The sequence below is a fragment of the Globicephala melas genome, chromosome 13, assembly GCF_963455315.2.
Source record: "Globicephala melas chromosome 13, mGloMel1.2, whole genome shotgun sequence".
Lineage (NCBI taxonomy): Eukaryota > Metazoa > Chordata > Mammalia > Artiodactyla > Delphinidae > Globicephala > Globicephala melas.
The window spans coordinates 73,277,961-73,391,754 of NC_083326.1; the positions used below are offsets into that span (position 1 = coordinate 73,277,961).

Below are 113,794 nucleotides of genomic sequence, written 5' to 3' on the forward strand. Positions count from 1 at the left end.
GTGAAATTCCTGTATTGACTCATTGTAAGTTATAGTTCTTATTCTAGTATTAATATCAATTTATTTATGGCTCTTATTCAATCTCCTAATAATGATAATAATGACAATACTTTACATTTAGTATCACTCTACAGCACTTCCTCATGCAATTACTTCATTTCATTGTCATTTATTAATATAAATCATTGTTCATATTTCATGTCAGTGTTAATAATAATAGTTATCATTGAGTGCTTATCATTAGCAGACACTGCTCTGTGCAGTTTTTATGGAGTATCACATCTATCCTCACAATAATTCAAATTTAAATACAAGGAAACAGGCTCAAAAAGCTTAGATCATTTGCCATGATCACACAGCTAATAAGTGACATTCTCAACTACCTGTAAGATAAACAGCTCTCCATTTTACAGATATGGACACTGAGACTTAGAAAATCACATATGTATTTTAGAAATCATATGACACCCATCTGTACTTTGGAAAATTATAAATGATTCGTTCCAACCGTAGCAGTTCAAGATTCAAAGGATCACAGAAAAACACTGTGAAAAAGATAAATAATTATTATAAATATAACAATAAATAAGGCTAACCTTATCTAGTTAGAAACTTATTATATGCCAGGCACTGTGCTCAGCCCAAAGAATTCCAAAATACATTAATGCAAGAATGTGATAAGGACTATAATAAAGTTAACACAAAATGCAGACCAGAGCAGAGGCCTCAAGGAGAGACATACAAAAATTTAGGAGGGGTAGAGGAGGGCTTCCCCAGAGGTGGTGTTACTTGAGCTGAGCATAGAAGGATGAGCAGAATATCAGCAGTCATAGATGAACAAATAAACAAATAGACAAAATCCTAGACTTCCCCTAATTAGGCCCTTTTGGGTTCCTTATTAATCATCACGTTATACAAAACATTAATAAGTATATACAAGTCAATCCATCTTGCAGTTAACAGTTTTAACTGGGATAAAGGAAATTAGATACTAACCTCATTTTTTCATTTATTTATTTATTATTTATTTATTTATTGGCTGTGTTGGGTCTTCGTTGCTGCACGCAGGCTTTCTCTAGTTGCGGCGAGTGGGGGGCTACTCTTCATTGCAGTGCGCAGGCTTCTCATTGTGGTGGCTTCTCTTGTTGCAGAGCATGGGCTCTAGGCATGCAGGCTTCAGTAGTTGTGGCTTGCGGGCTCTAGAGTGCAGGCTCAGTAGTTGTGGCACACGGGCTGAGTTGCTCCGTGGCACGTGGGATCTTCGGGGACCAGGGCTCGAACCCACGTCCCCTGCATTGGCAGGCGGACTCAACCACTGCGCCACAGGGAAGCCCTAATCTCATTTTTTAAATTTCCTTAAATGCCCTCCACCAGTCCTTATCTTGCTTTCCCTTTTCCAGCTTTTTTCCCACCACAAATCATATTGAAATGAGAGAATGGCTACATCATGCATCAAATTAAGTCTAGAAAATCCTAAAGTCCATTCTTTTTTTTTTTTTTTTCTAAAGTCCATTCTTAAGTATGAATAGACGTGGAAGATACACTAAGATTCCTGGATGATTTTTTATTTCCTTTAACAAAGATGTGAGAACTCTGATTACATGGGTGAATCATTCCTTTCTTCTATCTCTCTTAAAACAGAGGGAAAGAGAGAAATCCCAGTGTAGTTCTTCCAAAATAAAGCAGTAGGTGTCCATCTGTCAGGCTACATTAAGCCAAGAAGAGATTTTTCCTTTTCAAAGTAGTTTCTTAGGGTCCTTGGCACTTTCTCCTTGTGAAACATTTACAGGAAACATACTTTAAAGAAAATTAAAGCAGAAACATACAGAAATCCAAATAAAACTCACCACCTCCATCCTCTTTTGCGCAAGATGCTCTATGTTACACTTACCATAGAAAAGAATGGGAAAATCTGGGGTTGAAGGAAAGCACTCATTCTATACCAGTTGGAGCTAGAAATGTAGCTTTGTGATAGCAGGAGAGGGAGGCTGAGTGGTGTTTTCTGGCGACTTACTAAATAGATGCCAGAGCTTTCCTTCCCATCTATGAACTTCTTAGGTCCATAAAATGGAAAGACCAACGAACAATCTTTCCAATGTTTATTATTCAGAGTAGTCTAGCATATGTTTCTCAAGACTGGTCTGCCAATCCCTCTCATAGAAATCACCAGAGAAGTTTGGTCAAATAGATTCTCAGTATCCATATCAGATTTACTGATCCGAAATCTCTGGTATTTGGGGCCCGGAAATGTGCACTTTAAGATCATGCCAAGTAATTCTTTATGCACGCCAAGGATTGCGAGAATTGAACCCGTAATATTAGCCTTTTACCACACTGTACCTCCGTTTGCCCTCTTCTGCACCAGAAAACAAGAGTTACTCAATATCTTGGAAGTTAGTAGTACAGGTTGGCAAGATGCAGAGACGTGGCCTCTGAGAAGTGATTGGGGGTTCTCCCTAGGGTCCGCTCATTCCTGGTGAATTCTATATTCAATTTGGAGAGAGAAAAAGAAAGGGATTTCGGGTATTCAAAGACTAAATAGCCTCAGAATCCCAGGGATCCTGCAGAACTCCTTAATATCAGGTTTCAGGACGCCTTCAGCTAATAATGTCTCTGGCCGGCCGCCGTCAGCCATCTAGTGAGGCAACGCGACATCCTGTCTGGCGGCGGTCACGCGACTGTCAAGATGGCGGCCCCCAGGAGCTGGGTTTTATGGAGCTTCTGCTGCCGTGGGTCGTCGCGGGTGTTGCTGGGCTGCAGGCTTCCCGGGCTTCGTAGCTCCTGGCCCAGGGGCCCGCTGGGTGCGCGGCCCTTGTCCCAAGAGAAGCGGGCAACCGAAACGCACTTCGGGTTTGAGACTGTGTCGGAAGAGGAGAAGGGGGGCAAAGGTGAAAAGGGTGAGAGGGTGGAGGGGGGGAAATCTGACCGTCTGCGATCTAGTTTCTTCCGCCCATATTAAGGGTTGATTTAACGTCCTGTCGGCTCTGATGCATTATCTTCTTTATCTTCTGCAGTCCTGACCTCCAAGGAGTAGCCCCAGCCTAACCCTGCCAAACTGAGACGCTACCTCTTTTTAAGTAATTATCACAAAACCCCATCAGTTGAGCGTTTATGATGTGCCAGGCAGTGTGCAGACCTTGTTTACAATCTCATTTCAACTTCCCGATGATGAATATTGCTATCCCATGTTACGTAAGAGGAAATTGAGGCTTAAAGGTTAAGCAAAAACTTGCCCAGTTTAATATAGCTAGTGAGTGGTGGAACTAGTATTCCAACCCAGTTTGGCCCGACTACAGAGCCCAAGTTCTTAATCTCTTGCTAAAGGGATAGGCCATCTTTTATACAAAGAAAGAAGGAAACTATTTTCTGTGTGCCTCAGCTTCCAAATTTGCCCGATAGGAATAATAGTAACTTTTTTCATAGAGTTCTTGTGAAGATTAGATTACTTCATACACTGAAGAATTTTGAATAATGCCAGGCACTTCATAATTGCTCAGTAAATGTTAGATATTTTTGAGCAGTTTTTTGTGTTCACCATAAGCATGGGAAAGGAAAAGAACTTTTTTAAAACTCCAACTGTACCATTTGTAATGGGGAAGGTATTATGCCCATATTACAGATGGATAAGGTGAGACTCTGAGAGGTTCCTTAACTTGGCCTATGTTCACCCAGGAAATAAGAGAAAGAGCCTACAACTGAATTTCCATCCTCTTATAGACTAGCACGTTGTATTACCTCTCACCTGAATCTTAACTAAATATTATACATAGCTCTACTGTAACTCTGATTGTTTTGTTTTGTCTTTTGCGCCACGCGGGCCTCTCACTGTTGTGGCCTCTCCCGTTGCGGAGCACGGGCTCTGGACGCGCAAGCTCAGCGGCCATGGCCCACGGGCCCAGCCGCTCCGCGGCATGTGGGATCTTCCTGGACCGGGGCACGAACCCGTGTCCCCTGCATTGGCAGGCAGACTCTCAACCACTGCGCCACCAGGGAAGCCCTTGTAACTCTTTGAATACTGAATTTAAATTAACATTTATTTCACTGTGAATCCCCAGAAAGCTAGGATGGTGGCTCATTCACGTCTGTATCCTCAGCACCTGATGCACATTGGGAGCTTGATAACTGATTGTGGAGTGAAATAAATGGAGCCAAGTAAAACGATAGCAAACTTTTATTGAGGCCCTGAAACCTTTTAAAAATATTTTACATTAATTCTTATAAATACAAGCGTATGAGGTAGGAACTCTTATCCTGTTTGTATAGATGAATAAACTGCTGATAAGTGGCATAGCTGGAATTTGAATACACATGGGTTGCTTCCAAAATAATAATAATGCTTAACCTCTGTATTGTGCTTTACAATGTATAAACAACATTTCACACAATGACGGGGGGAAGAGTTACCCACTAAGCTAAATATGACTTCCAGATTGGGACCCAAGATTGAAGCACAGGCAATCTTTGCACAATGATGCAGGACAGTAAAAATGTCCATGCAAGCTGAAATCATGACAATGATCTTAAAGATCAATGGGGAAAATTGCGATTGTTCCAGAACCTTTAAAAATTATCAAACATCAAAAACTCTCTTAATGTCAGTTATAAATATATAAGGAAATGAAAAAATAGTAAAGTTGGTATTTATTTAGCACACTGTCATTTAAAATTAGATTTAATTAATACAATTAGAATTTTTAATTGTTTAAATTTAAAATTAAATTAAAATCTAACAAAAAATTAGAAAGATTGAGAATTAAGTTGTTTTAGTCCTTTGTAAAAAATTTACCACGAGTAGTTTAAACAGTATTTGCATCCTTTTTGTCATATAATTTACAGTAGGGAGTGAGCACCTTCTCCATGCCTCAGCAAACGGCCAGACGTGTTTCTAAGGTTCAGTCAGCTTCTAACATTTTATCCTTTCACTTTCAATGTCATGAAATATCTCCAAGAATTCCTTTAATGTGACATTTTTTGCTGGCATAATTTCCTCTGCGACATCTTCAACATTTTCATCACAACCACATTGTCATTTACATCCATAAGTTCATTTTCCCAAAGTTCCTCTGGCTGCATATCTAAAACCTCTCGAGGGGCAGCAGTATCAACATTCCCATGGTCATGTTTCTCCTGTAACTCCACTGATGTATTCAAATTTCACTTCCAGGGTTTATCACTTTTCATTATTTTGTTGCACTTTCATTTCCATTGGCCAGTTTCCTCTTTCAGTTATCTAGTTTTGTAAAATGCCCCAGAGATTTACAGCTGAGATAAAAAGATAACACAACTACATGCTTTGCTGTCTGCATGTGAACTGAATAACTGATGTATAGTGACCAACCAGCTACAAACTGTAAGAGAAGTGACATTGTTGGCTTCTGATCATGATGCATATCTGTTATTTATGTATGATTTGTGGACTGAAGAACTACTAGCAAAATGTGTACTTTATGTAATTAGTCACAGTTAATATACCACTGGATTTGAATGATGTTGCTAGAGGACTGGCATTATTGAACTAAACCACAGTAACTGAAATTCTTGTATATTAGAACCATATAAAGCAAGAAGGGCTTATACTTAGTGGGTTGAGCCTTAGTGTCCCTCTAAGTACCCCAAAAGATGTTCAAAAGCAAAGAGCAAGCTTATAGGATCCCAAGGTTGAGAATAGACATTCAAGATTGAGTTAAAGGAGGGGGCTCTATAGTCTGCTGATTCAGCAGAGGACAGTAATATTTTGGGTCTAAGCAGCACATTTTATCTGAGGAACTCAACGTGTCTCCCCTTCATTACCTAATTCAGCCTTACGGCAGGCAGGTAGGGGGCTGGCGCTGATATTCTCATCTCATGGGCAGAAATTGAGGTGCAAAGAAGTTAAATGTAGCCTGTACTTTAAAGTGTATTGGATAATAAATTCCTTAACTCTTCAGCTAGCCCAGATTCCACATTCTGCCTTAATCCTATGTTGGGTCATGAGGACCCTCTACAGTGTGACTTGGCCCTTATTCACATCCTGCCATCCATCTGCCCACCAAATTGTACATGAGGTTTTTCTCAGTGATGCTGGCAGAGATGAGCTGAGGTCTTCCCATCCATTTGTCGTGTCTTCCTAAAGGATTTTGTTGTCTTTTATTATAATAATATTAGAAACATTCCAACCCCTTCCCTGCCCCTTCCTCTAAGAAACAGAAACTGGGGAATTCCCTGACGGTCCAGTGGTTAGGACACAGCGCTTTCACTGCTGAGGGCGCAGGTTCTATCCCTGGTCAGGGAACTAAGATCCTGCAAGCCAAGACGTGTGGCAAAAAAAAAAAAGAAAAAGAAAAACAGAAATCTATTTAGTACTTAAGTATGTGCATGACATTATTACAAGGTAATGGCCCTAGGTAAAGCTAACTAAGATAACATAAAAGAGGTTGACTTCTTTCTTACATGATGTAATTTAAGCCTTTTTTAGAAGGGGTAATGTTAAGGTGAAGATTTGGGCATCAAGCATTATGACTTGGCTCCACCTTGCAGACAGTTAATTTCATGGGGGGGAAGCTTTCTCCTCTTTCATTTAGGACTTTTCCAGGTTAATCTTACGAATAGTCCAATCATATTGTATTTCTCTCAAGTCTATCAGGTGTTTGAAAGTGTGGCCAAGAAGTACGATGTGATGAATGATATGATGAGTCTTGGTATCCACCGTATTTGGAAGGATTTGCTGCTCTGGAAGATGCGCCCGTTTCCGGGGACCCAGCTGCTGGATGTTGCTGGAGGCACAGGTAACATACAGTTCTGTATCCTGGGGTACCACTAAGCTCCTTTTATAAAAATTAGTGTCTCTTGGGACTTCCCTGGCGGTCCAGTGGTTAAGACTCTGCACTTCCGCTGCAGGGGGCACAGGTTAGATCCCTGGTCGGGGAACTGAGACCCCGCAGCCTCGCAGTGTGGCCAAAATAAATAAATAAGTAAAAAATAAAAATAAAATAGTTTAAAAAAATTAGTGTCTCTTGTTGGAATGAGCTAGCTCACCTACCATTAGCCTGAAAATAGTAATTGAAAATCAGTACACTTCTCAGAAAGATTTATTCTTTCCTTTTTAACTGAATGTCAGTCAAAAGCACAGAATATCAGCTTTGTGCCTGGCACTTTTCTAAAATTCGGAGGATTACAAAGTAAAACGACCAATTTTTAACTCCAGTGGCATTTCCCCATCTAAACAACCGTTTTACCTTCTATTTAACCTTTATCCCACTTTCCCTCTTTCTTTGGTGTGGGGAAGGGGGAGAGCTTTTATCATGTTATGTAAGCTTTCTAGGCAGACTTTTCTGCCTAATCTACTATGATACCAGATATCAAAAGCTCATTTATTTGTGCATGGTCCTTTGTTATTTGGTGCACACTAGGCATTTGGAGAGAAAAATGTCATAATGTGTAATATAATGTAATAATGTCATAATCTATACTAATAGGATAATGTATAATAATAAATTACAGTAGAATAATGTCCATGTTTGAAACATGTTTATGTGTGCCTTTTTGGTGTGGCCCTCTACCCAAAAGGAAGCACAGAGGGCAGTACGGTGGAGGACAGTTTAGCAGAATCTATCAAAATCTAAAATGCTTACAGTCTAGGATCCCACAGTTCCAATTCTAGACATCTAGTCTGAAAACAAAAACAAAAACAAAAACTTGCACAGAGAGATAGCTACAGAAGGGGGTCAGTCAGAGCTGCTTCCATCTCCAATGTACCCCAGCCAGTAACATTACCACATGCTGGCAACTGCCCATTTAGAAAATGCAATTGAAAAGTAATCCCATATATTTAAAAAGACATTGAAAAAGTAGAGCTACAAATATGCTCACTGCATAATTTTTAGTCATAGTGAAAAATTGGAAATAACCTATTTCTACCTCAATAAAGAAATGGCTTTAGGGACTTCCCTGGTGGTGCAGTGGTTAAGAATCTGCCTGCCAATGCAGGGGGCACGGGTTCGATCCCTGGTCTGGGAAGATCCCACATGCCGCGGAGCAACTAAGCCTGTGCGCCACAACTACTAAGCCTGCGCTCTAGAACCTGCAAGCCACAACTGCTGAGCCTGCGTGCCACAACTACTGAGCCCACGTGCCACAACTAGTGAAGCCCACGAGCCTAGAGCCCATGCTCCGCAACAAGAGAAGCCACCGCAATGAGAAGCCTGTGCACCGCAATGAAGAGTAGACCCCGTTCGCCACAACTAAAGGGAAAAGCCCACACACAGCAACGAAGACCCAACACAGTCAAAAAATAAATAAATATATTTTTTTAAAAAAGAAATGGCTTTAAATTAAGATACATCAATACTATAAAATATTAGGTAGCTATTTAAAAGAATGAGGAAAGCCTAGAAATACCAATGGAATGGCCTCAAGGACATATTAAGTGGGAAGAAAAAGAAAAGTTGTATACAATGCATATAATGTGATCCCCATTTATGTTTTTAAGTTGTTTTATATGAGTACATATAATTATATTTAAATATATAGGAAAGTGACTAGAGAATACCGAATTGGATGGAGAAAATGGAAAAACTTAAGGATATATTTCTTACAGTGTAAGAAAAAAACAAAACAAAGACAAGGAAACCGCATTGTAAAAAGGGAAATATGATCCCGGAAAGCACTGGCTTTGCCCAAACAATATTTACCTGGTCACAATAATGTACACACTTGATTTTCAGCTTTTAGACTCAAACCATCAACAAAGCACAGAAGACATAGCTATAGAACAAATAAAATGTTATCAGGCTTGACAGAATAAAAATATATATATGATGGAACGCTGAAGGGAGTCAAAAGAGATTCTGTCTGTAGTTGGTGGAATAAGAAATAAAATACTGGGGTGGAGGGATAAATTTGGAATTGGGATTAACAGATGTATACTACTATATATAAAATAAACAACAAGGACCTACTGTATAGCACAGGGAACTGTATTCAATATCTTGTAATAACCTATAATGGAAAAGAATATGAAAAAGAAAAAAATGTATATATATGTAAAACTGAACCACTTTGCTGTACACCTGAAACATTGTAAATCAACTATACTTCAATAAAAAAATTAAAATTAAAAAAATATATTGATTAGTTTATTACTTTAGGTTACAAAGGTATCTGTGAGGAGTTATGAAAAGTGATAAAATATATTGGGAGGATAAAAGCAAGCAGAGATGGGGGTGAGTAAAGAAGTAGCTGTAACCAACAGAATAAACAGCTAAAGGAGTTGGGAAGGATGGTCTGTGGGGAACTGAACTGGGAGTAGGAAGTGGTGTGGCAGGGAACTGTTGCTTGTGACTGTACCTTTATGTTACTGTCATAAAAATTATTAGAAAAAGGCTAGAAGGATGCACACTAAGCTCTTAACACTTGTTATGTCTGGAGAGTGTGGACAGAGAATGCAACTTTCATGTTTTATTCTACATGTTTAGGTATTGAGTCTTATAGTAAGAATGTGTCCATGCATTACATATGCAATTTTTTAAAGGTTTTTTTTTTTTTTTGAGGTATGCAGGCCTCTCACTGCTGTGGCCTCTCCCGTTGCGGAGCACAGGCTCCGGATGCACAGGCTCAGTGGCCATGGCTCACGGGCCCAGCCGCTCCACAGCATGTGGGATCTTCCTGGACCAGGGCACAAACCCGTGTCCCCTGCATCGGTAGGCGGACCCCCAACCACTGCGCCACCAGGGAAGCCTGAGGTTTTTTTAAAAAAATTAATTAATTTATTTATAAATAAATTAATAAATAAAATAAATTAATTAATTTATTTTAAATTAAATTAATATAAATTAATTAATAAAATAAATTTATTTATTTATTTTTGGGTCTTCATTGCTGTGCACAGGCTTTCTCTAGTTGTGGCAAGTGGGGGCTACTCTTCGTTGTGTTGCACGGGCTTCTCACTGCGGTGGCTTCTCTTGTTGTGGAGCATGGGCTTCAGTAGTTGTGCCACGTGGCCTCAGTAGCTGTGGCGCACGGGCTTAGTTGCTCCGCGGCATGTGGAGTCATCCTGGAGCAGGGCTTGAACCCGTGTCCCCTGCATTGGCAGGCGGATTCTTAACCACTGAGCCATCAGAGAAGTCCAGGATTTTAAAGAATCTTAGACGTTAGAAATTTACTGTTAAAATAAAAAGTTACTGGGCTTCCCTGGTGGCACAGTGGTTAAGAATCCGCCTGCCAATGCAGGGGACACGGGTTCAAGCCCTGGTCCCCGAAGGTCCCACGTGCCGTGGAACAACTAAGCCCGTGCACCACAGCTACTGAGCCTGCGCTCTAGAGCCCACTAGCCACAAGTACTGAAGCCTGAACACCTAGAGCCCGTGCTCTGCAACAAGAGAAGCCACCGCAATGAGAAGCCTGTGCACCACAGTGAAGAGTAGCCCCCGTTCACCGCAACTAGAGAAAGCCGGCGCACAGCCAGGAAGACCCAACGCAACCAAAAATAAATAAAATAAATAAATAAAAATAAAAATTAAAAAAATAGTTACTGTTGAGATGAGTACAAAATTCAATTTTCATACACTCCTCAACCCCTGTACCTTTGTTGCTCCTTTGGGGTTTAAGAAATGCTGGGTTTTTGTTTTTGTTTGTGTTTGATCTTTCCTCCTGTTGGCTTCCCACAGGTGACATTGCATTCCGGTTCCTTAATTATGTTCAGGCACAGCATCAGAGAAAGGAGAAGAGGCAATTAAGGGCCCAACAAAATTTATCCTGGGAAGAAATTGCCAAAAAGTACCAGAATGAGGAGGATTCTTTGGACGGTTCTCATGTCATGGTCTGTGACATCAACAAGGAGATGCTAAAGATTGGAAAACAGAAAGCCCGTGCTCGAGGATACAAAGCTGGTAAGTCCTGCAGAAAATGGACCCAGAGGAGATGTTTATATGTTTATAAAATAAGATGGAATATGTACAATGCTGAAATGCTTTCTTTCCAGGTTTCAAAAACTTACAGGTAGGTAGGAGTGGAAGATAATTTGTGTGGCTGCGTCCAGCATGTGTGCTGTTATGTACATTATTTCAGCAACCCAGGGAGTTAGATTATCAGCCACATGTGACAGGGGAGATAACCCAAACCCAAAGAGGTTAAGTATCTGCTTCAGCTAACACAATTTAAATGGCAGATCCGGAATGGGGGCTGACTCTTTGGATCTCAGCTCTTGGACACTGAGACAAGTTTGGCTTTTAATTCCCAGCAGCTCCCCAGTGACCCCCATGCCCTGTTCTTGAGCCATTTCATCCCCCTCCCAAAACTAAGCTCTGCTTCAGCTTTCAAACCAGGGGGCTCCTGGGGCCTGGACATTTCCCACGTGGGGCTCTTTTTACAGGCAGTCTTTGCTCCAGAGCACCTCCACCCCACCCCCGCCACTGGGTGAGCTGAGACTTTCTCAGATCTTCATCCAGGTCTAATGGCTTTGTTTTCTGGGGGAGTGGGGGGGGGGGGCGGGGTTGTGATTTATTTATTTATTTTTTTAATACATCTTTATTGGAATATAATTGCTTCACAATACTGTGTTAATTTCTATTGTACAACAAAGTGAATCAGCCATATACACACATACATCCCCATATTCCCTCTTGAGGCTGCCTCCCACCCTCCCTATCCCACCCCTCTAGGTCATCGCAAAGCACCGAGCTGACCTCCCTGTGCTATGCTGCTGCTTCCCACTAGCTATCTCTCTTACATTTGGTTGTGTATATGTATGTCAATGCTACTCTCACTTCGCCCCTCACCCGCTGTGTCCTCAAGTCCATTCTCTACGTCTGCGTCTTTATTCCTGTCCTGCCACTAGGTTCATCAGTACCTTTTTTTTTTTTTTTTGATTCCAAATACATGCGTTAGCATACGGCATGCGTTTTTCTCTTTCTGACTTACTTCACTCTGTGTGACAGACTCTAGGTCCATCCACCTCACTGCAAATAACTCAATTTCATTTCTTTTTATGGCTGAGTAATATTCCATTGTAGGTCTAATGGCTTTTCCCACACAGCCTTGCTTCCTCTCCTTTTTATTTTTTCCAGGTGTCTCCTCTCACCCCCTGCCCCCAAAAAAGGAAAAAACCCTTTTGCCCTCCTACCTCTGTTTCATTGTGGGTTTCTCAGAGGGCCCAACTGATGCAGTTGAAGAATCACCCGTAAATGGTACTCCTCAAATTTCCCTAGCACGGTACTCTCAACAGCCAATGGGAGAATGCCTGGGTATCTCCAGGAACCTGTTGCAGCCTCCAAATAGACAGTTTCTGCTCTAGCTTAAAGATATACATTTTGCATTTGGCTTTCTGTTTGTTTTCATATTTTGAAATACTTTTGCCCCCAGTTTTATGCCCCAGTAGAAGTACTGATCTGGCAGCTGCAGCATGTTTACCCAGCTCTTCAGAGCCGCTGCACTGCCCTCTTCCACGCTGGCCGAGCACTGCAGGCAGCCCCCGTGAGAGGCAGCGGCGCACAGCAAAGGAAGCCAAGTCCCTTGGGTCCATGTCAGCACTTCTCCCCTCCCCCACCCCCACCATGAGTGTCTATGGTTATTTTAGCTCAATTCTGCTTCCTTCTCCTCCTCCCACCCGCAGAATGAGCTGCCTAGACGAACTGCAGCCCACTTGGCCCCCCAAATGAAGGGCTCTTTTGTTAACCATCAACACTGATCAGAAGGCTGACAATCACTAGTGTTTCTAGACAAAGGCACCGTGTTCTTACTCCTACTGAGAAACGTGTTTCCCTTCTCTCTGGTGCTTAGCCACGAAGACTGGAGAACAAAGATGGAAATGATGGGTAATGTTCCACCTCTTGAATCATCTCTTCCATAGCACAGCTTGCCCTTCAGGCTCTCCTAACAGCCAAGAAATCCACCTGCATAGGAATCATTACATGCTGCATAGTATGGTTTTATCTTTCCTCCTTGCTTTATCAATCTCCAATAATAATGCCTTTGCAAAAAATATCATGCAAAAAAATTTGAAACTAAGTAGGAAGATCCTAGAAATGATTTAATAGTTTAAAAAATTAATGTGTAAAGGCATTTTTGTGTGTAGTACTATTATGTGTTTTACTTACATGTAGCACTTCCTCCCAAAATGGAAGCTTGGAGGGCAGGAACCTTAAAAAGATTATTTGATGGTTTATAAAAGTGATATATTTGGGAAAATTTTGGATATTAGAAATCAAAAATTTGAAAAGGTATTAAGAAGTAAATATTAACCAGAGTTTCAGCATCCAGAGATGACCCTCAATATATTTCCTTCCTAGCTTTTTCCTAATCATGTTCTTTTTATAAAATTGAGAACATCTTATGTATATAATTTAGTATCCTGCTTTATTTAATTCAGCATTGTATCATGAGATTTTCCCATGTTATTAAAAACTCCTGGGAATTCCCTGGCGGTCCAGTGATTAGGACTCCACACTCTTGAGGGCTCAGGTTCGATCCATGGTCAAGGAACTAATATCCCACAAGCTGCATGGTGCGGCCAAAAAAAAAAAAAAAAATTTCCTTAAAATCATTTTTTATGATATTCTCTCATATGGATGTTTTATGATTTGCATAACCAATTTATGTAACTAGTTGATCTTTCATTTTTTTTCTGATGTTTTTGCACGTAGCACAATGTTGTGACATCCTTATTTGTAAATTTTTGCATGCATCATTATTTTCTTTTACTGACAATATATTTGGACAAGTGTTCAGGCTCTCTAGATCTCAATTACCTTATCTATAAAATGTAGAAAACAATAACCCTACTCACAGTAGGAGGTACTATCCCATAACTGTTAAAAACACAGGCTCTGGAATAAAACTTACTGAGTTCTAATCCGTCTGTGTGACCTTAGGCAAGGTACTTCAATCTTTCTGATACTCAATTTTGTTCACTTGAAACATGAAGATGATAGTACGGCTGTCTCAGAGTCGGTATGAGGATGTGAGAAGATAACGTATGTAAAGTGATAACACAGACCCTGCCATCATGGGCTTAGTAAGCAATAGCTTTGATGATGATGTCATTAATGTCCTCCTCCTAAAATTCAAATAGCTGGGTCAAAGTATATACTTATTACTAAGGCTCTTGTTAAATACTGCTGGCATGCTTTCCAGGAGGGTTATTTCCATTTACCTTCCCCTATAGTGCCTTCCTTCTATATCATACTTTTTTTTTTTTAAGTTCCATTGAGACACCGAACGTGACAGTGCTTTTATTTTATTTATTTATTTATTTATTTATTTATTTATTTATTTATTTAAGGAAGCCAAGTGTTTTATTTTATTTTAAATGTATTTATTTATTTATGGCTGCATTGGGTCTTTGTTGCTGCGCGCGGGCTTTCTCTAGTTGCAGTGAGCGTCGGCTACTCTTCATTGCCGTGCACGGGCTTCTCATTGCGGTTGTTTCTCTTGTTGTGGAACACGGGCTCTAGGCGCACGGGCTTCAGTAGTTGTGGCATGCAGGCTTCAGTAGTTGTGGTTCACGGGCTCTAGAGCACAGGCTCAGTAGTTGTGGTGCACAGGCTTAGTGGCTCCGTGGCATGTGGGATCTTCCCAGACCAGGGCTTGAACCTTGTCCCGTGCATTGGCAGGCGGATTCTTAACCACTATACCACCAGGGAAGTCCCTATATCATACTTTATGTCTGATTCACTGCAAGTTGAATAATATTAAAGCCAAATCAGGATCCTCGGAGGACATAGCTACCCTGATGGGGAGCTCCCTTGGGTGTTTTCTGAATTCATGACCAGACTTGCAGTCAAGACACTTTGCTTCTCTATGACTCCAGTAGAACCAACATAATTATACTAAATTACGTACTTAGAATACTTCCAATGACTGTCTGAAGTAGGTACTATTATTGACTCCATTTTACAGATGAGGAAACAAAGTAGTTTATTAAAGATTATATGGCTAATAAATGGGGAAGCTGGAATTAGAACACAGGCAACCCCAGGACCTGGGCTCTTAACCACAGTGCTTTACACAAAACACCTAGTTGGATAAAAATTGCTTAAGGGTAAGGCATAACTAAGTAACCAGTGTCTACTCTGAGAACCTTGGGGGGACTTCCTGCTAAACTTCAAGGGCGCCAGCTTCACATTCTCAGGACTGGAGGACACCGTGAAGACGGTGGCCAGGAATCCACTGGAGAAGGCAGGTGTGTATTTTCTGACACCACTTCAGATACCACATGTGTGATGTTTGCCCAGCACCAAGCAGCTCTCCAGTTCTCCAATGTCAACCAGCTGTCCAACAATTTAGTTCAGTTCTGACACTAATTACCCAGAGTTAGCGTCAGATTCCACAGGTTTAAGAGCTAATTGCCACAGGACTGCCCCCACTTCACAAGCCAGCCGCAAACAGGCTGTCCACGGTACCCACAGTTCTGTCCGGCCTACTGAAAATTCAGGGTTTCCCATGACCCCCTCCTCAGGTTTGACAGTTCACTGGGTGCAGAGGAGACAGTTGTCCAGACTGAGGCCAGAACTGCTTTTCTCTTTCAGGACTTGCTTGGGTAGTGGGAGACGCTGAAGAACTGCCCTTCGATGATGACAAATTTGATGTTTACACCATTGCCTTTGGGATCCGGAATGTCACACACATTGATCAGGTAATGAATGGCTGCATCCGCTTGCGTGACTCAGGATATTAGTTCTCCTGGAGTGGCTCCATGGTGAATGAGGAAAGGGAGAGATTCTTCTCTGGGCTCAGCTCCTGAGTTGAATGTTTCAGGCTTAGAGGTCTTAATCCTTTAAATTGCGAATTTTCCTGCCCACAAAATTGAAAAAAAACCACAGAGCAGATCCCCACAGAAGCCTTTGTTGCTTGGGTTGGTATTTACATCCTTAAAAAAAAAAAATTATTTATTTGGCCGCATCAGGTCTTAGTTGCGGCAGCGGGCTTCTCTCTAGTTGTGGCACGCGGGCTCTAGAGTGCGTGGTCTTAGTTGCCCTGTGGCATGTGGGATCTTAGTTCCCCAACCAGGGATCAAACCCGCGTCCCCTGCATTGGAAGGCGGATTCTTAACCACCGGACCACCAGAGAAATCCCGGTATTTACATTTTTGAGACTCTCAGTCTTGCTCTCTCATTTCATCTGCTTCCTCTTGCTTGTGAAGCCACCTGACTCCGACACTGCAGATCAGAGGGATTTCCAAGGCTGACAGAGAAAAAGGCACTCAAACCCTATTTTGGCAGAAGGTAGCTAGATTCATGGTTCCTCTGTAGGAAGAAGGGAAATGTTCAGCTCTTAATCTGATGCAGCTCTTCTTTATTTCTGCTTGAACATTCTGTCCAAACATTTGAAGATGGTAAGCAAGGCACCCCATTTCATTTCTGTAATGTGGACTCCAGTTGCCTAGTTGCCTGCTTTGGGTGGGACATCCTTTATGGTGTACTTTAGCTTCATTTTTATGACCTGTCCTATGACTGAGCCAGTTTATTATTCCTTTTAAATTAAAAAAAATAATAAATTTTAGTAGATTCAAAGTTCAAAAGGCACAAACGGATATATCAGTAAAAGTCTTCACCTTGTGTCCCAGCCATTCAGTGCCTCCTCCCCCTGCAGTCACCAATTTCTTAATGTAGCTTTGCAAAGATGTCTTGTGCATATTAAGTGTATTTATTTTCTTTCTTTTTTTATACAAATATTAGCATATGAAACATTTTGCCCATTGCTTTTTTTTCCCTTAAAAATATACCTGCAGGGCTTCCCTGGTGGCACAGTGGTTGAGAGTCCGCCTGCCGATGCAGGGGACACGGGTTCGCGCTCCGGTCCGGGAGGATCCCACATGCCGCGGAGTGGCTGGGCCCGTGAGCCATGGCTGCTGAGCCTGCGTGTCCGGAGCCTGTGCTCCGTGGCGGGAGAGGCCACAGCAGTGAGAGATCCGCGTACCGCAAAAAAAAAATCTATATATCTATATACCTGCAGACTTTTGCATGTCAGCACATAAAGAACACTGGCTCTTCCTTTTTTTAATAGCTGCATAGATTCCCTTTGTGTATATATTCCATAATTTAGCCAGTCTCTCATTAATGGTTAAGTTGCTTCTAATCTTGGTGCTGTTCAAATCGTGCCATAACGAATAACCCATGTCGTTTCCACAATAGAAACATTTCTGTAAGATAGATTATTGGAAGTAAAATTGCTGGATCAAAAAGGAATATCCATTGTGATTTTGAGAAGTAATTCAAAAATTGCCGCCTGTGGGGCGTTGTACCAATCTGAGTCAGTTTAGAGTACTCCAAGTAACCTTCTCTAGTCATGGGCAGCAGAATGCCTATTTCTGCTGTTACAGCTTCCCAGCTAAGAGTGAACACGGGATCTGTGGGAAATCACTTTTATAATGCCCATAGAAGCTGACGCCGCCTCAGCCTCCCAGAGCTGAATGAGGGCTGCTGACGAGTGTGTTCTGTTGTTCCTGTCTTGCTCAGGCGCTCCAGGAAGCCCATCGGGTCCTGAAGCCAGGAGGACGGTTTCTCTGTCTGGAGTTCAGCCAAGTAAACAATCCGCTCGTATCCAGGTTGGTATTGTTAACAGGGCTTGATTTTCATCATCTAGCCAAGGGTTTCCCATCCCAAAGTGGAAAGAAAATAGCCAGTAAGCTACAAGCATGAACCTCATAGTTCAGTGTCCCAGAGTCCCTGAGGGACAGTGCCACCTCTGAGGTCTGAATGACAACACCTAGGCCAGAAGGGTCTCAAACCAGTAACCAGAGACTCAAGTGGGCCCACGTATGTATTTTGTTTGACTCATGGTATTTTAAAAATTGACTTAGATGTCCATATTTTAAAATCAGGAAATTTTACATAAAAATCTAGATTTCCAGCTTCACTTGAGAAATCAGATATATGGCAACCCTGGTTAAGCCCATATTCCCACATGGCAATAGTCAGGGCTGAGTAGTAACTGACCTTTCTCCACTTTTCTGGTACTTCCTAACTGTGCCTGTCACCACACCCTCACTACTCCCTAGGCTTCTGCACCTGGCCCACTTCACTTATTTCAGGTACTTGCTTGACCCTTATAGGCATTTGAGTTTATAATCCCAGGCTTAGACCTTCTTGCTTATTAATGGTCACGTTCTAATCTTAATCTTTTGCCTTTTTGTTTAGGCTCTATGATGTATATAGCTTCCAGGTCATTCCTGTCCTGGGAGAGGTCATTGCAGGAGATTGGAAGTCCTATCAATACCTTGTAGAAAGTATCCGACAGTTCCCATCTCAGGTAAAAAACTTCTATAGCTTACAACAAAGGCCCTACAGTTGAAATCCAGGCGATTTTTGCTGTATCCTTCTTTGTGTTTTAGGAGGAGTTCAAGGAGATGATAGAAGATGCAGGTTTTCAGAAGGTGACTTATGAAAATCTAACATCAGGCATTGTAGCCATTCATTCTGGCTTCAAACTGTAACTCCTTTAAGATCCTGGAGTGTGAACCAGTCACATCCTGTCAAAAGGCTGGAGCCGAAGGATAATGTGGTTAGTGAGACCAGCACAACATCTCCTCCTAAGGCTGTGCGCCTTGGACTCATGTTCTGATGTGACCAGTCTCAGAGTGAAAGAAACAAGCTTCTGTCACTTTATTGCAGCTTTCCTTTGGGGCTGCTTCAGGCCTTCTCCCAGAGGTATTTGGTCTGTACTTTTTGCTTAACTCCTACTAATTTTTCTTGGCTCTGTAGTATGTGGTTAAGGAAAACCAGCACTGAAACTCAGTTTTGAAGTGTATCTGTGGCTTCTCTGCCAGTGCTGCCTTCCAGAGGGATAATGAATCATTAGAACCCAATGATGATTTGAACCAGAAAACTTCCTAGCTGTACCCAAGTCCATCTTTCAGCCTAGGACTAAGTCTGGGGCCAAAAGCCAAGGCCCAAATTAGAGGGCTAAGGATCACAACTAGAATTGTGCCCTGAAACACTAAAAGAGTTTACAATTTTCATGAGTTTTGTCATTTTTTTCTTGAGGGAGGTGAAAGAAATACACTTTCATCATTATTCATTCAGTCCTCTTCTACCAAAAGCCACTATTGTGTCCTCAGTGCCTGTCATGAAGGAAACTTGACAAATCCTTGTTGAAGGAATAAATGTACCTGATTTCACGTCTTACAAAGAGAGCTTCTTTGTCAGGATACGTTTGAAGTCAGGATCTTATAGCCAAAAAAAAAAGTTTGATAACTATTTGTCTAGCCAAACCCCCTCCAGTACTCAGAAGAGCTGGACAGAGCTCTTGTCTCCTTAATACAGTCCACTCTTTGATGTTAAAATGAGACCATAAAAAAAAAAAAAATGAGACCATAAATATTTTCAGTGCAGATGAAACTTAAGGGTTTTTTTGGGGGGTGGGGGAGGGTTGGTAAGAAATTGCAGAAATCAACCTGTGAGTTGGCTGGCAGTTGAATTGCAGAGACCTTAGTTCAAGGCTATTTGAAAAGTCTTCAGATATGCTGCCTCTCGCCCCAGCACAGAAGGGGTCATTTACCCCTTCACGTGAGTCACGACCTTCACTCACAAGGTTGTGCCCTTGTCACTGAAAAGCTTCCAGATACAGCACTCTATATACACCTGTCTCAAAGAACAGCACCTAAGAACGATTGATAAAATGCTAAACCTTAGAAAAACTTTTAAGTTTTGTTTTCAGCCAGCTGGCGCCTCTGAAATTAACAAGGAGCAGGCACTAAAAAAACCTTCATAGGTCATCAACCCAGTCCTCGCTCAGTGGCAATGTGATTCTCATATCTGAATCAAGAAAGAAAAGTTAAAAGCTGTCACTTCCTGGCAATAGATATGGGCCTGATGAAATTAGAACTCCCATTGTCCAGCCGTTTGTGGCCTGAAGGCAGCTGGAGACTGGAAGTAGAGCTAAAATCGACAAGATTGATGCAGCTTTGAAAGCCAAACACCTGTTGGGCTTCAAATATAGCCAGGTCACAAAAGAGGAAAAGGAGGTAGAAAAAAGATGTATTACAGGAACATTCTCAGTCTGTTCATATAAATACAAACCTAAACGACTGCAATTGCAGTCCCGTTCCACAGTACCTCCTGCTCCTCTCCTGCAGAAAGCAGGGGAAAAACTTCTCCCACTTGAATTGCCATAATAGTAAAACAATTGTTTGCCCCTCTACCCTGAAACTTTCTCAGTCCTAACATTGATCAACTTCACTAGAACTTTTAAGACCCCAAGTTCTGGTAAAGAAAAACAACCTCCCAAAGATGTTACAGACCTAATATGGCTCTCAAGATGGAATCATCAGTCAATTCAGATCTATCACCCGCTCTGTGTAGCATTAGCCTGGCTGCTCAGACACCCTAATTGTATCTCATAGATCCAAGGTCTAAAACAAAAAGGCTTACCTCATGTGAACACTGAAAACAAAGGGGAACTTAAAAGCCAGGACCTTCCTTGCAGCTTCCCAGGATGGGCGTGGGTTGTCTCAGCCTCTGGAATATTTCCTATCTGCAAAAGCCAAGTCTGCCATATTCGCTTTTATTCATAGAAAAGATTTGTCTTCCTAAAATTGATAGCAGGAAACTTTTAATGAAGTTTACTTATCCAGTTTTAATTGGGTCTTTTAGTGAAAGCTTCAATTCACATGTGGACACAGCTAGTTAAAGCACAGCACAGCAGGCTTATAAGTTTAAATTCCTGCAGACTTTATTAGAATCACATGGAGGGCTGCCTCAAAAGATTTCCCTTTTAAGACCACCTTTAATCTTTAGAATATACTTTGGCCAAGGCAGGGGAGGGGAAATTAGTCTAGAGCCCAACTTTCTTATTAGCTTATTTCCATTTTACAACCATGGAACTACTATACATTCATCACCACTTGAGGCCTAAGGCCCAGAACACTCTATAGCAGTATCTTTTAACAAAATGAGCACTTAAGGAAAGCATCAGATTAGGAATAAGAGTTAATTCAGTAGTTTCTCTGCCATGCATTTCTTAACATGCACTTCTGAGTAGTATTCTTCCATGCATAACAGTAGCAGGATGGGCAAGAATGAAACTGAAGAGCGTTGAATAGGCTAGTCTGTTATATCCCACAGAAACTTCAAGGAATCACCCCCACCAAACTACCCAAGATCAAACAATAGGCCATCTTCAACCCTAGATTATTTGAACAAATCGTTATTAACGCACACTTCTCCAACACATTTATTTCTTTTAAGGAATGGATTTTGAAGAGAAAAAACATGGGACAGAGAGGTATGGAATAGAAAATAAATACAAATGTAAGCTGTTTTGCTAATTGCTTTATAACCACAACAACCTAGTACAGAGAATGCCCTGTACAAAACAACACAATAAAGATCGAGGTGTTCCCTTAGGCAAGGCTGAAGATTTCAGTCTCTGGTGTTTGGAATTTAGGCTGCAGTCCTTGTTTTTGGATGGATCACTGGGTGTGGCACAGTCCATGCTTTTAACCAGATTTGAACAGGAGAATGGCCACTTGGCCCAGGTAGAAGTAGATGAAGTGTTTGGTTTCATGTGTCACATAACTACCGAAGTTCCTCCCCACGATGCAGTGCCAGGTGGGGTTGTATTTCTTGTCAAACTCCTGGGGGAAGGGGAGGAGAAAAAGAACACAGAATTTTAGTGCTAAACCAGAGGTCAGAGTTTGCCTCCTAGATAAGCAGAGCAGAAACAAGGAACGTCAGCATCTGCAAATTCTTAGAATGAAAGAATGTTCCTCAGCTCCAAATCGCCTACATGGTGCATTAATGCAAACATACTTGCAATCTGAGCTAAGCTAGGAATGGGGGCTGGGGAGGTAAAAGTCAGAAAGGGCAACGTCAGAGACAGAGCGCTTTGTTATCATGGCAATTACACCTTCATAACTTCTAGAATATTCTTATTCATTAACAGCAGGTGACATCAGTTCTAGTTTATCCTCTAGTTTTTAAACAGAACTAAACTATCCTCCTATTGTACGACATGCACCTACAAAAGCCAAGAAAATAGTAAATATTTAGCCCAAAATACCCCCACTATAACTCATTTCAGTATTATTGAAACAAAAGACTTCCAAAAGAACAAAGCCTCAATGAGCTTCTAAACCACTGTGGATCAAAATTTAAACGGACAAGACACTTGGCACTCCACTGTCCCTATAAAAAGAATGCTGGAAGCAGAACCTGACAGCTACCTGGGAAAATTTTATCTGTCAATAGCCCTTCTTCCCACATCTATCCTAACAGTGCTAATCTACCACCTGGTCCTCAAGGAGAGCAAACTGCAGTAACAACTTTTCCCTATTTTCCCCACCCCCAGAGGCTCCAGGTTTCACTGGGTAGCTCTAGGCAGGGGCCAACGCTAGTCCTTCTCTATGAAAGTACTACAAGTCTCTGGTGAGTTAGGCAAAATTTGGCTACTATTGTATTGTACACAGCAAGAACGTCTTTTAGATTAAGGGGAATAAAATTCTTACAAACTAGACCAACGCACTGCTGCTGCCTCTGTCAAAAAGGTATTTATTTCTGCTCCATCCGAAGTCTTTCATCTTCTCATTCTCGACTAGAACCCTCCCACGGCTTAGGCTGCCAGCTTCCTTCCCTTCTAGAAAACATAGCTCGAGAAGTTGGCAGGCCTGCCAGCTTTCTACAGACTGCCATTTACCAATCCCCCAACCTAGTACCCAGCCCTCACTACCACCCACTTTCCCTCAACTGCCGACTGACTCCCCACTGAAGGCTGGCAAGATCTCCCTTCGGCCCTGCTGGAAACACCCACGCAGCTACCCCCCTCTCGAGCACCCAGATGGATCCTGGGCGCAGCAATCATGCAGAAGGGGGGGAACCGCTGCTGCCTGATCCTAGAAACCGTTACTAGGTGGCGCTTTCCCCGTGGAGCTGGGTAATTAAAAAAAAAAAAACTTCGAACGCTGAGGGGCCGATCTTCAAGAGAAGCGCAAAATTCATTTGCGTCCTTTTCTGGAAACCTCTACACCCGCGCTACTTTGCGTGCCCCCCAAGTATCTCTGCCATTGCTCGGGGGACGCAGGATCGAGGAGAAGGAACTAAGTTGTGACTCGCCCCAGCTGAGCGCAAACTGCCCGAAACCCCACGCCCGCGCCCTGTCCTCACCTTCTTGATATGGGCCGCAATGTCCTTCTCTATATTATACTTCTCCAATGCCTGAGTAGCACACTCCACCGAGTCCTGTTGCATCTCCTCCGACATATCGGCATTTTTGATCACGGCCTTTCGGTCACACATGGTTACCTGGGGGGGCGAGGCCCGGGCAAAGGGTGAGGAGTTGGGTTATGGGCTGCGCCTGCGAGGCGCCAGCTTCCCCGGCCCGCTCCGCCCGCCCCACGCCACCCCGGGACGACCCCCAACCCCACTTCTCAGGAAGCGCGGGCCGCGCGGACCGAACGGCGGGATAAGTCCGGTAGGGGACGAAGCCAGATAGTGGAACCCCCCCGAGTCTCTCACCAAAGAGCAGGGGCTGGCCGACTGCAACGGTCTCCTGGGGGAGGGGCTGGCGAGGCTCAGACCGGTCGAGACGAACGGTCCCTACTAAAGCCGTGGCGCATCTATGGAGCCCCACGCCACCCGCCGCCGCCTAGTACCTAAGCCCCGCCCTGCTCCCGCCGGCCCCGCCCCCCACCGAACGTCCCTATTGGCTTGACACAGCCCCAGAACTCTCCCATTGGCCCATGGACTCAATGGTTCCCTCAGGATCTTTCTCCTGCATTTTGTTGCAGACCACAATGCACCGCTCTCGGCGTCGGTTGCCCCGGCAATGGGCCGCACGAGATGAGGCCACACACCCCGAAGGCGGTGCTGGGGTGGGGTCGCGAGGACCGCCCAGCGGCTAGAGAGGTGCGAAGGAAGCTTCCGCCCAGGTCAAGAGAAGTGATTCCAAATTTACGGAGGTTGTCCCAGAGTGTGTTCTAGAATAAGTATTGTCTTTGGAAGTTGGGTATCCCACGTCCCTTCCTCCCATCCCAGGTCGGAAGGATTTACCCTTTCTGACTGAGGTAGCCAATCGCTTCACTAGAAGGGTATCTCTTAAGCAGGGCTGGCTTCGTGGGCAAGTGATCCGTGCAGTCGCAGAAGAGGAGCCCCAGGATTTGGTTTAATGCTCTGCTGTCTCATTGTTGAAATTCGTATTTTTTTTTTTAATACAAGGGACGCCACATTTTCATATTGCATTGGGCCATGCAAATTATGCAGCCGGACCTCCTCTGAAATATGGGAGTGCGGGTGTCAGAGGTCCTCAGAAATGGGAGAGGGTTTCCTTATGAATTAAGAGATTATCCCCAAGAGTGGGGTCTCCCTGCTGGGCAATGCAGACCTCATTTAAGGGGGTGGGGAGCCCTCCGGGTGGATTTGGGAGTGCCGATCCCGGTGGTGTGTGTCCAGGGTGGGGCTTCTTGCTCAGATGAGGCAGTCTTTCCTGTGTAGGAGTTTCTTGGTGGGGATTTACCTCTAGGGCGGAGGTGCCCTAATGAATAAAATGGCATCCCTTAGAGGTATTTCCTCTGGTTTAGGGAGACTAACCACTAAGTGGATAAAAAACCAAGGACTTGGGGTGGGGTTGGGGAGCAGGATCAGATCTGGATTTAAATATTTAAATCCTAGCCCTGTCATTTTACTAGCTGTTTGAACCTCAGTTTTCTAATCTGTAAAGGGATTAAATATAAAAGGAAACCACTTCATAGGCATGCTGGGAGTATTAAATAAACTAGTGCATTTGAAGTTCTCAGCACAACTTGTGGCACATAGTAAGGGTTGGAAGAATCTTACCGATGGCTGTCAATTTATGGAACTGTCCGAAGAGTCATGGCAAGGTTTTGAACAACCAACCCTTAAATACCTAAAATGTGTTTTTGAACTTGCATAAACAAGTTATCAGTTTAATCATGTAACCAGAAGCTTTCTGTTTACATTTCTGCCTGTTTCTACTTGACCACCCACTCTCATTAATCCAGAGCCCCTTAGACAATTTGATCAGAGGCACACAATGCCAAAGAGAAACCAGCTGGGAATAATGAGAAACTCCGGTACAACATATGCATATCAATTAAATCAAATTAAGAGACTTTTCCCAGTTTCAGGTTTCCAGTGGTGGGATTATGGGTTGGAGGAGTTAAAGTAGTTCTACACAGAGTCGCTGTTGGGGAAGAAGTTGTATTGGCAACAGGAGTGAGTCTGGGTTAGTGCTTCTACCTGACTTGCTGACTTGGATGCATGATTCAGAACTATGGAATCTAACGATGATGCTAGAACCTGAATCTCTCTTGGGGGCCTTTACTTTTCATGTATATAGTTGTTTTTTTTTTTAACATCTTTATTGGGGTATAATTGCTTTACAATGGTGTGTTAGTTTCTGCTTTATAACCAAGTAAATCAGTTATACATATACATATGTTCCCATATCTCTTCCCTCTTGCATCTCCCTCTCTCCCACCCTCCCTATCCCACCCCTCCAGGTGGTCACAAAGCACCGAGCTGATATCCCTGTGCTATGCGGCTGCTTCCCACTAGCTATCTACCTTACATTTGGTAGTGTATATAGTTTTAAACCCTCTGATCTATGGCTTGGCCAGCTTCTCCTTGTTTGAACAGAAGGAGCTGAGAGTCGTTAAAGGGGATGAGGTCATAAGAACAGCAGCTGTGTATTGAGTGGTTGCCTATCACCAAGTGCTTGGCATTTACTCAGTTGCTCCTCACAACAGCTGTGCCTGGGACCCCTTTCCTCCCATCTCCCTCCTGGCATAACTTCTGCTCATTTAGATTTGAGCTCAGATGCCTCCTTCCCTAAAGAATCATCTCTACTTACCCCCTACCACCACACTTCAGTTACTCTCTACTGAAGTAACTTTTTTATTTCCTCCATTGTACTTGCCTCATTTATTCCTTCAGAATAAATTCACATGAATTATCTCATGTATTTATTTGCTCAGTTATTGTCTATTTGTCCCTGCCTGTCTTCATCACTGCTGCATCTTCATCATCGAATTCAGCATCTGCCACATAGCATGCACTGACTTAGATATGCATTGAATTAAGAATTCCAGGTCTTATATCCCCAGCTTACAGATTAGGAAATTGACTTTCACAAGGTCAAGCTGTTAATAAAGGAAAAAATTCCAGGTCTGGATGACCCTAAAGTCCATTCTCTTAACTTCAATATTACTTTAATACATTTAGCTGAGGAGACAGTGTGCCTTCTTCTTATTAATAACTTTGAAGAAAAGGAGTTTGGGATGGGATGATGTTAAGGTTTTCTAACAAATAAGAGGATTTTGCTCGATAAATGCCTGTAGGTTTTTCTCCATTTGTAGCACCTGCCTTCCTGAGCATCTTCTGTGTTTGCTGCTCATCTCAACCAGCTCTTGACCCTAATTATTTTCTTTAAAAGTGAAGGAAGAGGGACTTCCCTGGTGGTCCAGTGGGTAAGACTCCACGCTCCCAATGCAGGGGGCCTAGGTTTTATACCTGATCGGGGAACTAGGTCCCGCATGCATGCGGCAACCAAGAAGTCCACATGCCACAACGAAGATCCCACACACAGAAACTAAGACCGGGCACAGCATAAATAAATAAATAAATAAATAAATTTTTTTTAAAAAAAGTGGGACTTCCCTGGTGGCGCAGTGGTTAAGAATCCATCTACCAATGCAGGGGACATGGGTTCGATCCCTGGTCTGGGAAGATCCCACATGCCATGGAACAACTAAGCCCCTGCGCCACAACTACTGCGCCCGCGAGCCTAGAGCCCATGCTCCGCAACAAAGAGAAGCCACTGCAATGAGAAGCCCACACACCGCAGCGAAGGGTAGCCCCCACTAGTCGCAACTAGAGAAAGCCTGCGCGCAGCAACGAAGACACAACGCAGCCATAAATAAGTAAATAAATATTTAAAAAGTGAAGTAAGAGCACTATCAAAAACTCATTCTGGGACTTCCCTAGTGGTCCAGTGGTTAAGACTTCGTGTTCCCAGGCTTCCCCGGTGGCGCAGTGGTTAAGAATCCACCTGCCAATGCAGGGAACACAGGTTCGAGCCCTGGTCCAGGAAGATCCCACATGCCGCAGAGCAACTAAGCCCGTGCGACACAACTACTGAGCCTGCGCTCTAGAGCCTGTGAACCATAAGTACTGAGCCCACGTGCCACAACTACTGAAGCCCACATGCCTAGAGCCCATGCTCTGCGACAAGAGAAGCCACTGCAATGAGAAGCCCGTGCACCACAACAAAGAGCAGCCCTTGCTCGCCGCAACTAAAGAAAGCCCGCGTGCAGCAACGAAGACCTAACACAGCCATAAATTAATTAATTAATTAATTAAAATAATAAAGACTTCGTGTTCCTAGTGCAGGGGGCCTGGGTTCGATCCCTGGTCGGGGAACGAGAGCCCACATGCCGCAACTAAAAGATCCCGTGTGCTGCAACTAAAGATCACGCATGCCCCAACAAAGATCCTGCACGCGGCAACTAAGACCTGATGCAGCCAAATAAATAATAAATATTAAAAAAAAAAAAAGAAACTCATGATTTTCTGGCCTGTGTTTAACCCCAAGAGACATTTTGGGGATATTATTTCTAGGAACCAACGGCCTTTTTCATTCTGTTACCACTTATTTTTGCAGAATCATTTCTCACTTCCTATCTGCTTATCGCACAGTGAGGCAGGTAATAAATATCCGCTAGTTGTAAATGAAATGTCTGTTCAGGATTTGGATGCTTGAAATATATACCCAGAGTCAGTTACAGCCCCATCCTCAAGGAGTTTCTAGTCAACAGTAACCTAATCTTTCCAATATCATGGGTTTGGGGGTTTGAAAGGGCTTTAGAAGTACAGGAGCCCAGCAGGTAACATTAATGAGTGAGGTGAGGTAGGTGGTACAATAGGGAGTGGAGGGGACTGTGGCAAATAGAAAAGCCCTTTTTTTAAAAAAAGTATTTATTTATTTTGGGCTGCGTTGGGTCTTCGTTGCTGCACGCAGCCTTCCTCTAGTTGTGGCAAGCCGGGGCTACTCTTCATTGCGGTGTGCGGGCTTCTCATTGTGGTGGCTTCTCTGTTGCAGAGCACGGGCTATAGGCGCGGGCGTCAGTAGTTGTGGCATGTGGGCTCAGTAGTTGTGGCTCACGGGCTCTAGAGTGCAGGCTCAGTAGTTGTGTCGCACAGGCTTAGTTGCTCCATGGCATGTGGGATCTTCCCGGACCAGGGCTTGAACCCGTGTCCCGTGCATTGGCAGGTGGATTCTTAACCATTGCACCACCAGGGAAGTCCCTAGAAAAGCCCTTTAAAAGGTGCCCAGGCAGATGTTGCCATTTGGGATTGTTGACCCAGTGTTGCTAAAATCATCTGATTTTCAAGAGAGACCAGAAATCTGAATTATTTTTATGGGAAATATCATCATTTTAATGTTGGTCACAAATTCATTTCTTAAAACACAGTGCAGTCTAGATATGGCCTATGGGCCTCCAGTTGGCAACCTTTTATTCAGCTGAATACTCTCTTTTTGTAACCAGAAGACAGACTCAAAGAAGTATAATAGAATATATATATATATATATATATATATATATATATATATATATATATATATATATTTGGTCTTTGTCCGAAGATCCAGGCACAGAGCTCTTAAACCCTTGAAATTATTTGAGTTATAAGAGAATCTTTTGTTATCATAATGAGTCTCTATCAACTACACTGGAGTTTAGGTAACGAGGTGACTCTTTGGGGGGAGGGAGGCAAGATGCCTTCAGATATACAGATAGTTTCAGATATCTAGATAGCTGGTCATCAGAGGAAACAACCATATGATTAGAGGGTTGAAACTTTCAGCCCCCTATTCCTACCCATGTCCCCTTCCCCTACCTTCCCCATCTCCTGACCTCCTGGGAGGGGAGGGGAAGGGATTGAGTTCAATCCCCAGTGGCCATGCCCATGTAACAAATACTCCATAACAACTCCAAAACTATAAAGTGCTGTGCAGGTGGTGCACCCTGAGAGGACACTGAAACTCTGCATCCCCCCACCCCCCAATACCTTTTGCCTTATGCATCTCCTCTATTTGGCTGTTCCTGAGTTGCATCCTTTATAATAAATCTGTAATAGTAAGTAGAGTACTTTTCTAAGTTCTGTGAGTCATTCTAGAGAATTATCAAGCCTGAAGAAGTGGTTGTGGGAACCCAAATTTATGGTCAGTTGGGCATGGTGAGGGTAACGTGGGCACCCCATTTGCAGTCTTGTGGGTCTGTGCCTTTAGCCTGTGGGTCTGTGCTAACTCTGGGAGTCAGCGTCAGAACTGAATTGTTGGACACCCAGTGGATGTTGGAGAACGGATGTGGAAAAATAAGTATTTGGTGTTAGAAAAACAAACAAACACAGTATCAGAAGTGATGTCATGGAATTCCCTGGTGGTCTAGTGGTTAGGATTCCGAGCTCTCACTGCCGAGGGCATGGGTTCAATCCCTAGTTGGGGAACTAAGATTCTGCAAGCCGTGCGGCTATGGAACCAGATTTCTAAGATCCTGGTCTGTTTGACTCCAAATCTACTGCTCTTTCCATCACCTCAGACAAGTTGGCTTTACCCTTGGGTGCTGGGGATTTCACACTTTCTGGGCGTGAATGGATCATGGCCTATGCTTGCTACTTGGCACATGGTGTTTGCTGAATAAATGAATGGGTATGGCACCAAAATGCTTGCACTTAGATCTGCATGAGGACAGTATCTGGTGTAGTTTTGATTGGCAGCAGGGAGGGTTCAGCTCATCATAGGCACTAGGGGAATTCCATGGGAAGGTAAGAAAGTGGAGACTCAACAGCATTTTTGGTTGGTCAGAACCATGCCATCAACGTAGAGAGCCCCAAAATAAGTCATTTCCAGGGTCCTCTGGAAATTCAGATGACGCTAAAGTAAACCCACCATGACTCCACCAAGGAGAAACCCCAGAGACATTTCCCAAATCGTCCTCATGGTTTTTGCCATACCTGCACCCTACCTCTACTATTATTTCTTCAATATTTTTCTTCAATTAAACTCCCTATTTTTAATAAGCATTTTTAAAAGGCAAATTTATATTATTACCTAAACAGAAAACTAGTCTCATTTATCATAAATAGAAGGTAACCATAAAATATAAACAAATATTATAATATAAAATGTTTTGCCCTCATATTGCTAAACTGATCTGGGACCCCGCCAGTGATATGTGTCCCACACTTGGGAAACGCTGCCCTAGCGGAGGGCTCTTAAAGGGGGTCCGGTGGATGGATTGCGAAGGTTTTACAAGTCCCCAGGAATTATGCACAAGATGTGTGTTGTGCTCACAGGCATTTTTCCAGGGAGAGGATCTATACCTTTCATCAGAGGCACAGAGGGATTCAGAACCCAAGGAGGATAAAGAACAATTGCTCTAGGATAACCTATACTCTCGGAATGAATGCAAGATTCCCTCACCAGGTCCCACTGAATTGGCCCATCAATTGGGTTCTGTAGCATCACATGTCTGGGCAACTCACTATATTCCACTCCTAGCTGCTAAGTTTTCTTGAGAACCCTTCTGAGCCTGAAAACATGTATTTTCTATTCTTATTACTGGAAATCATCATGAGAGGGAGGCAAAGCTTCTGAAATCATAGGCTTTGGAGACAGACTTGGGAAAAACCTAAGTTGTGTGCCCTCCTACGAGTTAGCCTCTCAGAGGTACAGGTTCCTGATTTTTAAATGGAGATAATACCTTCATTGTAGGGTGGTGGCAAGGTTTATATTAAATAATGCATCTAAAGACCTAGCCAGGGACTTCCCTGGTGGTCCAGTGGTTAAGACTCCATGCTTCCACTGCAGGGGGTACGGGTTCGATCCCTGGTCGGGGAACTAAGATCCTGCATGCCGCGTGGTGCAGCCCAAAAAAAAAAAAAAAAAAGACCTAGCCAAGGTCCAAAAGATGGTAGCTACTGCTGTTATGTACTGAGAACTTACTATGTGCTAAGCATTTGGGACACATTATCTCCTTGACTTCTCACAACTCTATAAGGTGGATGTTAAGAGCTGTTGATCTCTCCATTACATAGATGAGGAAAAATTAGGTGCGGAGAGGTGAGGTGCCTTGCCTAAAGTCACAATGCTAGGAATGACAAGGCTGGAATTTGAACCCTGCTCTGTCTGACTGTACAGACTTACGTGGTCGATGAAACCTCTGAGCTGCCTCACCTCCCCAGACAAAGGGAGATGATGTGTGTCCCCGGAGACTCTCAGCATCCGTGGCTCCTGGTGGGAGCTCCCTAAATATATGTTGGATGGATGGATAGATGAATGGATGGATAGATGGACTGAAGAAAGAATGGATTTTTCAAACTAATTCAGAGTTGTTTTCTCTCAAATTTGACCCCAGATTTGTCCTTGACTGTCTTGATCTTCCCTGAACAAATTCTTTGCACTTTAGCCATCATACTTTCCCAAGGCCCTCAGAAAGCCCTTTGGATTTGTTCACAAGCACACTGAGGGATTTCTTGCAGGGATTGGAGGTCCCAAAACAAGACAGAAAAAGCCACAGCCTGCACCCTGCCACTGGCCCAGGACTGCACTGTTCCCAGCCCTGTCCAGCAATCACTTTCCAAGATTTTCTGGGACCTCAAGCACTTTCTTGGACCATGAGTTCTGTCACCAACCTAGCAGCTCCAGCCCTCCCTTACCTGAAAGGAAGTGTGAGGAATGTGACCTTGCAGTCCCCAGGGTTGATTCAAGAACTCCTGTACAGAAAGGAGAGGCTCAGTGGGAGAGTGTGCAAGGCCTAGGTCTGAATCTAGAAGCTTTCTTCCCATGGAGAAGGGCTGGCACTAGCCTGGGGCTGGCAGGGGAACTGAGTTGTGGAGCCAAGAACTGTACTGCAGTGCAGGGAGAGTGAGGCCAGACAGACTGGGACAACTCAGGGAAGAAAAAGCTTCCCTCTGGCCCATAGCCAAGCTTCGCCTGAATGGACAGATACCTCCAAAGCCTGATTGCTCAACCCCCTGTCCGGGGTGCAGCAGATAAATTCAGGCACGTCCAGAGAGGCCTAGTGGGCCCCCCTCAGCTCCCAATCAGTAAGCAGAAAACCCAGAGAAGAGGCTAAAAGCACAGACTTTGAAGCCAGGTGGACCTGGGTGTGCAGCCTTACCCTGCCCCTACTAAGGTGTCTGAACTTAGGTAAGTGACTCTACCTCTCTGAGCCTCAGTTTCCTCACCTGTAGAATGGGGATTGTAATAGTCCTTGTTTCTCAAGGACAATTTGGAGATTGAGATGGTGCATATAAAGTAGGTGGTATAGGACTTGGCACATGGCAAAGGTCAATGATGCTGGCTACCAATTATCATTAATGGTACCCTAAACCAGGATTCTTCAACCTCAGAACCAACATTTTGGACCAGAAAGTTTTCTGCTGGGGGACTGTTCTGTGCATTGAACGATGTTTAACAGCATCCCTAGCCTCTACCCACTGGATGCCAATTGCACCGCACACCCAGTTATTAACCAAAAATGTCTCCAGACAGGGAATTCCCTAGCAGTCCAGTGGTTAGGACTCTGTACTTTCACTGCGGAGGGCCCGGGCTCAATCACTGGTCAGGGAACTTAGAGCCCACAGCCAAAGATAAATAAATAAATAAGAGTCTGCAGACAGTGTCAAATGTCCGCTGGAGGGTGAAATTGCCCCCTAGTTGAGAACCAGTGCCCTAAATAAATCTAGGATGGGACTTCCCTGGCAGTCCATTGGTTAGGACTCAGCGGTCTCACTGCTGAGGACGCGGGTTCAATCCCTAGTCGAGGGATTAAGATCCTACAAACCAAGCGGTGTGGCCAAAAAAAAAAATAATAATAATCTAGGATGACTCTGAATGCCACAGATCCCAGACTCACAGCCCTGTGTAAGGACCACAGGGCAGGCAGGCTTACTTACAGACAAAGGGATGGGATGTCCAACAATTACAGAACAAGTTCCCTCCTGCATAGACTAGGAGGCAGGACTGGAGTCTGCTCTAGGAGCCCCCTCTGACTCACTAGGTGACCTTGCTGTCACTCTTTAATTATATGCAAAGTGGCCCCAAGTTAAATCTCAATTATTCTAGGGCCCCAGACAAAGGAACAAGCAGTTGGTATCTGATTTCCGGCATCTCCACTCTTACGCACTGACTGGAAGAAAACCTGACTCTCCAGAACTCAAGAGTTCATTCAGACCTTCATTCATGATTGCTGAGAGAGAACCAGATGTCAGTCACTGTTCTGCGTGCTGGGGATTGTGACATTACAATTTATGATAAGAAATATATATTATAAACATATTTTTATATATATATATATATCTTGTTATATATAAATATAACACGAGCAATGGGATCATCTTTTGTTATAACATTCGGTCTCTTGTCCTCAGTTCCTGAAATCACTTCAGAGCTATAAAGGTGAAATGAGTGTTTTGTTATTCATAACAAGCCCCTTCCCACCACAACTGGGTTTCTGCTGATGAGCTGACTTTTGGAAAGCACCTAAGGTGGGGCTGGTTGTCAGTGGAGCCAACCATGAGATTAAAGGCTTAGAACTTTCAGTCCCACCCCTGGCCCCTGAGGTGGGAAGAGGGGCTGGAGAGTGAGTTCAATTACCAATGACCAATGATTTAATCAACCATGCCTATGTAATAAAGCCTCCATAAAAACCCAAAAGGACGGTGTTCAGAGAGCTTCCAGGTTGGTAAACACATGGAGGTTCAGGAAGGGTGGTGCGCGGCAGAAGACATGGAAGCCCCCCACCCTTTCCCCATACCTTGTGTCTCTACCATCTGGCTATTCCTGAGTTACAGCCTTTCATAATAAACCAGTGATTTAAAGCAATTATACTCCAATAAAGATGTTTAAAACAAACAAGCAAACAAACAAACAGTGATTTAGTAAGTAAAATGTTTCTCTGAGTTCTGTGAGCTGCTCTAGCAAATTAATTGAACTCAAGGAGGGGGTCGTGGGCACCTCTGACTTATAGTCAGTTGGTCAAAAGTACAGGTAACAACCTGGGCTTGGAACTGGCTTCTGAAGTTGGGGGAGGGGGCAGTCTTGTAGGACTGAACCCTTGACAGTGGAATCTGATGTCATCTCCAGGTAGATGGTATCAGAACTGAGTTGAATTGTAGGACACCCAGCTGGTGTCCAGAGAATTGCTTGTTGGTGTGAGGGAAACTCCATTGTGATTGGTGATCAGAGCCCTATTAGGGATCCACAAGAGAACAAAACTGGCAAAATCCCTTCTTCATGGGACTTACACTCTAACAAGAGAATAAAGATAATAAGCAAGCAAAAATATGTCTGACCCTGCTAAGTTCAATGGATAAAAATAGACTAAGGGAACCAAAGGGGACAGAGTGAGAGATCTTGTCTTAAATAGAGGTTTCCAGGCAGGTCTCTCTGAGAAGGTGCCATTTGAGCCAAGACTTGATGACCTGGCTATTGGGTGGAGGATAGAGTGTGGGGAAGCCAGTGGGAGCAGAGAGGCCAGGAAGAGGCTACTGCAACAGTCCAGGTGAGAGGTGATGGTGGCTTGGACCAGGACAGTAACAGCAAAGGTAGGATGAGAGGCGGTTGGATTCTGGATATATTCTGGAGGTGGAGCTGACAGATTTGCTGATTAATTGAATGCGGGGTGTGGGGGAAAGAGAGGAGTTAAGTATGACTCCAAGAATTGTGGCCTGAACAATGAGAAGAATGGATTGAGATAGGGAAGGCTGGCCAAAAGAGAAACAAAAAGTTGTTTTGGCTATGTTAGTTTGAGATGCCTATTAGACATTCCAAGTGGAAATGTCAAATATGCAGTTGGATATATGAGTTCTGGGAAGAGGTCCAGGTTAGACCTATAATTTGGGGAGTCATCAGATTACAGATGACACTTAAAGCCATGGGGCTTGATGAGATCACCACCAATGCGAGGAGTACGTGCAGATATAAGAGGTAATGCTTATTCAGCTAGCAGCATTCTCTGAGCTTTCACTGTGCGCCAGGCCCCGAGCTAGGTGCTGGGTACAGAGATGTACCTCCCTCAGCACCTGCCAAGAGAAGCTCCATTACTTATTTAATTTTTTCTTGCCTAAGTGCTTTGGCCAATTAGAGGATAAACACTGAGAGTTCCTGCCCTGTGTCTTAGTCACTTGTTCATTATTTCAAGAGATACTTATTGAGCACCTACTTGGTACAAGGCCCGCATCTAGGCACTCGGGACATGAAAGGGAGAAACTCAGACCTGGCTCCTGTCCTCATGGAGTTTACATTTTGTGTGTAGAGGAAGTGGACACTGAATGAGATGCACATGGTATTTTGTTGTAGGAGCCTGAACAGACTAAGACACTTCCCATTCACTCTCCAGTCCATTCCACCAAAACAGCTTATCAAGGTTACCAGTGACCACCACGCTGCTAAATCCAGTGGCCAGTTCTCAGCGTCCTTCATTGATGTACTTGTCACAGTTGCTCTCCTCCTCTCTGAAGCTCATTCTTCGCTTGGCTTCCAGTATCCCCAGGACTCTCCCTCTTCTCCCGGCTCACTGGCTGCTCCTCCTCAGCTTCATCTACTTGCTCCACCTCTTCTCCCTGGCCTCTACAGGAAGAAGTGTTCCGGGCCTCAGTCTTTGGACCACTTCTCATAGTTTCCATTTTCAAGGCTTTGAATAACACCTCCATGCTCATGACTCCTGTCTTAGTCTGTTCAGGACGCTGTTACAGAATATTATATAGACTGGGTGGCTTATAAACAATAGACATTTAGTTCTCACAGTTCTGGAGACTGGAAGTCCAAGATCAGAGTGCCAGCATGGGCAGGTTCAGGTGAGGGCCCACTTCCTGGTTCATAGATGGCCACCTTCTCTCTGTGTCCTCACATGGTAGAGGGGGTGAGGGAGCTCTCTGAGGCCTCTTCTATAAGGACCCTAATCCTATTCATGACCTAATTATCTCCCCAAAGCCTCACCTCTTAATACGATCACATTGGTGGTTAGGTTCCAACATATGAATTTTGGGGGATAAACAGTCTATAGGAACCCCAAATTTATAGTCAGCCTGGAAGAAGTGTGGGTAGACTGGTAACCCCATTTTCAGCTGGCATCTGAACTGAGGGTAAGTCTTATGGGACTAAGCCCTTAACCTGTGGGGGTCTGCACTAACTCTGGGTAGTTGTGAATTGTTGGACACAGAGCTGGCGTTGGAAAATTGGAGAACTGGTGTGGAAAAACGACACATTTGGTGTCAGAGGTGGTGTCAAAAAAAGACACTGCAGGTATTCCCTGGGTATCAGCACAGTGTTACAGACTTAGATTTCAAGAAATATAAAAATTATAAGCCACAAATAAGAGAAAAGAAGAAAAAAGATGTGAATAAATAGAAAGTGATACCAAACTTCTGGGTGGGAGGGCCAAATACAGCAAGAATGGAAAAATTTTCCCCATGTAAATTTATAGATATAACACCATTCCAATGAAAAAAACTAGAAGATGCCATATAGAACTTGATAAAAAGATTCTAGAATGTGCTTAGACAAATCAACTGGCAAAAATACTGAGGGAATGAAAGGAGCAGTAGGGGACACCTAGGCCTTTCCAAGGTACAAAGTGGGAGGAAAGCTCTAGGCTGGGGTCACACAGGTCTTGGCATCACTGAACACCAACTTACTAAGTCACGGACATGAAGGCCAAGGAGGGTTTGGTCAGGCTAGAGACTGGGGAGGCAGAGGTGGAGAAATCAATGTTCCAAGGAGAAGAACTAGCCCCTGCAACACTTGGTACAGGCTTTCAGACACAGCAGATCCTGGAGAAGTTGGCAATCTGGGAGTAATGGGAGATGAGGGAGAGACTGGTGGAGGCGAATCACAAAGGCCAAGATAAAGGGGTGCAGATGGGGTTCTCTCTGGGAGGCAGACACTGTCCCCTCCACCTCTGGCACCCTAGCATCTAGCACAGTGCCAACAGTAGGCATTCCATAAATAACTTGCACATCTTTTCATAACTACGTATAGGGACTTGCTCTTTTTCACATCTGCATGGTATTCAGAACTGCACGTTTCCCATGTAGCAAGTCCCCTCTGGGTGGACCTTAAGGGTGCTTCCAATTCCTTAGGGAATTATAGTTATTAATAAACATCCTAGCATTTTGAATACAGCACCCCCTGCGGCCCTTCTTACTCAGGCCCAGGAGGGATCGCTGGATTTCTGCTTGGTTCTCTTCTGCTTTCCCTCTGGCTTCCAAACAAGTACTCTTTTGCTTTGCACAGCTCCCCTAGGAGACTGTGAGACTATATTCCCCTCAGGCTCTCCCCTCCCTCCAGCCTATCTCATCCCCTTTACAATCATCCTAGTCAGGGATATACAATAAACATTTGTATGAGCAGCTGAAATACTTAGGATTTACATGTATAATCTAACCCAGCCAGGCTCTGATTTACATTAGGGCTTCTCACCCTAAATCACTGGCGGCTGTAGAGTGAGAAAGAAAGAACACTCCTCAGCCCCACCTAACTGTGCTGAGCTTCCCCAAAGCGACAGAAGTCGTCCCAGCTTTCTTTGCACATGCTTTTCCTTCTGCCTGGAATGCTTTTCTTCTCTCCTCAGGTACCTGGTTAACACCAGCTGGTACATCAGGTCTCACTCAGCTCAGAAGCCACTCCCTCCAGGAAGTCTTCCCTGAACACCCCATTCAGCTCTGGGTTAAGAGCTGCAGGAGCACCCATTGCCATTGTCCCTTTGTCTGTCAACAGTGGTCTTTTTTTTTTTAACAGTGGGGGTCTTGATAACTCTTGTGTCCCTGGCGCCCAGCACAGAGCCAGGCTATTCTGCGGCTCAGTAAATACCCGGTGGAATGAATGAACAAATGTCAAGTGGGCAAGGAGTGGGGAAAACCACCAAAGTCCCAGATGCCACATACACAAGCCTGGGCTTTTAGAGCTGGGGTCAGAGTGTTCCATGAGGGAAAAAACCCTAGTCTCCTGCAGGCACTGTCAAGGAATGTGCCATGACAAGAAAAACTGGCAGCCCACGAGAAGGAGGGAATAACAAAAGAAACTGGTCCCCAGCTGCCTAGCTCCAGGGAACGTTTGTCAATGTGACATTCACAGAAGCCCTGCACATGTGCTGGCTGAGGGGGAGAGCCAGCCTCAGCCAGACAGAAGGAAATTTAGCTACTGTGCACATGTTAGCACAGGGGGAGGTACAGCTTGGAAGGTTGGGGTTTTTTTTTGTTTTTGTTTTGTTTTTTACTTTTATAAAATCTGCAGGTACTTTCCACATTTGTTTTTACCTTTAATGAATATGTTTACTTTTGAGATGCTGTTACCTAATTATATCGATGCAGTTCATTAAAAATCTGCTTAGTACAAGATTGAGTACAAAGCTTTAGGATTCTATTAAATCAGTGCCTCATCTTGCTGCATCAAAAAACATTATCAGCACTGTTGTTAATCTTTTCACACCCCTTCCACCCTTGCTTGTGCTTCTGGTTCGCTGTGCCATAAAATAAGTTTCCAAGGTATGTGACAGAGTGGAAGATGTTTAGGGAAAAGTTTTGGGTAGAGGGTAAGGAACTTAGGGCTTAGAAAATAAAACTTGGTGAAACTGAGAAGACCATTTGTCATTTTGTACTTCAGCTCCCTTTTTCTGGAGCTAGGGCAACTCTTCTTTAAGTACTAGTTAAAAAATTAACAGGTGTTTATTAAACACTTACTATGTGCCAACACAACAGGGCTATAAAGGGATTGGCCCTACTGGTTCTTAACTTTTCTGGGGGGTAGTTTTTTTGGGGGGGTATAGTTTTACAGACCTTTGAAAATGATGAACTGCACTGTCCTGTATGGTAGCCACTAGCCACATTTGGCTATTAAAATCAAAATTAATTGAAGTTAAATACAATTAAAAGTTCGGTTTCTCAGCTGTAGCAGCCACGTTTCAAGTGCTTAAGAGCTACATGTAGCCACATGGGGTTACCATATTGCACTCAGATAGAGAACGTTTCTATCATCATGCAAATTCTATTGGATAGCACTGCGTGAATATTCTTCCAGAATCAAGACTATCCTGCTCACGTGCAATATTTTGCATCCAACTTTACAACTTTCACAACTGGGCGGGGTCGTGGGGGGGTTGGGAGGGGAGGCAGTGCTTCACTGACCCCTGCAGCCCATGGATCCGAGAAAAAGCAGCCCTGACATTGACAAGCTATTTGAGGCCTCCATCTCAGAATACAGCAAGTTGGCAAAAATGAAGCAATGAGGCTGCTACAGATTCAGCACGCTTACTGCTTTAGATGTACCTCATATGAAACCAGACCCTCGTGTTCCTACTTGTCTGGCCACATTCAAAGAAACATCAGGGCTTCCCTGGTGGCGCAGTGGTTGAGAGTCCGCCTGCCGATGCAGGGGACGCAGGTTTGTGCCCTGGTCCGGGAAGATTCCACATGCCGCGGAGCGGCTGGGCCCGTGAGTCATGGCCGCTGAGCCTGCACGTCCGGAGCCTGTGCTCCGCAACGGGAGAGGCCACAGCAGTGAGAGGCCCACGTACTGCAAAAAAAAACACAAAAAACCCAAAGAAACATCAGTTCATTACCCCAAAATAATTGAAAATGTTACCGATTTTCTGCAGTCTCTTAAGAAAACACCAAATAGTCACAATGTACTGCAACTCTTCTTGAATTATCTTTCCCATCTTTCTCCTCTTCTCATCCACCTACACATGGCACTTGCTTCCCTAAAGCTCTCTGCACCCCCTTCCATACTCTCTCCAGATCTCCTAGTTCTGCTGCTGCTTGTCCCCTTCCTCTCCTGCACAGCTCAGTTCTTAATTATGTAGCTCTCCAGAATGTTTCATTTTACTCTATAGCACAAATAAAGTGGCAAAGAATGACAGAAAGCTCCTAGGGTACAGTGGCCAGAAACACATTCCACAGCGACCCAGCCCAAGCCTTCTCTGCCAGCCTGGACCAGTTTCTCTGAGATGACTCATTTTCCCACTGATGGTTTACTCCCCCATCACTTCCTCTTCTGCCCACTGCTCCCAAGGGCCAAGGTCTGGGAGAAGCTCATGACTGAGGCTGGCAGAGAAGAAAACATTTTGCTTGGATGCCAGAGGGGACTGATGTCATAGGGAAAGGGAGGAAACCAGATGGGCAGGTTTGTAGAATGTTTTATCCCCAGTGTTGCTTTATTATTATTTTTTACTGGGCACTGCCCTACTCCCTAGTAGGGAGTAAACGGCTTGCTGTGGGAAATGCATTAACTCTTCACAGTCTGCCAAGGCCAAAGGTTTCTTTTCAATGTGAAGACAATCCCACTGGTGCCATTCTTATCATCATATTAGGAATGATGAACTTTATTGAGCTCCCATACAGCTTAAGTGAAAGCCCCGCCCTGTGGGAAGGGCAGGCCTATCCCATGTATCAGAGGACTCCAATGTCCATCCACCATCACCTGGTCATGCACCTGGAATTCTGTTCTTGGAGAGGGCACGTAGAGCGTAGAGTCATCACACTTCTTATCCTTCCTTCTTACCTCCTTCACACGTATCTGAACTCATCGTTGTTCATCCTCTTGCAGATCAGTTCCTTCTGCTTTATTCCCTGTCTCAGAATGATACCACTGCCTAGCCAGTACCCCAAGCCAGAAACCTGGCAGTCAACCTGGACTCCTCCTCCTTCCTCAGCTCCCACGACCAATCTATCTCCAAGTCCTATGATTTTTGTCCTTGGAATATCTCATCTCCTTAGCATCTATCTCTATCACCTTACATCAGACCACTGGCATCTCTTGCTTGGATGACGGCAGTGGTCTCCCCATTGGTGTCTCCCTGGACCCAATCCCATGTTACATCCCCATGTAACCTGCTAGTCAATAGGCCACCCAAGGCTATCCCTGTTCTTACCTATACTCACCTCTGGGCTAATCTGAGCACACTGTCATATCTTCCCGGAACAATATGAATCCAACTCTAAAATCATTAATGTATAATGCAGATTTTTTTTTTTTTTTTTTTTTTTTTTGCGGTACGCGGGCCTCTCACTGCTGTGGCCTCTCCCGTTGCGGAGCACAGGCTCCGGACACGCAGGCTCAGCGACCATGGCTCACGGGCCCAGCCGCTCCGCGGCATGCGGGATCTTCCCAGACCGGGGCATGAACCCGCGTCCCCTGCATCGGCAGGCGGACTCTCAACTACTGCGCCACCAGGGAAGCCCGATAATGCAGATTTTTTAATGAAGTCACAGGAGGGGGCTTACACTGCGATTACACAGCAATACTTCCTACACTGACCCTTTAATTATCTCTCCTCTTTCCCCAAGTTTCCCTATAATGGCAGCTGCTGCCACATCTCTCCCTGACTCCCTTTCCTTTCCCTACTATCCTGCAGCTACCCTCCATTCAAATTAGCTCTCAGTCTCCTCCCCTACTCGTTATCTCCCGTCCAGTCAGCTGCCACTTCCTTCTGAGAAGGTCTCATCCCAACATAACTCCTTAAAACCCTTCAATGGCTACTCACTGCCCCCAGTAGAGTCCAAACTCCATAATACAGTCTACTAGGCCTTGGCGGCCCCGGCCCCAGCTCCTTTGCCCTCCATTTTCCTACTTGAACTCTTTGCCCCAGCCATATTGTAGGGAGGTGGGGTTCGCCCCTGGTCTACCATAATCTCATGATCTGAGCAATTGCTCATGCTGTCCTTTTTGTCTGAAAAGCCTTCTCCTTCCCTACGGTTAACTCCTACTGGTCCCTCAGGGCTCAACCTAAATATCTCCTCCTGGAAGCCTCCCTTATAATCTCTAAAACTGCATTAGGTGGCCTCACAGCAGTTTACCCTTATCACAACTGTGCTCTAAATTGACTGTTTGAATAACAACTTGAATATAACACCTTGAGGACAGAATGGTATTACTGCATGCAACCAGGGCCTAAATTATAGCATGCACTTGATGATGTTGAATAACCAGATGGGCAAAAGCTCAAAAGGGTGACCCTCCTTAGCATCTGTGGCCTTAGTAGAGAATGGAGTGCATGGGCCTCTTTAGCATTACGTCCTAATTTGGGCTTCATCTGGGTTCTAACTTGTAAAGGTTAGTACCTGGGCTCACAGAAACAAAATCCACCTTTGCGGTTCCCTGGATGATGCCTCCTAGCAATTTAGCTGCCTTCCTCCTAATCCAGAAAGGCTGTACTTGTCACATCCCCAGATCTGGGCACATTTTCTAGGCTACATATGAACTTCTTTGGTGATCACAAGCTGCAAGACTTTGCACCAGACGAGTTGAATCATTACTATTTACACCTAGAGTTCTGTTAGGTCACTTAGCTGACTCCACCTCTCTCTCCCTAGGAGACTACCCAACTGCCTGCATCTGCATATTCCAGGCAACAATCAGGTAGGAGTGGCAGGACTCAGAGGGTGGTGTTAGTACACCTAAGCACCCCCCCAAATGAGGAGGCATCTGGACTTTAGGATGCCTTTAGGATACATAAGCTCCTATATACTCTGGCCAGGGCTCTTTCCTGCTTGCTTTCTGAAGGCCAGGAAAGAACAACTAGAAGTTTTACATAATCCAGAATACAACAGATGGTTCTGATTGTTTTATTTTAGAAATAATTTATTTTTTATTCCAATTATGAAAGTAGTACATGCTAATTACAGAGAATTTCATAAACACAGAAAAGCACAAATAAAAATATAGAAATCAGGGAACTTCCCTGGTGGTGCAGTGTTTAGGAATCTGCCTGTCAATGCAGGGGACACAGGTTGGATCCCTGGTCTGGGAAGATCCCACATGCCGCGGAGCAACTAAGCCCGTGCAAAACTACTGAGACTGCGCTCCAGAGCACCTGAGCCACAAATACTGAGCCTTGTGTGCCACAACTAGTGAAGCCCGCGCTCTGAAACAAGAGAAGTCACCACGATGTGAAGCCGGCGCACTGCAATGAAGAGTTGCCCCTGCTCGCCACTAGAGAAAGCCGGCAAGCAGCAACGAAGACCTAACGCAGCCAATAAATAAATAAATAAATTTACAAATTAAATATTTGGTTTTATTCTCTTGCTATTGCTAGCACTAACAGAGTTTGTTTTTGTTTCATAACTCCCCCCAACATTTTATTATAAAAGTTTTCAAATATACAGAAAGGTTGAAAGAATGGTACAGTGAACACACTGAATACACCCACCATCTAGATTCTACTAGTTCTACTAGTTAACCCACCATCTAGTTAACGTTCTACTGTATTTGCTTTCTCATGCATCTACCCATCCATCAATCCACAGAGGTTTCTTTTTTTTAAAATAAATTTATTAATTTTATTTATTTATTTTTGGCTGCGTTGGGTCTTCATTGCTGCGCGTGTGGGCTTTCTCTAGTTGCGGAGAGCGGGGGCTACTCTTCGTTGATGTGCACGCGGGCTTCAGTAGATGTGCTCGCGGGCTCTAGAGCGCAGGCGCACGGGCTTAGTTGCTCCATGGCATGTGGGATCTTCCCGGAACAGGGCTCGAACCCATGTCCCCTGCACTGGCAGGCGGATTCTTAACCACTGCGCCACCAGGGAAGCCCCAGGGGTTTCATGTTTAACATGAAAAATCTTTTTAGATCAAGACTCTAGATGCAAGACCTCATTCTTGTAACCTCCCCAGGTTCAATGCTCTGCCCTGAATGTAAATGCATTCAATGGAATGTAAATGTGGAAACGTTCCAAGGTGGGAGTCTACCTGAGCTCCGGAGCTTCTGAAGGACCCAGTGCATAGGCTGGAAGCATGGCTCTGGGTTCTAATTCTGACCCAATTATGATACCTCCGTTTTCTCACCTGTAATATTGGAATCTCTCCATACTGCGTGAGGATTAAAAGCACAGTTCGCGGGAAGCACTCTATAGTGACAGTCGCTACAGTTATGATCCTTTTTTTTTTTTTTTTTTGGCCACGCCGCGCGGCTTGCAGGATCTTAGTTCCCCGACCAGGGATAGAACCCGTGCCCCTACAGTGGAAGCGCGCGCCAGGGAATTCCCAGTAATGATTCTTTTACTCCCTCCTTGTCTCCGATAAATTTCAAGTCCAGCTATGGAGCCCATCTCAGGTCTCTTACATCCATTTTAATCCACCTAACACCCTCAGTTCTAAGCAACTGCAAAACAGGGACAGGGTGGCCCAGAGGGCTACAGACCTGAGGCAGTCGAGGACTCCTTCAGTCCGCTGCGGCGTCAGCCTGAGGCCCTGGCCGACTCCCTGCGGAGCCCTGCGCGCGGAGTGACGGCCCGCGGGGCCCACCCTGAGCGCTACACCCGTTTCACCTCAGCAAATGTTCACAAAAACCTGTGAGGTAGGCAGCGCTACAGAGGGAGAAAACTGAGGCCCAGGGAGCCTGACTCACTTGCCCAAGTCGACGCAGCTGGCGAGTGACTTGCCTTGGGGAACTGACTCCAAATCGCCTGACTCCAAGCTCTCTCCCTGTTGTCGCCCCCCGACCCCCTTTGCACCTACAGGGGGCGCAAGCGCACGCGCAGTCGTCGCAGCCGCGTCCCCTTTAAGAGGATTCCTTTTGCCTCCTCCGACCCTTTCGCTTCCGTTCCTGTTCCCACAATGCTGTGCGGCTGAGCGCCTCCGAGCCCGCGGGGACGCTGCGGGGGGACCCCGGCTGAGGCTGCGGCGGGGACGTGGGCTGCGGCAGGCCCGCGGCGTCGCGCGGTGCGGATGTCGGGCTGGGCGGACGAGCGCGGCGGCGAGGGCGACGGACGCATCTACGTGGGGAACCTTCCGACCGACGTGCGCGAGAAAGACTTGGAGGACCTCTTCTACAAGTACGGCCGCATCCGCGACATCGAGCTAAAGAACCGGCACGGCCTCGTGCCCTTCGCCTTCGTGCGCTTCGAGGACCCGCGGTGAGGGCCCCGCGCCGCCCGCCAGCCCGCCGGCCGGCCCGACGCCCCGGGCCCCCGCCTTCTCTCCTCTCCCCGCTCCTTTCCAGGGCTTCCCCTCCCCCCTCGCCGCAGACCCCTCACGGCGCCCCCGGGTGGAGGCTGAGGCCTCCTCTCGCCGCGGGGCTCCGGGCAGTCCTTTGCTCTTTGCTCCGTCACTTCCTCTATAATTTTTTTTTTACTTAGAAACACAAAAGCCGGGTCTTGGGAGGGCCCAAGCCCACCCAGACCGACCTCAGGGATGGTACAGATGCCCGTTCTCTCCCTCGCGTCAGGACAGGCACCCTTCGGAGAAAGCGGCCCAGGGCTTGGGAAGCTTGGCCCCTGAGCCGGCCCGGAGAGGACTGGGTGAGGAGGGAAGGGTCGCCCTCCCTGCCCACTCCTCCCCGCAGCTGGGACTCGCCGTTGTGGGGCGCACAGTGCCGGGGTGTGGATGCCTTTGGAGGGCGTATAGGGGGGCTCCTTGATGGAACGGATCTCCATCCACGCGCGCCCCGCCCCACACGGCCAGGGCCTCGTTCTGATAAAAGCGTCAGGGATTTGGGAAAACTTGTAAAACAGTCTGATGGGGGTCTCTGATTTCACTATTCCTTCTCTAATAAGGGAGGCACCGCTAGATGCTAAGGGCCCCGAGGATGTGGAAGCTCTAGATCCCGAAACCGGCTCGAAGGGGGTCTTTGTGACTTTGCAAAGAGTGTCGGCCCTTGCCCCAGAAAAGGCCTGGTAACTTTCAACACTGCGCTTGTTGGTTCGCACTGTGTTGGTTACTACACTCGGGGTAAATCGGAGCCCGCTCGCTGGTTTCCAGCACTGGCAGAGGGAGCGCTTTGCCTAGTCTGCGCCCTGCGGGCTTCACTAGGAGGACTGCTCGTGGGGTGTCCTGCCCATCTTGGGTGATACGAGGCAAGGGGCAGCGTCTGAGGATGAGGAGGCTGGATGTACCCTGAGGCTTTGATGGCTGAAGACTCTGACGGAGTTCATTCCTAGTGTCTTGCCATTTGCCTTAAAAAATGGAACTAGGCATTTTCACACACCTAAACTGGAAAAGGTTGTTCTATTAATTAGTAACAGTTCCCGTGTTTCTTAAGTTCCTATGTGTCATGTGCCATACTATGTATTATTTAGCATTTTCAACAGTCTATAAACTAGGTGCTACTAATCACATTTTCAGATGAGGTAACAGGATTTAGAGTTGATGAAAGGGAAGGGTACTAGGGAAGGTAGGATTTGAATCTACTGCCCTGCCGAATACAAACTTACTGTATGGTATGTCGTCTTTTCCCTCATTCCTTTCATAATGAAAAGCTATCTTTTGCTATCACTAGATGCCAAGTTTCAAGCAAAGCACTGCACACGTAGTATCTTATTTAATCCTTACAAAAACCCTGTGAGACAGGCATATTACATTCACATGTAAAATCTTGATCACATACTTACCCAGAGACAACTACTAGTAAGTAGCAGGAGGATGATTTGAACTGAGGACAGTTTTTATTCAGTCTTAAACCCTGGCAGTTCTGCCTCTCTCTCACTGTATTATGAATATAGCTAGGGTTGAACTGGATGTGGTCCTCCTTGCTCTTAATCCTGGGACTGGAATCTTGATTAGTGTTTATGTGCCTGTGACAACTGAATGCTGCCTTCATTAGTATGTCTTCAGCTGTTTGTCCTCTCACCCTCTGAGGGCATTCTCTCTCCTATCAATATTGGAGAACCAGCTTGGTGTTCCTAACTCTCCTAGAGCCCTAGGAAAGACTTTAAAGTATTACTTTATTGGGTATTTACCTCTTTTGATGAAATTGTACCCAGAGTGGTTTTGACAACTTAGTCCTCCAAACCATGCTGAAAAGGTACACTTGAAGGAATTCCATATTCCTCACAAAACACTAATTTGCATTTGTCTTTTGAGCCTTACCTCTTTTTAAATGGGTTTTTCTTTCTATAGACCTGAATGTACTAGGCCTTGAGGAAGAATATTAAAGAACTAGTGTGTGGTGTGCGTTTTGAGAAACAGCTCACCAAGGTTAGAGAAACACTTTTATTGGCAAAATCAGTCATCTGTCAACAGTTTATTTTTTTCTGAATTAGTTCTCTTATCTGTTTATCTATTCATTATCATTTCATACCTAGAGAACCCTATGTGTGACAGCTGTAAAGTTTAATTCCAATATCATGAAAGGTCTTCAAACCAAAGCAGTAGTGCATCAAGTTCCGGGTTTTTGTTCTTTTGTTTTCTCACTTGAGGTTTTCTTTTTATTCTTGTTACTCATGTTCCTCACTGGGAAGTCAGTCGGTCCTCCTGAGTAGCACTAACTCCAAACTTTTCTTTGCAGAGATGCTGAGGATGCAATTTATGGAAGGAATGGTTATGATTATGGCCAGTGCCGGCTTCGTGTGGAGTTCCCCAGGACTTACGGAGGTCGGGGTGGGTGGCCCCGTGGTGGGAGGAATGGGCCTCCTACAAGAAGATCTGATTTCCGAGTTCTTGTTTCAGGTATGTTCCTTTCAAACTAAATAAGATGATGCATGTAAAATACTTAGCACAGAGTCTGGCCTCCAAGAAATGTTAGCTGTTATTCTTCAGTGCGTGGGATGTGTGGGGTTTTCTTTTCAACAGCCCATGCACAGTGACAGTCTGAAGCCCTGCCAGTGAGGCAGGTACCTTGCCAATGAAATTGCACTGATAATGCAGCCTTGATAGAACATAAACTTTCTTCTTATAATGGAGTTTTCTAGTGTTGAAAGGGAAGATGGCAAAACCCCTTGAGCTGGAATTCTAAAGACATTTTCTTTTGGAATGTACCCTGGTGTCGGACTTGCTAGAAAGACATTGCAGAAGCCAGATTTGAACAAATTACCTAGCCTTGGATCCTAAAATAGGCCATATTTTGTGGTGGTTTTGGAATTATGTAAAAAAGAAACCAAAACTACAACTTGGGAGTCTTAGTGATTGTATTGCAAAGTATAGAACGAAATGTCTAGTGTTGACAAGTGATGAAATGCTAAGCTCAGAGGTTTATGCATCTTTTTGAAATATTAACACACTGGTAAAAACCTGGGGCCTTTTGCACACTGCAGGGGTGTTTTAGGGCCCTGGTGGAGTGAAGTGTATTGAGCCTGGCACTGTCTTAGATGTGAATGTCACACAGTCACATCAGACTCCCATGGTGCTTGAGAGTGATACTGTCAGTATCTGCCTATCTGTGTCCCTTTGTAATTTTTTAACCCCAGAACTCTATTCCCTCCTTCAGGATGTCATACATATCTTTTTTTCTCTCCATGCTGCTCTGAAATCCTGCTTAGAAAACTATTAGGAAATGGCTGCAGTCCTGAGCTGTGAGCGGTAAACACAGCCTTTGAGAGCAGGAGCACATTTCCCTTTCATGACATCAGGTAGGGTTGTATGACTCCCGACTAGTTTTAGCGTCTGAGTCTTACCTTTTCCCCTACTGTATTGAAGAGTGTTGGTGATCTTTTAAGAGGTACTTTGTATAGTTTGTCAGTCATTCACACCTACAAGAAAACAAACTTTAGATTTTTGTTGTGTTACTTCAGCTACACTTTGGTTATTTTATTGGATGGTTTCAAAATTCCCATGTCCTGGGAACCCAGTCAGGCAAGAAATAATTGGTACCGATAAATTTCATAATGGAAAAAATTAGAACTCAAAGTCTTGGGAGTTTGTTATTAATTATGAAGGACAAAGAAAGAGAGGCTCTGAATTCTTAGAGGTACTAAACCTATAACGGGATGAACTTCTTGGTCTGTCGGAAAGGCTTGGTCTCTGGAAGATTATCCTAGGACCAGCTTCTTATGGTGGTTTACCACACATACTTTAGTGTTCTTCTCTGGTTTTGTGTCCCTTATTAAAATTTGTGATTTGGGGACCCTCAGGATTTAAAAGTAGTGATTGATGGAGAAGGGACCCTAGGTCTTAATGGCTCTTAACATAGATGAAGGATATGGCCTCTTTTCTTATGTTCTCTGTGCCTAGGACTTCCTCCATCAGGCAGCTGGCAGGACCTGAAAGATCATATGCGAGAAGCTGGGGATGTCTGTTACGCAGATGTGCAGAAAGATGGAATGGGGATGGTTGAATATCTCAGAAAAGAAGACATGGAATATGCCCTGCGTAAACTGGATGACACCAAATTCCGCTCTCATGAGGTGGGTCCCCACCTTCTGTTGAGGAGCTTGTACCTAGACCACTCCACCTGAAGCTGACCTAGCAGAAGTAGCAACAGGCCATGCGTTTGCCATTTGAGGACCTCACAATACCATTAAAGATCTATCTTACGTGGACAAAGCCAAGGAATTCATCATGCCTAAGCCCTGCAGGGTCATAACAGAGAGAAGTCTGCAGTCATAGTATTTTTAACCTGGAAAGAATACTGGTGCAGTCTGTCATAATGTGGTGAGCTATTCCATGATAACACCCTTTCACAACTGGCTTAATCTGCAGTGTCCCTCCATGAACCTAATTATTATGGCTCTCCCTCCTTTGGGTCTAGTCTGGGCTCTGCAAGCCAACCTCATCATCTCAGCCCTTCTAGGTACTGCTACTGGGGCTGAGTTGTCACTTCACTGTGTCTTTCCCAAAGTGATGCAGGAGCCTCTTTGAAACCTGAGCCCTTGGCATTTTCTTGTTGTTCATCACCTCACCCTGGGGACTTAGTTCTTCATGTACTTCCTTTCAAGTAGGTGGCTGCTGCTTTGGATCTCAGTCTGATTCAAATGGTGACTATTCCTCTGATACCACTGAGACCAGATACCAGACCACCAATTGGACATTTTTTCTGGTTATCCTGTCCTGACTTGCTATGGGGTTTAGGGATGTCTGGGGACATGAATTTCTGGGCCCATTTCTTTTTCTAAGGATTCATATAATTCCCTAACTTTATGGCTTGGAGGCTGCCTGGGTTGACAGTGCTTTTGCTCAGACTGTCCTCTAAGACTTGAATTTGCAGCAGAAACAAAACAGCACCTGGTCGTCAGTTATACTACAAAGCAGGGTCTCAGTAAGGGTAATCAAATTACTGACTTCACTGAGGGAAAAAGCATCTGGCTTCTTTCATCTTAGGGTCTTTAGATCTGAGAATGCTGGCTGAGGGCAAAGGGCCTGGAGGTAGGCCTGCCTGGACATGACTTCTCTGCTGCTTATTAAAATCTTAGCCGACGTACTCCGAACCCTGGTTCCTCTATATGCAAAATAGTCACAATAATAGCATTATCTTAAAAGACTTGCTAGGGGCTTCCCTCGTGGTGCAGTGGTTGAGAGTCTGCCTGCCGATGCAGGGGACTCGGGTTCGTGCCCCGGTCTGGGAAGATCCCACATGCCGCGGAGCGGCTGGGCCCGTGAGCCATGGCCGCCGAGCCTGCGCGTCCGGAGCCTGTGCTCCGCAACGGGAGAGGCCACAACAGTGAGAGGCCCGCGTACTGCAAAAAAAAAAAAAAAAAAAAAAGTTGCCAGGAAGCTAAATTATGAAGATAACTAAGCATCTAGCCCAGGTCAGATTCTGGGGGTTAGTGGCAGGAATTCAGATATGTTAACAGTAGTAGCTAGTAGCTGAGTTATTTACCACGTAATCGAGTTGCCATTTATTTGTGTCACCTTGGACAAGAATACCTACCTCCTGCACTATTGCGAGGGTTTAATGAGATAGCATTGTGCCAAGCAAACAGTAAATATTAAATACTTAACTATTATTGTTAGGCAGCCATGTTAGGTGTTGGTGTGCTTTATTCTTCTGGGTCTTATTTTTTCCTTTACCTTTTGTTTGAATTTCAGGGTGAAACTTCCTACATACGTGTTTATCCAGAGAGAAGCACCAGCTATGGCTACTCACGGTCTCGGTCTGGGTCAAGGGGCCGTGACTCTCCATACCAAAGCAGGGGTTCCCCACACTACTTCTCTCCTTTCAGACCCTACTGAGACAGGTGATGGGAATTTTTTCTTTATTTTTTAGGTGAACTGAGCTGCTTTGTGCTCAGAATCTACATTCCAGATTGATGATTTAGTGTCTTAGGACATTTTTTTAATTTTTTTTTTTTTAAGGAAATAAAACTACATAATTTCTACCAGGGCCATATTAGCAGTGAAACATTTTTAACTGCGGAAATTATGGTTTTGGTTCAGAAACAAGTTGTATATTTTTCACCCCTGATGATGGGAAAAAAAACAGTGCTGTATCTTTGTGGGTTGCTCTTCTACGGAGATCAGCTGTTACTGTGACTTAAGTCGGCCCATTCTGTTTAGAAATATATTTTAAACGTTTAGTAATTGACATGTGTGATTGTCCTTAATTACGTTCATAGATTTCACCAAACAGGCACACTGATATAGTAAAAAAAAAAAAAAAAAAAAAAAAATCATTGAGTTGTAGTGGCAGCTTGTACCCAGCTGGTAAAGAGCAGGAGTGGATTACTTTATTTGGGGATAAAGATGTTGCTCTGATGGTGGTCTGAGAACTTCAATCCCAAGGGCAGGTTCAGGGTTCTCTTATAATTCAAGGCCAACTGTGTAAATTAAGCTGCTTTAAAGAAAAGAGGGCGCATTGCAGATAGGGGAAGGGAATGGGAAGGCTAAAAACAGACTTTTAAAAGTGGGCACCAGCATAAAGATCATTGGGAAATTCTTAGCCAAAACCAACTTTGGCAGTTGGTTAGGGAAAAAAAAAAAACCAAAAAAGTTTTGGTTCTATCACTTTCACTCCTAAATTTGTCTCATTTGTCCCTGGTATCTGAGCTTTAAAAAACAAAACAAACCCCCAAACAAAAAACGCCACTGTCTTGGGATTCTGTTCAGTTCAGTAATCATGGGGCAGGGGGCCTACCTTGTCACAGGCCCAGGACTAGTTTTTTTTTTAGACCACTTTATTGAAATACAGTTGACCTGTAAAAAGCTGTACATTTAATGTATACAACTCAGTGAGTTTGGGGTTAAGTATACACACATGAAATCACAACCATGAAGGCCATAAACATATCCATCACCTCCCAAAGCTGCCTCCTAACCTTAGCAGGAAGTCAGCCCTCTGCTTGGAGCAAAGTGGGTACCCAAGAACAAATTTAAGTGTGTTCAGTAAAGATAAAAGGCTGCTCAAGTCAATGGAAGCAGCAACTGAAAAGGACAACTCAGGTTGTCACATAGTGATCAGATGCAATGTCTAACAGTTACATAATAGAAAAATTCACTTAAATGCAGTTTGGTAGACAGTCTTTTGGGGAGGGGATAAAATCTTCCATACAAAACAGCCTGTGAGTACACTTGATCCATTTCCTTGGAAACTGGCAATACCTTCTACTTCCGTTGGCATCAGGGACTATTTGCCTTATTTTGGCTAGATCTTTCCCAGTTCTGTCTTCAAAAGAGTTAGTTACTAAGAGATACTTAACCATCACTTTTTTCAGGTGACTGAAGGAAGTGGGAACATTAGTGTTCGTAACAAAATAGTCATTGCACTTCCACGTTTTTAGAGGGCACCCCTTCCCAGAATAGCTACTCAGCAGTGTGAGAAGGGCTCTTTTTCATCCAGCTTTGGCCAAGAGATATTACCTGTTTGAAAACAATAACAAAAAGGAATGTTATAGTTGAGCCTGCTTTCCAACTGGCTCTACACTGAGCTAACTGGTTTGTTATGAAAAATAAGCAGTGGAAATAAGTGTAGCTATTACACTGTTTTTCTAATTATGATCTGAAAGAACCAGTTATAAGTGAAGCGTAATCAATGCACACTTTTCAGTAAGTAACAGAGACAGGTTAATTGGACATTTATATGCATATGGGAGAGGACGGAGAGACTATGACTGTGAACTCAGTTTTTCCCAAGAAGCAAAGTCTGACACAAGGTTCTATTTGAGAAACAGCACATGTGATCAATGGATGTGTCTGCTGAAACAGCAACAACTATCAGACACTGAGATTGAGAGATTATAAAATCTTATTTCTCTCCACAGTTAACTGAGGTGGTTCAGTTAATCAGAGGCATGAGCTCAAAATTTTTTTTTGCGGTACGCGGGCCTCTCACTGTTGCGGCCTCTCCCGCTGCGGAGCACAGGCTCCGGACGCGCAGGCTCACGGGCCCAGCCGCTCCGCAGCATGTGGGATCTTCCCGGACCGGGGCATGAACCCGTGTCCCCTGCATCGGCGGGCGGACTCTCAACCACTGCACCACCAGGGAAGTCCGAGCTCAAAATTTTTTTAGCTTTCCTTCCCATCCTTGCTTCAACCAGAGCTTTTCTTTAATTGGTTGGTCTTGATCAAAGAGGTATTCCCTGAGCCAGAGGACTGATGTTTGTCTCTGGAGGCTGCTCACGATGGTTCTCCACTGAGGGACATCTTCTGAACTTGAAGCTGGCACTTGGAAAGCCATCTACCTGGAGTGCTTAGGCTAGTCCCATTCCCCAATGTCCAGAGGGGTGCAGCAGCTCTGAGGGCTCACCTATCTGCAGTTCAGCTACCCAAGGTTCTGGGTTTTATTATTGGCCCAGAGTTTTAAAATAGTTACAGTGAGGTTTAAAGATGCAAATCTCCACACTAGGGGTTGCAGATTGATCACAGGATGCACCTGGCTTGCAGCAGGTATGTTTTATTTTCATGGTATTTTTTTAAATCTTGAATTAACACTTAAAATTTGGGAAATAGCACACAAAATGCCAGATGTCCAGGTTCTCTGGGAAAATGGGCTCCCATTCCTGCCTGGCACTGAATGAGAAGCAGCGCATGCCAGCTGCCCCTTTAGGCATAGCTTGAGCTCCAGATTTGCCACTCTACACATCTCTCCCTGCCTCGGTCCTGTTTTTGTTTTGCTCATTCCTGTTAACACCTGGCCCCTAGAGGTGAATGTGACCCTGGAATCTACTGCCACCTTAGTGTCACCACCTGTATATACTTTGTTTTTTGTTGTTATTAATACATGTATTATTTTTTTTCAAGAGGGTATTAAATTGTTTATTACACATGATAATGGATGATACACAAGCTTCACTCCTATCTATATCTGGTACCATAATCCAATTTAGATATATTGCATAGGATGTGCCAACAATCATATATTAATAATCAAAAAACTCCATGACTTGGCTTGGGTGACCCTTTTCATGGTGAATTCCAGGTCACAACACAGTAACTGTCAGTTCAACTACACCAAGGTTTCGGAAGACAGTAGCTTCTCCACCAAACCAGGTTGTAAATAAATTTTGAATGGAACCTGGCATCACCCTGAAGGAATACTAACTTCACACTGTTGGGGTAGTTTACCAAAATGGCTTCAAGGTAGACTAACTTTATACAGCACATTTAAAAAAACACATTTATTCAGCGTCATGATCAGACTATTACATTTAGCAATCAACAGCATGGGTGCAAAAAAAAAAAAAACTACATTAAAACCCTTTGTTGGAATGCTTTACACTTTCCACAGAACAGAAACTAAAATAACCTGTTATACAATTAGTCACAAATACAGTCCTCGAGTTTTTTTTGCCCATACATGTGAGTATTGTCTAAAACATGTCTTCTTTGTAGCAGCTAGGCCCTGCCACCACTGTGCTTGGCTGAGCTCACAAATCCGTTGTAACCTGTAGCTTCCCTGTCACTTCTCTGGCTCTCCTCTCCTGCTAAGCTTTGTTTCCTGGCAGTAATCAAAACCTTCTGCCACTGCCATAGCTACTGCTGCTGCTGGAACCGCCATAGCCACCTTGGTTTTGGGGTTTGGCAAAGTATTGGCCTCCACCACCACAGGGGCTAGAACTTCTGCCTCCAAAGTTTCCTCCTTTCATGGGTCCAAAATTTGAAGATTGATTGTTGTAACTGCCAAAATCATTGTAGCTTCCACCACCTCCAAAATTGCTTCCATCATTACCAAATCCGTCATAGCCATCCCCACTGCCACCATATCCACCACCACCGCGGCTGCCACCAAAGCCACCTTGACCACTGAAGTTTCCTCCACGACCAAAGTTGTCATTCCCACCAAAACCACCTCCATGACCACCACCAAAGTTTCCAGAACCACTTTGACCTCTTTGGCTGAATGAGGCACTAGCCATCTCTTGCTTAGATAGGGCTTTCCTTACTTCACAGTTTTGGCCATTCACAGTGTGGTATTTCTGAATGGCAATCTTGTCTACAGAGTCATGATCATCAAAGGTTACGAAAGCAAAGCTTCTCTTTTGCCACTGCCTCAATCAGTCATGATTTCAATCACTTCAATTTTCCCATACTGTTCAAAATAATCTCTTAGATGATGTTCTTCAGTGTCTTCTTTAATGCCACCAACAAAAATCTTTTTCACAGTTAAGTGGGCACCAGGTCTTTGAGAATCTTCTCTTGAGACGGCCCTCTTTGGTTCCATCCACCTTGTGTGGCCTTGCATTCATAGCCACATCCACCTCCTCCACAGTGGCATATGTGACAAACCTGAAGCCTCTGGAGCGTGTGGTGTTTGGATCCCTCATTACCACACAATCTGTGAGCGTTCCCCACTGCTCAAAATGGCTCCTCAGACTCTCATCGGTTGTTTCAAAGCTCAAACCTCCGATGAAGAGCTTCCGCAGCTGTTCGGGCTCTTTGGGTGACTCTGACTTAGACGTGACGGCAGTGGAGGGTGGTGGGGGAGACGTCAACGATGCTTACTCGGCGGCGTCCACAAGCAGAAAGGAGTAATCTCCATGTGTTTTTTTAATTTCCAGTTTTATTGAGATAATTGACATACATTGTATAAGTTTAAGGTGTGTAACACAATGATTTGATACATGTGTGTATTGCAAAATGATTACCATGATATGATTAGTTAACATCCTAGAGTCACCATGCTGTACATTATATCCCTAGGACTTATTTAACTTATAACTGGAAGTTTTTACCTTTTGACTTCCTTCACCCTTTTGCCACTTTATACTTGTCAAAGTGCTTTCACATAGCAAATCTGGGCCTCACAGTTCTTACTGCATTCTTAGTTTAGTGTGGGACAGTCTGTTAAGCCATTTTTGGGCAACACATACCTGGGGGAGCCACAAAATACTCCTCCACAACGCGATGGGAGTTTTGTAGTAGTTCTTCAGCACAGTTGCCTTCTACCACATTGTCGGATCTCAAGTACAGACATCTACAAAACCAGAAGTTTAAGGTTACCTTCTCAGAACATGGCTTCTAGGGCATGGGTGGAGAGGGTCAAGTACGGGAGAACAAGGGAGCAGCATATTCTTGAGTTATAGTCACTGCTCAAAGATGGAGGAGTTGTACTCAACAGCAGACCAAATAACAGCCTACCATTTATAGATTCTCCCAAGAACCCTGTGAGGTAAGTGGTAATTATTCCTCAGGATTGATATGTTTAATATTTTTTATGATTACTATGGGTAAGTTGCTTTTGGCGGAGATAGGTAAGAAGGCAATTACAGTATAATATATTAAATCTAACAGAGGTAAGCAATGCTCGCCAAGGGACTAGATAGGGGGACCTAACCCAGCCTGGGTGAGAGACAGGTCCTCAGAACAGGTGATGTCACTCCTTAACCATGATCAAGGAACAGCTGGGTTAGGACTTCCCCGCCGGTCCAGTGGTTAAGGCTCTGCGCTGCCAATGCAGGGGGCCCAGGTTCAATCCCTGGTCAGGGAACTAGCTCCCACATGCCACAACTTAGAGCCTACATGCCGGGCTTCCCTGGTGGCACAGTGGTTAAGAATCCGCCTGCCAATGCAGGGGACACGGGTTCGAGCCCTGGTCGGGGAAGATCCCATGTGCCGCACAGCAACTAAGCTGTGTGCCATAATACTGAGCCTGTGCTCCGCAACAAGACAAGCCACTGCAATGAGAAGCTCACGCACCACAATGAAGAGTAGCTCCTCAGTGCAACTAGAGAAAGCCCACGCGCAGCAACAAAGACCAACGCAGAAAAAATAAATAAGTTAATTAAAAAAAAAGAAGAGCCCCCATGCCACAACTAAAGATCCTGCACACAGCAATGAAGATCCCATGTAAGACCCGGCATAGCCAAATAAATAAATATTTTAAAAATATGTATACACTTTAGGGCTTCCCTGCTGGCGCAGTGGTTGGGAATCTGCCTGCCAATGCAGGGGACACAGGTTCGAGCCCCGGTCTGGGAAGATCCCACATGCCGCGGAGCAACTAGGCCCGTGAGCCACAACTACTGAGCCTGTGCGTCTGGAGCCTGTGCTCTGCAACAAGAGAGGCCGCGATAGTGAGAGGCCCGTGCACCGCGATGAAGAGTGGCCCCCGCTTGCCGCAATAGAGAAAGCCCTCGCACAGAAATGAAGACCCAACACAGCCAAAAATAAATAATAATTTTTAAAAATATATGTATACACTTAAAAAAAAAGAAACAGCTGGATTGGGGGGAGTGATGGGAAATAAGCAAGGTGCAGAAACTTGCTCAAGATTGGTTATAAATAACCTAAGCTGCTAAGTGACAGGACTGGGATCCGAGCCCGGTTCTGGTACCCCTAAGATGAGTGCTTTTTTCATCGCAACCACCTTTGTGGATGTAAAAGTACCTGCCCTTGCAAGATGTACCACGAACATAGCTCAAGAATCTCACACTGTTTTCGGGGCTTAGTGGTTTCATTAAACTATCCAGATGGCAAACTAGTGAAACCAAACAGGAGTTGAACACATCTGTGGGGCTTCACTACTGTTTTAAGGTTTAAAAGTGCATGACAAGAGGTTTGAGTTGGCTTCCAGATACCTGGGCTGAAAAATAAGCAGTCTGCTCAATCACTAAGAGGGTAGCAGCCAAGCTCTTTCTGCTCTGAGCCAGACATAGACTGCAGGCTAAACCTAATGGGACAATGGCGCAAGGGTGTGACATGAACATCTGGGTAAAGGCTGCGAAGGCCAAGTTGTAATGGTAAGATTCTTTTAGGAAAGGATTGGTTCTTCTATTTCTTTGGGGCACCCAGCCCTGGGCAAGACACGATAAACACTTATTCATGGTGCAAAGAGTGGAAAGCTGGACTCTATTCCAGGACTGGCACCGTCTTAATGCGTCACCTTGAACAAGTATGATCTTTCTAAGACCTTAAGCTTCTTGCCAAAAAAAGTGAAGGTCGCACTAGATTTTTTTTTTTTTTTTTTTACCATACAAGGATTATGCACTCATACTCATTCAAGGAAACTTGGAGAACAAAAATAAAAGTAATCTGCAAAGGTGACCATTGGACTTTCTGGGGTTTATATTTCTGTTGGACAATATAACAAAATGGCTAAGAGACTGGGCTCCTGAATCACTGCAGAATTCAAACCCCAGAGCTGCACATGGCCTGTATGCAAGTTACTTATCCTTTCCATGTATCAGTTTCCTTGTTTGTAAAATGCTTCAGAGAATTGCTGGGACAATTAAATGAAATGATGTTTAAAAAGAAGGTCTGGTAATGCTGGGCTTACATTCTTAGGGCAACAGAAGGTGGGCGCTGAATAGCACCTGCTCTTTTTTCAAAAAGAGTTTGTACACCCCGGGTACACCTCAGTCGCCACTACTCATTCAGAGAATACCTATGCACTTAACCTGCTATAATCACTCACAACCCTCCCAGTCCATAGGGACTGGAGGCTGCTAATTGTTCCTGGGCGTTTGGAGATTTTGACAAAAAAGACTATACTACTGCCAAGAGGTGGTTAAAAGCTACTGCTTCCCAACAGTAGGTAGCAATTGATTTGTTCACTCATTTGGTAATTGGGTTTCCTATTAAGTGACATTTCCAGAAAGACAAAATTCACCTCTTTAAATATCACACATTTCCACCTAATTACTATTTAAGATGGAGTTGTTTGTAGAATAAATCCCCACCTCCCTATTTTCTTAAACACAGGCTACTGAACACAGGGTCTCTGAGGGTGGCACACCAAGCAGACCCCTCACTTGGCAAGTCGCTTAACTTTTCTTGACCTTGGAATCATGCATAAAACACCAAACAAGACCAGATGAGCTCTTTAAGTGCCTATCAATTATAACTGACTGAATGTCTACCTCACCTCATCTTTCTCAGTCAGGGTTCTATTATAGGAGCATTTAGTCCAGATACGTAGGACAACTTCTATGCATCTGGGCTACTTGTTAGTTATGTACCATCCTTGGGAGACTTGAAAAAAGAGTCCATTGATCTTTCTGTGTCCTCAATCAGATGAAAGACCCCGGTTGAGAAAACTTTTGACTGTGAATTAGAAACCCTGCCCTCTAAAGCTCACAGACAAGGCACTTAAACCAGTAATTGAGGGAAATGCATTTAATTTCATGGAAAGCACTATGGCAGCGTGGCAGAAGAAGTGCCTCTGTTGGCCCTTGGGCTGACCAATGGAACAGTTCTGCTGTTTTATTAGTTTCTTTCTGCCTCTTCCCTGCTATCAGGCTGCCAGGAGTTGTTTCTCTGGGCACCACTCTACTTCCATCTACAAGCCTTTTAATTTATTTCTAGTTTCATGCGGACTGAAATGAGAGCTAATCGATTTGGCAAATAAGGCTCTGAGGGACGTCCTAAGCATTGAAGTTATTTGGCTGCAGTCAGAGATGTCACCTGAGTCAGTCTCTGGATCTGAGATGAAAAAGGATAAAGTTTCTAGGGGCTGACTTTATTATTGATTGATTGATTGATATTTTTGGCTGCGCCACGAGGCTGGTGGGATCTTAGTTCCCCGACCAGGGATTGAACCCGGGCCCCAGCAGTGAAAGCACCGAGTCCTAACCACTGGACTGCCAGGGAATTCCTGGGGCTGACTTTAGAGGGCATATCTAGAGCAGCATTTGAGAGAAGCTCTGAGTTCCAAGTCCTGGATTCTCCTCGTAATACCTGTGAAACTTTGGCGCAGGTTACATAACCTTTCTGAGGCTTGGTTTCTTCATCTATGAAAGAGATACTAGTATTTGCCTTTCGGGATTATATGTGATTACTGAGATATAACGCATATAAAATCTTAGTGCCTGGTACATAAGCATGCTAATGCTTTTCAGCTCAAAACAAATGATAGGTTATTAATGGGCCAAGAGATTTCTGTTAGCCAGTCAGGACCTTTACAGCTAGTGTGGCTATCACCTAAAACCATTTAACACTTGTCTTCACTTAACTGGGTTCCATTTCAAATGTCAGTGAAGGCAGTACATTCAAAACATGAAAATCCTACAAATGTCACATCTAAAATAGAATCATTACCCCAAACTGGTTTCCTAATTTATGGCAAGATTGCAAATCACTGAATACTAAGTCACTATTCCAGTTACCAGAACCAAATCCCTCTTCATCTTTTCCACAAACTCTTCCCTGAATAATAGTTGCATTTCTTTATAGTTACCCTCTAGATGCCTTGGGAAATTCTGACTGCTCTTTGCACTCTATTCCCACCTTTCCCATAGATAATAAAGAACATTCAACAAACATTTACTGAGTGTCTGCTCAGTGCTAGATGAAGATGAGCAATAACAGACATGCTTCCTGTGAGGTGGACGAGCAGTAGGAGAGGGGCAGAGAATCAAATATCAATTAAATACATGTAAAATTACAGCTCTTTTGAATACCATGAGAGCCACAGGTCCTGAAAGAGAACCTGACTCAATACAGAAGAATGAAAACTTCCTTGAGGAAGTGGCAGTTGAAATCTGAAGAAAGGAAATTAAGTAGGCAAAAAAAAAAAAAAAAAAAAAATGTGGGGACTTCCCTGGCAGTCCAGTGGTTAAGATCCCATGCTTCCACTGCAGGGAATACGGGTTTGATCCCTAGTCAGGAAACTAAGATCCTGCATGCCGCACAGTGAGGCCAAAAAAAAAAAAAAAAAAAAAAGGAATGCATGGGCTGAGATGGGGGTAAAGGCAAGAGCCCAGAATTCTAACAAGGGGAAAGAATGGAGAGCTCTGGGAAAGCGATGTCTTGAAGAAGTGGGCAGAAGCTTGGTTAAATGATGCCCCACAGGCTATGGTGAAGCTTTCCTTTTTATCCTAAAGAGCACTAGGAAGCCACCTGAAGGGCTTGGGTAGGAGAATGACATCAGATTTCTGTTTTGAAACACTGTAACTTTGGGCAAATTGGTTAACCTCCCTAGACCTAAGCATCAAGATTACAAAATAGAGGATTTGAAGGAATCAAAGACTGGAGTGAGGGCTTCCCAGTGAGACCACGAGGCTAGCAAGCACTTTACATGAAGGTTATTGTTACAGATAAGTGTGGCTCTCCCTACCGGCATTGACTAATGGCAGCTTTCTTCCTCCCACCTGTACCAGGAGTTTATTTTTAAAAATTCCATCAGAAAAAGGCTAGGACAGAGTTGTAGACTGCCCATATCTTTATAGGCTACATACCCATCCTCTCTAAGAAGCTGCAGTCCCAAACAGCAAACAAGTCTGCTTTTCAAAAAAGATCATTTTCTTTTAAAATGTATTAAGATTTGGCAAATTGGTAGAGGTGGGTAGAGGCTGCACCCTTTTAGTATTCATAAGCTGCTTTGTCAAAGACCCACCCCTCCCTGTTTCATTACACTACTTCACTACTTGGGTTATTACTCTGCCCCCTTAGGCATTTGTGTTTTGGGCCCTAGGTGTAAAATGAAAAGTTAAAACTTCCCTCTAGGCTTCCCTGGTGGCGCAGTGGTTAAGAATACGCCTGCCAATGCAGGGGACACAGGTTTGAGCCCTGGCCCAGGAAGGTCTCACATGCCACGGAGCAACTAAGCCCATGTGCCACAACTACTGAGCCCGCGTGCCACAACTACTGAAGCCCACGCGTACAGCCCGTGCTCCGCAACAAGAGAAGCCACGACAATAAGCCACGCAGCGCAACAAAGAGTAGCCCCCGCTTGCCACAACTAGAGAAAGCCGGCACGCAGCAATGAAGACCCAACACAGCCAAAAAACAAACAAACAAGAAAACTTCCCTCTGCATTCCCATCTTCTTTAACACTAACCATCGTTAATAGTTTCTTGCATGCCCTTTCAGGGAACAAAACAAAACTTAATGCATACACCAGAGTATATAAAATAGATTACACATAAAGTATCGATAATACCATACACGATGTCATGAACTTTGCCTTTTTTTTTTTTGCCTTTTTTATTAAGTATATCTTGGAGACCTTTCCATATCAGCATATAGTTATTTCATTATTTTTAACTGCCAAATATTCCAGTGTACTATGATGATGTATTTAGTCATGAAGGACACTTAGAATGTTTCTGGGGTCTGTTTCTTTTCTGTTGTTTTGTATTATAAACAGATTTGCATACCCTGGGCGCTTGTGAACACATCTTGATGCACTTTCACAGATATTTCCATAGGGAACCACGAGGTCAGAAAATATGTACATTTAAAATTTTTGAGACAGGAATTCAGCAGCAAGGAAATCAGACATGAGCTCACATTCTATTAACAAGAAACATTACAAATCAACAAAAATAAGATTATCAAGAAAAATATTAGAAGAAAACCCTGGGACTTCCCTGGTGGTCCAGTGGTTAAGACTCCGCGCTTCCACTGAAGGGATCGCGGGTTCGATCCCTGGTCCGGGAACTACGATCCCGCATGCCGCACGGCCAAAAAAAGAAAACCAGACAGGATAAGGAGTTAATGCAAAGATCCTAGAGGAGCAACGAATCTGGCGTGTTGGAGAAACGGTAAAGAAGCCAATGTGGTTGGAATGATAAAAGCAGTACTTCGGTGCGGTAGGGAGGGACTCTAGGAAGTTGGGCCTCGAAAGTGAAGCTTAGCAGTTCGGATTTTGTTCCTAGTTACACTGGGAGCCATCGAGGATTCTACAAGGGAGGGACAGGATCCATAATGAACAAGGGAAAGAGTGAAAGCACCCGCGGGGTGACCGTGGGCAAGTTCTCGCATCTCGCTTCTGTGAAATGAGACACTAATCTTCATCTTAACTGGGAGCGAAGGCGCCGCAGGCAAGGCTTGGAGGGCCGTAGTCGCCAGCTTACCTGTCCTCCAGAACTGACTCCATGGGCTCCACCCCGTCCGTGTCCACGGCGCGAAGCCGGTCGGCGAAGGCGATGGCTTTCTCCAGCCGTGCCACGGCCTCTTGGCTGCCGAAGTCCACAAGCGCTAGCCGCTCCAGGTGCTCGATCAGCTCGGCCGTGACCCGGCGGCTTCCCTGGGGGAGGATGAGGCGGAGGGCTTGGGTCACCGGTGGGGCCTGCTCCGCCTCCCGCCCCGCTTCGGCACCCGCCTAGACGCCCCGGCCTCTACCTGAGGATCGGCCTTGGAGGGGAAGCCCCGGCGCCCGCCCGCCGACGCTCGAAGGCCCAGCCACACTGCCCGCGTCCACATTTCTCTCCTTCTCGGCCCCCGTAGTGCGTCCTCTCGTAAAGCCTAGCGACGCGCTTAAAAGTGATGACATCCGAGAGCGCCGCCACCGCCGACGCCATGAACAGTGTAGGGGAGGCTTGCACCGACATGAAGCGTGAGTACGACCAGTGCTTCAATCGCTGGTTTGCCGAGAAATTCCTCAAGGGGGACTGCTCCGGGGACCCGTGCACCGACCTCTTCAAGCGCTACCAGCAGTGTGTTCAGGTGAGCTGAGGCCCGGGTCCTCTCGCCTCTACCCCAGGCACCGGCTTCTCTCTACGGTGTCCCTGGCCTCACGCATCGTATCTTGAGGGCGTTGGGACTGGCAGGTTAAAGAAAAGCCTCGATGAGACCAGTGACAGTAGTTCTCTCCCCTACCGTCACCAAGGCTGCCTGGTATCTTTCCGAATGGCAAAGTTAAATATTTTTGCAGCACTTTACTTTTTACGGAGCCCAGTAACATTCTTTGGTTCATTTGGTGCTCAACTTGAACTTGCAAAGTGGGTATAGTTATTCGTATTTTATGCATGGAACACTCACGCCCAGAAAAAGGAAGTGATTAGTCGAAGTTCACTAGAATCAAGTTTCCTTGGATTTTGCGGTGGTGCACTTTTCCAATATTGCTGAGGGATAAGGAGGGGTGTTAGCCTCTCTGGCCTGTTAGACATTATGGAGGATCTCCTTTTGTTATATTCCCTTCATTGACCTATTTTATTCTCTCTTGACTAGCCAGAGCATCTTCATTCCAGCCCAGTGAATGTGAAACTGATCTGAATCGTAATAACAGCCCTGGGCAAGGCACTCCCAATTAGTTAACTTAAAAAACATCCTCAGTAATTCCAGGTGGAGCTGCTGTCTTTACCCAATATAGATAGGAAAGTTAGGCTTGATCAAAGTTACATAGCCAGTAAGTCCTGGGACTGATTTGAACTTGTGTCTGTCACAATAGAGTGGTGATACTGTTTAAATTCCACTTCTGAATTTTGATGTTAACTCTTTCCAATCTCTCTGGTTTTACAGTTAATTTCTTTGTAATCTTACTTATGTTAAAAAGCATGGGGTTTGAATCATGTTTGGTAGTCCTTATGGTCCAGTCGGATTTACTTTTGTACCATCATATTTATAAAGTTTGGTCCTCAGGCTCCATGTGGACCTTTATCATGTGTTTTCTTCCATCAGAAAGCAATAAAGGAGAAGGAGATTCCTATTGAAGGACTGGAGTTCATGGGCCACGGCAAAGAAAAGCCTGAAAGCTCTTCTTGACCTTGACAGTCACCTTGAAAATGGACTCCTCAAATCAGGAAATTGAGGACTCTGGATCCTGTCAGTTAAAGCTGTGAAGATAGCATCGATTTGATGAATCTAGGAGAGGAGTTTCCTGTCCTCCTTGATATTTTTCTCTCATTTGTAAAAGATGATGAAAAAAATCACTCTTTGCTTTGAAATTTCTGGCTTTGGCATCAGCAGGAACTCAATCTGCTAAATAATGGGATTATGGTTGCAATACTTGGTCTGGGATCGGTTTTAAATATATCTTGTATGTAAATGCTGATAATGACCAAGGTTGCCTGAGTTATGCTTCGAAGGGCATTACTTGTACACTGTACTAGGGTTACTGTTCATGGAAGCAACTGGTTAGGATCTCTCTTTTCTCTCACGGAGATAATGCTTTGGAAAGGGTTCCCAGCACAACAGTTTCGATCAATGCTTGGGAGCAGTTTTATTTTTATACAGTAACTTAACTGTTAAGATTGCTGATGGACTGGGTTAGCCAAGAGGAAGACAGCTTTTAACAGTTCCCTACCTTAAGAAGAGGTGTCAGATCTCATATTAAGAGGTGAAAGCTTCAAGAACACTGTGAACACCATCTCAGAGTTCATGGTGTAGTTCAGCAATTAAGATCCTTGGAGTGGCTATGCAGGAGGATCCTAAATTGCAAAGATTTGCTGTTGCCAGCTTTCAACTTAAGTTAATGAATTAAGTCAATCTGTGTATCATAAAAGTGCCAAAATGCTGCATCTGGTTAAATGGGGAGAGAAAAGAGTTCACTTTATTTGCCTCCTTTACCCACCCTGCCCTGTAATGCCTGTAATCATGAAGATGGAACAAACTGTAACATTTAGTTTCTATCATTATTTGCCCCTGAAATTCAGTGCACTTTATGGAACTACCACCCTGTAACCCCACACATCCCATAAATACACTGGGGGGAGTTTTTTTTATCATTTTAAAATGAAGATTTATCTAAGCTAGGTAGTATCGTATAGCAAATGGAAACCACTGATTTCTAAAATTTCCACAGTAAGCTACAGATATCTTAAAATGTTTATATAATGGCACCCCAAAAAATGTCAGGATCAGGTGAGCACTTACACACTTTAGAATATCATGTAGTCTCCACAATTGCATATCTTGAGTAATGTGGTTCAGTTTTTTTTATGTACCCATATAGTATGAAACTTGATTTACAGAAGTCCTAGATCCTATTATCTCTTCTCCACTTTACCAATTAATAACTTCATATTTAATTTGACCAGTCCTTCATGTCATTGCAATACATTCTGCATTTATATTTTGACAGGTTAAGGTCCATTATACAAAAGATATCTGGAACCCAGTTGAGGGAGTCCAGGCAGCAAGCTAGAGTTAAGTATAACTGTCCTGAAATAAGCCTGCCCACAAGCCAGTAAAACCTTATAGGCTCTTGAATCTTACCACAAAACTGTCTGGTTGAGCCTTGAGAATAAAACAAATGTTATTATAATTGCTACTGAGGGAACAATTTTTTTCTGATTGTTCCTCATGCTATTTTGACTTTATCCTGCCCATAAAATGGCTCCCACTATCTCAACTACTTAAAAGGTTTTAAATTTTGAAGAGGAAATCTTAATTGCTCTTTAATGGTGATCTCTCCTAATTCCTATGGCTACAGGAAGGTTTTAATTCCAGAAACAAATAAAGCCAGTTCTATATGCAGAAATGTGTCACACTGCCTTTATTTCTCCAAAAGTTTCTGACCCTTCCAGCCTTCCAGCCTTAAGGGAGATGAGAGATGACCCAAGATGAGAACTTGACATCTTTGGAGAAAATTATCTGACTATAGGGAGAATTCTTCAGCAAATGCTGGTGTCTTTGCCATCTGAAGTCTGCCAGGACCCAGTTTTGACCCTTAATTAGCTTGACTTGTGGTATCTGCTTTACCCACCCCAGGCACAAGAAACCAGTGCCAGGCCTGTTACAAACATTGTTATTTGGAGGCCTGAATTGGACCTGAAACACCGTAAACAGCAGCCGCAGACCTTCACTGCAGAAATAGAAATAACATCAATGTTAATTTCTGAGGGAAAAACACCACCAAAGAATGCAAATCTCAGCTCATGACTAAATTATTTATTTAAGCCATCTCCTGCCATAAGCAAAGGGACGGAAGATCAGTATAATGGTCATCAAGTATAATGGTCATCACTGGATACAAGAAGGTGAGCTTAAGGTCTCGAACACTTTTCTGGTCCATGTGTGCAGAGTAATGGTCCAAACCAGTGCTGTGGTCCCCACTGGGTAATGGCCCAGGTTCTCTTTATTCGTCTTCATAGCCAGTTGGAAGCGGATTCACGTGAGAGTTATGGAATAGGGTATGGTTACCATCTCCCCAGGGAAAGGGCTGTGGAGTGAAGATGTCAATTAAGCAATTCCAGAAAATAGTTCAGAAACAACACTACCACGAACTGCCTAAAGTAGGGTGAGTAACAGTTAATACATAAAAACAAAATGGAAATTAGTCCTTTAACTACTGGCATATTTCAGCCCTCCCATAATTTAAGGGAGCTCTTATAAATTCCAGGGGAGCCCGTAAAGTAGACAGTATGAAAAGCAAGCTCAAGTTCGTTACTCAAAAGCCTCTCGCTGGTAACTGTACATCAGTGCTGTGTTTCTGAAAGTGCAATCCTCCCACCACCTGTATCAAAGTGGTAGAGGTGGGTATGGGGGCAGAGAATGTTACTTAAATGCAGATTTCTGGACCTGAAACAAATCTCTGGATTGGAAACTGCAACATACCCTCAGTTATTTTGCATGCTACTTTTGAAAAGCATTGCTCTAGGGCAGTGATTTCCAGCCCAGGATGATTCTGCCCCTGTGGGGACATAAGCCAGTATATGGAGACATCTTGGGGAGAGAAGCGTATACTACTAGCACCTAGTGGTTAGAGGTCAAAGATGCTGCTAAACATCCTATAACTCACAGGACAGCCCCTCCTCACCCCAAAGAGAATTATCCAGCCCCAAATGTCAATAGTACTGAGGTTAAGAAACCTTACTGCACGGCTTCTAATTCTATTGTACAAGGGTGGGAGTGGCGCTCAGACTCAAAAATTCTTTCTGGATCTAAGGATCCTGCTTAATTTTCCAGTCCTACCTGGGCTAAGTGAGGTAATAACTTTATAATATATCTGCATCAATAGCCAAAGGATGACATAGTTGGGATGATAACTAGCACAGAGGTGAACAGAAGCTGTCAATCTCTTCATTATGCAGCTAGTAGCTTCCAGATGCCCAGGTTTTAGAAAGGTGAACCGCCTTCCGACTTCGCCAGTCTAAGGGAGTTTCCCAAATCTCCAGGTTTTGTACCACCGACAACTGTTTCAGAACAGTATCAGAAGGCAAAAGGTGGGATGACTCGGAGAAAGGAAAACTGAAGGGCACTTATTGTACGACCTTGAAGAAGAAAGTGAGATATGACCGGAGAAAATAAAATGAGAAAATTAAATGAGAAACTACACGCACGGCACCCACGCTTTTAGAGAATGAAGAACTTGGCATTTGGAATGAAAGCGAAGAGACACTCGAACAGACTACAAGGGGTACCTTGGACCTGATGCGGAGATGGGGGTAGGCGACGAACTCGGGTCTCTCCTCCTCTCCGTGGCGCGACTTCAGGAACACGTTCAGCATGCTCACTCCCACCCCGGGGAGCGCCACTAAGTAGGTGAGAGACTTCCACATGCGAGCTGCAGAGGGGGCACGACGCTCAGGCCTGGCGGTAATACGCCCGGGTTTCCTCTCCCTCCCCCAACGCCTCAAGACAAGGTCACAGTCCCGCCGCTCTTCTCTCCAGTGGGGCCGAGGCCCGCCCTGCGCACCCAGTCCCAGTACCTGAGCCCTCCTCGCCGTGAGCGCCACTCGACATAGGCCGGCTCAGCAGCCGGGAACGACCCAGCAGCCCAGAAACCCTGGGTACAGCTGCCACCGCCATCTTCGACCAGAACGGCCGCAGCGCCGGAAGCGGAAACAGAAAAGTTGGCTGTGGGGGCGGGGCCAGAACCTCAAAAGGAAGTTCCTATTGGGCGGTGCCTTTTAACCCGAGGAGCCTGCGCACTGTCCTCCCGGCCCGCAGAATCCTAGCCTGAAAGCTCGGAGCCGCAGAGCTAGAGGGAGCATGCGCTCTGCACTCCTGCGTGCACTCCCTGCTCCCTAAGGTCAGCACCCTGGTGAGGTTAAGCGCAAAAGAAAGGTTTGTGGAGGACACCCTGGCATCCGGGGTCGCTCCCTTCGTTGAAGTCCGTACACAGCAACAGGAAGTTCCGAGCACAAACCACTCTATCTAAAATGCCATTTCCCCTCCTCCCTATCCTTTGACTCTGCGCTATTTCTTTCATGGCACCAGGACATAATAATAATTGTCATCATCATTATTACAATATTTTGTCGGCATCACAGAGTTTATGTTCTATCAGGGGAGTCAAAAGATTTTGCCACTGCAGCATCCCCAGACTCTGGAATCGTACCTGGCAAGTAACAGGTGCTCTACACAAATTTGTTGAATGAATGAATAGCAACGGGAAACAATTGACATCTGTTATATTTTATCTCTACAATTCTTTCCCACCCCTCCTGTCATTTTTCTTCCTTCTACTCATCTAAAAACAGTTTTAAAAATAAAAGTTAAAAAATAGATACATAAGATAAAATGAAAGTAAACTTTTTGACTATAGGTTCCTTTAAGGATATAATGAAAGCTATGAATCCTTCCCTCACAAAAAATGCAGCTGTTCCTAAGCACACACAGTTTAAGCCCACAATGTTGGGGGAAGAAGGTACTATAAAGTACATCCGGACACCCCCTAAGAGTCCTGTGCCCCAGGTTAAGAACCTCTACTTAGAGGAATAAACAGGGACTCTGGCATGGTAAGACTGGATTCACATTTTGTTTCCATCCCTCACAGCCTGTATGACCTTGAGCAAGTTAGATAAAACGAATGCTTTCAGGTCCTGCAGTTTCATGAAAACAAAAATTTAGGATCATATTACTAGAGCTTCACAATCTGATCTTTCTTTCTCTGAGTAGCCTGGGTTTTTGCATGTTATGGTGAAATTAGGATTGTGAAATCCCTAGGCATCCTCAAACACAGCCAGAGGGGCTGTGAAGCCCCACAGTGTAGCCATGGAAAGGGTCCAAGCTCAAGGATCAGGAAATCCTGGGTTCAAATCTGGTCTTCCCCCAACTGTTCCTCTTCTCTAAAATGGGAATGTAATGTGCACTTATTCATCCCTTTATCTGACAAACAATAATTTAAGACACAGCCCCACCTGGGGAAGTTACTCACCCTCTATCCATAATAATGATTGTTCATTTAATAAATATTAACTACGGTGACTACTGTGTGCCAGGTGTACACAATAGTATGCAAGAGCTATAAGATCTCTCTCATGCAATTTACAATTCAGTGTTAGAGACAGGATTAAGTGAAAAATGCCCAATGCCTGGGATATGTTAAAAATTCAACAAATGTTTATTTTCTCATAGGACTTTCATACATCTTGCAGGGTGGTAGTGCTAGGTAAAGATTCTGTCTGTCGTATGCTTGGCCCACAGTACATTCTCAGGCATGATGCCTATGATGTTATTGCCAGGTATGCTCAGCATTTGCAAAGCTTTGGGTGACTGAGTTTAGACAGCCCAGGAAACCAAAATCATCAATACAACAAATAGTTGATATTTACTAAGCACTTATTTCATGCCCTCATCTATGCTAAACACTTTCCATAAATTGTCTTCTCCACCTCAGTAAATGGGCACTCCATTCCTCAAGTTTAACACCTTGGAATCACCTTTGATATCTCTCTCTCTCTCTCTCTCTCTTTCTCTCTCTCTCTCACACACACATTTTCTATCCAGAATCTGACAGCTACTTACCACCTACTGCTACCAATTTAATCAAAGGTGTTATCTCTCACCTGGGCAATTGCAACAGCTTCCTAACTGGTCTCCCTGCTACCTGGCCCTTCTACAGCCTATTCTTACGTGGCAGCCAGGGGAAAACCTGTCAGATCATCTTCTTCCTCTGCTCAAAATCCTCAGTGGTTCCCATCTCAGAGTAAATGCCGAAGTCCTGACAGTGGGCTGCCAGGTCCTACACACCTTGCCCCCAGCCACCTCTCTGACATCATGTAGTCTACCTGCTCCCTTGCCCACTTCACTCCAGCTACATTGGCCTTCTGGCCTTTCCTTGAACATGCCAGGCATGCCCCTGCCTCAGGACCTTTGCACATGCTCATATCTCTGCCTAGAAGAGTTCCCCCCCACCCACCCAGTAGCCGCATGAATTGCTTCCTTATTTCACTCAGGACTCTGCTTAGAAGCCATCTCTTATCAGAAAGGCCTTCCCAGACCACCCTGAAGTGAAATAGCTCCTCCCCGCCCTGACACTCTATCCTCCTTACTGTGCCTTATCTATCTTTGTGGCACTTGCCACCATCTGCTGTATTAAATATTTATTGGTTTATTGTCTGCCTTTCCTCACCACATACCATGGGGGCAGGGACTATATTTTGTTCACTGGTGTGACCACTTGGCACATGATAGGACCTCACTGAATATACATTAATCCCAACCATGATCCTGTGAGCTAGATACTATTCTCCCCATTTTTCAGATAAGGAAACTGAGACTCAAAGTTGTGAAGGAAATTGCCCAAGATCACAAAGCTTTAGGCAAGTTGTGGACTCAGGCAGTGTGGGACTCAAGCCAGTTCTTTTAACCTCAAAGCCATACAGACTTTGCTTTAGGTAGAATGACACCAACTCCGAGAGGTCACCCTGTCAAGCTCATGCTAATCTGATGCTCTGAATAAGCATTAGCAAGATTAGCAAGAAAAAAAAAAAAGAGCTAATAATTTCTGACTTCAGTAGGTTTGGAAAGAAAAATATTTCCAGTCATGGGGCCCTTGAGAATGATTGGAACCATCAAATGTGTTTTCAAGGTGCTGAGCTGGCAGTTCCCAGCTTGTGCGTCCTCTCACAGTGAACCCCAGGGCATCTGGCTTCTCTGTGCAGGGAGTCTCCCCAAGGCCATGGCCAGCCAGGCCTGGATTTGACGTCATCTTCTCTGGCAGCTGGTGATGTTTACACTCATGTTGAAGCCACTAAGGTCTCTGGTGCTCTGTTTCCTTGAAACAGGGAGCTGGCAGGCAGGCACCTCAATATTGGGGCCAGCTGCTGATGCGGGGATTGGAGGGAGACTGGGGGAGGCTGCCTAGCCAAGGACAGGGCTTGCTTAGGGGAAAGCTTATCTGGGGCATTCTGCCTGCTACTTCTACTGTGGTTTCTCCCAGCTAAGAGTTCATCCAGTTCCTGGACCAATAAATATTTGTCTGCCGAGAGACTAATCCCAAGTCTCAATTAAGTACTCAATTATCGTTCGTTATTATTTTTGCCATGATCAGGGGAGGGGTACAGGTTCTATGGAAGCAGAGCAGAGGGGTATGTGGCCTGCACTATGCAGAAGGCACTGAAGCTGTTTTCCAAGCACGCTAGAGGGGTGCTATGACCACCACTTCCATCATCTGAGATGCTTAGCATCATCAATTCATGTAATTAGGGTCTCAACTGTGTCCTTGGACTGGGGCAACAGCAGCGACCTCATGGAACACCCAGTCTAGAGGGAGAGACTGACAAGTAAACAGTTACTACAACCAGTGTGATGAGTTCTACAATGAGGGGCAGTACAGCATGAACCTTGGTATCAGGTTCAAGTCTCAGGTCAGCTACTTAGCTACATAATCATGGGCAAGTCAAGTGACCTCTTAGAGTCTCGCTTGTGAATTGGAGTTATTACAAGGACTTAACAGGATAATAGTTATTAGCTAATATTTATTAAGCATTTACCATGTACTGGGCCCTTCACATGCATTAGTGTAGTCATTACAGCACTCCTATGGGACAGCTACTATTCTTATCCCCGTTTCACAGATGAGGAAACTGAGGCACGAAGAGAGGTGAAGTCATTTGCCTAAGTTTCACACCCTCTAAGTGATTGAGCTGGGATTCAAATCCAAGAAGTCTGGCCTCAAAGTTTGCACGTTTAATCACTCTGTGATACTGCTTCAATAACTCAAGCGACCAAGCAAAGGAAATTACAAACAAGACAAAAAGACAACCCTCAGAATGGGAGGAAATATTTGCAAATGAATCAACGGACAAAGGATTAATCTCCAAAATATATAAACAGCTCATGCAGCTCAATATTAAAAAAGAAACAACCCAATCAAAAAAGGGCAGAAGACCTAAATAGACATTTCTCCAAAGAGGACATACAGATGGCCAAGGGACACATGAAAAGCTGCTCAACATCACTAATTATTAGAGAAATGCAAATCAAAACTACAATGAGGTATCACCTCACACCAGTTAGAATGGGCATCATCAGAAAATCTACAAACAACAAATGCTGGAGAGGCCACAACAGTGAGAGGCCCGTGTACTGCAAAAAAAAAAAAAAAAAAAAGACACGTGCGGGAGATTGGGATTGACATATATACACTAATATGTATAAAATGGATAACTAATAAGAACCTGCTATATAAAAAAATAAAATAAAATTCAAAAAAAAGACACTTGCACCCCAATGTTCATTGCAGCACCCCTTACAATAGCCAGGTCATGGAAGCAACCTAAATGCCCATCGACAGACGACTGGATAAAGAAGATGTGGTACATATATACAATGGAATATTACTCAGCCATAAAAAGGAAAGAAATTGGGTCATTTGTAGAGACGTGGTTGGATCTAGAGACTGTCATACAGAGTGAAGTAAGTCAGAAAAACAAATATCGTATGTTAATGCATATATATGGAACCTAGAAAAATGGTACAGGTGAACCGGTTTGCAGGGCAGAAATAGAGACACAGATGTAGAGAACAAACATATGGACACCAAGGGGGGAAAGTGGTGGGAGTGGGGGGATGAATTGGGAGATTGGGATTGACATGTATACACTGATGTGTATAAAATAGATAACTAATAAGAACCTGCTGTATAAAAAGATAAATTGAATAAAATTCAAAAAAGAAAATAAACTCAAGTGACTTTAGCACGGTGCCTGGCACAAAGTGAGTGCTCAATAATTTTTTGTTAACTATTATTATTGCCATGATTAGGGGAGGGGGAACAAGGTCTATGGAAGCAGAGCAGAAGGGCATTTGTCCTGGACTAGGGAAGGGCAGTCAGGGAAGGCTTCTTGTAGGACGTGACATCTAAGTCATGCCACCATCCCCCCAAATAAATATGAGTGAGTCAAGGACAAGTTTTGGTTGGAAGGGAGATGGGAGAGTTTTCCAGGCAGACATCACCACAGAGAAAAGATACGGGTACTGTATCCAGAATTCCAAATGGTGCCTTAACGTTGGAGGTGTGGAGGGAGAGAAGGAGCAAGAACTTAGAGTCCTGCAGACATAGAGAATGGACTTGAGGACATGGGGAGGGGAAAGGGTAAGCTGGGACAAAGTGAGAGAGTGGCATGGACTTATATATACTACCAGATGTAAAATAGATAGCTAGTGGGAAGCAGCCGCGTAGCACAGGGAGATCAGCTCAGTGCTTTGTGACCACCTAGAGGGGTGGGAAAGGGAGGGTGGGAGGAAGACGTAAGAGGGAAGAGATATGGGGATATATGTATGTGTATAGCTGATTCACTTTGTTACACAGCAGAGACTAACACACCATTGTAAAGCAATTATACTCCAATAAAGATGTTAAAAAATAAAAATAAAAAAAAAACTTAGAGCCCTACAGTCCTACAGGCTATGATGAGTTAGGATTTCATCCAAAGGGTACTAAGAAGACTTGCTTTTAAGCTAGGAGAGAGGTGATCAGCTTTGCACCTGAGACTTTGTACAGGCTGGCCTCTCCTGTCTGGAAATGCCCTTCCCACCCTGTTGTGCATCTCTGTCTGCACGCACCCTGCTCAGTTCTCACCTCCTACAGGCAGCCTTTCTTGGTTACACCGTGCCCCTGGCCTCTGGGACCCCAATAATGTTTAAGTTCACTACATTGTGTTTGAAAACTATTCCTTCTCCTCATTTCCACTCTGAGCTCCAGGAGAGCTCCCTCACCCTTTTCTAAGATTCCTCTGAATTCCCATACAGCCTGGCACAGAGCAGTCATAACAAAATGGTTAAGAACTCAGTTTCTCAGTCAAAGCTGGATTTTTAAAAAATATTTATTTATTTATTTATTTGGTTGCACTAGGTCTTTAGTTGCAGCAGATGGGCTCCTTAGTTGTGGCATTTGAACTCAGTTGAGTCATGCATGTAGGATCTAGTTCCCTGACAGGGATCAAACCGGGGCCCCCTGCATTGAGAGCACAGAGTCTTAATCACTGCACAACCAGGGAAGTCCCTCAAAGCTGGATTAAAATCCTGGCTCTGCTACTTTTGCTGGACAAATCACTTCACCTTTCTGTGCCTCAGTTTCTTCATCTGCAGAATGGGGAAAATCATAGTACATACCCACCTAATAAGATTGTTGGGAGGACTGAATGTGATGATATGTGTAAAAACACTTAGCATCTTGCTCAACAAATAGAAGCAATTTGTATTGTATTATTATTAATCATCTGCTGTTACATTAAGCTGAAAACAGTACCAGTGTATGGTCTGTGAAATATATGTCAATAAAGCTGTTAAACACAACAAAGCAGGCTACGAAATATGATGAAATGTATATTTCCATTTTGGTAAAGTGCATGGAAAAATGCTGTAAGGGTTATACTTACGTGTTAAGAGAAGTATGTCTGGGTTTTAATTTTCTTTTAAAAATTTCTACAATGAATATTTATTACTTGTGCTATAAAAACAAAGGTTCTCACCAAAAAGCAGACTGTGAAGTTGATACCAGAACTTGTGTTGTTGGTATTCTTCCCATTAGACTGTAAGCCCCATGAGGGCAGGGACCCCTTCTGCCTGGCGCAGGAAAGGCCCTGAGTAATTGACGGAAGGGTGACTGGATGAATGGGGGCTTCTCTGGTACCCTCACCTGCAGTACCGCACTCTCCCTGTGGGTGGCAGGCTCCGCATGTGTGGGCGCCGCCCACGAGTCTGGCCACAGATGAGTCGCGCCAGCGACCTTCAACGTGGCTGTCTTGAAGGAGCGAGAGAGGTGGAACGTGAGAGAGAGGTAGAGGGATCTCGGGCTCAGGGACTCCTTCTTAAGGCCTTGCCTCTGAGACGTCTCCTGAATCTTCCCCGGATTGGAACAAGAAAACTTCACTTTCTAGAGAATGTCCCCTCACCCCACCTCACCCCACCCCACACTGGGGGCAGAGAGGAAAGACTGAAAGGTTCCTGGGGCCTGGGAGACAGAGGAGGACAGAGAGGCCATCCTGAAAATCTTCATCTTCACAACTCATAACTCACAGGGTGCTGCTCTTGGCAGTTGACTAATTGCCCCTATCCAGTAGCTCTTTGATCTTAGAAGGGAGGTGTGCTAGCGTCCCATTTTGCAGACGAAGGTCATTGTGGCTTAGAGAGGTAGCTCAGAGAGGCAGACCTCAGCTGAGTCTGATTCCAAATCCCTTCCCTTGACTCTGCCTCCTCCCCAACTCCCCCCGCCCCTCCCCCACCGTGTGTCAAGCTGAGACATCCTTGGAGGGGGTGTGTACCCATCTAAGTTACCATTATTAATTGTTAATACTAACAGCATTTGTTTAGCCTAGCCTTCCTGTGGTACTGGCACTTGACATATATTATTTCATTTAATCCTTCCAACAACACTTTGAAGTAAGAACTACTATTATCCCCATTTTACAGATGAGAAAACTAAGCCTCAGAGATGCAAATATTGACCAATTTGGAGACAAGTTTGACAGAGCCAGGATTCAAATGCATGCCTGTCTGACCCCAAAGTATGCTTTTTACCAGTACATGTTTTTCCTTCATAATTATTTTGAGTATTAAAGTATCGAATACATACATCTATATGGTACAAATTATAAAATAATAATAAAGAATGAAAAGCCTCCCCATCCCTGTTCTCCAACCACCCAGTTTTACTCCAAAGAAAGTTACTATACTAGAGATTTCTGATGATCCTTCTAGAGATATTCGGTACGTAGATGAACACCTGTTTTACTGCCTCTCACACACTGATCAGTGACTTTCTAAACTATAAGAAGGACCAAGTCCTCTTCTGGAACACGGTGTAATTTCTCTTCACTGACTCCTTGGATTGGCATGCAGGGCCTCCCAGGGGCACCTCCACCCACTTTGTGCATCAGCCACATATGTCTTCTCCAAGCTCCGCATCATGTTGCCACCTTCCCAGCCTCCTTGCCTCCAGCCTCCTTCCAACTGCTTCATTTATTGTGATCTCTTTCCCTTTGAGGCTCCCCAGCCAGAACCTATCCCCGCTCCCTCTCTGCCCCCAGAGGCCCTGTTAGCCCCTCTCTTTTAGCACATTTCACTGTACCATGTGTGATGGTGGTTGTCTCCATGGCTGACTCTCCTACTGGTTCATTAATTTTAGGTGTCCCTTTTCATTGGGTAGGTGGCCTTATAATGACGCCACCATCCACACAGTCCCCAAGCTAACAAACTAAGAGTCGATCTTTCTCATTGTCTTCTCTTTCATTTTCACAGACAGTCAATCACCAAGTGGATTTTACTTTGGAAATGTCTGTCTAATGTTCTCCATTCCTGTTTCGTCATGGCCACTCTTCTCTCTCCTCTGGACTATTGCATTAGCCTGAGTGTTGGTCCATCTCCTTATAGCTTCACCGCCTTCAATCTTTTCTCCATAGGGCAGCTATGGTGATTCTTCTAAAGGGCAAGTCTGACTAGACCTCTCCTCTCTGCAACCCTTCAATGGCTTCCTGTTCCCTGAGGTTAAAACCCAGCACCTCACTCTGACCTTCAAGGTCCTGAAGGATATACAGTCACTGCTTATTGCTACCATTTTCACTAAGGACACCTCAGTCATCCTCTGAGCTAATCTTCTTTTTGTTTCTGAAATATGCCAAGTCCCTTCCAACCTCAGGGCCTTTGCTCATGCTGTTCCCTCTGCTAGGAATGCTCTTCCCACTCCTCATCTCACTAAATTCTAAGTAGCTGGGGAGCTTCATGAGAGCAGGGACCTTGTCAACCTTGCTTACTCCTGTATCCCAACACCAAACCCAGTGCCTGACACAAACCAGGTGCTTAATTTTTTTTTTAATGAAATGATTCTGCTTTTTAAATTTTTGACACAACTTTCGGTCTCTACCATACAATGTAACATCATGTCTTCTGTGTTTTTTTGGGGTTATTTTTGGCCGCGTGGCTCAGCATATGGGATTTGAGTTCCTTGACCAGAGATCAAACCCGCGCCCCCTGCATTGGAAGCGCGGAGTCGCAACCACTGGACCACCAGGGAAGTCCATGTCTTCTGTGTTTATCTAACAATTTCGTGTGCCCCACAGCTACATCCTAAACTGCACCCAGACAGTCACCCACTGTCTGCATTTCCCATGCCAAGCTGCACAGTAATAAATACTAATTGTTCTAAAATTTTTTTCACGTTCCAGATTTTTATTATTTTTACTATTATTATTAATTTTTTAAACATCTTTATTGGAGTATAATTGCATTAGTATTAATTTTTTGGCCGCGTGGCATGTGAGATCTTAGTTCCCTGATCAGGGATCGAACCCATGCCACCTGCAGTGGAAACACAGAGTCCTAATAACTGGACCACCAGGGAATTCACTGAAGATTTTTATTATTATTTTGATGTTGTTGTTCCTCTTCTGTTGACAAAATGCCAACTGTAAAAACTTCAGACAGAAATAAATTAGAAGGTAAGAGTTCCCCATCGGCCCATCCTTTAGAACCATTGCTGATTTAAATGACACCTATAACCTTGTTTCCATTTGTAGACTTTGCAGGGGAGGAAGACAAGGCTCACCTGCCTGCCTGTGAGGATACCGCTTCTTTTCTTATTTTGTTTCTTTTTTTGTTTCTTATTTTGTTTCTTTTATTATTTTGTAGCCTACACCCCACCCCGTAGTTATGCACACAGCATTGACCCCAACATTACACATTTTCTGTGAAGTTGGCAGTCATTGGCACCAATGACTCTGATGGAGAGGAGGTCTATTTAAACCTCACCAGGGATGGAGCCCCATTCTCAGGCTTACATCAGACTCCAGGTTTACATCAGACTCTAGGTCTCCTTTCAAGTTTGTAAACATTGAATGAACTTGAACACTGCTGGAAAAAATAAAATTCCTGGGTCAAACTGAACCCAGGTTCAAATCTTGCCGCCAGCACTTCCTGTGTGCCCTTGGGCAAGTCATTTGCTTTCTCTGAGCCTCCTTTCTTCAGCTGGAAGATGACAACAAAAAGAATAGGATCACACTCCAGCTGTATCAGCTTTCTTTTTCCTTGAACAAGCCAACCTCATTCCCACCTCAGGGCCTTTGCAAACGCTGTGCCCCTTACCTGGAACCCTCTTCTCCCAACTTGTCATGCGATATGCCTCCCCTTAAATATCAGCCCTCTTGGAGAGGTCTTCCCTGGTCACTCTCTCTAAAAGAGCTCCTCTTTCTTTATAGCCACTGTCATTTTTTTTATAGCACAAATCATAATCTGTGCTTTTGTTTCTTATTAATTACCAACTTTTTAAAAAAAATTTATTTTATTTATTTATTTTTGGCTGCTTTGGGTCTTCCTTGCTGCGCACAGGCTTTCTCTAGTTGCAGGAGCGGGGGCTACTCTTTATTGTGGTGCAAGGGCCTCTCCTTGTGGTGGCTTCTCTTGTTGTGGAGCACGGGCGCTAGTAGTTGTGGCATGCAGGCTCAGAGTTGTGGCTCACAGGCACTAGAGGGCAGGCTCAGTAGTTGTGGCTCGCGGGCTTAGTTGCTCCACGGCATGTGGGATCTTCCCGGACCAGGGCTCGAACCTGTGTGGCCTGCACTGGCAGGTGGATTCTTAACCACTGCACCACCAGGGAAGTCCCTACGCAACATTTTCTGAGGTCCTGCTGTGTGCCAGGCACTCTTCTAAGCATTTCATAGGAAAATTCATTCCATTCTCAAAATAACACTTTGGAGATAGTAAGTACTGTTAGTAGCCTCCTTTGCCAGAGGAGAAAATTGAGGCATCAAAAGGTCAAGTAACATAGTACGAGGACAGGTCATTAGAAAATGGCTGGGAGGAGATTTTTTTAAAATAAATTTATTTATTTATTTATTTTTGGCTGTGTTGAGTCTTCGCTGCTGTGCACGGGCTTTCTCTAGTTGTGGCAAGCGGGGGCTACTCTTCGTTGCGGTGCGCGGGCTTCTCATTGCGGTGGCTTCTCTTGTTGTGGAGCACGGGCTTTAGGCACTCGGGCTTCAGTAGGTGTGGCTCGCAGGCTGTAGAGCACAGACTCAGTAGTTGTGGCCCACGGGCTTAGTTGCTCCGCGGCATGTGGGATCTTCCCGGACCAGGGCTCGAACCCGTGTTCCCTGCATTGGCAGGCAGATTCTTAACCACTGCACCATCAGGGAAGTCCTGGGAGAGGATTTGAATCCAGGCTGGCGAGGGCCAGAGTCCTACTATCCACCTAATATGAGTCATCAATGATGTCCAGGAGGGTCATTCCAAGAGGGAAGAGATCCTGCGCTTCTTCTGTAATTGGGTGGATCTAAGCAGGTGTTCTCCGGGTCCCATTTCAAAGGAATTCTCCTCCACCATTTACTACTGTGCACTAAGGACTCTAGATGGAAGGACTTAGTTCAAACAAGCAAAGGCTTAGCATTGACAATGGAGGTGAAAACAGCATCCAGATTAGAGGATGATGTGGCTTCCGCCCACTGTTACTAGGCTGATAAGAGGCCTCTAACGTCCTGGGAGATGACACCTCTGACCAGCCCTGGATCTCTTCCACGCCCATTCTCTTCACTCAAGATGTGATGAAGCAGATGTTTATACCTGGGTGTTGGAAAACAGTCACCTCCTCTGCAGAGTCACCCCTGATTCCCCAGGTTGAGTCAGGCACCTTTTCCACATTCCCAGAGCCCCCTGGGCACATCCTTCTGCTAAGCTGCTGTCACTTTCCATCCCCTCTCCCCTCACTCCCCTCTTCCCCCCTCTGAATTCCCTAAAGACAGAGACTGGCTTCTTCCTTGCTGTGTCTCTTTCCCCTTCCCCTTGGTCTATTCACTCCTACTCACCCTTCAGGTCTCATCTTAAAGGTCCCCTCTTCCAAGAAGCCTTCCCCGGCAACCTCCATAATCCATAGAGAAAACTTTTCTCTGTGTAACAATTGCTTGGGACTTCCCTGGTGGCGCAGTGGTTAAGAATCCGCCTGCCAATGCAGGGGACACGGGTTCGAGCCTTGGTCCAGGAAGATCCTAACTAAACCCGCGCACCACAACTACTGAGCCTGCACTCTAGAGCCCACGAGCCACAACTACTGAAGCCCACCTGCCACAACTACTGAAGCCTGCGCGCCTAGAGCCCGTGCTCTGCAACAAGAGAAGCCACAGCAATGAGAAGCCCGCACACCACAATGAAGAGTAGCCCCTGCTTACCACAGCTAGAGAAAGCCCGTGCACAGCAATGAAAACCCAATGCAGCCAATAAATAAATAAATTTAAAAAACAATTGCTTGCTTGTCCAGGTCACCTCACCCTCCATCCAGGAGTTCCCACATCTCAGTGTCTATGAATCAACCCGGGAAACTTGTCAGATGCAGATTCCCAGCTCTAACCTCAGAGAGTCTTATTCCAGGGACTGGAGCTGGGCCTGAGAATCTGCCATGGAGCTGCTCACACCCTGAATCTGGTGCTGGGGGTGTCAGAGGAAGGATGCAATAAATGGGGCTGCTTGAGGGGAGGGACCATGATCATTGTGAGGCTCCGTTAGCCAGTCTGTGTCTGGCACATGAATGATTGTTAAATGAATGCTTGAAGGAATGAATGGTTGCCAGCATTATATTGATATGTTCTCCAAATACAGCAACTTGATTTTGGCCTTGAAAGAGCCCCATGGGGCTTATATGTTTATACTCCCCTGGATTGGAGGTGGGAGAGTTGAAACTCTGGTGTCCACAGTGCTGAATTGGAAACCAGGACCCCTACTGCTTGGCCATGCTACCTGAGCAAGTTAATGAGTCCTTCTAAGCCTCAATTTCTTCACCTACAAAGTAGAGATGATAATGACAATGCCTGCATCATTATTATTCACAGGGCTGTGAAGAGATTAAATGAAGTAACAGTGCCTGGCCCAGAGTCAGTGTCCGAAAACTTCTGAATCCTATTATTATTGCTCTTGTTGTTATCATTACAGCTATTAGCATCACAGCTAGAGGGACCTCAGATCCTCAAATTCAGGGGTTCCCTACTCAGTGTTCCATGGATCACCCTCTCCTAGGGAATCTGTTGCGGGGGTTCAGGAGGGTGTTCTGTGAACATCTGGAAATGGAGTACAAAATTGTCTACGTTTGCCCATTTTTCTGAGTAGGAGAACCTTAGCCTTTAACCACTTAAAGATGGGAAACTGAGTCCAGAGAGAGCAGGGGCCTTGCTCCAAGTCTCTCACTTCATTCATTCATTCATTACTCCTCATTTCTTCAACCAAGCACCAAAGATTTCTTGAGGGCCCACTGTGTGCCAGGATCCAGAGATGAACCAGTCACATCCTAGTCTCTACTCCTTACCTCCCACCGCAAGGCATCTCCTCCTCACTTTGTAAAGGTTTCGTGCTTTTATTCTGATTCCTTTGCTACCCACGATATCCTGGTGGGTAGTTACTTCATCGAGTAAGTCTAAATTCTTGCCCCAGTTGAATGCCTTGCTGGTAGTTTTACTTGAAGCCTTTACTTCCCTTCTCCGAGCCTCGGTTTCCCAACCTGTAAAAAGGGGGTAACACCCGCTGCCCAGAGATGTAAGAATTAAGTGAAACAGATTTGGGACTTCCCTGGTGGTCCAGTGGTTAAGACTCTGTGCTCACAATGCAGGGGGCCCAGGCTCGATCCCTGGTCAGGGAACTAGATCCCACATGACGCAACTAAAAAAATCCCCACGCTGCAATGAAGATCCCGCACACAGCAATGAAGATCCCATGTGCAGCAACTAAGAACAGTGCCTGATGCACAGCAGACACCCAATAAACCTTAGGAAGAGTTAATATTATTAGGAACTCACAAGAGGCCTCTCTAATTAGGGTGAAATACGTCTGGGAGAAAAGGGAAAACATGTTAGGGGGTTGAAAATCTTTCTCAGCAGTACAAAAGAGCAGGCATTTTGACCTCATTATATCCCTTTGCCCTCCTAATAAACGCGTTGAGGTAGGTATGATTCTATTCCCTGCCCATTTCACAGACGTGGAGACTGAGACTTGGTGAGGCGGAACGACAGCTAAGAAGAAGGAGAGCTGGGACTTGACAACATTCATGTGCCTCACATGTCCCACCCCAAACCCTGCCCCAGACAGACGCAGGCAGGTTGCCAGCTCCCAGTGCCAGGGGAGCCCCGCTCCAAACCATCTACTCTCCAGAGTCTGACTGTTCTCTTCCCAGGCCCCCCTGCCTGGTGCAGGAGGAGTCTTGGATTTCCTGCAGAGGCCACAGCAAGATTGTTTTCTTGGTGCTCTAGAAGTAAGGCCTTTCAACTCAACTCTGCTGCACAGGGATTTCCTGGTTCTGTGCCCTGGACCGTTTCTGCTGCTTTAGACCCTTGCCCAGCTCCAGCCAACACCAGCATGATTCAATTTTGGACCTCAGACCAGAACTAATAAATACATTAATTCATTAATTCATCAGACATTCCACCTGCTATGTGCCACACACTGGGAGTACAAAACAGACACAGGCCCTACCGCAGAGAACCTGAATATTCACGTGAAGGACACACAGAACCAAGAAATAACATACAGTGTGATCAGTGCAGAGATGGGAGTATAACCTGGCTCTGTGAGAGCCCAGAAGAGGCACCAGATCCAGCCTGAGAGTGGGAGGGGATCTAGGAAGGCTTCCCTGAGGAGGTGACCTCTGAGCTGATTAGCAGGAGCTCACCTTAGTGTTTCATCAATTTCTCATTTTGTAGATGGAGAAATGGATCCAGAGAGAATTATTTAGTTCATTCATTCATTGAAGCAAGCAAACATTTCCCTAGTATCTACATTTCTCCAATATCAGGCCCTGAGCCTGAGGATACAGAAGTATGAGGATACAGAGGTATAAGGAAACAGTCCTGCTAGATGGAAGGGTACAGAAAATCCCCAAGCAGCCAGGGGACCTCACCCTTGACCCATGGGCACCTTTGGTTTTTTTGTGGGTGTATGTTTTTTTTTTCTTTTACCTTTTTGAAGTCAGGGTTATTACAGTATGCTTTACATAGAGTAAAATTCTCTCTTTTTAGTGTATAGTCCCATGAGTTTTGACAAATCCATACAGTCCTGTAACCATCATAATGGAGGCCTAGGACACCATTTGTATCTCATGCTCAACCCACTTCCCGAGCCCAAGCTTTCCCCCTTACTCACTGTGGGACCTGGGGCAGGTCTTCCCCTCCCTGAACCTCAGTTTCTTATCTATAAAATAGGCACCATCATGTCTGTCTTACAAGAGCGATGTGAGGAGGCCAAGCACAGAGTAAGCACTCAATAAAAAATACCAACTCTTAAGTGGATGTCCCTTTTTCATTCTCCTGTTTCTGTGGTCTCTCTCTCTCTCTCTCCGTGTCTCCCTCTCTCCCTCTCTCTCTCTCCGTGTCTCCCTCTCTCTCTCTCTCTCTCTCTCACACACACACACACACACACACACACACACACACAAAGACATTTTTGAAGCCTCTCGTTTCTCAGAGAGGTTTTATTTATAGGCCGCGCCTCATTGTGAACGTGAAAAGGAGAAAGCCCAGGCCCTCCGTAGACCTTTCATGTGTAAATCAGCCCGGGCCAGGAGCACCGGGGTCACCAGGAGGAGGATTTCACTCTTAATTACTCCTAGAGAAAGCGGGTGGGAGGGAGGCTGGGCACAGGCTCCACCCACGTGGGAGGGAGGCCTCGCCGGCAGCCCTGGGCCCGCTGGGCCCAGCCCCTCGCCGCCCAGGGCGGGGAGCCTGACTCTCCCAGGCCCGGGCCCGGCGGGCGTGGGGCTGCACCAAGGCAGAGGCGCAGGTGCCCCTGGGGAGCTGGACCCCAAGTGGGTTTCTTCGAAGGCAAGTTTGGACGTGGAAAGAGGGCGCACAGTTTGGCAGAGTGGGTGGTAGGGAGGGGATGGTCTGCAAAAGGGCAGTGGAAGTCCTAATTTGAAAAAAAGAATTTTTTTTAAGGTCTTTTATTCATTCTTTCTTTTCCGGTGTAAAAATAACCTGCTCTAGAAAAGGAGTATGGAAGTATTCTCACCAGGCCTTCAACATTGTTAACCTCAGGGAGTGAATTCGGACGTGAGGAGAAGGACATTATTAACATTATTTCTAACACATTTCTTTATTTTTGACTTAGTTCAATGACTATGTATTGCCTTTTGTAATTAAAAAAGAGGTACTTTTCATAATATCTGTGATACTGTTTTCTGATTAGAAAAGAAATTTATATTCTGTGTAAAACACTGAAATAAAACTACCCATGATCCCACACAAAGAAAATCACTTTTAATATTTAGGTATATAGCCTTTGATGATTTATTTCTGCACAAAGTTTTTCGGTTTTGTTTTTGTTTATTTTGCATACTTATACTGCACAAACACTTTTGGCACTACTTAACATATTGAGGTTTTCTTCCATTTGTCTTTTCTCTTCATGTGTTTTATATACATATAGTATATATATTTAAATTTGTATAAATATATATGTATATAAACATACATATATTTATATAATGTATATTTTATATTTTATAAATCCATTATATATTATACATTATATAAATACATTATATATTTATATAATATTTAAATATATTTAAATATTATAAATGTATATAATGTATTTATGTTGCTGGATGGCAATATCTTCTATCTTTTTTTTTTAAATTGATTTATTTATTTTTGGCTGTGGTGGGTCTTCGTTTTTGTGCGAGGGCTTTCTCCAGTTGCAACGAGTGGGGGCCACTCTTCGTCGTGGTGCGCGGGCCTCTCACTGTCGCGGCCTCTCCCGTTGCGGAGCACAGGCTCCAGACACGCAGGCTCAGTAGTTGTGGCTCACGGGCTTAGCTGCTCCGCGGCATGTGGGATCTTCCCAGACCAGGGCTTGAACCCGTGTCCCCTGCATTGGCGGGCAGATTCCCAACCACTGCACCACCAGGGAAGCCCTTCTATCTTTTTTTTTTAAATACCTTATATCTTGAAATTTCAAATACACAAACCATTGGGCCTCAGCAATTCCATATCTAAAATTCTATTCTGGGACTTCCCTGGTGGCGCAGTGGTTAAGAATCCACCTACCAATGCAGGGATACGGGTTCGAGCCCAGGTCCGGGAAGATCCCACATGCCATGGAGCAACTAAGCCCGTGCACCACAACTACTGAGCCTGCACTCTACAGCCTGCGAGCCACAACTACTGAAGCCCGCACACCACAACGAAGAGTAGACCCCGCTCCCCGCAACTAGAGAAAGTCGGCACACAGCAACGAAGACCCAACACAGCCAAAAATAAATAAATTTATTTTTAAATAAATAAAATAAAATTCTATTCTACAGGGAATTCTCTGGTGGTCCAGTGGTTGGGACTCCGCACTTTCACTGTCAAGGACGAGGGTTTGATCCCTGGTTGGGGAACTAAGATCCCACAGGCCACACAGTGTGGCAAAAAAAATAATAATAATAAAATAAAATTCTATCTACAGATATAGTCACATGAGTGGGAAAAAGTTAAATATTATAAACAAATATGTTCATTGCAGCAGTGTTTATAAAAGCAAAAGCTAGCAACACTCTTGATGTTCATCATCAACCTTGATGGTCATCAGTCAGGATTAATTAAATAAATTATAATGTCACATTACAGTGGAATGTTTTGTAGTTATTGCAGTAGAATATCATACATGCAAAGATACCCAAAAATCTATACTGCATTGAATAACAAAGCACGTTTCAGAATCATTTATATTGTGTGAATCTCTCTTTCTCTCTCTCTCTCTCTCTATATATATATATATTTTAATGGATAATCATATCTAAGTGTATATGCACAGAAAACTTCTGGAAGAACACACATGAAACTAGTAACAGTTACTTTTGGGGAAAGAGACTAAGGGATAAAGAGAGGTCCAAGAACTTTTACTTTCACCTGATACTTTTGTGTACTGATTGAATTTTTCTTTTAATGTGACACGTTATATTCATAATTTTAAACTAGTTAACAAAAATGTAGTTTAGCTATATATAATTCTAATATATTTTCATTAAAGAAAGTACAATATTCATTAAGTAAACACAAAGTTCATTAAAGAAATTCAATGTTGATTAAAGAAAATATAATCCCCTATACCATCCAAAGACAACCACTGTTAACATTTTGGTTTATTTCCTTATAGTTTTCTTTCTAAAGTTTTTTTTTTTAACTCTGAAAAATGTACTAGTGGAAAAATATACACAAAGGATATATTTGTAGAAAAGTTAAGAAGTAAATACCACTCAAACCCTACTATTCAGAAATAACTACTGTTTACATTTTAGTGTATAAACTTTGAATGCTTCCCTGCAGCATTTTCTATGGGGAGTTGATTTTGTTTTTTTCAACACCATTCCTTCTATATATGTAAATTTGTATTTTCCCTTTATTCATTAGCTTATTTTTATATGCTTTTCTATGTTGTTATAAACGACTTGCAAATATAGTTGTTTAATTTTGTTTGCTCCCCTTCCTCGAGCCACGGAGCTTGCGGGATCTTAATTCCTTGACCAGGGATTGAACCCCAGCCCACGGCAGTGAAAGCGCGGAGTCCTAACCACTGGACCGCCAGGGAATTCCCTATAATTTTAATAGTTACAAAATATCCTTCACTCAAACATTCCCCTCTTAAAGACGGCAAAGTTGTTTCCAAGTTTTTGTGATTATAAACAACTCAGATGAGCACTTTATACTTACATTTTTTCTTCTATGTCAAATAACGTCCTTGTATCTCAGCAGCGGAGTTATTGGGCTAAAGGCAATACTCATTTTTCAGGTACTTTAAAAGCATTGTCCAGGGACTTCCCTGGTGGTCCAATGGGTAAGACTCCGCAATCCCAGTGCAGGGGGCCCAGGTTCCATCCCTAGTCGGGGAACTTGATCCCGCATGCATGCTGCAACTAAGAAGCCCGCATGCTGCAACTAAGACCTGGCGCAGCCAAAATAAATAAATAAATATATTTTTTAAAAAAGCATTGTCCAATATTTCTCAAGTGTTACCTTTCCTTACATCCCCACCCACAATCTCTGAAATGTCCTGTCTGTTTCACTCTGTATGAAGGGCACAGGCATTCTGGAGTGGGGGAGGGTTCAGCTTGGTAAGATTGGGTGTGAACACCTGGAGTTTAAATATATATCTCTGCCTGTCTGCTGCCAGCTAGCTCCTTTCTTTCTCTTCTCTAACATTGCAACAGCCTCCACCAATTAATAAGTGTTTACTTTGTGCTTTGCACTGTACACACATTATCTCATTTACTTCTTACAAGAACCCTATGAAGTGGGTGGTCTTACCATCCCCATTTTACAGATGAGGAAACTGAGGCTTAGAGAAGTAAATGTCATTCCCAAGGTCACGTAACTGGTAAGTGGTTCGGCTGAGGTTTGAACCAGGTAATCTGCTTCCCTTTGTGTAATTCATAGACTGATCAAGCTCTCATTTTACAGATTTAAAAAACTGAGGCAGAAAAGAGATGTGAATCGCCCAAAGTCAGAGAAAGAGCCTAAGCCCAGATTGCTGAACTTTTTTCCCCTATGCTCCATTGTCTGGTCACAGGGCACTAATCCAGGGAGTTAAGACTGTAGGAGTTCCAAAATTCTTTGCCTTAGAAAATCTTCCTGTGGGGCTTTTTGGTTCCAGCAAGATTCAGAGTCTCTCAGAACCACAGCTCCAGCTGTGCATCTCCCCTCCAGGGCTGGGTGCTGCCTGTCAGTCATTAAAAAAAGGAAATAGCAGTTAAGCACCCACATGCCCAGACAGGGAGGAAATCGGGCAGCCCCAGTGCATGTTCAGCAATGGCCATTCCATGGTGGGGAGCATGAAGTATTAAGATGAACAGAAAAGAGGTGATAGAAGAGGAGAAGAAAAATGCTTTAAAAAGCAGTGCATTCTGGGGAAAGCCTGAAAAAACAGGCGGTAAAGAAGGAGATGGTAAAAAAAAAAGAAGGAGATGGTGCCTGGAAGAAATAAATTAGAATTGGCTGGTCTCCACAGGTGAAAGAGGACTAAGGGCCTTAGCCTGAGTTCTCACTTCAAAGAATTGTAGGGTGTCTGACCGAGAAGTTCCAGTCACTGCATTTTACAGATGAGACCTCTGTAGCCCAGACAGGTAGGCTCTCCCCAGCCACAGAGATGGCAAGCCTGAGATTCTGCCATTGCTTCTGAGGTCTCTTTCTGTTACATAGTCCCATCATCACTTGGTTAAAGGTCAGAGCTACAGGAGGTGAAGGTCTAGATCTGTCTTCCTTGCTCAGGCCTGGACCACACTCCCTGCTCATGTGGACCCAGTTGCTCTAATGGGGAAGCAGCTACTAGAATGGAAAATTCCAAGAAGGCCAGGACACTAGATATCCATCCATCCATCCATCCATCCATCTATCCATCCATCTGTCCATTCATCCATCTGTCCATTCAACTCTCCACCCATCCATTCATCCATTCATGCATTCATATATCCATTGATTTGTGCATCCATTTGCCAGTCCTTCTCTCTGTCTGTCCATCCATCCATCCATCCATCCATGGATATACATCATCCATGCTAACACTAACCACTAGGCACAGGGGCATGCTGGTTAACACTTGAGTGCTGGAATCAGACTCTCCAAATTAGAATCCTGGCTCCACCCCACACAAACTCTGTGACCTTAGGCAAACTACTTAGCCTCTCTGGTGTCTTAGTTTCTTCACCAGTAAAGTACAGATAACAGTATTATATTCACCTCATAGAGTTGTTGTAATTGTTAAATGAGTTCATCCATTTAAGATACTCAACTGGTTCATATCTATTGGGCAAATGCTCCTTAATGTTAACACCACTTACTATTATTCAAGGATGTGCTATATAGGGTCCTGAGGTTTGAATAAGGTGCCATGGAATTCAGAGGCAAAAGCGAACACCCTGGTCCAAGTCAGGGAAAGTTGAGGTTCCTGTTCCTTGATTCACTATTTTCAGGGTCCTTGTTTGGAGTCCAGAGATGAGAGGAGGGGAGAATGCCCCCTCCCCTGGCTGTGGTCTGGGGGCTGTGTAGCAGATGCCGTGGTGCACTGTCCTGATGCCCCTTTGCAACTGAGGTATACATTTCCCTGGTGTTGGTGGCTGACAGGTCATGGCTGAGTCCTCTCTGTGGCTTACTCGCAGTTGAAGGGAGCCATTGCACCAAGGTCATGCCCCTTTCTCAGGGTAGCTCATGTTCTTGGACTGGTAAATGCAGCTATAAATGCTCAGCCCCCTCATGTCAACTCAGGACAACTGTGATGGACCGTCGCAGCTTCAGAGCTCTCCAGAGGGTTGGCTGAGGCCTCCACTGAGACTGCATTACAGCCCAACTCTTCCCTCTACCCATTCCTGCTTTCTTCCTTTCCTTTCCACAGGTGTTGGTGCCAGGAACAACTCTTAATAAAGTTCTGCATGCCAAGCTCCATCTCTGAGTCTGCCTCTGGAGAAGCTGATGAGTTGGATGAAGGATACAACATCACATTGAAGGATCAATGTTGAAGGATCAACATTATATATGTGCTATATATAAAATTCCTGATACTAACACCCTCAGGGAGTAGATACTATTATTGCTCTCATTTGCAGATGGGGAAGTCAAGGCACAGAAAGCTGAGAGGATTTGCCCAAAGTCACACAGCTGGTGTGGATTCAAACCCAGCAGTCAGGGAATTCCCTGGTGGTCCAGTGGTTAGGACTCTGTGATTTCAATGTCAAGGGAGCAGGTTCAATCCCTGGCTGGGGAACTAAGATCCCAGAAGCCCTGCAGCGCAGCCAAAAAACAAAACAAAACAAAACACACACACACACACACACACACACACACGCAAACCCAGCAGTCAGGAGCCAGAGTCTGTGTGTTTAACCTTTACATTACACTGCTTAATGAGGTCTGACCAAGCCCAAGAATTCAGCGCAGGGTGGGGTGGGTGGACGTGTAAGTGTGGGGGGAAGATGCATGTACTTGTGAGGTCACACATACTCATGTGTTCCCTGTGTGACTGCACGGGTGCATGCCCACGTTAACACATGCCTGTGTTAACATGTGCTGTGCTGTCATGAGGTTGACTGAGCAAGACATGTGGGGATGTATGTGCACAGAGTCCCCCGCTCAGGTTTCCACATGACCTGTCTCCCTGGTTTCTCCCCTTCCCTTTTGGTGTACAGGAAGTGTGATTATGTGTATGGGGTGGGGGGCAGGATTTGGATTCCAAACCTAAATTACTGTGTCCTTATTCCCACCATGCCTCCCAAGAGTAGAGGGCTCTGGACTTTGGAAACATCAAGTTCTCTGTGGAGTAGACTTGGCCATCAGGGCAGGGAAGTCAGAATGATGTGCTTTGCCCCAGGAGTCAGCAACCCAGCCTTTGGCCCTGCCTGGCCTCCAGTGGGGTGGCTGGTATCTGCTACCTCAGTGAGGGCCATGTACTTATGGGTAAGAGAAGGCTGTGGAGTGAAACTGTTGGGTTCAAATTCCAGCTTAGCCTCTGAGCTGTGTGACTTCAGCAACTTACTTACCCTCTCTGGTCCTCTACTTCCACCCCTGTAAAATGGGAGCCTAATAATAGTAGCTCCTTCATAGGGTTTATTGTAAGGCTGAATACCACTTGAAATAATGCTGATAGTGAACAAACATATGGACACCAAGGGGGAAAGGGGGGTGAGATGAATTGGGAGATTGGGATTGACATATATACACTACTATATACAAAATAGATAACTAATGAGAACCTGTTGTATAGCACAGGGAACTCTACTCAATGCTCTGTGCTGACCTAAATGAGAAGGAAATCCAGAAAAAGAGGGGATATATGTATACATATAGCTGGTTCACTTCACTGTACAGTAGAAACTAACACAACATTGTAAAGCAACTATACCCCAATAAAAACAGAAAGAAAGAAAGAATGCTGAACCCATAGTACGTACTCAATAAATGCTAGTTTTGTTATTGTTTTGAACCCACACCAGGTAAGTAAAGAGCACAGGAAAGTGCTTTTCCAGAGGATAGTGATTTTGTCTAGCAGCTATGTTGTCCAACCTCGTGAAGCAGGTACTATCATGCCCATTTTATAGATGAGGAAACTGAAGCTCAGCAAAATGAAGTAACTTGCCCCAGGTCACACAGCAAGTGAGCGAAGAAAACAGATTTCAAAAGTTGGTCTCACTCCAATTCCAGGGCTTTTCCTACCACCCCACATCTGCCTCCTTGTTTGGCCTAGAAACTTCTGGGTTGTGACAACTTGTCCTGTAAACTCTGTTCAACACAGATATTTTGCTGCCTACATGGTTTTCTCTCATGTTGCCTACTCACAAGTGAATATGTAGGGATTTGCAGGTGGTCAGACTTTATGGGAAAAAATAGACATTTCTCTTTGTGCAGAAAGAAATACAGTGAGACAGTGGAGACAGTCAAGCGGGGAGCTCTTAGAGGAAAATGGGAGGTTCAAAAAGCAATTAATGCTTCTGTCTGAAACTGTAAACAGATAGTTACCAGCTCTGACACCACCAGCACACAGACAAAAGGCAGACAGAAACAGTGCACCACAAGGAAGCTGGGATAGACTACGCCCAGGGTGGAAATTAAATGTTTTCCTGAAAGCAGAAAGGAAAACCATGGTTAAAGCCAAGCCATGACTCTAAGTCTGTGACTCCATGGCAATATAAGTTTAGCGAGTTAAAGGCCCGTAATTTGTACGTAGGTGTTGTGAATCTTAAAGTCTTACTTGGCATTCCCTCTTGACCTAAGTTTGTAAAACAAAAGTAATAATTAGAAGTGAGTCTTCAATATACACTGTCATTTTAATTAAAGATATATATCACATATATATGTGTGTGTGCATATATATATGTATATATATGTTTGTATATATATTATTTATACACGGAGAAAGAGAGGACATAATTGGTATATTTAGTCAGAACGCTCGGTCGTAAGCAACAGAAAACTCAACTCAAACTGATGCAAAGAAAAACATTAATCATTAATAATAATTATTATTTAGTGGCTCACAACTGGATCCAGGTGGTCAAAGATTCCAATGTCCTTGCCATGTCTGGCTGTGCTTTCCTCAGTGGCTTCATTCTCTGGCAGATATGTTCCTCCCCAGGGTGACAAGATGGCCCTCAGAAGCCCCATGCTTGCTTTCTCCTCCTAGTGGAAAAGAGATTGCCTCTCCCCAGCCAAAATCTCAGGGCTCTCTCTGATTGGCTCTCATTGGGTCACAGGTCCATCTTTCAACCAATCCTGTGGCCAGGCTGGATCACAGGGGTGGAGTAAGCTCCATCCAAGGTTCAGGGACTGATATTGGTTGAGGGAGAGCTCCTCAGGGAAACTGGGGTGCTATTTCCTGAAGAAGACACATGTTTATCTAGCAGGTCCTACCTTTCTGTTAACCATGCTTAAGGAGAGGCTGTTATCAGGAATAATAATAATAAACAATTCTTATTGAGAATAATAATGCCAGTGTGCCAGGCATTATGCTAAATGCTTTAGATGCATTATCATATTTACTCTTCATATTTTTTCCTTATCATCCTCTAACTTCACCAATGGGCAAACATGTTTAGAGTGCTTAAGGAACTGTCCCAAGTTGGTACAGATAGTAAGGAGTGGAACCAGGCAGTCCTTTTCCAAATCCTATTCTATTAGCCACTCTGAGAACTACATTTAGAGCTGGTCTATCTCAGAATTGCCAGCTTCATGCTACAGTGGAAGCCCTGAGCCTTCTGAAGGGCTACCTTGCCAAGGCTAACCAGTGTGGGATGGCAGATAACATCATGAGGCTCATTTAGAGTCATTCATGATTCTCAAAGGATTTCTCCTGGAGCAGAGCCATGGATCCAGTGCCTTGGCTACCGAGAGGTTTGACAACAGGGAAGTTGGATCCAAGGATCATTGTGGGTTTAAGAGCCAGGATCCCTTGCCACCCATGCCTTCCCACCCACCAGGAACGATGGAAAAAGAGTGTGCCATGGAGGGATGTGCTAGGTTTGAGACCATTCTGCTGCCACTAACCAGCTGTATGTGTCCTCGAAAAAACTCCCTTTATCTCCCCGAGCCTCAATTATTTTTTTGTTTTTGTTTTTTTTTTTTGCAGTACGCGGGCCTCTCACTGTTGTGGCCTCTCCCGTTGTGGAGCACAGGCTCCGGACGCGCAGGCTCAGCGGCCATGGCTCATGGGCCCAGCCGCTCCACGGCATGTGGGATCTTCCCGGACCGGGGCACGAACCCACATCCCCTGCATCGGCAGGCGGACTCTCAACCACTGCGTCACCAGGGAAGCCCCCCGAGCCTCAGTTTCTGCATCCATAAAATGGGCATAACACGTTCCTCAGAGTGTTGTGAAAATTGAATTGTCTGCAAAATAATTCCTGCTTGTCACACAGCTGGTGCTCCATGAATTTAGTTTTCTAACATTATCTCCTTTCTCAACATCCCAGAGATTTAGCAAGGGCGGCAAGGAGAGAAGGGGAAGCACCTCTGCCTTTCCTGCTCCCCGCCCCTCCCAATCCCTGGCCCTCTGTCCAGCCTCATTCCTGGGTTTGAATCCCAGCTCAGTTGTCCTCTTCATAGCATTGTGACCTTGGGTAAGTCCCTGTCACCCCCTTCAGCTGAAGAACACACCTCCCTCACGGGATGAAAACCCCCCTCTGTAAACACGCCTGGAACACAGCTTGTTTATTCTCTGGGTCTGAACCAGAGAAAGGGGCAGAGCTGGGGGGTTAGTCTGCTTTGGGCAGGGCCTGAGATGTCTGGTCAGCAGAGGGGCCCTCTCGACTCCACTTCCCATCTCCTGAATAATTCATGACAAACAAAATGGCTGGCCCAGACTCCGGCCCTCCTCCTCCCAGCTGAGGAAGGGAGAAAAGTTTCTAATTACAGGTCAGCAGCCTGGCTCCCTGGGGCCCCTGGGTGCTGCACACAGGGGGTATTTATGGGAAGAGACAGGAGGAGGGGAGGGCTTAGTCCCAACCCCTTTCCAGAAGGAACTCAACTCCTTTTGAAATTGTAGCCTGGGCTTGCCAAGGCCCAGGGAGTGACTGGGGAAAGAAACTTAGAATCAGCAGGAAGAGAAAGCCGTGCTGAGGGGTCAGAAAGAAGTGCCCAGAAAAATGGCAGGCCAGGGAGGGGCTCTCAGGAAGCCTTGGAGAGGGAACACACAGGCTGGTGAGGGAAGAGACTTACCAGAGTTCCATGGAGAATGTGGCCATGCCCGGCTTCAAAAGGAGGATGTCCTGGCTCCAAAATCGCAGCCTCTCAGCCACCTCACTTGCAAAATGGGCAGAAACACTGAACAGACCTTACAGTGTAGTTGGGGAATTACATTAATTAATATATATGAAGGGCTCAGAATACTGTCCAGTACATAAATTCAAAAAATATATTAGTGGTAGTATAGGTGTTCTTTTTTACATTATGTTGCCTCCATGGGAGGTCGGTAAAGATGAAGGTGACAAAAAGGTTCAGGGAGATAGTGGGAGAGGAGAAAAATGTTTGTGAGGCAGTTTTGTATAGTGATTAAGAGTAAAGACCCCATAGCTTTTGACCCCATATTTTTCACAACAGTAAAAACAACAGAAATAAACAGTAAGAATCCCAGGACTAGGCTGCCTGGGCTCAGTCTCAACTCTCTGCCTCTTATTAGCTGTGTGATCTTAGGCAAGTTGCTATACCTCTCTTAGCCTCTGGACTCACCATCTGTAATAAGGTCTCTGTCCTCGTGGAGCTTACAGTCTAGCAGAAAGGTTCTGATAATCAAGAGCATTTACTGAATGCCTATTGTGTGCAGGTCCCATGCCTACTGTGTCATGGAGCTTGCTGTCTACCAGAATCGCTATACTAATCTAGAACATTTATTGTGTACCTACTATGTGTAGGTCCTGGGCACTCTGCAGACAGTCTCTCAAAAACCCTCACAGATGGGACTTCCCTGGTGGCACAGTGGTTAAGAATCCACCTGCCAATGCAGGGGACATGGGCTCGAGCCCTGGTCCAGGAAGATCCCACATGCCTCAGAGCAGCTAAGCCCGTGAGCCAGAACTACTAAGCCTGCGCTCTAGAGCCCGTGAGCCACAACTACTGAAGCCCACGCACCTAGAACCCGTGCTCCGCAACAAGAGAAGCCACCACAGTGAGAAGCCTGCACACTGCAACAAAGAGTAGCCCTCGCTTGCTGCAACTAGAGAAAGCCTGCATGCAGCAACGAAAAACCAACGCAGCCAAAATAAATTAATTAATTAATTAAAAGAAAAAAAAAAAACCCTCACAGCATCCATTCCCATCTTATAGATGAAGAGACTGAATCTCAAAGAGGTCAGGAAAGAGGGGATTTGAAACTAAGGGGTCATTCAACAGCATGGTTGAATCTCCAAACTAGCATTTGAGCGGAAAAAGCCAGACACAAGAGAGTACACATTGTATGATTTCATTTATATGAAATTCTAGAAAATGCAAACTAACCTATAGTGACAGAAAGCGGATCAGTGGTTGCCTGGGAACCGGGGATGGGGGGTGGGTGGGTGGGAGAGCGGGCACTGACTGCAAAGGGGCACAGGAGAACTTTTTGGGGAGATGGAAATGTTTTACATCTGACAGGGATGCTTGTTCCATGGGTGTATGCATTTGCCAATCCTCACTGAACTGGACACTTAAGATGGGTGCATTTTATTTCATGTAAATTGTATCTCAATAAAGTTGATTGTTTTGTTTTTGTATTTTTTGTTTTTGTTTTTTTAAATTATTTTATTTTAGGCTGTGTTGGGACTTTGTTGCTGTGTGCAGGCTTTCTCTAGTTACAGTGAGTTGTTGCGGAGCATGGGCTCTAGGCACATGGGCTTCAGTAGTTGTGGCACACGGACTCAGTAGTTGTGGCTCGCAGGCTCTAGAGTGCAGGCTCAGTAGTTGCGGCGCATGGGCTCAGTTGCTCCGCGGCATGTGGGATCCTCTCGGACCAGGGCTCGAACCCATGTCCCCTGCATTGGCAGGCAGATTCTTAACCACTGCGCCACCAGGGAAGCCCCAAGTTGATAGTTTTTAAAGGGGAAAAAAACTGTGCACCAGACTCCGGAGCACTCCCGAGCCCTGCAACCCTTCTTATATTATTTGAGTGTCTGATTTCAAGCTCATTTGTGGGCAGAAACTGTATCAGATTCACCTTTAGGTTTTCCTCCCTCTTCCCTCTCCCAGGGCCTAGCAAAATGTTCTCAAACCCAATAGTGCCGATCAACAAATATACCTTGGGCACCTTTATTTGTGCTGGGTGCTGAGGTCACAGACCTATCCCTTTAGTGGGGAAAACAGAAGAAAATAGGCAAATAGACACAATAAGACAGTGCAGTCAATGTTCCAATGGGGTAAGTGAGACATCAGGGATGTGCCAGCTGGGTCACAGTAATGAATCCTGAACAGAGCCTGGAAGCTTGCACAGTGGGGAGGATGCCTGGGCTCTGGAATCTACTGCCCGCGTTCAAATCCTCACTCTGCTCCTTGCTAGCTGTGTGACCTTGGGTGACAACCTTAACATACCGACCTTCAGTTCCCGCCTCTGGAAAGTGGAGATCATAGCCGCTCTCACCTAGAGGGCTGTTGTGAGGATAAAAGAGACAGGTAACGTCACATGCTTAGCACAGAGAGCATAGTAAGTGTTCAATAATTGTCAGCTGTTCCTACTATGATGGAAGGCGGCACACACACAGTGAGAGAGGGGGAGTCCCTACCTGACCTGGGGGTGGGAGAGGGGTCAGGGATGCTTTCCCAGAGAGGTGATAACTTGGAAGAGGAGTTTAAGTGGCCAGTTTAAATGGTCATGGGGGCAGGAGAGTGGGAACAGCTTGGAGCAAATGCTCAATAAATATTTGTTCAATAAATAAAAAAAATAAGGACTGCAAGTCCTGCCTGTAACCGGGGGGACAGAAGGCCTGCCAGGGCAGACTGGGGCGTCCTCAAGAGACCGGATGTGGGTGGCAGACCCCACTGGCAGGCTCCAGACCTTTTTGGACTACAGCCTTCCTTGGCCTGGTCCGACCCCACCCTGTGCCCTGCCCAGTGGCCCTGAAGGGATCTGGACACCCCCAACACACACCTGAGGCCTGGAGCCCACAGGAGGGGGAACGGTGGGGCGGGCTGGCGGGGCGGGGGTCCTCCCGGGCCTTAGGGCCTCTCCCCCTAAGGAGAATGCGCCGAGTACCCGCGAGGCGCCGTGCCCCCGTTTGTCCGAGCCACAAAGGGTCGGGATCAATGGAAGGCGGGAGCGGCCGAGGGGCCTCCTCTTTGTGCGCCTGTCTCAGGCCTGTTTGCGCCGCCGTCTCCGCGCCCCCATTGATCAGGCATGTGGAAAGATTCCGCCTCCCGGACTCCCTTTGTGGCCGCGTTGCCAGGCTGCGCCCGGCGTGACTGCACCGCGCCGGGCGCTCCCGCCTGCGGTGGGCACCGGGCTGCGAGACCGGGTGGGGTCCCGAGAGGCTAGGGTTGCCAGATTTAGCAAATAAAAATACAGGACGCCCAAATAAATGTGAATTTCTGGTAAACAACACATAAAAGCAAAGAAAAAAAATCAGCGCATGTCCCAAATATTGCATGGGACATACTTATACCTTAAAAGTGTTCGGTTTTTTATCTGAAATTCAAATTTCACTAGGCTTCCAGTATGTTTATCTGGCGCTCTATGAGAAGGGGAAGCGGAATAAAACTTAGGCTGGATACTTCTCCCAACTTCAGTCACTGGAGTTTTTTTTGCTTTTTGGCCATATCTGCATATGCCCTGAACTATTTATTCACTACTTTTCTTTAAATGAATTTATTATTTTTAAACTTAAATTATTAACAGTGATCTACTGGTGCAAACATTACATACATCAACTTGAATAAATATTAAATGTACCTCCAGATGCATTTTTACCTACGCAGACACCCATGTGATCACACCAGATCAAGATACACTGTATTTCCATCACCCCAGAAGGTTCCCTGTTGAGACCCTCCCCAGTCGGCAGCCGCTAATCTGACTTCCCTCTGTTCTTGAACTTCATATAAATGGAATTGTATAGTGTGTACTCTCTTGAATCTGGCTCCTTTCATCCAATATTCTGTCTGTGAGTTTCACCCACTTTGTGGCTTGGATCCGTAAGTTTATTCCATTGTATGACTGTACCACGGTTTGTTCATCCATTCTATTGTTGATGGATGTCTCAGCTGTTTCCCGGTTTTTGGCTACTATGAATAATACTGCTATGATCAGACTTGTGCAAGTCATTGTACGGATGTAAATATATTTAACCTAAGCAATACTATTTGTGAATACTATTTCATAGGCTTGAAATGCCAGTTTTATTATTTTATTCTCTTGCACATTAAATATATAACTATTACACATTTATGTGAGCATCTTTCATACCAACCAAGCTCACCTTCTGCAGGGTGGATGGCTACATGCCAAACTGCAGAATAGAGGTTAAGAGAACAGGCCAGCTCGGGGTGGATCCTGGGCAAGTGAATTTGCTCCTTTGAGCCTCAGTTTCTTCATCTGTAAAATGGAGGTGATAATGATAATTACCTCCCAGGACGGTTGAAAGGCAAAATGGGATAATGCCGTAAAAAAGGACTCAGCACAAGGCTGACACGCTACACCAGGGCTACTATCAAGCTCTGGGTTGATAGTAGCAACTGATGAGCTGGGTATGTTCAATGCCAGCTCTCATTCCATCTGCATTTCAATCCTTTGTGATAGGTACTATTATTATCAACCTATTTTACTGATGAGGAAACCGAGGCTCTGGGAGGCAGTCACTTGCTCATGATGGCATAGTTAGTAAGTGGCCAAGCCCCAGTTTCCAGATGGGGGGCAGGAAGTACCCAGGAAAGATGAGGCTCAGTGCCAGAAATGAGAGTGGGCTATAAGGAGGAACGGGGTACCTTCTCCTCCTGCATCTGCATCTCCCACCAGCACCCACTCCACAGGCAAGCAGGTGACAATAAGACCCATTTCTCTTTGGAGAGTGGAAAGAGCTGGGCTGGACATTTCTAGGAGAGGCCAAGCATCCCAGCCACCAGGCAGGGTGGAAGACAGACAGGGCGAGTCCTACGGGGTAAGTTGCAGCGGGGAGGCAGAGGAAGCAGGAAGCAGGAGGAAAAGGCCGGCTCCCTTGCAGAACTACAGCCACAGCCGCTGGGCAGAGCCCGGCATCACTACCTGCCATCTGAAGGGCACGGGAACTGCTGATCTCAGGCGATTAGCATAACAATCCTCGATCCCACGTCCTCAGGGCCCAAAGCTGGGTCTGCACAATCCCATTTGGAGCCAGCTCTTTCTTTAGCTGGCTAATTATGGGGGGGGGGGCGGGCGCAGAGAGGGAGGGGGACACAATTCTTAAAGGGACCCTGCACCCAGGGCCCAGGCTGGAGCTGGGAGCAGGAAAAGGCCCCAATAATACCTTCAGCTCTGGCAAAGTGTGGGTACCATCACCCCAGGCCATAGGGAAAATGATTATGCTCACTCGGGATTTCAAACTGATTGTTTCAATCCTCCTTGGTTCCATTAGTGCACAACTGTAGGATATGTCCTGTTCAGAGCTGTATCCTGGTGCATGGCACAGAGTAGGTGCTCAAATACGTAGCTGAAGCACAGAGCCCATGGCTTCAGAATGTAGGACTCTACCTACCCGTATAATGAGGCCCTGGGCTGGTCCTAATGGAGGGCCTCATCTTTGCGGGTCCCTCAGGGTCTTTCTTCTGCCCATTCCTACCCTCAGGTTGCTGAATCTCTCCTTGCCCCTCCAGCCTTCCGACACCGGGAGTCAAAGAAAGACTTTGGATGAGAATGGGCGGAGCACAGGGATAGAGCTGGTTTCAAATCCTAACTCTGCTGCTTATAACCTGTGTGATCTTGGGCAAGTCTCTTAACCACTCTGAGGCTCAGTTTTCTCATCTGTAATATGGGGACAATCAAAACCTGTTTCAGGGGAATTCCCTGGAGGTCCAGTGGTTAGGACTCCACTCCGTGCTTTCACTGCCAAGGGCAAGGGTTCAATCCCTGGTCGGGGAACTAAGATCCCACAAGCCACCTGGCGCAGCACCCCCCCCAAAAAAACAAAAAACAAAGCCTGTTTAAAACATTATTTATAAGCATTCACTAAAATACCATATGGGAGTGCCTGTCACATGGCTGGGGACAAGCAAATGGGAATCCTTTCTCCGCCTTCCATAGAAATATCTACTGTGCTATTACCTATGTGGCTATTTTGTTTGTTTGTTTGTTTGCGGTACGCAGGCCTCTCACTGTTGTGGCCTCTCCCGTTGCGGATCGCAGGCTCCGGACGCGCAGGCTCAGCGGCCATGGCTCACGGGCCCAGCCGCTTCGCGGCATGTGGGATCTTCCCGGATCGGGGCACGAACCTGTGTCCCCTGCATCGGCAGGCAGACTCTCAACCACTGCGCCACCAGGGAAGCCCCGTGGCTATTTTTTATCAGGTGCTCATTATATGCCAATCTTTGCTCGGTGCTTACATTCTCTCTTCAACTCTCAAGATACCCCTGCGAAGTGGGTTCTGTACTGTTTGAAGAAGAGGAAAATGAAGGCAGAGAGTGACTAGCCCAAGGCCACCCAACTAGAAAGTTTCAAAGGGAGTCATGAGCCCAGCTGACCCTAAAAACAATGGCTCTGGGGGCTGGGAAGTGACAGCAGCCACTGCCACTTTCCTCAGGTCTCTTGACCATCTGCTGTGTGTTAAGTTTTGTGCTGAGTGCTGGGGACAGGGATGGGCACAAGATGGACATAGTCCATCATTCTGCTCTCCTGGAGTTGGAATCTGACAATAGGCAAGTAATTTCTGTAAGTGATAAGGGCCTTGAAGACAGTCAAACAAGGTGATGAGCTAGAATCATGGGGGTCCAAGAAGACTTCTCTTGAGGAAGTGATACTTGAACTTCAGGATAGCTGTGGGAAGATTGGAGGGGAGGCAGGAGAGCATACCAGGTTGAGGGAAGAGCAAGTGCAAAGCACTTCCCTGGTGGTGCAGTGGTTAAGAATCTGCCTGCCAATGCAGGGGACATGGGTTCCATCCCTGGTCCAGGAAGATCCCACATGCTGCGGAGCAACTAGCCCGTGTGCCACAACTACTGATCCTCCGCTCTAGAGCTCATGAGCCACACCTACTGAGCCTGCGTGCTGCAGCTATTGAAGCCCGTGAGCCTAAAGCCTGTGCTCCAAAACAAGAGAAGCCACCGCAGTGAGAAGCCCATGCACAACAACTAAGAGTAACACCTGCTCGCTGCAACCAGAGAAAGCCCCGCACGCAGCAACAAAGACCCAATGCAGCCAAAAAAAAAAAAAAAAGAGCAAGTGCAAAGATCCTGGGGCAGGGTGGAGCTTGGGGTATCCCAGGAGCCAAAAGGCAGCATTGTGTCTGCAGCATGGGAGAGAGAGTGGGGGGGGGAAGAGGTTGGGGAAGGAGGAAGGGCCTTATCCAGGCAAGGCTTATGGGATTTGGTAAGAAGCGTGCTTTTCTTCCCTCCCTCCCTCCCTCCCTCCCTCTTTCCCTCCCTCCCTCCCTCCCTCCCTCCCTCTTTCCCTCCCTCCCTCCCTCCCTCCTTCCCTCCTTCCTTCCCTCCCTCCCTCCTTCCGTCCTTCCTTCCTTCCTTCCTCCCTCCCTTGCTCCCTCCCTCCCTTGCTCCCTCCCTCCCTTCCTCCCTTTCCCTCCCTCCCTCCCTCCCTTCCTTTCTCCCTCCCTCCTTTCCTCCCTCCCTCTCTCCCTCCCTTGCTCCCTCCCTCCCTTCCTCCTTTTCCCTCCCTCCCTCCCTCCCTTCCTTTCTCCCTCCCTCTCTCCCTTCCTTCCTCCCTCCCTTCCTTCCTTTTTCCTTCCTTCCTTCCTTCCTTCCTTCCTTCCTTCCTTTTCTTCCCTCAGCACTTACTATTTTCCAAGCACTGAGCCAGGGGGTGGGAGCCTGTGAGTTTCTCCACCTTCTCCCTCTTTTCCCATCTCCCCTCCTTTCCCCTCCCCCTCCTCTTCTGAACTGCTCCCCCACCCCCACTGGTCCAGCTCTTCTCCCTCCACTCCACCCCATCCCCTCCCCCTGACAATGAGAAAAGAACCCTAAGCCCAGCTCTCCCTAGCATTGTCCCTTTAAGGAATCCCTAAATCTGGACACCCCTCTCCTCCCCCACCTGAGAACCAATTAGGGTTCCCAAATTCAAGTAGAGGCTTTTGTGTGTCACGTGTTTGGGGAACAAAGCCCTCTCCGGCAGGAATAAAAGCTTCTATTCAGGGGCCAGTTTGTTCTCATTCTAATCGTTTCCACTCCAGCCTCGCCTCCTTCCTGGGTTCTCAGGGCCGCCCAGCTTGGCCTCACCTTCCCGCCTCAGCACCCTGTGTTAGAGCCCTACCCAAAGACAGATGGCCACAGGCTCAGGGCTCAACCCACCTTTTCTTCCTGAAAGATCCTATGACGCCAGCCTCTGGGCTGGGCTCAGTGTTTCCCGTGCATCCTCCTGGAAGGCTGTTACAATCCTCAATGCAACTGAGGAACCTGAGGCTCAGAAGGGTTAGGGAACTTGCCTGAGGTCACACAGCTAGTAAGAGGGGGAGTCTAGACTCTAGAGCATGAGCATTACGCTTCAGTACCCTCAGCTGGTCCCAGAGTAGGGCAGGGTGAGGGAGAAAGGAGCTGACATTCTCACAAAGCCCACGGGGCCAGGCACCTGCTGGGTTTTAAAGACTCCTCACAATGCTGTGTGAAGAAGCAACAACCGAGGTCAAAGTCATGGGCAAGTCTGTGGCAGAATGGGAGTTGGAACGCAGAACTCTAAAGATGGAGAGATGGGAGAGCACTTTCATATAATGGAGCCATTAAGAAGAATGTGTTGAGACTCATAGACATAGAGAACAGACTTGTGGTTGCCAAAGGGGAGGGGGGAGGAAGAGGGATGAACTGGGAGTTTGGGGTTGGTAGATGCAAAGTATTACATTTAGAATGAATAAACAGCAGGGTCCTAATGTATAGCACAGGGAACTATACTCAATACCTGAGATAAACCATACTGGAAAAGAATATTAAAAAAAAGAATGTATATATGCGTATAACTGAGTCACTTTGCTGTACAGCACACATTGGCCCAACATTGTAAATCAACTATACTTCAATGAGAAAAACTGTACACTTAAAAAAAAGACTAAAAAGAAAAAATAAACAGCTTAGTTTCCAAAAAAAAAAAAAGAATGTATTGAAATGGAACAGTCATTGATATATTGCCAAGCGAAAAAAGGCAATACTGAGCATAACATAATCCCATTTGTGTAAGAGAAAAAGGAAACGTCTACACACACACACACGTACTGCACGTTTCTATACGGGTAGAAAATATTTGAAGATGAATACATAATAAATTGTATTTGTGTTTATTTCCTTTGGGGAGTGGAAATGGGGAATGGGAAGAGACCTCAGTACCATTCTGTCCTGTTGGAAAAAATATTTTCTTACCACAATCATGTATTTCTTTTATAATAATTAATTTTGTTTTATTGAGGTTAACTTAACCATGTAAAGTATACTATTCCATTGCATTTAGTACACTCAAAATGTTATGCAACATCACTTCTATCCAGTTCCAAAATATTTTCATCACTCCAAAGGCAACCCCCGTTCCTGTTAAGTAGTTACTCCCATTCCACCCTCCTTTGGCCCCTAGCAACTACTAACCTCCTTTTTGTCTCTATGGATTTGCCTGCTCTGGATATTTCACATGAATGGAATCATAAAATATGTGACCTTTTTGTCTCTGGGTTCTTTCACATAGCATCATGTTTTGTTTTAATAAATTTATGTATTTATTTTTGGCTGCGTTGGGTCTTCACTGCTGCACGCGGGCTTTCTCTAGTTGTGGTGAGTGGGGGCTACTCTTCGTTGTGGTGTGCAGACTTCTCATTGCGGTGGCTTCTCTTGTTGCGGAGCACGGGCTCTAGGCATGTGGTCTTTAGTAGTTGTGGCATGCGGGCTCAGTAGTTGTGGCTCGCGGGCTCTAGAGCGCAGGCTCAGTAGTTGTGGCACATGGGCTTAGTTGCTCTGTGGCATGTGGGATCTTCCCGGACCACGGCTGGAACCCACGTCCCCTGCATTGGCAGGCGGATCCTTAACCACTGTGCCACCAGGGAAGCCCCTAACATCATGTTTTTGAAGTTAATCATGTTGTAGCAGGTATCAGTGCTTCATTCCTTTTTATGGTTGAATTATATTCCCCCACATGGATATACCACAATTTGTTTATCCATTCATTCCTTGATGGACATTTGTGTTGTTTCCATCTTTTGGCAATTGTGAATAGTGCTGCTATAGTCATTTATGTACAAGTTTTGTTTGAATACCTGTTTTCAATTCTTTTGGGTATATACCTAGGAGCTGGGTCATATGGTAATTCTGTTTAACTTTTTGAAGAACTACCAAAGTGCATTCCACAGCATCAAGCCATTTTACATACCTATGACAATGCATGGAAGATTCCAATTTCTCCACATTCTTACCAGTACTTACAATTTCCCTCTTAATTTTTTTTTTTTTTTTTTTGCTGTAGCTATCCTAGTGTGTGTGAAGTGGTATCTCATTGTGGTTTTGATTTGTATTTTTGTTTGTTATGGGTAATGACGTTGAGCAGCTTTTCATGCGCTTATTGGCCATTTGTATATCTTCTTTACAGAATTATCTAGTCATGTCTTTTGTCCACTTTTAATTAGGTGGTTTATCTTTTTATTATTGAATTGTAAGAGTTCTATATATATTCTGGAGACTAGACCCTTATATATAATTTGCAAACATTTTCTACCATTTTGTCAGTTGTATTTTCACTTTCTTGATAGTGTCCTTTGATGCACAAAATTTTTAATTTTGATGAAGTCTGTTTATTTTTTCTTTTGTTGTTTGTGCTTTGGGCGACATAACTAAGAATCCATTGCCAAATCCAAGGTCACAAAGATTCACTCCTATGTTTTCTTCTAAGAGTTTTATAGCTTTAGGTCTTTGATCTATTTTGGTTTTTTAATTTTAAAAAATTTTTTTAAGTAAATTTATTTATTTATTTTTGACTGCATTGTGTCTTCGTTGCTGCACGTGGGCTTTCTCTAGTTGCAGCGAGCGGGAGCTCCTCTTTGTTGTGGTGCATGGGCTTCTCACTGTGGTGGCTTCGCTTTGTTGTGGAGCACTGGCTCTAGGCACGTGGGCTTCAGTAGTTGTGGCACACGGACTCAGTAGTTGTGGCTTGCGGGCTCTAGAGCACAGGCTCAGTAGTTGTGGCTCACGGGCTTAGTTGCTCCACGGCATGTGGGATCTTCTCAGACCAGGGCTCGAAGCCATGTCCCCTGCATCAGCAGGCGGATTCTTAACCACTGTGCCACCAGGGAAGCCCCTTCGATCTATTTTGAGTAAATTTTTAAATATAGTGTGAGGTATGGACCTAACTTCATTGTTTTGCTTCTAGATATTCTATCAATTGTTTTTAATCCGTGTCCTGGCTGCCTTAACCAATGATCTCCGAATTTTTGTGATCATACACCCCTAAGAGGAAATCACCTTTGAGCCCATATCTCTAGTATATGTAGATGTACTTATTTAATTTATTTATTTATTTTTGGCCACACCCTGGGCATGTGGGATCTTAGTTCCCTGCCCAAGGATGGAACCCGCACTGCCTGCAGTGGAAGTCTTAACCTCTGGACTGCCAGGGAAGTCCCTGTAGATATACTTATTTATAAAATATACATGTACAATAATATCTATGTTATAAAACATACACAAAAGATAATTTTTAAAGATGAGATAGGGAATTCCCTGGCAGTCCAGCGGTTAGAACTCTGCACTCTCACTGCCGAGGGCCCAGGTTCAATCCCTGGTAGGGGAACTAAGATCCCATGAGCCCCATGGCAGGGCCAAAAAAACAAAAATGGATGAAATAGAACAAAATACATCTAGAAGGCCTGGTCTTTCCTTGGTGGATCATCTTCAGTGCTCCCAGGGCTCTCGCCCCTCTCTGGGGCCTGCTGGTCCTGATGACAGGGCAAGGTCAGCAGTCCTTCTAAAGGAACAGCTGGGACTGCTGGCGGGAAGGCCTGGGAGTGAATGCTCCAGATTGGATCCGACTTCCCTCTTCTGGGTTACAAAGTCTGACGTCAGAGGGGCAGGTATTTGAACCCTGGCTCTATCTCCTAACTGTGTAAACTCAGGCAAATGGCTTTGCTTTTCTGAGCCTCAGATAGTATAGTTCTTACTTCGCAGGGTGGTTTGTGTTACAAGTGAGTACAGGGTCTGGCACCTGGTAATGTTTCTATAAACAATAACAATGATCATTATTACTATACTAAGGAGCCAGGCCCTGACAGACCTTTTGATCCTCTTCTTCTAGCTGAAGAATTCAAGGCAGGTATCCCTCGTTGGAGGAAGTGAAGGAAGGGATAGGGGAGGGAAGCGGGGAGAGGCAATCCTAGAATGGGCAGGCCCGCATTCTGAGAAGCAGTGTTGTGTGATGGGTGAGACAGAGGTACCTTGAGTGGAGAGGCCTGGGTGGCCTGCTCTTTCTCTTACCAGCCATGTGACCTTGGCCAGGTGGTAACACTTCTCTGAACCTCAGAGTCCTCATCTGTCAAATGGAGATAATAATAATTATACTTGCACCATAGCGTTATCTACTGAGTAAATGAAACAGCTCGTGAAAGTTCTTGCCCTGCAAGAAGAGCTTGAAACATAACAGTGATTATTAGTATTCCTTGACACCTAAAGAGGGTAATGTGTCTACCACCCTATTTGCCTATTTGTTCATTCTACCAAGATTTGTAGCGTGCCTTCTATGTGGCAGCCATACGACGGGGAACAGAAGAAAACTGTCGTTAAAACAGCTTATGACCTAGGGATACACAGGTGTTAACCGAGCAATAGGCACACAGGAATCCTCACTGTGGCAGGTGCTACAAGGGAAAAGGAGTGAGAAAAAGGCAAAGGAATAAAGGATCAGAGAAGTGACGAGGGAAGGTCTCATGGGGAAGTGACATTTATCCGGAAATGTGAAAGATGGAAAGGAAGGAACCAGGCACAGAAAGGAGGGAGGGATGTTCCTGGGTGGAGGAAGCATGATCAGGCTGGGGAAGGGTGTCTAGGCTAAGGCGAAGGTGCTCCAGGTTAACTAAAGGGTGCTGCAGGCTCAGAGAAGAAGGCTAAGGGCAGGTGCTCCAGGATGGGAACGGATGTTCCTGGCTGGAGGAAGGTGGTTCAAAGGCCCTCAGATGAGAAAGAACTTGGTGATTCCAGGCTCTGTAAGGCCAGATGATCGAAGAAAAGCGGGGAGGTAGGGTGTGGGGGAGATGAAGCTGGAGAGGGAGGCAGAGACCAGTTTATCTGGAGTTTTCTGGGCCACTGTAAGGGTCTGGATTTTGTTCTACCAGTGCAGGAAACTATTGGAGGGTTTTCAGCCGAGGCAGAGGGCAACAGCAGCTGCCGGAATAACAGGTATACATTACAGGCATCTTGCTGAGGGAGTGGCACCTGGACTTGGTGGTGGATGAGATGATGCATAGAAGTGATTGGATTCTGGAGTGGCTTAGAACCAGCCTGTGTTAAAATCCCAACTCCCAGAAATTCCCTGGCAGTCCAGCGGTTAGGACTCCGCTCTTCCACTGCAGGGGGCACAGGTTGTATCTCTGGTAGGGGAACTAAGATCTTCGCAAGCCGTGAGGCGCAGCCAAAAAAAAAAACAAAAAAAAACACCCAGCTCCCTGTTTCTTTGCTGTGTAACCTTAGTATGTTATACGTCCATTCAGTGTCTGGGTTTCCTCTTCTGTCAAGTGAAGTTAATAAATGTACCTACCTCAGTTTGGGAGGGAAGACAAAATGAGTCAATTAATGTAAATTGCTTAGCAAAGCACCTGGCACATTGTAAGCATGTGATAAATGGTAATTATAGCTCCTACTCTTACTATTATTGTTGTTCTGTTATGTCAGATAAAGAGAGGTGGGCCTGGTGATGGTATATTTGACTCAAGTCCCAGGTAAAACATTTAGAACTATGCTTGGAACATAACAGACATTTAGTAAGTATTTGCTGAATGAATGAATGAATGCATCTTTCTCTCTCCATTTCTGGTGAGTGAGTTCATCCTGCATCAGTCAACCAACACTGCTTGAGCCTTAATGTAGACCCAGCACCATGCTAGGCAGTCAGTGTAGGAAATGCATACACAATTCAGTCAACACGGGTGTCCACTGGCTCTCATGCAGGGAGTGCCCACTCCTCTATTTCTGCTTTCTGATCCAGGTCAAATGCCAATCTTCCTTTTCCTCTCCAACTTTCTGTACTCCCCCTCTCCTGAGCCTGCAAAACTCTCTTAAGTTCTTACGGTCCTCATACTTTACTTGATATATGGTAATTTGTCCCTTTACTGGAGCATAAACCCCTCAAGGACTGGCAGCAAGTCTCATTCAGGTATAGATTCCTCCAAAGGACCTGACTCAGTGGAAAAGGCATATTGGATTAATTCAATGCAAAGTGAAGAGGCAAAGGTGGAGCCACTGAGTACTTGGGCAAGACCCTTCTCTCTTTTTCTTGTTTTTTGTTTTTTTTTTTTGCAGTACGCGGGCCTCTCACTGTTGTGGCCTCTCCCGTTGCGGAGCACAGGCTCTGGACGCGCAGGCTCAGTGGCCATGGCTCATGGGCCCAGCCGCTCCGCGGCATGTGGAATCTTCCCGGACCAGGGCACGAACCCGTGTCCCCTGCATCGGCAGGCGGACTCTCAACCACTGCGCCACCAGTGAAGCCCCCTGACCCTTCTCTCTTTGGATCTCTAAATTTCTCCATCTGTAAATCAAGAAGTAGATATCAGAGGCTCTTCATGGCAGCTGTTCTCAACCTTTGTGAAATTGGGACACTCCTGGTGGAATGACATTCCCGCGTGACGCACAATTCCATGGACATTCAGATAAGACAGCCTGAGGCTCTATATAACCCCAGCTCTTCCTCTGTCTGCCAGGAGAGCATGTCTGAAGGTCAGGGAGCAAGTGTGATGTTATTTATAGACATAACCTTGAGTCTGCTCTTCCTCATTTGTTTATTTCTTTTTCTTCTTCATTTTGTTCTTTCTTGTTTTAAAGCAAGTGGAGCGTTTTCAAGCTTCAGTAGAGGTATCAGTTAAGAATACCAGGTCAGAAGCCAGAAGGCCTGCATAGAAATCCCTTCTTTGCCACTTCTGAGTTGAGTGACCTTGGACAAGTTCCTGAGCCTGGGTTTTCTGGTTTGCAAAATGGGAGGATCATAGTAGAACCAACCTCAGAGGGCTGTGAAGAGGAGTAAAAGAGATCATGCAGGAAAGTTCTTAGCACCATCTGGAGCAAATGTCAAGGATTCAGTAAAATTGTCTATATTTACTTTTACTGTGATTAGTTACATGCTACACGTAACACACTAGAAAAATTAGGATATGATGCTGAAGACTGAAAACTAAGCACTTGATTAGCTTCTGCCAAAGTTAATCTTTTGTGGTTTTCTGACCCAGTCTTGAGGGTCCTGAGTACAGGTAGATTTCCCTGCTAAGATGGGAAATAGATTTATGGATGTAGCTCATTCTTTCTTTGCCTGGTTACTCTATCCCCACTGTCTCTTCCTATCTTCCTTTTAATTTTTTAAAATCTTGGCTTTTTAGTAAAGTATGATTCTCTTTTTTATTGAGCTATAATTTACATAAAGTGAAATGTACAAATTTTAAGCACATAGCTTGATGAATTTTTATATATAACTACAACCCAAATGAAGACCTGTGTTGTCTACTAAAGTGACCTCTCACCACATGTGACTACTGAGCGCTTGAAATGCAGCTGGTCCAACCTAAGAAGAGCCATAAGGACCAAATATACACTGGATATCAACTAATGTAAAATATATCTTAACAATTGTATGTGGTTGACAGCTCTGGATTACATCTTAGTTCTATTGGACAGTGCTGGTGTGGAAGAACATTTTCATCCTCCAGAAAATTTCTTGCTTCCCAGTCAATATCTGCTCCCTTCCCCCCACCCAAGACAAACACTATTCCAACTTCTCTCCTCATGCATTCGTTCTGCCTGTTCCAGAACTTCATATAGATGGAATCATACAGTATGTAGTTTTAGGGGTCCAGCTTCTTTTGCTCAACGTAATGTTTTTGAAATTCATCCATGTATCAGTCATTTGTCCCTTTTTATCTTTGCGTAGTATTCCATTGTATGAATGTATCATAGTTTATTCATTCTTCTATTAATGAACATTTGGATTGCTTCCAATTTCTGACTATTATGAATAATGCTCTTATGACCATTCTTGAAAAAGTCTTTAGTCTCACCCAAATTACTTTTACTATGTTTTTTGATTGTTAAAATGAATCCGTACCCACAGGAAAAATCCATTCGCATACTAACACACAATGTGTGTCAATGCCCCCTCCCCCACCCCGTTTGATGTTAATGGTTTACGGTTTGATGTAAATTCTTTCAGACATTTTCCTCCACCTATAGAATCAAGTGTTATCATTTTTTTATTTATTTTATTTTATTTTATTTTTTTGACCACGTGTCGTGAGATCTTAGTTCCCTGACCAGGGATGGAACCATCACCCCTGCAGTGGAATTGCAGAGTCTTAACCACTGGACTGCCAGGGAAGTTCCCAAGTATTATCATTATTAATAAAATTGTCACTTTGCTGCTTCCTCCCTTGGCTGCCTGATACCTGTAGATGGCTGCATAGCTCTTGATTCTTGTCCTTCTTGTTCGAGAGTCCCTAGAAGACCAAAACTGGAAGAGACTTAGGGATAGCTTAGGGAAGGCAGATATATAGCACTCCTCCTGTATTCCCGGATTAGCTGTATCCATGTCAGACATCGCTAATCAATCACAGCGTTCTATCCTTGCCCTGCCCCAGCCACTACTAATCAACAGAAAAAAAAAAAAAAAAGAAACCAATTTCTCATGTCTGAAATAATTTGGCTGCCGTCCATTTTGCTGATGAATAAACTAGGGCTCAGAGAGGGGAAGAACCTGCTTCAAGGTCAGAGATGGAGCCCCAGGCTTCTGACTCCCTGTCTAATGCTTTTCCTACTACATTCACTGACTCCAAAAACAATTTCCCTGGGATACTTGAAAACCTGGTCTCTAGGGAAAGGGCAGTTTATTCCCCAGACAGGACTCATAGATGGGACCCACTCCTCTAGCCAGCCCTTCATCTTTATGCTTTGCCTGAGTGTAACCGGAAGCCCCTGCCAACAGACTGGCATCCCTTCCCCCACAGTCAGCACGGACAGACCTGCGGTTTCTGTTCTCCAGGTCTGCAGTTTCAGTTTCCCAAAATAAACATTTAAAAAAATAAAGGAGGCATGCCCTTAGCATCTTTGTCTTCAGCCCCAGAATTGTGGAATTATTGATTGACCAGACTAAATCAAACTGTTAATTACAGCAGAGAGGCGACTTCAGGTGCTGAAACCGTTAAACTCCAAAAGCATCCCCCTTTCACCAACACATCAAACTGACTCTGGCTGTCATTGGAAGCGACAGTGAGAAAGTGGGAGAGTCAGCAGGTCTGGACAGACTGTGGGTGTTCTCAGCTGGGCAAGCAGAATAGTTTATTTAATTCTCTCCCTGCCCCGACAAGGGGGAAAAGTCAGAGGGAAAAAACGGAGACAGAATGTAGCGTAACGTTTGAGTCAGGTTGAGCTGGGTTTAGACTGGCCCCACACATTTGCTAGCCGCGGGACCCTGGCCATGTCATTTCTGGTATCCAAGTCTCCGTTTCTTCATCTGTAAAACAGGCATGTTAATAGAACCTACTGCGTTGGATTATCGCAGTGATTAAAATGACTTGCTTAAAAAGCTGTAAATAAAACTCTTGTATTTGGCTCTAGATTATAAGCTCTGCAAGAGTAGGGATAGCTGCCTGTCTCATTCACCATGGCATCCTCCAGCGCTACCACACTGACTGGTTCTAGGGCAGGTACTTATTGAACATCTAATGTAAGGTATGGTCCTGAGGATGGAGATGATGGTGGAAGAGATTGCAGAGAGGCTTAGCACAGAAACCCTGCCCTTAAGTAGCTCTCATACCAGCCTAACAGACAGTCCAGAACCCCTATAATAAGTGCATTGTTATATATTAAAATAGGTAGATAATATGATGTAGGGGTTCATGGTGGAAATTCTGGCATCAGACTTGAGTTCAAATCTCAGCTCCCCCACTTTCCACCAATCTGATCTTTATTAGCAAGTTTACCTCTCGATGCTTCCGTTTCGGGATCTGCCTTATAGAGCTGTTGTAAGGACTGAATGAGTTTCATGAAGCAAAGTGCTTAATACAGTGCCTGGAATGTAGTAATTGCTCAATAAGTCTTAGCTATTACTTTTCCCATTTACTATGTGACTTTGGACAAATTACTAAACTTCTCTAAGACTTGTTTTCTTGGTCAGTAAAATAAAAATACAAGAGTTCCTACCGTGAAGAATTGCTGGGAGAATGAGATGGGAAGATCCCTGAAAAGTGCTTAGTACAATGTCTGGTATATGGAAAGTACTTAATAATTTCTGGATGATAATAATAATAACAATAATGATAAAAAACAAGGTGCCATGGGGCAAAAGAAAGTCAATTGCATTTTGATGTATAGACACTGGGCTAAGAGGTTTATAATAGGTAAGAGATTTTTTTTTGGTAGCAAATTTATTAAGATATAATTCACATACAGTACAAACTACCCATTTAAAGTTTATAATTCAATAGTTTTTAGTATATTCACAAAATTGTGCAACTATCACCATAATCAATTTTAGAATACTATCATCACTCCAAATAGAGACCTGTACCCACAAGCAGTCATTTCCCTTTCCCTAGATCTCCCCCCTCCCCTGACCTCCCAAATGCTAGACAACTACCAGTTTACTTCCCGTTTCTGTGGATTTGCCTATTGTAGACATCTCATATAAATGAAATCATACATTATGTGGCCTTTTGTTTCTGGCTT

General features: G+C 44.8%; 6 protein-coding genes, 1 non-coding gene and 1 pseudogene across 10 annotated transcripts; 4 read left to right on the forward strand and 4 right to left on the reverse strand.

The window, feature by feature from the left end:
- Positions 1–2,677: 2,677 nt before the first annotated feature.
- Positions 2,678–22,418, forward strand: COQ5 (coenzyme Q5, methyltransferase). Its single transcript, XM_030860554.3, has 7 exons — positions 2,678–2,888; positions 6,615–6,764; positions 10,644–10,865; positions 15,501–15,607; positions 17,430–17,518; positions 18,111–18,222; positions 18,305–22,418. The coding sequence occupies exons 1-7, from the start codon at positions 2,687–2,689 to the stop codon at positions 18,404–18,406; spliced, it is 984 nt and encodes a 327-aa protein (XP_030716414.1). The 5' UTR covers positions 2,678–2,686; the 3' UTR covers positions 18,407–22,418.
- On the reverse strand, positions 20,626–44,501 carry DYNLL1 (dynein light chain LC8-type 1). 4 transcript variants are annotated; one of them, XM_060310738.2, is made up of 3 exons: positions 44,363–44,501; positions 23,073–23,210; positions 20,626–21,547 (listed from the first exon to the last, which is right to left on the reverse strand). In XM_060310738.2, the coding sequence occupies exons 2-3, from the start codon at positions 23,202–23,204 to the stop codon at positions 21,410–21,412; spliced, it is 270 nt and encodes an 89-aa protein (XP_060166721.1). In that variant the 5' UTR covers positions 23,205–23,210; positions 44,363–44,501; the 3' UTR covers positions 20,626–21,409. The 4 variants fall into 4 exon arrangements, with proteins under 4 accessions (XP_060166721.1, XP_060166720.1, XP_060166722.1 ...); XM_060310737.2 differs by having other exon boundaries at positions 44,329–44,460; XM_060310739.1 differs by lacking the exon at positions 44,363–44,501 and adding an exon at positions 44,122–44,248.
- Positions 44,502–44,538: 37 nt separating this feature from the next.
- Positions 44,539–51,241, forward strand: SRSF9 (serine and arginine rich splicing factor 9). Its single transcript, XM_030860549.3, has 4 exons — positions 44,539–44,836; positions 47,206–47,366; positions 48,867–49,039; positions 50,661–51,241. The coding sequence occupies exons 1-4, from the start codon at positions 44,649–44,651 to the stop codon at positions 50,802–50,804; spliced, it is 666 nt and encodes a 221-aa protein (XP_030716409.1). The 5' UTR covers positions 44,539–44,648; the 3' UTR covers positions 50,805–51,241.
- A 333-nt stretch (positions 51,242–51,574) lies between these two features.
- Positions 51,575–66,397, reverse strand: GATC (glutamyl-tRNA amidotransferase subunit C). The gene is made up of 4 exons (XM_030860550.3): positions 63,069–66,397; positions 62,801–62,973; positions 55,877–55,980; positions 51,575–52,427 (listed from the first exon to the last, which is right to left on the reverse strand). Exons 1-4 carry the CDS (start codon positions 63,147–63,149, stop codon positions 52,375–52,377), a joined length of 411 nt encoding a protein of 136 aa, XP_030716410.1. The 5' UTR covers positions 63,150–66,397; the 3' UTR covers positions 51,575–52,374.
- LOC115855364 (heterogeneous nuclear ribonucleoprotein A1-like) lies at positions 54,166–55,686 on the reverse strand (annotated as a pseudogene).
- TRIAP1 (TP53 regulated inhibitor of apoptosis 1) lies at positions 63,207–66,140 on the forward strand. Its single transcript, XM_030860553.2, has 2 exons — positions 63,207–63,392; positions 64,347–66,140. Exons 1-2 carry the CDS (start codon positions 63,213–63,215, stop codon positions 64,428–64,430), a joined length of 264 nt encoding a protein of 87 aa, XP_030716413.1. The 5' UTR covers positions 63,207–63,212; the 3' UTR covers positions 64,431–66,140.
- A 140-nt stretch (positions 66,398–66,537) lies between the features above and the next one.
- Positions 66,538–68,470, reverse strand: COX6A1 (cytochrome c oxidase subunit 6A1). The gene is made up of 3 exons (XM_030860551.2): positions 68,318–68,470; positions 68,030–68,172; positions 66,538–66,828 (listed from the first exon to the last, which is right to left on the reverse strand). Exons 1-3 carry the CDS (start codon positions 68,415–68,417, stop codon positions 66,745–66,747), a joined length of 327 nt encoding a protein of 108 aa, XP_030716411.1. The 5' UTR covers positions 68,418–68,470; the 3' UTR covers positions 66,538–66,744.
- Positions 68,471–82,376: 13,906 nt separating this feature from the next.
- On the forward strand, positions 82,377–82,449 carry TRNAV-CAC (transfer RNA valine (anticodon CAC)). The gene has a single exon. It is a non-coding gene; the product is annotated as a tRNA-Val (tRNA).
- Positions 82,450–113,794: the final 31,345 nt, after the last annotated feature.

What these genes read in the sequence shown, in the direction of transcription:
- GATC (XM_030860550.3), bottom strand. Translation starts at nt 63,149, where the DNA reads ATGTGGACGCGGGCAGTGTGGCTGGGCCTTCGAGCGTCGGCGGGCGGG. An exon ending in GAGTCAGTTCTGGAGGACAG is followed by an intron (nt 55,981 to 62,800) that starts GTAAGCTGGCGA and finishes CTGGTTTTGTAG; the next exon opens with ATGTCTGTACTTGAGATCCG. An exon ending in GTATTTTGTGGCTCCCCCAG is followed by an intron (nt 52,428 to 55,876) that starts GTATGTGTTGCC and finishes GTTTTCAAACAG; the next exon opens with GTAATATCTCTTGGCCAAAG.
- DYNLL1 (XM_060310738.2), bottom strand. Translation starts at nt 23,204, where the DNA reads ATGTGTGACCGAAAGGCCGTGATCAAAAATGCCGATATGTCGGAGGAG. An exon ending in TTGCGGCCCATATCAAGAAG is followed by an intron (nt 21,548 to 23,072) that starts GTGAGGACAGGG and finishes CCCTTCCCCCAG; the next exon opens with GAGTTTGACAAGAAATACAA.
- COX6A1 (XM_030860551.2), bottom strand. Translation starts at nt 68,417, where the DNA reads ATGGCGGTGGCAGCTGTACCCAGGGTTTCTGGGCTGCTGGGTCGTTCC. An exon ending in TCACGGCGAGGAGGGCTCAG is followed by an intron (nt 68,173 to 68,317) that starts GTACTGGGACTG and finishes CCCCCTCTGCAG; the next exon opens with CTCGCATGTGGAAGTCTCTC. An exon ending in ATCTCCGCATCAGGTCCAAG is followed by an intron (nt 66,829 to 68,029) that starts GTACCCCTTGTA and finishes TTCACTCCACAG; the next exon opens with CCCTTTCCCTGGGGAGATGG.
- TRIAP1 (XM_030860553.2), top strand. Translation starts at nt 63,213, where the DNA reads ATGACATCCGAGAGCGCCGCCACCGCCGACGCCATGAACAGTGTAGGG. An exon ending in GCTACCAGCAGTGTGTTCAG is followed by an intron (nt 63,393 to 64,346) that starts GTGAGCTGAGGC and finishes TTCTTCCATCAG; the next exon opens with AAAGCAATAAAGGAGAAGGA.
- COQ5 (XM_030860554.3), top strand. Translation starts at nt 2,687, where the DNA reads ATGGCGGCCCCCAGGAGCTGGGTTTTATGGAGCTTCTGCTGCCGTGGG. An exon ending in ATGTCACACACATTGATCAG is followed by an intron (nt 15,608 to 17,429) that starts GTAATGAATGGC and finishes TGTCTTGCTCAG; the next exon opens with GCGCTCCAGGAAGCCCATCG. An exon ending in AACAATCCGCTCGTATCCAG is followed by an intron (nt 17,519 to 18,110) that starts GTTGGTATTGTT and finishes CTTTTTGTTTAG; the next exon opens with GCTCTATGATGTATATAGCT.
- SRSF9 (XM_030860549.3), top strand. Translation starts at nt 44,649, where the DNA reads ATGTCGGGCTGGGCGGACGAGCGCGGCGGCGAGGGCGACGGACGCATC. An exon ending in GTGCGCTTCGAGGACCCGCG is followed by an intron (nt 44,837 to 47,205) that starts GTGAGGGCCCCG and finishes TTTTCTTTGCAG; the next exon opens with AGATGCTGAGGATGCAATTT. An exon ending in TTTCCGAGTTCTTGTTTCAG is followed by an intron (nt 47,367 to 48,866) that starts GTATGTTCCTTT and finishes CTCTGTGCCTAG; the next exon opens with GACTTCCTCCATCAGGCAGC.